The sequence below is a fragment of the Bos taurus genome, chromosome 9 (genome assembly GCF_002263795.3).
Source record: "Bos taurus isolate L1 Dominette 01449 registration number 42190680 breed Hereford chromosome 9, ARS-UCD2.0, whole genome shotgun sequence".
Taxonomy (NCBI): Eukaryota; Metazoa; Chordata; class Mammalia; order Artiodactyla; family Bovidae; genus Bos; species Bos taurus.
The window spans coordinates 28,245,220-28,389,398 of NC_037336.1; the positions used below are offsets into that span (position 1 = coordinate 28,245,220).

Here is a 144,179-nt window from a genome sequence, read left to right on the forward strand (position 1 = left end):
TTCGAAAGACTCAAAATTAATAGTTCAGAACCCAAGTAAGAATTCATATTTAAAAAAAAAAAAAGAATATCCACAAAATTTAACACAAAGAAAGAAGCAAATGAAAAATAATATAGTGGAGTTAGTGAAATAGGAAGCAAAAGTACAATACAGTTTCAACTAAGCTATATAAAGAAGGCATATGGCAATACAAGCAAAAAAATGTATTATTAATATGAGGAATAGGAAGCAGAGGTGAACACAAATGCAGCCTATATATTCAAAAAACAGAGATTAGTATAAAATTTAGGTAAATAAATTTGAAGAGTTTATTGAAAATGATCAAATTTCTAGAAAAAGAAATACAGAGACAGGCATGCCTCAGAGATATTGTGGGTTGAGTTCCAGACCACTGCAGTAAAATGAATATTGCAATACAGCCAATTACACAATTTTCCTGCCTTCTCAGTGCATATAACAGTTTTGCTTACATTATACCCTAGTCTATGACGTATGCAACAACATTATGTCTGAAGAACAATGTACATAGCCTTAATTAATATATACTTTATTGTTAAAAAATGCTTACAGTCATCTGAGCCTTCAGTGAGTCATAGTGGTACCGTCAAAGATCACTAATCACAGATCACCATAACACATATAATGATGATGAAAACATTTGAAATGGTGCAAGAATTTCCAAAATGAGACACAGAGATACAAAGTAAGAAAATGCTGTTGGAAAAATGCAGCCAATAGACTTGCTTGAGGCAGGGTTGACTCAAACCTTCAGTTCAGAAAAGAAAACCACAGTATCTACAAAGCATAATAAAGCAAACCACAATAAAATGAGGTATGCCTGTACAATAGCCTAAATAACTCAACTAGAAAATGAAAATTGCAATAGTCCTGAAATCATTGAGGATATGCTATTAAGAATATAAATATTTACATAAGGAAAATACCAGCCCCAGATAATTTTAACTGTATTTGCCATTCAAAGAAGAGAAAATTTGATCTTGCTCTTTGCAAAAGCTATATTTTTCAAAGAACTACTCATAAGTGATAAAAACTACAGAGAAAATAAAATTAATAATCAACATAATTTGGGATAGCAATCTAAGTAAAATCAGATGACATCATATAGAGATGTGAAGGAAGAGTTAAAACTATTGGCACTAGTCTTAAGCCGAAGTGTAGGTGTATGGGTACTCCTGTTATTCTGTATATATGCTACAAACTTTTAAACTATTAGCAATGTCAGAATGGCTTAAGACAATAACAATTTATTGCTTTTATTTGATTTTTCAATAAACAATACATGGACAAAGTTCAATTTAAAAAATATAGAAATGTGAAAAGTGCAAATCTCCTTCCCACCCTTGCTGCTGCTACTGCTGCTGCTAAGTCGCTTCAGTCGTGTCCGACTCTGTACGACCCCATAGACGGCAGCCCACCACGCTCCCCCATCCCTGGGATTCTCCAGGAAAGAACACTGGAGTGGGTTGCCATTTCCTTCTCCAATGCATGAAAGTGAAAAGTGAAAGTGAAGTCGCTCAGTCCTGTCTGACTCTTAGCGACCCCATGGACTGTAGCCTACCAGGCTCTTCCGTCCATGGGATTTTCCAGGCAAGAGTACTGGAGCGGGGTGCCATTGCCTTCTCTGCCCACCCTTGCTGGATCTACCCAATTTCCAACTCCCCCAACAGACAACCAATGCTATTAATTTTTTAATATTCTTCTGCATTTTCTTAATATACAAGCAAATATGTACATTTATTTTATTCCCTTCCCCACTTTTTTTACATTTTTTACATTAAATAAACACATTCTGTACAGTAGAAGACTGTAATAAACACAGTAGGTACAGGAGAAGACTCTTGAGAATCCCCTGGACTGCAAGATCAAACCCGTCAATCCTAAAGGAGATCAATCCTGATTATTCATTGGAAGGACTGATGCTGAAGCTGAAACTCCAATACTCTGGCCACTTTATGGGAAGAACTGACTTATTGGGAAAGACCCTGATGCTGGGAAAGATTGAAGGTGGGAGGAGAAGGGGACGACAGAGGATGAGATGGTTGGATGGCATCACCCACTCAGTGGACGTGAGTTTGAGTAAACTCCAGGAGTTGGTGATGAACAGGGAAGCCTGGCATGCTGCAGTCCATGGGGTCACAAAGAGTCAGATGCGACTGAGCAACTGAACTGAACTGTACAGTATTCTGTACCTTGATATTTTTCTGAACAATGTATCTTTCTATTTTAGTACAGAAAGTGTTTCCTCATTTTTTAAGGTTTGAATGGTATTCTGGTTTATTTAAGCATTTTGTATTAGATCTGTAGAGTATAGATATAGCACATATTTTTTTCTGTAGATATAGCATGTAGTTTTGGACATTATTTTCTTCCATATTTTGTTCTTGAGAACAATTATCCTATGAACATCCTTGGAAATATATTTAAATATATCCTATGAAATACTTCTCTTGTGCAAGTGTGTTTGAAGGATTAAATTCTCAAAAGTGCATTGGCTGAGTCTATGTACCTTTCCTTTTGTAGTTTTTAAAGATACTGCCAAATGGTCATCCATCCTATAACAATGTGAGGAAGAACTTATTTCTCCATCACCTCCTTGAGAGAGGGTGTGCTATCAGACTGTTCCACTGAATGTTTCTTTCTCTCATTTTGAGCATTGGTACATGATCTTTTTACATTTTTAGAGATACTATATTTTCTTTTCTGTGAACCAAAAGTTTAAATCATATTTCTATTAGGTTTTTCTTTTTCTCATCAATTTCTAGAAACATTTTAATGTATTAGAGAACTTAGCTCTATGTCTGTGATATGAGCTGAAAAAATTTCCCAATTGTCATTTAGCTTTTGACTTTCAAATGACTTGCATTTGAAATTTATCATAATCTGTGGTATGATGTATGAAGCATGCTGTTTTTCATCACAGTTTTGTTTCCCAAAGAGAAACCATATTTAAATTAAATTACTCTCAACTTAGATTACAATTGCATTATGAGTACTATGGTTTTTTAAGTGCATTGTTTTAAGATAGTTTACTCTGTGTAACATTTATGTTACTATTCTCAGTATGGGTCTAACACCATATTTTCACACATTATTTTAAAAAACAAAAGGGAGGGATAGATGTATATATTAATATATGGCTTATCCACTTTGCTGCATAATACAAACAAATACAACATTGTAAAGCATCTAAACTCCAATTTAAAATAATTTAAAAAATAAAAGAATGCGGTTTAAAAGTCAACTAAAATGATAATGACCAAGTAACTCCAAAGCCACCATTTTCCAAACTCAACAATAGCAATGCTGAGATAATCTCAGGTAAATTCTGAAACAGAATCTTCTTACTCCCTTTTAGTGAACTGAATTAAATATTTTTGTATACTTAGATTAACCAATTTATTAAGACCCATAGTTCTCTCCAACTTTCTCTTAAGATTTGAGGAATCCAATCCATTAAAGATTTTTGTTGTTTAGTCACTAAGTTGTATCTGACTCTTTGGCAGTCCATAAAATTCCTATAGCAAATCCCATGACAAAAGTACAAAATAAGGTAACACATTAGGGGAAATGCGTGTGGGAAGCTCTCTCCCAGACAGTAGCACAACTCTCCCACACAACACAAAGTTGATTGGCAGCCACCATGACAGGAAAAGTCACCAGATTCCTGATCTTTGACTTGCCTTCAATCATTGCAAATGTAGAGAAAATAGTCAAGAGTTAAGCTGAGTAATTGTGCTGAGGTGCTCCCCACTCCATTTTCTTCTTGAAATAAAGAAACACATGGTTCTAAACACAAGATAGCTGGCTTCGTAGAGTGACTAGTGCTATTTTAGTCATAGGCCTGATAAACTTTCATCTTCCTGCAGGACTGGGATTATGCCATATATGCTAAGATCCTTTCAAGGTCTTCCCTTGTGGCTCAGCTGGTAAAAAACCCACCTGCAATGCGGAAGACCTGGGTTCGATCCCTGGGTTCAATCCCTGGGTTGGGAAGAACCCCTGGAGAAGGGAAAGGCCGCCCACTCCAGTATTCTGGCCTGGAGAATTCCATGGACTGTAAAGTCCATGGGGTCGCAAAGCGTCAGACACGACTGAGCAACTTTCACTGAAGATCGTTTCAAAGACTGGGAATAGTGGATATGTGGATATGTACAGTCTGAATACCAGACCACCTGACCTGCCTCTTGAGAAATCTGTATGCAGGTCAGGAAGCAACAGTTAGAACTAGACATGGAACAAGAGACTGGTTCCAAATAGGAAAAGAAGTATGTCAAGGCTGTGTATTGTCACCCTGCTTATTTAACTTCTATGCAGAGTACATCATGAGAAACGCTGGGCTGGAAGAAGCACAAGCTGGAATCAAGATTGCTGGGAGAAATATCAATAACCTCAGATATGCAGATGACACCACCCTGATGGCAGAAAGTGAAGAGGAACTCAAAAGCCTCTTGATGAAAGTGAAAGAGGAGAGTGAAAAAGTTGGCTGAAAGCTCAACATTCAGAAAACGAAGATCATGGCATCTGGTCCCATCACTTCATGGGAAATAGATGGGGAAACAGTGGAAACAGCATCAGACTTTATTTTTTTGGGCTCCAAAATCACTGCGGATGGTGACTGCAGCCATGAAATTAAAATACACTTACTCCTTGGAAGGAAAGTTATGACCAACCTAGATAGCATATTCAAAAGCAGAGACATTACTTTGCCAACAAAGGTTCATCTAGTCAAGGCTATGGTTTTCCTGTGGTCATGTATGGATGTGAGAGTTGGACTGTGAAGAAGGCTGAGCACCAAAGAATTGATGCTTTTGAACTGTGGTGTTGGAGAAGACTCTTGAGAGTCCCCTGGCCTGCAAGGAGATCCAACCAGTCCATTCTGAAGGAGATCAGTCCTGGGATTTCTTTGGAAGGAATGATGCTAAAGCTGAAACTCCAGTACTTTGGCCACCTCATGCGAAGAGTTGACTCATTGGAAAAGACTCTGATGCTGGGAGGGATTGGGGGCAGGAGGAGAAAGGGGACGACAGAGGATGAGATGGCTGGATGGCATCACTGACTCAATGGACGTGAGTCTGAGTGAACTCCAGGAGTTGGTGATGGACAGGGAGGCCTGGCGTGCAGCGATTCATGGGGTCGCAAAGAGTCGGACACAACTGAGCAACTGAACTGAACTGAACTGAACCGAACAGTCTGTTTCTAATTTTAATATCTCTGAATATTGTGCTTTTTGCATTTGTAGATGGTTACCCAATATAATACTGGTTGAGAATTCCAAGCACATTAAATGGTATGGAAAAAAATGAAACGGGACCATACACAGGCAGAACATAGTTTAATAGAAAAGGGTAGGGAGAACAAGGAAGCAGCAACATTGCTTAAAAGCAACTACATTATCTCCAAATTGGTTGAATCTTCATTCTAGTACCAGCATTTCACTTAACTAGTTGTGTGACTTTTAGCAAGACAAACCTTATATTATACTATAAATAATAGTATATTTATAGAAATACTAATAAAATGAGCAATCTGGATTACTTAATTTCTAAAGGATCTTCCAGTAGTAATATCTATTATTCTCAAAGAAAGCAAAAAGGGAGCCAGTTTTGGGTTATGTTGAGGGGGGCCATGCCTGAGGGATGAGTAATAAGAAAGCTCTTTTTTTTTTTTTTGCTTTTTTTCCTTGGGTGTTAACAATTCTTTGTTAGTTTTCATTAATCAAATATGTTGAATAATTATCAAATATTCTCATCATTGTTCCAAGTTTAAAATTATTTATGCCTACGAATTCTTAGATTTTTTTTTTAAAGTCTTGAATTATATCAATAATTTGCTTTATCATTTTTGGGGAAAATTTGTTATAACATCCATTAAATAGCAAAAGAGCAACTGTGGCAAAATAGGTTTAAAATTCTTTCTACAAGAAAAATTGCTTTCAAATGCCTTTTTGTATGAAATTGTATAAAAGTCACTATTTTTTTTCTAGAGATTGGCTAAAATCTTTAGTATATAGTCAATGAGAGAAATAAATTTACAAAGACTTCATAAACATATCAGTTCACAATTATAGGCAATACTTTACTGCTTTCAAAGACAGGATGTTTTATTATAACCATAAAAGATTATCTGGGTTTTCCCCATGAATTTAAAGAATTAATTGTTGACCATCTGAAATATCCCTTTATGAAAGTATATGAAAGATGACTCAGTTTTTATTTTAATTAATTAACCTGGCATTCCATCCTGCCCTAATGTAGATACTTTTATTTAGTGATTTGTTTTCCTAAGATGGAAGTCATTTGCTGTTTTTTTTTTATCTGTTTCATAAGAGAAACTTTTATTTGCTCTCAGCTCCTCCTAGATGAGTTATAGTCAATATTCATGGTATCCTGTACTCTGTCCAAACTTTCAGACTTTCCCATGACAAGATTCTCTATTTTACAATATGACCCATTTATAAAAAAACAAAACTCACTAAGTTTCACATACCAAGAGGAAGTAATCCTTTTCATGCTACCTAAATTAACACCTCTGGATGGACAATCAGAGCTCCCTTTAACTGTGGTACATAGAAGAAACACACCCAAACCCATCCAGGAAAACCATCGATCTGTGGTTCTCCCTGTGGATAAGTGAAAGTAACCTATTAAATGGAAAAATTAAATTACTCAGTCTATCAGGACTTATTTATCTTTGGTTCTTTAGTCTTATTTTCTGATGAAAATTCATGCTTATGTTTCACTCATAATAAATTAAAGCAGTATGGAATTTCCCTTAAAAGTGACAAAACTGAGGAGGAGCCGGCACCGCTGAATGATCCTGAAAGGCAGGATGCAAGATGCATTTTCTGTGAGCATGTGCAACCCTGGCAACCACCGCCAGTGCTGAGCAGAAAAGAAGAAACTGAAGAATCCTGATCACTATCCCCAAATAGCATGGATATAGAAAGATTATATTATATTTTTCCATGAAAAGTAAGGGCCCAGATTAACAAGAGGATATATAATGAGATCTAGCTCATGTTTTTGGTACAAGTATTGTCCTACTTCACAGCTGAGGAAACAAGACTGCCAGAAAATGTTAGTTGCTCAGTCGTGTCTGATTTTTTGTGATCCCATAGACTGTAGCCTCCCAGGCTCCTTTGTCCATGGGATTCTCTAGGCAAGAATACTGGAGTGGGTAACCATTCCCTTCTCCAGGGGATCTTCCCGACTCAAAGATCAAACCCTAGTCTCCCGGACCCCAGCAGATTCTTTACCATCTGAGCCTCCAGGGAAGCCCAGAGTGTCAGAGATGATACAAATTAAACTAATAAGTCTTCATTGTACTCCCACTACTAACTGACAGTATATAATTTTGCTTATCTGCTTTTTGTATGTCTTCTCCCCTAGAATGAGACTTTCAGAAGGACACAGGCTTGGTTTTGTTTACTCCTGTACCTCTGGAGCCTAGGACAGTACCTGGGACAGAATAAGTGGTCCAATAAATGTTTGTTAACATTAAAAATGAAATAAACTGAAATCATCATCCAGTCCATTCCTCTGCTTCAGGGGAGGACTTTATAACTAACACTGGCTTGGAGATATTTTGTCATTCCAGAAGTCACTAAGTTCTTTCTAGTGACTTGCTGTTTATAACAATCTCATAAAATGTATTTTATTGAGTCAACAATAAATTCAATATAACATTACAATATGCCCACATGTTTAAAGTCTTTTTAAAAGTATTTTATACTTTCAAATACTAACACCAGCTTCATGTCTCCATGTTTCAATGACAAATGTATTCATAGCTATTTGATATGATATGTCTTCTAAATTTACAGAAATTTAGTTTATGATGAAAAGATTGAAAGGGCATATACGCACATTCACATTTCAGAACCTGAAATTTCATTTAGCGACATTTTATTTAACAGAAGTCCATTTGTCCTCAGAAATCAACAAAGGCATGAAACAATCTAGACATTACATGAAATAATCTAGACATTAAATGAAACATTGATACTATGGGCTTAAGAATATAATAAAAAGTGACCTACTTTGTAAAATTTCTACATGCATTAAACAGTGAATGTAATTAATACATTTATCAAAGAACATATTGTTAGGATTAAATCATAAAAATAATTCATGAAAAAAATAAAATTGAGTAGAAGACAATACAACGTATAGTATCTTTAATATTCTATGTGTACTGAGCTTGAAGTCTATATTTCTGAAGTGGTACTAAACACATTCTTGAAGACTGACAAAAAAGGAGGCCAGAGAGGCAAATGGCTTCCACTGCACAGACTGTCAAGGATATAAACACAAGAAAATCCTGCCTTGTTTCTGAGCAGGAGCCATTTAGTCTCTTCTCTATAGAAGATTTTCCAAACTATCCATTAACCCTGAATGCCATATTTTTAAGTAATTGACAAGAAACATGATCAACACTGAGTATCAGTGCACACAATATCCACCAAAAAGTCACTAAAGACTGGTTGTCTTCTGAAAACACTTTCAAATATCTATACTTTTCAACTTCTGGTTCCTTCTTCAATACCACTTACCCACCTTTTATTTTCAGTGTCTTCTTAACAGAAGTCCTGGTAGAAAACTATAAACCTGTTGGATTGAACTACTGTAATGTAGGAGAAGGTGTAGTGGAAGAAAAGGAATAGCATCGATTTAGTATGAATAAAAAGATAAACTGCAAAGGATAAAAATCAAAACTTGTCATACCAAGAACCAATATCTAATATATCTGTTTACTAAAACTATGAGGAAATCTGTCAAAATAGTAAAAAACAAAACAAAACAAAAACGGGCGGGGGGGGGGGGATTGTTAAGGACCAAAACTGTGATTGTAAAATTCAGAAAACAGTATCTGCAAGTGAAATACAGAGGTGAAGGGAGAAAGTTGGAAATGCAGTTAGAATGTATAAGCTTGATCAATTCTTGTCATGTGATGTCAGGATAGTGAAAAATATGAAAAGACATCAAATATAAAACCCAGTTGAGATAAGACTTCTGTAAAGAGGGTTCATAGATGAAGTGGTTGCAATATATAGATTTCTAGATAAGAAGAAGATTTAGAAACACAAAAGAACTTCCTCATTTATCTTATAATTGTTTCAGAGGAAGGATGATCATAATCTATTTCCTTCCTTCTCCTCTTTTCCTTTCCAGTAAAAGTAAGTATATATGCATATTCTCTTAATCTTTCTTTCATATTGAACATTCTTCAATTTTTAAAGATTGGAATTAACTAGAGTAATCAACTAAGAACAATTTGCTATTGTTTTGAGTTCAAAATGACTTTTCATCTGAGGTATCTTGTAGTCTCTCTAGGTGTAAATATAAGCCATGAATATTTAGACACAACATTTAATGATCTTGGCTTCCCTGGTGGGTCAGACGGTAAAAGCGTCTGCCTGTAATGCAGGAGACCTGGGTTCGATTCCTGGGTTGGGAAGATCCCCTGGAGAAGGAAATGACAATCCACTCTAGCACTCTTGCCTGGAAAATCCCATGGACAGAGGAGCCTGGTAGGCTATAGTCCATGGGGTCGCAAAGAGTCGGACACGACTGAGCAACTTTACTTTCACTTTAGATAAAGCTTCCAAAGATGAAGCTCATACACTAATGTAAAACTTAGGCCCTGGGGTGGTAACCAGATTTGGGAGAAAAGGGAATGTAATTCTTGGTTGATGATTCCACCATCATCAGAGAGGTGAAATTCTCACTTTGATGATGAATTTTTTAAAAAATTCTTATCAATGAAAAAAAGAGCCCTTCTCAAATGTATACTACCAGCTAATATATAACATGCTGAAACAACAAATTAAGATATTCATGCAATCTTCTTGGATTTGCTACTAAATTCCAGGCACTATTCAAGGCACTGGTAATGCAATGGTAAACAAGACAGACAAAAATCCCTGCCTGTGTGGAGTTCATATGCTATTAGAGGAAAATGTAAAGTGACCAAAATAAATGATCTTTATGGTGTATTAGGAGGTGATAAAAGCTATGGAGAAGAAATAGAGTAGAAAAAAAATGTGAAGAATCAAAGGGCCATGTAGTTTTAAACAGGGAAATCCAGAGAGTTCTAAGAAAGTGACATTTGAGCAAAGATCTTAAGGAGATGAGGGGAAAAGTTATGGGGATATCTGGTGGAAAGAAGCAGGAGCAACAGAGAGTGAAAGTTTTGAGTGGAGGAATGCTTGACAAGTTCCTAGAACTGCAAGGATGACAGAAGACAATAAAGAGTAGATAAAAGCTTAAGAGATGACCTAAGAAAAATCAAGGTCAGGGTGAAAGCGTACAGTGTCTAGAACTTCAGAAGCAAGAAATTACTTAACAATTATGTTGGCATTGTGCAGGTAATGATGCCAGCCCAATCAGAAAATATGTTCTTCTGCTATACTGGTGCTTACAAACTTTCTATCACTCCTCAAACATCAACGTAAGAACCCTGGTTTTTACTCTTGCAGAGGGTTTTCAGAAGAATGAAATCACCTGAGCTCATCCTTGTTAATATGTTAGAAATTTACTCTAGAGGGCAAGAGCAGAAGCAAGGAGATGAGTTTTCAGATTATTATTCCAGTTGGAAAGTGAGGTCTTGGAGCAAGGTACTGATGATGAAGTTTAGAGAAGTAGACAGAGTGTGGAAACTACGAGCTAGCAGATTGGATGTGGTTCTGAGATTTTTTTAAAAAGAGAGAGAAAGGATGACTATAAAATTTTAAGCCCTAGAAACTGGAAGGTTAGGACTGACTGAGTGAGATGGGAAGGTTATAAAGAGGAAGCAGGTTCAGGATAAAGAAATTTAGTTTCGTCAGTGTTAAATGCCGTATGTCCATTAAACATCCAAATGAAATGTTTAGATATATGGATTCAACAGAAAGGATATTACCAGTCTTCTCCATGAATCCCAGATACAAAGAACATTTAATAATTTTCTAGCAATAAAGTCTTATTATATGTATTTTAAAAATTTTAGGACTTATAAATCAGCATGCAAATATTTCAGTCCTATGCAACTGAGTGAATTGTGTTTTTGTGTATATAACGCAGCATTTTTTTTCCCTAAAAGATTACAAAGCATATACAGTTTCCAGAGGATACTTTTATGTTTCCAGTTAGAAAAATAGGAATAAGAGCATCTGTATGTGCTAAGTCGACTGAGTCATGTCCTATGGACTATAGCCCACCAGGCTCCTCTGTCCATGGAATTCTCCTGGCAAGAATACTGAAGTGGGTTACCATTTCCGCATCCAGGGGGTCTTTCCTACCCAGGAATTGAACCCATGTCTCCTGCAGCTCCTACACTGCAGGTAGATTCTTTAAGGCTGAGCCCCTGGGGAAGCTAAAGGGGAATAAGAGTATATCTTATCTTCAGAGAAAAGTGATTACTCAGAGATAAGGGTTATGGTGCTGCTATACATCACCACCCTGCCCATCATGTCCCCATGGCCTCTTATCTTGATATTTAATTCTTGATATCAGAAACTCTTGACATTTTGAAATCATCTTCTGTATTTAGAATTAATGATACAGTTTAATGCACTTTTAGGCGACAAGAAGTACGGCTGTATCTCTGGCTTTTTGAGTATTCTCTGGTTGCCTGGGTTTATTCCCACTCAGAATGCTCCAGTAGCTGCTAGAAAACTTGGGCTTCTCCTGACAGAGCTGGGGAAAGAGGCAACTCTAAAAGACATGATAACCTCAAAAGCTGTGCACAGGAAAATCATCTGCATCTTAGCTGAAGTCATACATCAAATATAAAGGGTTCCAGATGTCTCTTTCCCTCATCAGATGATTTTTCATCCACAGATAGGATAAACGAGGAAACTCACAGAAGATACAACTGTGTATTTACTGAGGAGGCATTTTTTTCATGTTAAACTGAAAATTTTATTTTACTTAATATTTTGAACCAGAATTATTTTATAGGATTTATTTAAATCAATGTTTTTATAATTAGCTTCTTGTTTAATCCAATAAATTTGCATGAAAATGTTATTTTACTTATTGATCATTCCCACTGCTCCATGAGACTTAAAAGTTAACTTTCTTCTTTCAAGCTGTCCTTTGAAGGCTTGACTAGAAGTTACAACATACTGAAAATGTAATTTTGATGAAATTATGTTTTTCCCTTTAACCCCAAACATACAAGTATCAGAAAATTTCAGGTGTCCTAACCAAAATGGCTAACTACAATTTCCCTCAAAATGAAATTACTGTTGTCCATTTTTAGATGACATTTTAGAAATCTCCATTTCATAGATGCAACAGATCCACACTACAAAATTCAACATTTACCATATGCAAAATAAAGACTTTTTTAAAAGCAGAAATGTATATTTATTCAAAATTATATCATTTATAATACTGTATTATAATAAACAACTCCCTCAAAAGGTCAAAGGTAGCTGAGCCAAATAGTAAAGAGTATGCTTAGTAGTATTCTTATTTAATCTGGACAGTTTTGAAAACAAAAATTACTTAGGTTGGAAAGTTTCATTTATCTTTTACAGAAATATGAAAACTGAAAGACTGAATTAGAAACGAGACAAAGCTTTGAACCTCTGTTATATGTAAACCAATTATAATCCATTGAAATTTTTTAATACGGTTTAGGATTTGTTCACTCTTAATTGTTTCATTAATGTTTATTTTGATGCTCATCTAGGTTCCTCTCATTCACCACAAAAACTAATTTTGACAGAATAAATGCATCAGTATCATTAAGGACAAAAATATATGCAGGAAACTTGAAACTAAGTCAAATACTGACCAAACACTGTCTAAACGTAACAATGTCCACTATTTATTATAAAAGTGCATTTATTGTATTTAATACCTATACTTATTTGGTTTCTAAATATATCTTTTTATTTCAACAGTACCATTTGCACTCCTTTAAAAAAATAGTACAACTTGGGTGTTTCAGTCCAGTGAATTACTATTTTATATTTTTTTCCTATGGTACAGGGGAATAAATTTCTACATAGCACAGAATAAATTCCACAGTATTATGTCCATGTGTGGGGCTAACCTATAGATATTTACAAAATAAAAACTTCAATTCATGAAAAAATTTATATTCTTTAAGTTGAGATATAATAATATTTCAAAGCCAAGCTTTCTTTTATATTGATTATTTTCTCCTTTTCAAATACTAATAGTGCTGGATATGTGTGTGTGTGCTGGGTCATGTCTGACTCTTTGCGACCTCATGGACTATACCCCACCAGGCTCTTCTGTCTGTAGAATTTTGTATTCTGTCTGTAAGAATACTGGTAACACTGCTAACTAGTGCTAATAACATATTAGAAAGCAGTTTTCTCAACTAAAACAAAAATTATTAAAAAAAATCCTTTTCATTGCTAAAGATAATTACACATGCTACCCACCTAGCCAATCCTCTATATTAATATTTTAGATAATCTGCTGATTCTTACATGATCTAATAGCCTCATAAATTTAAAATGTATCACTGTTTCTTAGACCATATATCTATAATATCTATATAGCACATATAAAATGGAACATTTGCCTATTAGCTGGTTGATGCAAAAAATATAAATACCAAATCTGAACGTTCACACATCCTACCAGAGCTCTGCTCCATTTATTTTGTGTGTTGAAAATCATTCTGAAATAGCCTCATAACTGAAGGCAATGTTTCAAGTAATCATCAATAAATACCAAATAAGAACCCAAAGAGATATTATTAACCAACCAAACCAGCTAGACACTTAAATAAAACAACAGAGGGCCGTACAACCTTTCAGCAGGTTTTCTTGATAGAACTTCTGTAAAGGTATGTCCATATGCTTTTGGGTTATTTGTAGAAGAAAAGGAAGTCTGTTCCTAAAGACACACTGCCATGGCTCAAAGTTTCTTTTCGTGACAAGTCATAAACGTATTTCTTGATGTCTAAAACAACTCTGCATTTTCTGGATGCCTTAGAGGGCCTCTGTTTCCTCAGGAATATTACAGAAACTTCAAATGTTTAATTTAACAATGTGACCTAGTTAATATTAAAGAGAACCCAGCTGCTTGGCTTTCCTGCTTATGATTGTAAAGAAAACAGGGATTTTACATGGAAACACTTGAGGAATGTCCCTGCTCATACCTACGTAAACCATTATTGAAATAAAAGTAATCATGCATGCCCATTTGAAAAACTTGCTTGCAAAACTCAATTTAATACTGTATTTTTGTTTGTCAATAATGTTTTCAAGTTACTATACTGAACTTACACAATAAAGACAATACTATACAAGAAAGCTCAAAGCAAGACCTCAAATATCCTTCTTCAAATGATATCTGTATTTCACCCTTATAATAGAGATGCATGTGTTTACTTTTTGGAAGAGAGAACAAATAGAATCCATATTCTAGTATCACTGCTTTATTCCATTTTAAAAGAGGCACTTCATATTTCTTAGAGGATATTTTTATGATAATCTCTTCCTTTAAAAATATCAGTCAAAAATGTGTGCAAATACCACTGAAAACATAAGGAAGCTACTTATTTTTAACCAGCTTTGGAAGCAGCTGCCCCTGAAAAATTGGAGAAAAGAAATAATACCAGATGTAGAAGGTAGGGAAGGCTGAGTGAAGGGAGTAAATGAATTACGGGCCTATTCCAAATCAAATGTGATGATGCTTTGATGTCTACAAAGTTTAAGTAACAAGATAACTGAAAAGAGAAAGCACAGCTGTCAAAATAGGGAGGCAAATCATTAGGGCAAACAGTGTCGTGTTAGTGTCTGTGTATGAGTGGGGATGTACTATCTCAATGAAATCGAAAGAATATCAGATCAGATCAGATCAGTCGCTCAGTCGTGTCCGACTCTTTGCGACCCCATGAATTGCAGCACGCCAGGCCCGCCTGCGCTATATCGAAAGAATATAAGGGTGCTTATTTATTAAGTTATGTAACAGTAAACATAATCACATACCACAGAAAATCATGAGGAAAAAGAAAACTCCCAAATGGTGTCAGTTAGCTGGTGCTGAGGGTAAAATTCATAAAGTTGATCATATGTTCTATAAGCAGCTTTAAAAGATTACTGAAAGTCTTTTTCAGGCTGAAGACATCATAAGCAGACTGAACGAGATACAGCAATGTCAAACACAACATTGTTGTCATTTGTTCAGGCATTTAAAAATAGTTCACACAACCCAGACCACTCTCAATTGCTCATTTGAAGGACAGCAGTCGAGCAGCAGTACCAATGCAGGTTCCAAATGTTGGGTAGTGAGAGAGCGTGAATGACACTTATAAACGGGTAGGTACACATATAAATTATGCCTTCCGAGTTATTTTTACATATGACACTAGCATACGACAGGGGAAAAAAGCCGGCTATGCTGGTTGACGTCCGAAGCTGGTAGAATTCTGAATTTGGCAATAAATGGTGCATATCAAAGAAACTCATGAAAATGAAAAGTTGTCTGGCCTTCTGAACTTAGTTGTTTCATTTTATTCCAATACATCATACTGTCTAACACTTGCTTGTACAGTATATAGAGCCCAAGGCCAAAAAATGTAAGATGCCAAGCAGGAAAAAAACATAAGAACACCTTTGGTCAGGGTTCTTAGAAAGATTAGAGTTGCTGTGGCTTTTTTTTCCAGTGCATTCCAATCTCTATAACATTTATGAGTAGAGCAGAAGACCTAATGGTCATTATTCTTCTGCACTTGATTGGAGGTTGGCATTTTAAAGGTATCTTTCATTCATAATATCTATGTGTATTTATGTATTTTTACAAATACTAGACAGTTCATTGGTGACACAGCAGAATAATGTACTGATATTAATTTTAAGATTCTGGGCTACAGAATTATAACTGGACTTTTTAAAGCTTTTGGCTAAAATGTATATTATAAAGGCTGCTACATGCCTTTATTTCTGTTGGTTTCCATAAGTTCCTTGAGATATTTTTCTTTCAAGACAATATTTTAATGGTAAAGTCTCAGTCTCAAAAATTACCATTCTGAAAAGGTGGTAAGAATCTTGCTTTTTCACACTAGAATTTGAAATTTAAAGTTAAATTTTTTAAATGTGCTATCCTTGCAAAATTTTTGTGAAAAGAAAACTTTAACATAAGGATTCCAAATCTAGATTTAAACTATAACATGGACTCTCAGATGCCCTCAGAAGCTTTCATTATGTCTCCTAGATGCAATATGTTCTTAAAATCTTTTCTGAGAAGAAAATGTGTGCTTCCAGGATCATTAGGATAATTAACCTAAATTTGAGAAAAACAGTATTATTCTCTGTCACCTGATACTGCCTATGCTGAGACCTGTTGTGTTTTTTTTGAAGAAAAAATATATTTCACTGGAATGGCACAGATACAAGATTGCAATACAAATTAAATTGAATTCCCTTAAATAAATTCACAGGAAGTCTGTTTCACAATACCTCATTTTCATTAACTTTAGTGGAAGTGGTTTTCCAGAGTTAACATCTCAGACAATAATCTATAACATCTCTAAGACCATTGAATATGCATGATTTATTTTATAAGCCTGTCACATCACAGATTTACCAAAGCCCAGTAAAAATATATATATGTGTGTGTGTGTGAATATATATATATTTTCAACCAGTCACAAGAATTAGAAATTAGCCCCTTATCAGTACTTGGCAACTTTTCTGCTCAAAATTAGCTGTCAAACACTACTCAAGTATTGGTTCTTTCTCTTGGTCAAAGAGTTTTTCGGGATAAAGTTCTTAAAGTACATCAGACAGGCATATAATGAGATCTTGAGTAAAGGACGCATTGTGAAGACAGCCGTTTATAAAGAATCCACTCTCTTTCAGAATTCCACGTCTTATTTTGGGGAACATATTTTTTCACAAGACTCCAGGAACTAAACAACATAGAAAGTTCAAGTGTTGAGTTTACCAGGTTATTTGCCATTTCTTGCCTCCCAAGTTCAAGGCCAGTGATAGTCACTAGGGTACATTTTCTGTGAACTGAAAATCCCTAGACAGGAAGTACATTTATCATAATAATTTCCTAGAATCATTTAGCTCCCTGTGCCCATTAAATGTACATTTGAGTATGACAGAGTTTCAGAGAAAACAATGAAACAATCACCATGATAGCTGAAATATGGCTTCATAGGAAACAGGGCTACATTTAATTAGCTTCGATGGTTTATGCGTCTTTTCTGTTCTTGTTACAGTTCATCTCACTGGCATGGACTCAAAAGCCAATCTTCCAATTTAAGTTACTACTAAAATTTACAAACTTGACGTGAAGATTACATTGTATTTACAAAGAACTTGGCACTTACAGAATAAATTATTGACTTTTCTTTAAATCTAGACCAGGGCACCCATGGTTCAGGCAAATGGGAAAGCCTGATGCCTTACTATATATTATGCTACATTAACAAGAATAAATAAGTTTCCAGCTGGTAATTCATCCACAGCACTGGCCCTGGTGCTGAAAACATGTACCTTCCATTTCTAATCCACGGAGAGGGCAGAGAAGCTATCAGTCCAGAGAGAGCAAAGGTTGCATGTTTTCCTCCTCATTTTTATCCATGCGTTTTAGCACTGTAGGATCCACAACTGATTGGGATCTGGAAATAATAAAGCCAATGTCAGCGTGTTACTGCCAAACAATCACATTCTCTTCTATCTTTTCTCCTTTATTACTTCTCTCTTGGATGTGGATTAACTTCTACATCAAGGGATTTATGAACTGAGAATCTGCACATTGAGAGAGACGCACACTTATGGTGATTGTTTACGAAGAAGCAACCCCCTCTGGCCTCTAAATACAATAGTGCACAACAGAGGATTCTAAACACACAATAACAGGCTTAAGTTCTCATCTTTACAATCAAGAAGAGCCTTTTCTTTGAGACTGAGAACTTTTAGTACACGACTGACATATTCCAAGAGGACATCACTAAAAGGGGAAATTATTATGGTGAATTTACCATTATAAGAAATGAAGTAGAAATAATAGGAGCCTTGATTTCTGGCTTAAAGGGCTCTATGAAAAAACTTCAACAGGAATGTGCATTTTAACCATCTTTTTTTTTAATGTATAATGAGCACATTAGGAGAAAATATTTCAATATGAGTTTTGTTAAATTTTCCACTAGAACATCTGAATAAAATCAGTCTTATTCTTGGAAATCTATGAAATGGTTTCAAACTTTAGAAGCCTCTCTTATTTAGGCAGCAGTACTTTACTATTAGAGAAACAAATAATGTGAAAACCCTTACATATGCTTTCGATAGCAGGTGGGAATTACATCTCAATTCATCACCAGGAAACACGAAATTGAGAAGGAGGAAAGTCAATGAAATGTGCTACTGTGGTGGCAGGAAGCTGCCATCTTAATGGCTACGGCATTAAAGAAGCAGCCGTCCTTTTAAATTTCTCTTCCTTAATGAATTTTTCCCCTGCTGCTGCATTCCAGCCATTTGGCTATTGCTGAGACAATATGCGTCTTAGTAGACCTCATTAACTTTCAAAAAGGAAGACTATAAGTGAAAATACAACCACACATGCTAATGAAAATGAAGAGCAATGGAAGGAATTATCAAAGCAAAAATAATTACAAGATTAACTGATAAATTGACTTTCATTGAAGTAAACTTAAGTTCATTTCTAAAGAGAGAATGAAGAGGAAGGTGAGAACAGTTGTATCAGGAGGTTTATTTTCTAAGTCATTTTTACTGTTTTATCTCCATAATAGGTATTAGATGCATAAATCAGAATGGAGACTAACCACAGTTGAATATGGTGTGTGTGTGTGTGTGTGTGCGTGTGTCTGTGCAGGAGACAGAGAAAGAAAGAGGGAAAGGAGCAATGATAATTTATCTTAGAACACAGTACATGAATAAAATATACTTTAACACAATTGACAATTGCACAAAACACTTAATAATTAGACCTGTAACATTCTTTTTCTTAGACTCAAATACAATAATTGGTGCCCCAAGATGAATCCATGCTAAAATATGCAGAGGTTCATTTAATGTCCTGCACTAGAGGGTTAACCTGACTACTAGCGCCCACTGGACTATAAGTTCCGTAAGCAGGGACTTTATCAGTGTCTTTCCTTGCGACAGACACGATGTGTGTCACAATCTGTTACACAGTAGGATTTCAATGTCTTAATTCTTATCCAATAAATACTTTCCAAACTGAAAGAAGCTGGATGTCATGCATTCAAACTGGAGAGTGATGAAGATAAAGCAATTTACCCCGTGAAGAAAAGAATTCTTTACAGAGAAGTTATTTTAAAATCTCACGAAGTATACAAATGTTGAGGTACATCCTAATAATATTAAGTACACGCTAAAGCTCTTCAGACAGCATAGAGTCTACACATTTAGCATTTGCCATAATGTTCTATTAAAACACACATTGTACACACACACACACACACACACACACACATCTTATATATTGTTACTTTCCTTAACTACTTCCGTGGTTCAGATGGTAAAGCATCTGCCTGCAGTGCGGGAGACCTGGGTTCAATCCCTGGGTCAGGAGGATCCCCTGGAGAAGGCAATGGCAACCCACTCCAGACTCTTGCCTGGAAAACCCCGTGGACGGAGGAGCCTGATAGGCTACAGTCCATGGGGTCGCAAAGAGTCAGACACGACTGAGTGACTTCACTTTCTTTCTTTCTTTCTTTCATGGCAATTTTAATAAAATATTTTAAATTGTAGTGCACTATTCAATCTGGGATTAAGTTTCTAGTTTGTTTTTATCATGCGCTACAGATGTTAAACTTGTCCGATTATAAACGCTGCTGGCTCCATATGCAGAGAAATTCCTCAATAAAGTAAGACAGAAAGAAACAATTTCTGATTAAGACTTTTTTGGTATTTAAGTGTCCCAAGTATACTGTTGTTTTAGTCTAGACTTTCTTTTTGCCCTCTTGTACAGAACAACAGGGTTATTTGTGCATGATTGGTTACTGAACTGGTCTTTTTCAACTACAATAAAGGAAGCTATCTGTCATTAACTCATGGTACATCTTAGTCTCCAGGCTCTGCTGTCTTTCAATGAATAACTTCTTCCCATGAAAACCTGTAGTTTAACGTTAATTATCCAGGTATCATTTATTCATTTATTATGCATTTACAATATTGTGCTATACTTTAGTGTTTGAAAGACTAGATTTTGGACAGAAATGGATTCCAATTCCACATCCTGTGATTTACTAGTTCCATGACCAAATGGAGGCTATTTGAATGTCCTAAGATTTTGTTCCCTTACCTGTGAAATGGGGAAAATAACATCTACATCATACAGATGTACTAAGGATCAAGTGCACTCAATAACGCATGCATAATCCCCAGCATTAATTCTGGCAAATAGCATATGGTAGCAGTTAAAGAAATGACTTACAGAATACTGCTGCCTGTGTTCCAATATTAGCATTGTAGCTTTGTAGCTATGGAACATGGAGAAGTTACTTACCTTCTCTGTATCTGGGTTTCCTCATCAATAAAATGGATACAGTATCACCTTATTAGTTGTTTAGAAAAGCAAAGGAGTTGATATATACAAAACATTAGATAGGATTTGACAGGTAGTAGAAATGGTATGGACCTAACAGAAGCAGAAGATATTAAGAAGAGATGGCAAGAATATACAGAAGAACTGTACAAAAAAGATCTTCATGACCCAGATAATCACGATGGTGTGATCACTCACCTAGAGCCAGACATCTTGGAATGTGAAGTCAAGTGGGCCTTAGAAAGCATCACTACGAACAAAGCTAGTGGAGGTGATGGAATTCCAGTTGAGCTATTCCAAATCCTGAAAGATGATGCTGTCAAAGTGCTGCACTCAATATGCCAGCAAATTTGGAAAATTCAGCAGTGGCCCCAGGACTGGAAAAGGTCAGTTTTCATTCCAATCCAAAGAAAGGCAATGCCAAAGAATGCTCAAACTACCGCACAATTGCACTCATCTCACACACTAGTAAAGTAATGCTCAAAATTCTCCAAGCCAGGCTTCAGCAATATGTGAACCGTGAACTTCCTGATGTTCAAGCTGGTTTTAGAAAAGGCAGAGGAACCAGAGATCAAATTGCCAACATCCACTGGATCATAGAAAAAGCAAGAGAGTTCCAGAAAAACATCTATTTCTGCTTTATTGACTATACCAAAGCCTTTGACTGTGTAGATCACAATAAACTGTGGAAAATTCTGAAAGAGATGGGAATACCAGACCACCTGATCTGCCTCTTGAGAAATCTGTATGCAGGTAAGGAAGCAACAGTTAGAACTGGACATGGAACAACAGACTGGTTCCAAATAGGAAAAGGAGTTCGTCAAGGCTGTGTATTGTCACCCTGTTTATTTAACTTAAATGCAGAGGACATCATGAGAAACACTGGACTGGAAGAAACACAAGCTGGAATCAAGACTGCCGGAAGAAATATCAATCACCTCAGATATGCAGATGACACCGCCCTTATGGCAGAAAGTAAAGAGGAACTCAAAAGCCTCTTGATGAAAGTGAAAGTGGAGAGTGAAAAAGTTGGCTTAAAGCTCAACAGTCAGAAAACGAAGATCATGGCATCTGTCCCACCACTTCATGGGAAATAGATGGGGAAACAGGGGAAACAGTGTCAGACTTTATTTTTCTGGGCTCCAAAATCACTACAGATGGTGACTGCAGCCATGAAATTAAAAGACGCTTACTCCTTGGAAGGAAAGTTATGACCAACCTAGATAGCATATTCAAAAGCAGAGACATTACTTTGCCAACAAAGGTCTGTCTAGTCAAGGCTATGGTTTTTCCTGTGGTCATGTATGGATGTGAGAGTTGGACTGTGAAGAAGGCTGAGCACCAAAGAATTGATGCTTTTGAACTGTGGTGTTGGAAAAGACTCTTGAGAGTCCCTTGGACTGCAAGGAGATCCAACCAGTCCATTCTGAAGGAGATCAGCCCTGGGATTTCTTTGGAAGGAATGATGCTAAAGCTGAAACTCCAGTACTTTGGCCACCTCATGTGAAGAGTTGATTCATTGGAAAAGACCCTGATGCTGGGAGGGACTGGGGACAGGAGGAGAAGGGGACGACAGAGGATGAGATGGCTGGATGGCATCACTGACTTGATGGGCGTGAGTCTAAGTGAACTCCGGGAGTTGGTGATGGACAGGGAGGCCTGCCGTGCTGCGATTTGTGGGGTCGCAAAGAGTTGGACACGACTGAGTGACTGATCTGATCTGATCTGATCTGAACTATGATGCTGAATATTATTTAATAAAGTGGAAGCACATATTACCCATAATCTAATGAGCTTTGTATTCTTTCACTTGATTATGCTATCTCTTCACAAATTTTCACAGAACATAATCTTCTTCCTATCATGCTCAGCCACACAGTCGTGTCCAACTCTTTGAGGCCCCATGGACTGTAGCCCACCAGGCTGCTCTGTCCATGGGATTTTACAGGTGAGAATACTGCAGTGGCTTGCCTCTTCTTCCTATACAAGAAGCTGAATTCACCCAAAGGAATAGTTACCTACAACTCATTTGTGAAGCAATGACTTTTCCCCCTCTCAATCTAAAAATGATATAAAACTGGAAAAGACAATGAAGGAAAGGTGGAATCTAGAAACGATTTTCTCCCATCCTTGATGGGGAACTGCTATTCCCTGCCAGAGAGAAGATAAAAATCATGTGAAACAACTCTCTTGATCTCATTCTTCAAGAGTTTTCAAATAGAACCATATAACCTTCACAGGATGCAAAACCTATACCAAACAAAGGGTGTCTGAAATTCCAATTGGCCCAAGTTAGAAGCAAGAAACTCGGGGCTGGGGAAGTCATCATGCTATGAGCCACGTCTGCAGGGGACAAAATGGCCTAATTAATTGGAAAAGAGAAGCAGGATCCAAAAAGACTTCAAAAGGTGGATCGCAGGAACCAAATGTAACAAGATGATGTCAATCAATTAAAATAAATGTGCTGAGAAGAAAGAGCTAAATATAGAAATCGAGAGCTATGAGGATAAAGGTCTAGAAGTAAGGAGACTAGTTTTAAGGGGCTCAGTGTGAGTCAGCAGTGTGCCTTGGCGGCCTGAACGATAGCTACAGTGACGACAACAGTAAACAGAGAAAGCCAATGAGGTCTACGCTGCAGAGCCAGGATTCTGGAATCTCAGCGGAAGCAGTGACAGCATCAGATGTCACCTCTGCCTTTCTAAACACTGCACTTAAAAGGGGCCACTGACAGACAGCAGAGAACTCCTTCATTTGACTGGTACTTCGTGAGCATCCTTTCTGCTCTCTACACACTCTACTCCAGGCACCAAAGATTCAGAAGAGAACAGGATAGACAAAGCCACTGAAGTCTCCCTGAAGCTTACATGGCAGGATGAAAGGGATAAATAATTAAAGCAAATCAATAATTTCACAGGCTAATAATGAGCTATAAAGAAAATAAAGGAGATGATTGATTGGAAGTGGCTAGAAGGCAGAGTAGAGCTTATTAAGACCTGGTGACTAACCAAAAGACCTTCTGGAGGAGGTGACCTTTGATTGGGGCCAGCCATTGGAAGATAGAGGAAAAGGACATTCCAACCAGAGGCTGAAGGAGAATAAAGAAAACTGCTGTGAAAGGTGGAGAGAAAAGGGAGATAAACTTGGAGGAAAGAGGTAGGCAGAGTCAGATTATGTAGCATATTATAAGTCACAATATGAAATTGATTGTATGCCTTGTATAATTACCAGTCATTAAAAATTCAAAGCAGAGAAGTGAAACAACCTGATTTACACTTTAAAAACATTATTTTGATTGACACGTGGATAATAAATGGAGAAGGATAAGGGTAGAAGCAAAGACAGCAGGTAAGAAATTCTGGAGGAAGTGCAGGTGATGAGGATACAGCTAAGGATGCAGAGGATATGAAAGAAGTGTGCTCAGAGGAAGGGACCGCCCTAGTTAACAAGTCACAGAAGGAGGGGCTGAAGGAAATAAGCATCACTAGCTGGCAAGGGAAAAAACTGAGGACACCTATGAGAGCTGTCTTTGAATCCTCCTATAGCTCAGTTCTAGAGTGAGGGCACTCTGTGTCACGCTGTCACAGAAGAGCAGAAAAGAGTTATATCCACAATGTGAAAGACTCTGTACCTCATAGACTGGAATCCTGTTCCATTACATATAGACTATGTGACTTTGGGGATACAAATATCTGTGTAATAGGGTTGCTATGAAACTTAAATGAGTTTTACCCAAAAAAAAGTACCTGGTAAGCGCTTAACTCAGGGCTTCCCTGGTGGCTCAGCTGATAAAGAATCTGCCTGCAATGCAGGAGACCCTGGTTCAATTTCTGGGTTGGGAAGTTCCCCCAGACAAGGGACAGGCTACCCACTCCAGCCTTCTTGGGCCTCCCTGGTGGCTCATATGGTAAAGAATCCACCTACAATGCAGGAGACCTGGGTTCAATCCCTGGATTGGGAAGTTCCCCTGGAGGACGGCATGACAACCTACTCCCGTATTCTTGCCTGAAGAATTCCCATGAACAGAGGAACCTGAAGGGCTATAGTCAATGGGGTCGCAAAGAGTCAGACACGACTGAGCAACTAAGCACAGCACACAAGGGCCTAACTCACGAGAAAAGTGAAAGTGAAGTCGCTCAGTCGTGTTCGACTCTTTGCGACCCCATGGACTGCAGCCTACCAGGCTCCCCCGTCCCTGGGATTCTCCAAGCAAGAACACTGGAGTGGGTTGCCATTTCCTTCTCCAATGCATAAAAGTTAAAAGTGAAAGTGAAGGTCGCTCAGTCGTGTCCGACTCCTAGTGACCCCATGGACTGCAGCCTACCAGGCTCCTCCGTCCATGGGATTTTCCAGGCAAGAGTATTACAGTGGGTTGCCATTGCAGTTGGTAATAAATGATAGATTGTAATAATTATCATTATTAGGATTTTTATTTTTATCAGAAGGAACCTATTCTTAGGCAATGGCTTTTAACCATTTTTGTCTTAGAAGACTTTGAGAATGTGATGAAATATGCCTTCTCTCCAGAAAAAAAAAATGCACTATACACACAAACACACACATGTATATGTGTGTGTATATGTTAGCACTCAGTTGTGTCTTGCTATTTGTGACCCCATGGACTGCAGCCTACCAGGCTCCTCTGTCCATGGAATTCTCCAGGCAAGAATACTGGAGTGGGCTGCCATTCCCTTCTCCAGGTGTCCAGCACTGTAGACAGAATCTCTACCCTCTTAGCCACCAGGGAAATATATATATATATATATATATATATATATATAATCCATATATATTATATACACCAATATATATACACCCACACATATACCCACACAGTTTTGAACACAACTTTAGCACTTAACAGTCTCCTTTGAGAGCCCATCAATGAACCCTTTTAGCAGAGCATAAAACTCAAATTAGGAAGACTTGTTTTAAAGGGAAATGAGTTGAGAAGCCCAAACTTCATTTAAACATAATCTTGTCGATTAATGCAGAAATTAAAGCTGGAGATGTCACTAACCTTCCCATTTTGTCCAAGTTGTTGTGGAGCAATCTGGGAGAGAAAGGCATCCACATACACACACCACACACACACACACACACACACACCACACACACACACACACACACACCACACACACACACTAGCATCAGTAACAGCAACAAATAAGAGGTCAGTCTAAAATAACAGGGTTGTCACTGCATGAGTCAGTGGTAACTGAAAGACCACAAAATTGTCATCAGAGAAGGATGTAAGACAGTGTTGGGGATGACATGTAATATGCTCTTGGGTCCTCCATGAACTAGGTGAAGAAAAATTGTAGGAGCTGTGGTTCCTAAGTTTCCAGGACAGGAAATCAACCGAGAAATAATATTTGTTGCCATTATCCAAATGAAGCCTGGGCTGGTACAGCCTGGGGTAGCATGAGAATTAGAAGTCTTCTGGTTTGCTACAGAATGCGAACACAGTGTCAGTTCTGTATTTGCATGTGTCTAGCAACTCCTCTGCCCTCAATCACCAATAGACTATGGCAAGACATATGTTTTATACACACTGAATCCAAAACATTTAGGAAAGCTTCTATTACAGAGCATGTGTTGAATAAATACACATTGATTGAGAGAAAACAGGCCTAATAACACCATAAGAGTCAAAGCAGAAAATTAGATATTCTCAAGAATGAATTCTGTAAAGATTAAAGCCGCAGGGAAACAGAAGGTTTTGCTCCAGGAATGGCTAGATAGAAATGTTTAAAGAGAAACCTGGCTGCTGCTGCTGCTGCTGCTGCGTCGCTTCAGTCGTGTCCAACTCTGTGCGACCCCATAGACAGCAGCCCACTAGGCTCCTCTGTCCCTGGGATTCTCCAGGCAAGAATAGTGGAGTGGGTTGCCATTTCCTTCTCCAATGCATGAAAGTGAAAAGTGAAAAGTGAAAGTGAAGTCGCTCAGTTGTGCCCGACTCTTAGCGACCCCATGGACTGCAGCCTACCAGGCTCCTCCGTCCATGGGATTTTCCAGGCAAGAGTACTGGAGTGGGGTGCCATTGCCTTCTCCGAGAAACCTGGCACAGATACTGAAAAAGGAACAGAAGCTTTGAATGATAATGTTTGAAGTGTGTGTGTATGCATGTGCTTGCTGTGGATCCCTTTCTTCAAATGAAATCTTACACAGAAGTCCAAAAAATTGGTTAGACCATCAGTCTCACGACAGTGGAGAAGGGCACTGTCCCCACGCCACCCCACTTGCCCTGAGGCACTCAACAAGAACCTTAAAATACAGTTTGAAAAGCCACTGGATTGGGTGACTTCTAAGGGGCCAGCTAGACTCTGTGAATCTGGAGCAGAACTCTGAGTTGAGGTTACCTTGAATGACTTTATCTTTGACTCAAAACTCCTAGACATCCAAATACAGGAGCATGAAAGGCTTCAAAATCCCACCAAGTATCTACTTTAGAAAAATATAAAATCTGGAGTTGTATGAAGCGTCCCCACCCTGGCCCAGCCCACTTCCCAGGTACCCTCAGCTTACCTCTTCATGGACTTGGGGGACAGTTCCTTCTCTACCTCCTTGACAGGCATGCTGTAGGAGTCCACACTGTACTCGCTGTCATCATCATACTCGTGGTCCAGCAGTGTTCTTGCCCAGGTTCCCATGTCGTAAGGGGGGAGCATTCCTCCAAACTCGGAGGGCAGAATCTCAGGGTGAATTAGTTGGTGCAGGCTGTTCAGGTTGTTACCATGCAAAAATATCTACAGACAAGAAGAGGGTGGGGAAAACCCACAGAGGAGAATGAATGCCATGTGGACACCAGGGGTTGGGGTAGGGTAGGAGGAGGAACTGAGGATAGAAAGAGCCAGAACAAGAGTTTTCCATGTCTGTTAGCATATTTAAGCCTCTCTTCTACTCTGTGAAACAGGCAGGCTGGTATCATAATCTTAATATTTCATATAAAAATCCTGAGGGTCAGGGACTTTAAGTAGCTTCTAGAAGGTCAGATCGTTTTTAAAGAATTGGAACTGAAAATTTAGTGTCCTGCTTCATAGCTGGGAACATGAGCAGAATCTAATGTGCCTACTTCGATCTGCACATTATCCTGGTGTTAGTTGTGCAAAGCTGATGATGTGCATAATGAACGCTATTAAAACAGACTTTTCTCATGAGGGACTCATCAACTGCTGAGCCCATTCAAGTTACTGAACCCCAAAGCTGTCACCAGTATGGCTTTGTCATTATCATCAATAAAAATAAGAATACTGTAACCACTAAATTACTGCTTTATAATGTAAAGTATGTGATGTAAATAAAAGTAGATTAGCATCATCACAATGAAAGGTTGACTGAAGAGTCACATCCCAAAGGAGTTATGTCCTGTAACGTTGCCAGCATCTTCTCTGCTACAGATTTCCATGCTTATCATTCAAATCGTAAATGGAAAGAGTTGAAACCGTAAAGCTGTGTGTATATGTTAATCATTGTTATTACTGTCTACACAGAGCTTTTTGTTAAATTGGAGGATCACTTCAGCTACATAGTCAAGATTTGTTTCTCCCTAAACAGCTACCTCTTTTCTCTTTTATATTAATCTCAAAACTGCAGATCAGTCTTCTCTAATAAAGTACTACTGTCATCTTATATAGATTTATATGTTTATTTAAAGATTATAGCTTATAAGTGGCTTAGAAATAATCTCATATTTTAGGTTCAAGATGAAAGAGCTAAGACATTCATCTTGCTTTCCATACTTTTAGAATCCACTTAAGTAAATATTTTGGAAAACAAAGACTGTGTGTGCATGTGCTTAGTTTCTCAGTCACGTCCAGCTCTGCGACCGCATGGACTGTAGCCCGCCAGGCTCCTCTGTCCGTGGAGATTCTCCAGGCAAGAATACTGGAGGGGGTTGCCATGCCCTCCTCCAGGGGATCTTCCCAACCCAGGGATTAAACCGAGGTCTCCCACACTGCAGGCAGATTCTTTACCATCTGAGCCACCAGGGAAGCCCAAAGAAAGCCAAAGAAAGACTAGTCTATATCAAATAAAATGAGAAGACTGGGAGTCACCAATCAACAAGTAATACTAATAAATTATGGAAGAATATAAAAGCACGTGAGAGCAGGTACTGGCCAAAATGATCACAGCAAGTGGCTGGTGGAATACATAATACTACAGAGGTGGAAGATACTTTCTGACCCAAGTTAAATCAGGTTATTTGCAAATTCTCCACCTTCCCACTCCTTTTACAGAACACAACAGCCTAGGAAAATATACCCACCCCTATAATTTTCCTGGGAATATGAAATTCTAGTGCCTGAAATCCCTACTTTATTAGGTATACAACCTTTCTTTCATCAGACATGTTGCTTCACATCAGAAACCTTCCCTTTCAAGTCATGCAAGAGTTATGGTGATAAATCCATAGACAAGTAAATGCAGTTCACACTACTTCTTCTCTTTTTTGCCAACACCCTGTTACCGCCTCCCTCAACATTGCTCTCAGCTTTGGCCTTGTTTCCTCTTTCCCAGAAAAAAAACAGGGCAACCAGATGAGATCCACCCACTAGCATCTGTGTCCATATGCTTCACCTTTGCTCCCAGCACAATGGAAGAATCCAGTCTACAAAGGCCAACCCCTCCACCTGTGCACTAGAATCCATCCCCTCTTCCACTCAGTTATATTTCCCAAGCAATTATCTCTTGTCTCTCTCACATCACCAGATTTCCTCTTTGTTCTGTATGTTTTCCATCAAAGAACATACATACTAACTCTACTCTTGCCTCCCCCCAATACAGATGCATTAAACCTATCTTGACCCTACTTCTATTTCCAGTTATTATCCTATTTTCTCCTTCTTCTTACTGCAAAACTCAACAAAGGAATTATCTGTATTCATTGCCCAAGTACATTTGTCCCATTTTTCCTGAATCCAATCCAAATAGGTTTGCCTCCCACCACTACACGGAAATAGCTCTTGTCAAGATCCTTCTCACTGCTAAATTCAGTGTCCAATAATTCTCTATCCTTATTTTTCTTAAACTCTCAGCAGCACTGGGTAGAGTAGATGATTCTCCTCAATGAAAACACTTTCTCCCAGGATCTCTTGGTTTCCTACTATCTGATAGATGCCTCCTTCAGTCCCTTTTGCTGGTTATTCCACTTCTGCAATATCTTAACATCAGAGAGCCTCAGGCTTCAGTTCTTGGATTTATTATCTTCTCTAACTGCACTCAGGTAATTTGGAAATAAACCCCAAATATTCGTTGGAAGGACTGATGCTGAACCTGAAGCTCCAATACTTTGGCCACCTGATTCAAAGAGCCGACTCATTGGAAAAGACCCTGATGCTGGGAAAGATTGAGGGCAGGAGGAGAAGGGGACGACAGAGGATGAGATGGTTGGATGGCATCACTGACTCAATGGACATCAGTTTGAGCAAACTCTGGGAAAATGAAGGACAGGGAAGGCTCATGTGCTGCCGTTCATGGGGTCACAAAGAGTCGGACACAACTTTGTGACTGAACAAATACAAGGTTTAAATATCGTCTATACACTAAGACCTGGTGGCTCAGATGGTTAAGCGACTGTCTACAATGTGGGAGACCCGGGTTCGATCCCTGGGTGGGGAAGTTCCCTGGAGAAGGAAACGGCAATCCACTCCAGTACTATTGCCTGGAAAATTCCATAGAGGGAGGAGCCTGGTAGGCTACAGTCTATGGGGTCGCAAAGAGTCAGACACGACTGAGCGATCTTCACCATATACACTGAAAATGTGTATCCTGAATCCAGACCTCTCTTTTGAACTCCATATTACTATTTTTACTCTCTGTGTCACACCTCCACTTAAATGATCAATGGGCATCTCAAACATGTCATATCCAGAACGGAACTTATAACTTTCTCCCCTAAATCAGATTCTCCCTATTTTCATGGTCAGCTAATGGTACAAATATGCTTCTAGTTACTCAGGCCAAAACCTTTGACTCATCTTTTACTTCTCTCATAATCTAAGTTGTCAGTAAATTCTTTCGGTACTACCTCCAAAATCTATCCTGAATTCAAACATCTGAACAACTCTGCTGCTACAACCCTAACTCAACTCCTATCATCCTTTCCACTGTGTTACTGAACTAGCCTCCTAACTGCTCTCCCCACTTCCACTCTTGCCACCAGGATGCTACTCTCAACACAGCAGCCAAAGGACCATGTCAAAACTTGAATCAGTCAGATAATATTATTCTGCTCACAATCCCCCACTGGCTTCTCCTTTCTTCTTGCTCCAATCCTTTAAGATTCTCTACGAACGCCTTCAGTGAACACATCTCCTGCAACTCATCTGCTGGAGCACCCACGCACACATTTGTCTCATCGTTTATTGAAGTTTTACTACATTCTCCCTCTTACATATTTTTCTTCCTCCATTTTACTCAAGAAGTCTGGTTCTTAGGGGCTCTTTTGCCTCAGATTGCCTTACAATTATACTTAGGCTGAATTTTTAAATTAAAAATTAAAAAAAATTTTTTTTTCCTAAACTATGCCATTAAAGAGATTATGGTAGGAGACCATAATTATAGGAAGAGGAGGGTAAAATATTTTTAAGAATTAGCAAGGAGTAGATGAGAAAGTCCGTGATACTGAGGAAGAAGGAGAAGCTTGTGACAACTAGTAGGCAAATCAGTTTCCCGTCAGCTCCTGGGGTGTGGCAGGACCACATCTATGGACCAGCTAAAAAGTTCACTGGGATAGTGGATTGAAACCTAGGCATTGGACTCTAACATCAACAAAGATGCTTGGGTCCAAAAAGAGACCTTCATTCAAGGAACTAATACTAGCTTGAATAGTGAAGATGTCAAAAGTGGCCATGATAGATTGTAAGTTAGGCTGTACATGAAATATTCCAGACATTGGTGAAATTTTGAGAAGGGATCTCTGTAACACTTAAGGTTGACATTCCCATCAACCCAGCATGTTGGAAACTCAAAGTCTGCTTTAATTTAAGAAAATGAAGAACTAAATGGCCATTTGTGAAAGATGATTCACAACTTTTCTTTAGGTTTTCTTTTACCAGCTTTTCAGAACATAGATGTATAGCATTTGCATTATAAGGTGCTTGAGTAATACTGTAAGGCTGAATCACTTGGGATTCCAGGAAGGAAATATAGCAATAGCATTGTATTGTGTATTGATTATATAAGCAGAAGTTAAGGGTGTTTTAATTTATAATTATTTTCTCATATAAAAATTCCCAAATCGTGTAGTTGTAACTAAAATGGTAAAATTCAAATACCTCCCTTCCATCTAGAATAGTGCCAGCACTGTCTTTTTTAGGCATTGTCAAAATCATCAAATTCCACCAAATAACTCCCAAACCTAGAGCTTTCCTTGTTTTATAGATCTGACACTCTTCAGTTTTTTCAACAGAGCAGAATCATGTCAAAATAATGTCACAACAAGTCACCCCTGAACTCAGTCTTTCAAATGCTACTCATTTCACTCTGACTGAAAGCCCAGATCTGATGGCAGTGTGTAAGGCCCTCCAAGAGCTGGCACACCATGTTCCCACCCATCCAATGCACTACTATCCTCTCCAATAGCTCATCTGGCTCCAACTTTTCTGACCTCCTTGCATGTGTGCTAACTCACTTCAGTCGTGTCCAATTCTTTGGACTCTATGGACTGTAGCCCACCAGGGTCCTCTGTCCATGGGATTCTCCAGGCAAGAATAGTGGAGTGGGTTGACATGCCTTCCTCCAGGGGATCTTCCTGGCCCAGGGATTGAACTTGTGTCTCATGTCTCCTGCGTTGGTAGGTGGGTTCTTTACCACTAGTGCCACCTGGGAAGGCCTCCTTGCTATTTGTCGAATATTCCAGGCTTGTTTCTACCCAAGAACCACTGCCTTTGCTATTCCCTGTACCTGGAACAGTCTTCCCAGTAAATCTGTATTTTCAGTTCTACTATCTCCTAGCTGAGATTTAGAGCAAATGGTTTCACCTTCCATGCCTCATTTTCCCATCTATAAAAGGAGAAAAATAATAATGCTTACCCTAAAGCCTTGTTGGAAGGACTAAATGAGTTAACATATTGAAAGTACTTAGAACAGCATGTGGTGTAGAATGAATGCTACATTAGCGTTCACAGGTATAATTTGTACTAAAAACCCCAGCAGGCACTTTCGATCACCTGACCATCCCTTCACAAAAGATTGCTTGAAAGTGTTATTTCTGAGGCATGTCAACCCATTGTTTTGAACTATAAATTGTAAATTAACTTGATTTACAAATATTCATTGGAAGGACTGATGCTGAAGCTGAAACTCCAATACTCTGGCTACCCGATACAAAGAGCTAATTCATTGGAAAAAACTCTCTTGCTGGGAAAGATTGAGAGCAGGAGGAGAAGGGGGCAACAGAAGATGAGATGGTTGGATGGCATCATTGACTCAATGGACATGAGTCTGAGCAAACTTCGGGAGATACTGAAGGACAGGGAAGCCTGGCGTGCTGTAGTCCATGGGGTCACAAAGAGTCAGATGTGACTTAGGACTGAACAACAACAAATTAACTTGAATCTTGGTGAAAGACATAATTCCTAATATAAATGATCATTGTCTACAGAATTCTTCCTCCTAAATTACTAAAACATATTCAACAAATTCATAAGCAGAAAACTCTCTGTTCACAAATGTTTGAAACCAACACACACCTAACAATGACTTCACTTTCACACTTACAGTACGGCTTTTATGGCACTAAAGTACCTGAAGGACCTTCTCATTCACTGAGAAACATGGAAAATTATCCTCTGTATGGATTTAGAAGTAACTATATTTTTCTGTGGAACTAATCATTTGAAAATTGGTCACAGCACAGTGGTAAAAATATCTCTAAATGCGAAGCTATTTGGATTCAAATGTTAACTCTACAACTTTACAGCTGTGTAAATGAGTAAGCAAGTTATTTATCCATCCTAAAACTTACTTTCCTCAGCTTTGAAATAGAAAATGATGCTACTAATCATACTTTGCAGAGATGTTTGCAGGATAAGATGAAATAATATATATTAAATGCACTTTAAAAGCATTATAATGATTAATGTGTTCGGCATTGTAGTATGGGGGTTCCCCAGGTGGCACACTGGTAAAGAACCCACCTGCCAATGCAGGAGACACAAGAGTTGCAGGTTCCATCTCTGGGTCAGGGAGATCCCCTGGAGGAGGAAATGGAAACCTGTTTCGTATTCTTGTCCAAAAAAATTCCATGGACAGAGGAGCCTGGTGGGCTACAGTCCATTGGGTCATAAAGAGTTGGACACAACTGAGTGACTGAGCACACGCACTATGTTAAATGAGTTATATAAATTTTTGTATTCTCAGAAAAATGATTATTTTGGAACATACTTTGAATATCCTAGTTGTTGGATAAAACTAAATCTTGGAATTCAAGTAACCTGTAATTTAAAGAAATATTAAAATTTCTACATATAAACATTCTGTCTGTAATGTATGATTGCTCATGACAATCACTACAAAATTATATTAAATATTACAAAATTCACCATATATAATGCAATACATATTGTGAAATTACTAACACCCATTTATCAACATATAAAAAACTTCTGTCTAAACGTTACTTGAAATTAAGTATACCAATAACAATACAGTAACATGGCATAATTGTTTTTTTTTTAACTTTTAAACTGAGGCTTTAATATATGATGAATGTGCTAAAATGTTCTCCCCATTTGTGGAAAAGCAAGAGAGTTAGTTTTTAAATATTTCTTTCACAGATCCACTGTTCAGAATTAACCACAAGGTTTTAAATTTTGTAAAATATCTTTTATGTTAAATAGTTACATTCAGTATAGAAGCACACTTTTGCTGTAGCAAACGTTATACACACAGTATGCATGATAACTTATTGAATGGGGAGGGAAAGGAAACAACAAAAAAAAATAAAGAAGCAAGCAAATACCCTTTTCCGAGTCTTCTCTTTCAGGAAAGGCCGGATCACGGTGTACAGGGCATGGATGTACCACGGTTGGTTAACAAAATGAATTCCTCCAAATCGTGCTGGGAAACTATCCTAGAGTAACATGGAGGGGGAAAAAATCAAAACACGCTTTAAAACATTGAGAAGGTTAAGGGAAGGCGTTATGCTGAACAACTTTGTTATTTCACACACTTAAATGAGATTATCTGCATAGCAAAGGAGAAAAAGAAAAAAGAACCTTACTGCAATTAACACTGCAAATTTCATATGGAAACTGAAGGAATATGTAATAAAGCACATCTTTCTCAAGAACCGGTTGTTGATAGGAATTTCAGTGTTTTTAAGAGTGCCACATTTCAAGCTTGCAAATTCCTGATAATCACTATAAACCAAGAAATATAAATAAAAGACCTGAGAAATTTGTTGCACAATGAATCTATGTTAGATATATGTATATTAAATTATATTTAAATTAATATGTTTTATAAATTTTCAATGTAGACATCTATAATGTAAGGACTGTCACATATCAAACACATTTTATTCTATTATCAACTTTACTATGAACACTCTCCTTATTCCAGCTACCAAAAAAAGGAAATGTGCTTAAGCAAAATAAAAACCTGGAAGTGTAGTGTAAGAAAATTTGCACACGCATTTTGTCAAGGTAAATGAAACTCACATGCTCTGTTCTCATCCCACAGGAGGAAAATGGGGCTATCATAAAGCCAGCTTCTCTTTCAGTAAGAACACTCCTGTGCAAGATTTGCATCTGAAGTGATGCAGAGGTGTTTTCTTCCCATCTGTGACTAAACAAGTGCATCTCAAGTCCACCCCCAAATCTGAATAGAATCCTTAAATCAAACAGATTATGACATTTGATAGTCCTAAGATTCTGCATAAATGCACCTGATGGTTCAAAATTCCATGCTGAGCTGACTACAAAAGTCTCCTTTTAAAAATTCATCCACTAGAAGTCTCTCTTGAGTGGCATCATAATAATTAACATATTTCTGGATACTATATAGAGCATAAATAAAAACAAAAGAAGAGAAACTGAAATAATTGTAAATCTATTTTCTTAATTTAAGTTTTCTCTTGAATAAGATTCAAAAGATTTGAAAACACTGTTTTGTTTTTAGGGAACACATGAGCATTAAGGGCTTGGTTGGCTCAGACAGTAAAGAATTCGCCTGCAATGCAGGAGACTTGGGTTCGATCCCCAGGTGGGAAAGATCCCCTGGAGAAGAGAATGGCTAGTGACTCCAGTATTCTTGCCTGGAGAATTCCAAGGACAGAAGTGCCTAGCAGGCTACAGTCCATGGGGTTGCAAAGAGTCAAGAATGACTGAATGACTAACGCTTTCATTTTATGAGCATTAGAAATTAATTAGTGATTTTGTACAGTGGCTTTTGAGTCAACAAACATTGTTTTAGCAAAGAAATTTCTATCTCTGAGAATAATATGCTATGAAAACACCATGGTACTTCCAATAATAAATTGGTAAAATGTGTCTTATTCTATGTCAGTGTCTTACTTCTTTTATAAATTTGTGGTTTTCATTCATCAAAAGATTATTACAAAACAGAAATGAATCAGGTAAAAAAAGAAGACATAGTTGTTTTTAAATCATGACATTTTTATACATAAAAAGAAGATAAATAATGTATACACACTAAAAAGAATACCAAAATGTGCCCTCCATTCAGCTTAAGAAATAGAATATGCTGGTAACCTTGAAGTTCACTGTATTTTCATATTCTTTCACTTACCCACATTTTAAAATTTCATATTTTATTTCAAACATAAGCATTTCTTTTGCTTATATTTTATGTTGTAAATATTGTGAATATATCATATTATTTTATATTTTGCATATTTTATTTATTTTTCTATTTTATTATTTTGCTATGTGTGTTAGTTGTTCAGTCATGTCCAAATCTTTGAGAGACCATGAATTGTAGCTCACCAAGCTCATCTCTCAGGCAAGAATACTACATATACAAATATACTAGGCTTCCCCCAGTGGCTCAGCAGTAAAAACCTGCCTGCAATGCAGGAGCCGCAGGAGATGAGAGTTAGATCCCTGGGTTGGGAAGATTCCCTGGAAGAGGGTATGGTAACCCACTCTAGTATTCTTACTTAGAGAATCCCATGGACAGAGGAGCCTGGTGGGCTACTGTCTACAGGGTCACAAAGAGTCAGATTCAACTGAAGCGACTTAGCAGGCACCACGTAAACTTTAGACAAAGGCCATAGTGAATGTCATCACATAATGGTGTTACTGAGGCTTGTTGGATCTGAAATATAAACATTTTGTGCACAGCTACAGTTCATTGTCACTATTATATAGCACACCATTGCATGGTGGTTGTTCATTCGCTCAGTCATGTCCAACTCTTTGTGACCCCATGGACTGCAGTACTCCAGGCTTTCCTGGCCTTCTCTATCTCCAGAATTTGATCAAACTCATGTCCATCAAGTTAGTGACACTATATAACCATCTCATCCTCTGCAGCCTCCTTCTAGTCTTGACCTCAGTCTTTCTGAGCATCAGGGTCTTTTCCAATGAGTCAGCTCTTCGCATCAGGTGGCCAAAGTAGTGGTGCTTCAGCTTCAGTATCAGCATCAGTCCTTCCAGTGAGTATTCAAGGTTGATTTCCTTTAAGATTGCCTGGTTTGATCTCCTTGCTGTCCAAGTGACTCTCAGGAGTCTTCTCCAGCACCAGAGTTTGAAAGCATCAATTCCTCAGCTCGGTCCAACTCTCACATCCATACATGACTACTGGAAAAACCATAGCTTTGACTAGATGGACCTTTGTTGGCAAAGTGGTATCTCTGCTTTTTATTATGCTGTCTAGGTTGGTCATAGCTTTACTTCTAAGGAGCAAGTGTCTTTTAATTTTGTGGCTACAGTCACCATCTGCAGTGATTTTGGAGCCCAAGAAAATAAAATGAGACACTGTTTCTACTTTTTCCCCATCTATTTGCCATGAAGTGATAGGACTGGATGCCATGATCTTAGTTTTTTGAATGTTGATTTTTAAGCCAGCTTCTTCACTCTTCTCTTTCACCTTCATCAAGAAGCTCTTTAGTTCCTCTTCATTTAGAAGAAAGTGAAGTCGTTCAGTCGTGTCCGACTCTTTGCGACCCCATGGACTGTAGCCTACCAGGCTCCTCTCATGGGATTCTCCAGGCAAGAGTACTGGAGTGGGTTGCCATTTCCTTCTCCAGGGGATCTTCCCAACCCAGGGAATGAACCCGGGTCTCTAGCATTCCAGGCAGACACTTTAACCTCTGAGCCACCAGGAAAGCCTTCATTTAGAAGAGGTGAGATCAAATTGTACCAATTTATACTCTTCCTTCCACCAGTTATGCAGGAAAGTTCTGGCTATTCCTCATACACTTGATATTGTCAATCTTCCTAATGCCAATCTAACGGGTATAAAATAGGTTCTCTTGACACTTTAATTTGCTAGTTGCTTGGTCTTTGCTGTTTGTAATTCCATCATTAATAACTTGCTTGATAGCATAACCATTTTACTCAGAGGTATTCTGCTTCTGAGTCCTTGAGGGCCTGTCTGCTGACCTTGTTCATGATATCTTATTTACAGTGAGTTTATATTTGGTTACTATTAATCATTGGGAATCCTGAAAGAGCTATCTTGAGGATGCTTCTCTCCAGGCAAGATCTATATCATCTCTACCAGGTTCTATCAACCTCGTTTGGCTATAATTTAATTTCTCATCTCACAGTTTCTCTGCCTGTAGGATGTATGTATGTGCAAATGTCAGATACATGAGACAATTATTACTTCAGAGTATCAGGGAAGACTATTATCATCATTATTATTAATACTATTATTACTATTATTATTTTTATACCTGAGTATGGAAGAGGCGGACTTCCCTGGTGGCTTGGCAATGAGGAATCTGTCTGCAATGCAGGAGAAGCAGGAGATGGGGGTTTGATCCCTGCGTTGGGAAGATCCCCTGGAGAAGAGCATGGCAACCCACTCCAGTGTTCTTGCCAGAAAAATCCCATGGACCGAGGAGCCTGGCAAGCTATTGTACATGGTGTTGCAAAGAGTCAGACACAACTGAAGCAACTGAGCAAGCACGCATGGGAGAAGCAGACAGGTTTCCTTAAAAGTTTCCTGGCCAGCTGGGATTTTCCCAGCACAACCTTCCCCTAAGGATGTAGCACTTGGAGGAATGCAGGTTCTCATCAGTCACCAACTTGCCCTCAGTGTGTGGAGGCCTCATGCCTGCTCCTGCCAACCCCACAGCCCCAGCAACCATTACTCTCCAAAATCCTAGGTTCTTGTGGGTGTGTGCTCAGTTGCATCCAACTCTGCGGCCCCATGGACTGCAGCCCACCAGGTTCCTCTGCCCATGGAATTTTCTAGGCAAGAGTACTGGAGTGGGTTGCCATGCCCTCTTCCAGGAGATCTTTCCAACCCAGGGACTGAACCCTCATCTCTTGTCTCCTGCATTGGCAGGTGGATTCTTTACCACTAGCGCCACCTAGGTTCTTACAGTCAACATTTACCTGCAGAACCATTCAAACTTCACTTAAATTCTTTTTTTCTTTCAAGTAGACTCTGTGTGCTAGTCTCTGTTGGGACTTGTCTTATGTTCACGAGAGTTCAGTAGATCATCTAGACATATTTTCATTGTGATTTTTTTCAAAACTTTGGTGTTTCATGGCAGGGCGTTCTTGAAGAATTTTTAACCTATAGCACTGCCTAAAGCAGAACTACTTGGTACACTTTTAAAATATACTCCCGAGTGAGCATTTTGATCTCTAGAACAAAACTGAATGAACAACAGTTATCGATTTATTTAACCAAAAGTCTTAGCTCAGAGATTTTTCAACTTTGAGAATCATTTGAAGGTCATGCTTCTTCTATTGTGAAAAAGGAATATGCACACGTAAGCACATAACTTACAAATGATGCCATTAGACACATCTTTAAATACAGAATAATTTGGTCACAGTTAAGATGGTGTAAAAGAGAAAGAAAAGCACTGACTTTGAAATCAAGTAGACTCAGGTTAAAATTCTAACTTAATACCGCCTGTGTCCTCTCGGGCATCCAGGTCCACAACGAGGACATAACACTTGATTCCTTCCTTTCCTCACTGTGACACCACTCACTTCCTCTCTCTTTCTCTCCTGCTTGTGGTGTTACCATTATACGTATGATACGTCTTTTGTAGTTGCCCTGCAGTCCTTGGACATTCTGTTCTGCTTTTTTCCCTTTGTTCTCTTTGCATTTCGGTTTTTGAGGTTTCTATTGATATAACCTCAAGCTCAGAGATTCTTGCTTAGCTGTGTCCAGTCTACTAAAAAGTCTATCAAAGACCTTCCTCATTTTTGTCACAGTGTTTGATCTCTAGCATTTCTTTCTTCGTTCTTTTTTAGACTTTCCACCTCTTGACTTACACTGCCCAGTTTATCTATTAAACTGCTTTCCAGTTTATCTATTAAATCTGCTTTCCAGCTTATCTATTTAAGCCCTTAGCATATTCCTCATAGTTGCTTAAATTCCCAGTTTAATAATTCCAGCACCCCTGCCATGTATCATTCTGATGATTACTCTGTCTCTTCCAATTGTGCTTTCTACCTTTTTTCAGCTATGCATTATAATGTTTTCATGACAGCCAGGCATGACCTACTAGGTATAAAGAACTATTGTAAAAAGCCTTCAGTAGTATAATGGTAAGATGTGGGGCAGGGTGAAGCATTCTATAGTGCAGCAGACTAGCTCTCGTGCTTTTAATGATCCTGTCTCTGGACTGTGCACTCCCAAGGGTTGTTTTTTGTTTTATAATTTTTTTCTCCCCTCTTAGGTAGAACAACATGGCTAAAGTACCCAGAGTTGGGTATTTCTCTTCTCCCATGTGGGGACTAAAATTGGGAATTTTCTTTCCTTAGGTCAGTTGTGGTAGTTTAGTTGCTAAGTCGTGTCCGACTCTTGTGACCCCATGGACAGTAGCCTGCCAGGCTCCTCTGTCCATGGAATTCTCCAGGCAAAAATCTAATAACCCAGCCACTTGGGTTCTGGTTACCTGCACCTACCAGGAGATACTAAAATTGTCTCTTAATTTACAAACTGTGAGCTCTTTAAGTGCAAAGGTCGTGTGTTCTCCTGAGAGCAAGCCTTGATGACCAGAACAGTGCTCTGGCATATTTAAAAATGGCTCCTTTTCCCCACCCCCAAAGCAAACACAAGGGGATTTTTCTCAAATACTTACTGAGGGAACTTGGGTCAAGATTCTGGAGGTAAATCTCACCAAAGTATGGATGGACCCCGACACCTGCACCCTCACTGGAGTTTTTCACTCTCAGAATTTTGTACAATGAGCCTCCAGCAGTTTGTCAATTATAATTCAGGCTGTCCATCTCCAGCACTGATTTCCATGTTGGTTTCTGATCGAGAGTTTCTGCCCCACTAAGCCAAGACTGCCTGTATTCACCTGTTTCTCCAGTCTTGGAGGTAGGGGATTGCCCTGTATCCTTGTATCATCTTTAAAAATCTAAGAATAGTCGTTGACTTTTCAATCTGCTCCATTTTTTCCTTGTTAGGACAGAGTAGCAACTTCCAAGCTTTTTATATGTGAAACTGAAAACCAGAAGTCTGATTCCTTCACCTCTTACCACACCCCAAGTCCTGAAATATTTATACCCAATGCTGTGCAGCTTCATATTTTCATATTCACCTTCCATACGATGCCAATGTGATCCCAGGAAAACCTGAAACCACTATCCCCATTTCTCTGCTTAGTATCATGTCACTTCCCTCCATCCCCTTCATGTCTGTTCATACTCATGTGCTGTTTATTATTTGTTGATTCTATTCCTTTTTTCCCCCTTTTTAAAATAATCTGCTCATACTGAACCCTTAAGAATCAGCTCAGGCAACATCTTCTCCAGGAAGCTTTATTGATCCTTTTCCTCACTTCTCATTCCAGTGAAAGAAAGTAAAGTGAAAGTGAAGTCACTCAGTCATGTCGACTCTTTGCGATCCCATTGACTGTAGCCTGCCAGGCTCCTCCATCCACGGGATTCTCCAGGCAAGAATACTGGAGTGGGTTGCCATTTCCTTCTCCAGGGAATATTCCTGACCCAGGGATTGAACCCAGGTCTCCTGCTTTGCAGGCAGATTCTTTACCATCTGAGCCACTGGTAGCCTCATCCTGCTGCTGCTGCTGCTGCTAAGTCGCTTCAGTCGTGTCCGACTCTATGCGATCCCATAGACAGCAGCCCACCAGTTCCCCCGTCCCTGGGATTCTCCAGGCAAGAACACTGGAGTGGGTTGCCATGTCTTTCTCCACTCTCCCATAAAAGCCCACCTCTACCATCACAGTGCTGGAGTCCATCACTCTACCTACCATGAGATACTAAAATTGTCTCTTAATTTATCTGCTTTCACTACTAAACTGTGAGCTCTTTGAGTGCAGAAACCTCTGCACTCAAAGTGTTCCATATGATCTGTTGGTGCTGGGCCTGGCATCCATTTCCACCCACTTCATGCCCAACTAAGAGAGCAGGGCATGGAAGGCTAAACCACAGGAATCTTACCACGAGGGTTCTTAACAGGAGAGATCTATATGAGATCTACTTGAGTGAGATTTAAAGGACTAAAAGGAGGCAGCAGTCACCTTCCTGTGCAACAACAGCTGCTAAACAAGCACCAGGCTTCCCCAAGGGCTCAGGGGTAGAGAATCTGTGCCAGTGCAGGAGGTGCAGGTTTGATCCCTGGGTCGGAAGATCCCCTGGAGAAGGAAATGGCAACCCACTTCAGTATTCTTGCCTGGGAAATTCTATGGATGGAGGAGCCTAAAGTACTCGGAGCCACAAAAGAGCTGCACATGACATAGTGACTAAATAACAACAAAAGCAAGCTCTAGAGGAGCAATTGTTTACAGCAGTATCTGGACGCGATCTTCCACTTTGTAGTTGTCACTTTGGCAGGTAAAAGTCTGCTGGGACATCAGTCAGTAAGAAGGTAAAGACATTTGTTTATTGACCTCTGAATCTCATTTGCAGGGTTGTGACCTCAAAACAAGAGATTAGTCACAGTTCCCCCTAATTCTCATTCCTCCTGCTCTTCCAATGAGGTTTTAGGCACTCACTCTCTGCATTTAAATCCACTTGAACTATCCAGAGATTTCTGTTTTGTGCACTGAATGTTGATCCAGACTGTGCTTGATTCACCTTTATACTCCTAGTGTTTTGAAAATGTGTGTATATATATGTGTGTGTCCCAGAGCAAAGCTAGATGAATATTTATTAAATGAAATAGATCTTGATATTTATTATTTCAGTTCAGTTCAGTTTAGTTGCTCAGTCATGTCCTACTCTTTGCAACCCCATGAACCACAGCACGCCAGGCCTCCCTGTCCATCACCAACTCCCGGAGTCCACCCAAACCCATGTCCATCGAGTTGGTGATGCCATCCAACCATCTCATCCTTTGTCGTCCCCTTTTCCTCCTGCCTTCAATCCTTTCCAGCATCAGGGTCTTTTCAAATGAGTCAGCTCTTCACATCAGGTGGCCAAAGTATTGGAGTTTCAGCTTCAACATCAGTCCTTCCAATGAATATCTAGGACTGATCTCCTTTAGAATGGACTGGTTGGATCTCCTTGCAGTCCAAGGGGCTCTCAAGAGTCTTCTCCAACACCACAGTTCAAAAGCATCAATTCTTCGGCACTCAGCTTTCTTTATAGGCCAAGTCTCACATCCATACATGACCACTAGAAAAACCATAGCCTTGACTAGATGGACCTTTGTTGGCAAAGTAATGTCTCTGCTTTTTAATATGCTGTCTAGGTAAGCCATATTCTCTGAGCTACAATTTCTTGATCTGCAAAATGGGAACAACATTTAATAGGATTGCTATGGCTAACCATTGGTGTTACTCATTCAGCACACCTCTTTGGTACTAAGCTACCAAGTTAACAATGAACCCTCCCTTTACACAAGTGGAAATGACCATGGAGGAAATTTTACAATATGGCTTACCGGGCAGTTGCTTGGTCTTAAATAAAACTACAGAGTGCATGCATGGGTGCTAAGTTGCTTCAGTTGTGTCCTACTCTTTGCGACCCTATGGACTGTAGCACACCAGGCTCCTCTGTCCATGGGGTTCTCCAGACAAGAATACTGGAATGGGTTGTCATTCCCTCCTCCAACACTACAGAGTACAAAACAGTAATAAAAATATCAAGAAAATACAATATGCTAATCACTGGCTCTGCTGGGCACATTGCTGTTCACTGGAGACAATGAAACAAGAAATGCTTTGCAATTAATGAGAGAAGGGCCAAAAAGGGCTGAAGAAAGTTAATAGAACTTCTATCCTCCAAGAGCTTTCGCCAATTCCCCTGCTTCCATTCATTTTCCCTTGAGCAGAACATTTGGGCTTAATGCACAAACTCTTGAATAAATTCTTCAGTTAAATGCAAATGTGACCCACTAAAGCTCTAGTGGAATTCAGCATCTCTCCAAGCCTCTGTAGACCATTCAGTTCAGTTCAGTCGCTCAGTCGTGTCCGACTCTTTGTGACCCCATGAACTGCAGCACACCAGGCTTCCCTGTCTATCACCAACTCCTGGAGCTTGTTCAAACTATGTCCATTGAGTCAGTGATGCCATCCAATCATCTCATCCTTTGTCGACCATAAACTTAAATAAATATCATTCTTTGGGAGAAGATGGATTTAGAAGTACTTCTATCCTGTAGTATGTGAGTTTCTTTAAGAGGTGACTGCCTTGACAAACAACTGCAAAACAAGCTCAGTTAAAGCACAGCCTTGACCATCTCCTCATTGGCACAGAAAAACTATAGACACTATAGACTTTGGCACCATTGGCCAAAGTCAATATATGGAGAATTTAACATATTTATGGGGCCACCCAGGTGGCTCAGTGGTAAAGAATCTGCCTGCCAAGCAGGAGATATGGGTTTGATCCCTAGGAGGGAAGATCCCCTGGAGAAGGAAATAGCAACCTACTTCAGTATTCTTGCCTGGGGAATCTCATGGACAGAGGAGCCTGGCAGTTCATGTGGTTGCAAAAGAATCAGACATGACTTAATGACTAAACAACAACACAATGACAAACATATTTGTATCTATCAAATATACATAACTGATTATTCACATATTTCTAGCAAAAAAATATGTTTGCTCCAAATATCTAGCCATTCAAGAAAAAAGCTGGAGAATCTATTAGCATATTACTTTAATTTTTTAACCAATCTTGATGAAATATAAAAATTGTGTAATAAGATTACTACTACTATGAATAAACTGTCAGATTTAAGAGCATAAATCAATATAATTTCTGGTGTAAAGTCTGACATCATAAATGTGAGGAAAATGAACTTTCTATTATTAAATCCACAACTTTGGTCTTGTTTCACAAGTAAGACTAGTTAGAATTCCTAAACCACACTGTCCAGGATTCCTAAACTTTTCAACTGTGTTAAGAATTGTCCTCCATGTGAATATAGGCAAAAATTCAACTTGTAGTTCACCCATTCAGAATTAAATCTATTCAGCTTTTTAAAATGTTTTTCTTTTCCTCTTTTCTTGCACTTTTCTATAGCACTTAGTTTCAGCTACTGTATGTGCTATGGCAAAATGCATTTAGTGATAACGCACCAGCACCTAGAAATTAGATCTTTTTTTTTTTTTTTAATTAGATCTTTAATTCCGTAACTCTATCCCTAAAGTTACATTAGAATAAAAAATAAAATACTATTCTCTTATGATGCTTTTAGTATAAATATAAAACATGCTTGTTGCAGAAATCTTTAACACAAAATAAGTATAATTTTTAAAAAGTCACTCATAATTTTACCAACCAGAGACAAAAGCAATACTCTAAGCATCTTGGGATATGCTTCCATTTTTTTTTTCAGTTAAACTTTATATAGATGGCATGAAACTCTATCTAATAGTCAGGAATTATGATAATAGGTTTTTTTTTAATAACGGCATGTATGTATTCAACATATGTAACATCACTCCCTCTAAAAGTATGAGCAGATATAGAAAGTAGAAGGTGATTATTATAGCAACTGATACTACTGGTTCCTTAGGTGGGCTTCCCAGGTGGCTCAGTGGTAAAGAATCTGTCTGCCAATGCAAGAGACATAAGAGACACGAGTTTGATTCCTGGGTCGGGAAGATCCTGAGAAGGAAATGGCAACCCACTCCAGTGCGCTTGCCTGGAAAATCCCATGGACAGAGGAGCTCGGTGGGCTTCAGTTCATGGGATCGCAGAGTCGGACATGACTGAGGACCAAGCACACGTGCACATTCCTCAGGTAGGATCATGTGAAATGAAAATATTTCCTGCCATATCAACAAACAAGAAATGTCACAGCCATCAGCAATTTCTGGCCTCCAAAAGTGAATGCGGGCTCCCCAAACTGTGATCCAACAGATGGTGTCACCCCCACAGTAACTGCTGAGGAGCTGGGGACTGCAAGAAGCAACATGAACAAGGAAAGAGGACGGGCCCCAGACAGCTGAGGTTCACATGAAAGGACTGAATTCAAGGAGCCCAGAGGCTTGCATCTTCCCATACAAAGAATGTTAAATTCCTTAACTGGACACCTGATCTTTGATGTTCAGATTGCCTGTTCCCTTTGTTGCAAACTTGTATATAGCCTGATTCCCTTCCTTCCTTCTTAGAGCAGTTTTCTCAGAGCTACACATTCCCACCAAACATTCCCACCAAAAAAAAAAAAACTCTCCTTCAGGTTGTGACGATATTTTTTAGTCAACAGTCAACATTAATTTCCTTCAGATACGTTCAAACTTCTGAAGATTGCTTTGCCATGCTAACCATACCATGTCTTCCTAAGTATGTACATTGAGGATATCCTTTCTAGATGGTAAAATAGTGTCTTACTACCTCATATCCATCTTCTAGAATGTTGTATTAGCTATCTGACTACATGAGGAGGTTAGATTCCTGAATGAAATGTTTGTTCTAGTACCAAAGCCTAGCTCCCATTCCCTAACACTAGCATCCGGAGCAGTGTCTGGAACTGAAAATCAGTTGTGATCCTGTATGTTTAGTGTCATCAATAGTGGACAGACAGATCCAGGTAAGTCATTCAATTGTGTCCACAAGGGAAACAAGAATTTTTACCAAAACATTCGAACTAGTGCCTTCTGCCAAACTGTGAGAAGACACACAGGGAAGTATTTAATTATCAGCTAACTGGGATGTCTTTTTCTGTGCCTGTCTCATAACTGGTAATAAGCCATACGTAAATAAATGCAAATAACATATTGAAAATGAAGGACTTTGACCCTGGTACAGAGATAAGAGTTTACATTGAAATTGCACATGTGCAGAAGGCTGCTTCATCTCCATCCTCTTAATTTCTAACTGTCCATTAAAACCTCAAGCGACCTAGGTAGGCATACAATAAAAGAATTAGTTGGAGGCAAAGAATTGTTAAGAAACAAAATTTTACCCCCAAAAAAGCAATTGCTCTGATTTGTAGGGAAACAATAATGATTAACACTTTCTAGAATCAGTTTATATAACATTTAGAGTTTGTCATCAGAGAAAAAAGGGGGGGAAAAAAGTGAATGGTTGAAAAAATTAGTAGATTCCTGTTACAGGAAACAAGTCAGCCTTCAAAGATAGATCACATTGCATTTCGAAATAAGCACTTATCAAAGCTTTTTATTTGATGAGCAATCTCTGAAACAAAATGCATGTAAATTACAGATTTAAATTTTTATGATTCCTCAGAAAACAGTGCCTTAATTTTAATAAGTATTTTAAGAAACATGGATTAACCATGATGGATCATTTAAAAGAGTGATGAATAGGGTACATTAATTTCCCATTAATATGTGGCATTCTTTTAGAGTTAAACATTTTTGAGATATGAAAATAATTTGAAATGACTTTGCCCTTCTAAAGGTTAAACTCTTAAATCCAAATATGTGTTAAAATAGAAGTTTCTATATTTAAAAAATATAAAATTAAATTTTATATAAGTACAATGTTAAATTTTTTGATTTGTAAATTGATGTTCTTAGATTTTCATTTACATACTTCAGAGTATCTGTTTTAAGACCTCTGGCACAGGTCAGCTATTGTTTAAAGTGTCTATCATGAACACAAGTGTATCAACATGTATTTCTCTTAAGGGTGATCAATAGGATGTGCTGTACCCAAGGGCAAATGCATATCATTTCTGACATTTCTGTTTAAAAAAATTCCACTTTCCTTCATTCTATATGCATCAATATTTGGCTAAACAAGACTTTCTGACACTATAACTCCTAATAAATCTATCTTTTGCCTTGTCACTCTCCTTTCATAAAATTCAGTTCCCATTATAGAGATGTGCTAGCTTTGTTCTTTTTCAGTTTTGTCTGAGGGTGTTTTCTTTTTTTAAGTTAATTAGAAATGATATCCAAGAGCAATGATGTTGCCTGATATTCTCCTTTCTGGGAAACATAAAAGAAAGCTTAGAGGGATCACTGGAGGGCTGTATCTTCTCAATGCAAATAACTAGGAAAATGGCCACAGGATTCTTAGGGATTAAATTATCATGTCCTTTAAACTATGAGTGGACATGTGCTGTAGGAAGAGCAGGTCTCACACCAACATTTTGAAGGCAGAGGTATCTGACTGCATTACTCTGTTTGCACTGAGAGAGTCTTCCAACTTCCACTCCAAAGGACTAGAAGGAACATCTCTGGGTCACCCTGAAGCCAGTGGTGGCCACGGGCTGCTCCAGCTCACGAAGCTATAGACCTAGAGAAAGGGAAGGAGCGATCCTTTCCTCACCCAAGATGGTACATGATTATCACCTGTTCACATGAATATGAGACTTTTGTGATGTTCTTATCATTGTTGTAATCTTAATACAGATCACCACTTTCCAATTTTTAATTTTAAGAATCTTAAATACACTTTAGTTGGCTTTCTTAAATCTATGAAGAACTTTAGAGAACTTTATCTCTTCTCTCATCAGTAAATCACTGCTTGTAAATCATGGTTATACACTAATTCCACAGGAAAAAACACAAGTGTTATTCCATTTTTTTCCTATCCTTGTTATGCTTCAAGCACATGTATTAAAGTAATCCATAATACTCTTGACTTTCCAGTTCCAGGGATAAATCCACTTACCTATTAGGTAAATGTGTCTCCATCAGCAAAAGTATCCTTGTCCCTTCCTCCCCAGCCACACAATCAGAATTATTAATATTAAAAAGACCAGAGGGATTATTATGGAGAGAACACCCATGAGAGTATCTTATAACTTTGTGATCAGGGTCTCTGACATTTGTGGGCGAGAACTAATTTTCCTCAAAATCTCAGGTATATTCTAATTCCAGGCAAATCATTATTTTATTATTGTTTTCTTGTGCCTACAGTTGATCACCTGATGCTACTGCACTCTGTGATGACTTAGAGGGGTGGGCTGGGAGGGGGGAGGGAGGCTCAAGAGAGAGGCGATGTATAATTATGAGTGATTCTCGTTGTTGTACAGCAGAAACCAACACAACATTGTAAAGCAATTACCTTCCAATATAAAAGATAATAAATACAAAAGAAAGAAAAAATGACAAAAAAATCAAAATAAAACTTTGCTTCAAATACATCCCTTCCCACCCTGTGAAGAACTCTGGAACACAATGTTGGTCTATTAGTGTGGCTAAATCACTGCCCCTAGATAAAACTCTGAAATTACACTGATGACATAGTAACATCAACTTTGTACATGTCTGAGTCTTGAGCACAGTAAAATATAGGTAACATAAAGTGGGATATTATATAAAATATTCCTCCTCGAAAGAACTCTACCTAGCTAAAAATATTTCTTAACGTAAAACCAACACTGAAAATGAATTTGTAACATGTTTAGTCATCACATAACTGAATGAGCAAGAAGATCTCTTTTTTGTGAGCAGTTGGTATTCTCCCCAGCTACTTTTGCTGTCAGAGAAGGTCTGTGAAACAAATCACAGTCACAGAGCCTTAACACAAAGACACACAGCTTATTTGAATTAGTCACTGCTGGTGTGTGCCTGGTACATGCAGGGGGATGGGGGCAAGAGAGCCTGGGGGACAGGACACAAAGCCATTCTCACACCTCTTCACCATTCATGAAGCACCAATTTCAATCAGATGTAACAGCAGGAGGGAGCCCAAGGTAAAAACTACCGCCGCGGAAAATGCTAGGTTCGTCTATTAAAACAATGCAAAGCAAAGGTAAGAAACAATCGCACCATTTCTAATTAAAAGAGAATATATGGCAATTTTCTGTGATCTGTGTCATGAGTCTTGTGGCTTCAATCTATATGCTAGCTGTAGCAAGACAGCTTTACTTTTACCCCTAGCCAGAAGACCAATCGGAGAAGGCAATGGCACCCCACTTCAGTGCTCTTGCCTGGAAAAATCCCATGGATGGAGGAGCCTTGTGGGCTGCAGTCCATAGGGTCGATAAGAGTCGAACATGACTGAGTGACTTCACTTTCACTTTTCACTTTCATTCATTGGAGAAGGAAATGGCAACCCACTCCAGTGTTCTTGCCTGGAGAATCCCAGGGATGGGGGAGCCTGGTGGGCTGCCGTCTATGGGGTCGCACAGAGTCGGACATGACTGAAGCGACTTAGCAGCAGCAGCAGCAGCAGCAGCAGACCAATAACGAATCAGGTCTCCCACTTGACTTTTAAACTACTTTAGTAACACACATTCAGAAGTGCTGACGTTCTTATATTCATAATTGCCAAAGGGGAATGAAGCAGCAAAACTTCAGCCAGAGGAACTGAGAAGAGCAAATTATAAAAAGAATTAGGCAGAAGTCCTTAAGTGAATATTTCAGGTCACTCCTGCCGACTCCGGCAGGTGAAACTCGCCAAGATTGTTTGTGATGGTGAAATTCAACGCTGTAAGGGTTTGGCAAGACAGGACCTGTCATAGTCTGCCAAGGAAACAGAAACTGGTGAAACATTCTCCCCCAGTATCTCAAAGCATGTAATTTATTTCTCCTAATACCACTTCTGGAAATAATTCCAAGAAATTATCATTAATTGGAGCAAAAATTTTTGTACAAGAATGTTTTGTACATATTTTGTAATGAGGAAAACACTGGAATCAATTTAAATTTATTTAACAAAAGAGTGAATAGATGAATGATGTATTTGTAATATATAATACTAAAGAGCCATTGAAAAGGCATTTTCAAAGAATTTTTAATGACAGAAAACAATCAAAATATAATATTAGGTAATAAATCAGGAAAAATTTTAATTTAACAAAGAATATAAAAGACTTGGAAATATACATCAAATATTGGCCTGGTTAACCCTGTGTAATAGAATAGATGACTTTTATTTTATTCTTTGTATATTTTATATCTTTCAAATGTTCTGAAATGACCACATACTACACACATACATGCGTGCACACACACACACACACTCTTAGAGAAATATTATTAAAAAATCAACACAAAGACAATATAGAACTAAGCATTGATTAATTCTAACAAATATTTACTGAAAACTGCTCAAGCCTAGGAAACATCAGGGGAATACGAATGAAGCAGAGTCCTTATTTTGAAGAAATATATATTCTGGTAAAGGGAACAAGTAATGTAAAACAAGGGAAGATAATGTCCACAAGATGTTATCAGGTTTAAAGGAGAGAAAGAATGATAGGTTGAACAGAAACTGGAATGATGAAGAAAGAATTTCCCAAAGAGGCAGTATCTGCAGTAAATCTTAGAATGTCCATGAGAATCCGGTCGCTGTGAATGAGGCAACAGAGCCAGGGGAAGAGGGCATCTCAGAGAGGAGCAGTGGGACCAGAGAGGAGACTGGGCCCCTTCAGGATACAGACGCCAGGACTGTTTATCTGCAGCTGAAGCCAAGTGTGAAGAAGTATTGGCAGCACAAGTGAGAAGCCAGTTTTGCCATCCACCCGAACTGTCCAAGCTGTCTCACAGCAGAGTTTGTGTGTATCTCCCATCGGGCCTTCGGAGAAGAGTGGCATGTTTCAGTCCTGCTGTGGGAACACTTATCTAGCAGGGCTGTGCAGTTTGCTATGGAAATTTGACATTTTAATATTTACGCTTTAGTGCAACCACTTTGATGTAGAGACGTTCTGTCTCAGGTTGAAAATAGAAAACAAGTGTCAGTTTTGTTTTGTTTTTTAAGACACAGACATCCATCCATCAGGTCCTCCCATCACCAGGCAGAGAGTTCAAGACGGTAAGGGTTAGCAATGGGATGGGCCCAAAGGAACTAACGGAGATAAGGGTGGAATGAGAGTCCTGGGTGTAGTGATTTTATGGTTTGACCTACCCAGTTCACTTAATGAAGACTTGAAAAACATCCCCCTTTACTTGATTTCAAGTAGGGAGAAAGGCAGAAGGAGGCATGAGGTCAAGGCTATTAGGACTGTGCCAGTAAAAAAACCAAATTCAAGTCATAGGAAGGTGCTACCAATAAAAGGAAGACAAGGCACACTCACAGAAACACGGGGCAGACAGACATTATATAACTGAAATGACTAGATGCAGAGGAAGCATACCAGAGAATGGCTGAAAGCAGGCTGGTACATTTTAATCTTGCTTAGTTGAAAGACCACTACTTGTACTAGAAACTGAAAGAGGGAAAGGATTATATTTGAAGGGAAGTGTGATGTGTCGAATTTCAACTGGCAGAAGGCCATGTGGAGCTATCCTCAAGTTTGGATAGCTCAGACTGGAGCAGAGACACAGAAAAGCAGAAACGGAGCAAAAACTGGAGACTCGTGAATACACTGAAAAACGTTTTAAAAGGATACAAGCCCTCATATATTTTTAATGATAATAATACACAGTTGTCTCCCTAACTGAAGTTCTTGACCAATATCACGTGAGTTGCCGGCTTGAGTAAGGAGTTGGAGAGAAGAGGTCACTGAAGCCAGAATGATGTTTTCCAATCATTCGCCAGAACATTTTTAGCTCTACCAACTCCTTCCAAGACCGTGTGGGGTCCATATGGATAGTGAGGCAGTGGATTATAAAGATAGCTTGAGAGGGTCTAAAGATGTTCAGGCACGTGTCCTTCATAGAAGTACACATGAAGAACAGCATGGCCGAGGCTCAGGGTGGAGAGAGACACTTCACCCAACACTGCTAATGAGGAACTCCTCTTTGGTCTCTGAGTGTCTTCTGCAAGGCCAAGGGTAAGGAGGATGGTGCTTCAGTTTAGCCAACCTGGGACTATTTACTTTTTTTTTACCTGGGAGTTTTACAACAGGAAGGAAGCAAGGATGTGGCTTGGGTTGATCACTCCCTCTCCAAATCTGAAAACACATAATGAATGTACCTCTAAAAAAAAGAAATTCTAACTTCATTCTCAAAGATTTGACCATGCTTTCCTAGTGTTTATTACAAAAATCAAAGGTACTTATCGATTTGGTTAATTTGAGAAGATGCTAATTAGATCACCAGGAAATTCACATGGCCTATGTAGGATTACTCTTCCTTTACCTTACCCGCTGTGATTTTATTGGCAGTAATAATCATCCAAAATTATTCCCTGGAAGTTTGCCTTCACATTGCTGCAAAGTCCTCTTACAAATAAATCTGTTTGGGAAGTCGTATTCAAAAAGATCTTGCACCATGGTACACTTCTCTGGAGAGGAGATGTCACTAATTGGAACTTACTGCCCCCTCATAGTATTCCTACACACTGAAGGGCGCCTTTCACTGTTGAATCTTACAGTGGTATTGGAGAGTTCATATTAGTTTTTGGCCTGCCAATGTGCATGAGAAAGATATGCAAACATCTCTATTTGTCCAAGAATTCATATTCAGGCAACCACACATCCTCTTCCCATAATTTCAATCATGGCATATACATAAAAAATAAAATAAAATTCCAGCCCAGCCACATAAAGTTGCATAAAACCCTCAAGAAAGCACAGATTTCCTGAATAAAGAAATGTTATTTCCAACGATTGCTGAATGCATGGATGTATGTGTTTAAAAAAGCTCCTAACCTTCACCTGTTCCTTGCAATTCATGAACAGAAGAAATTACACCCCTTTACCTGACCTTGAAATCTAAGTGAACACAACACTTCTGAACTAGTAATAAAGCTGGTAGATATCCATTTTATATAAGGTGTAAATCTGACTGGAGCATGTCATTTTAAAAATTGAAGTATGCAACATTTTAGGCTGATATTTCAATTTGTGTAATTTTTTAAAACTCACACTCTAATCTTTTGGGCTTTCCTGGTGGTTCAGATAGTAAAGAATCTGCCTGCAATATAGGAGACCTGAGTTTAGTCCCTGGGTTGGAAAGATCCCCAGGAGAAGGGAATGGCTACCCTCCAGTATTCTTGTCTGGAGAATTCCACGGACAGAGGAGCCTATCGGGCTGCAGTCCGTGGGGTCGCAAAGAGTCAGACACAATGGAGCAATTAACACTTTCTAACCTTTATAATAGTCCATGGCTCAACTGTAACTTACAATTTAGGTAAATTCCAGAGATTTTGGAGACAAAACACCAGGAGCTACACCTTTTCTCTAACTTCAACACTCTCTCTGTCACATTCATATAGTTTGTCATTGGATCAGGTCTTGATTGCGTTCCTTTTTTTTTCCTACCATCCCTTCAACATGGGTCTTATCTGTGTTCATGTATGTATATATGTACATATTTGATAGAGAATTCCATATAAAGTTCTGTCTATTAACTCTAAAAAAATAACCCCCAACTTTAGGAAAAGGCATCAAAAATTCCTTTACAAGTAAATATTAAAAATCAATGAGTGAATAGATAGATACAAGTACCTTCCAATTGGTGAAAAAAGTGAAAATATTATAGCCTGAATCTCACCATCAGCATCATGGTATACTTAAAACAAATACTTGTTGAATGAGATAAACACTTTTATTATCACTTTTGTCCAACTCTTTGTGACTCCATGGACTGTAGCCCACCAGGCTCCTCCATCCCACAGGCTCCCCTGTCCCTGGGATTCTCCAGGCAAGAACACTGGAGTCGGTTGCCATTTCCTTCTCCAGGGGATCTTCCCGTCCCGGGGATCAAACCAGGGTCCCACATTGCGGGCAGACACTTTACCGTCTGAGCCAGCAGGGAATCCTTTAGGAAAAGGCATCAAAAATTCCTTTACAAGTAAATATTATCACAAGGGTAGATTTACATTAAAATGTACTGCTTTTATTTGTCTAATAGTCTCTGTCATATAGATCTGATCAAAAACAAAACAGCAAAAAAATCTACTTCTTTTAATGACACAAAATAAAAAATGTTTTCCTGAATGTTATTCTATGGTGTTCTTCAAAAGTGATAATAAAGTGTTTGTCTCATTCAACAAGTATTTAAGTATACCATGATGCTGATGGTGAGATCCAGGCTATAATATTTTCACTTTTTTAACCAATTGGAAGGTACTTGTATCTATCTATTCACTCACTGATTTTTAAATTTTTATTATAGACTTGCAGGAAGCCGAAAAACTGAAAGGAAGAGCCTCTGTACCATTCCCCCAGTCTCTCCCAATGGGATACTATTTTACTAGAATAAACCATCAAAATCAAGAAATTGATATTGGTACAATCCACAGAGAATGAGACGGTTGGATGGCATCACTGACTCAAAGGACATGAGTTTGAGCAAACTGTGGGAGATAGTGAAGGACAAGGAAGCCTGGCGTGCTGCAGTCCTTGGGGTTGCCAAGAGTCAGACATGACTCAGCAACTGACAACTGAATGAACTGAGTTCAGCAACTCAGCAACTGAATCCACAGAGCCTATTCAGATACCATCAGCTTGACAAGCACTCACTGGTGAGTGTGCACACGTGTAACTTCTATGCAGTTTGGATCATCTGTGTAGCTCAGCACGTTCAAGATCCAGAAATCCTCTGTCACCACAGGGCTCCCAACCCGCTACCTCTTCAAAGTCACATCCAATCTATCTGACACCAATCCCACACCTCTGGTAGCCACTGATCTGTACTCCATCACTATAATTTGTTATTTTGAGAGTTTTATATATAAGTAGAAACAAACAGAATAAAACTTTTGAGACTGGCTTTTCTCATTTACATAATGTCCTTGATATACTTGAAAACTGTGTGTATCAATAGTCGCTTTTCCCCCATTTTATTACTAAGTAGTTGCTTCCCTGGTAGCTCAGGTGGTAAAGAATCTGCCTGCAATGCAGGAGATCCAGGTTTGATCCCTGGGTCAGGAAGATCCCCTGGAGAAGGAAATGGCAACCCACTCCAGTGTTCTTGCCTGGAGAATCCCAGGGACAGGGGAGCCTGTGGGCTGCCATCTATGGGGTCGCACAGAGTTGGACATGACTGAAGTGACTTAGCAGCAGTGGCAGTCGCTTCCCTGGTAGCTCAGGTGATAAAGAATCTGCCTGCAATGCAGGAGATCCAGGTTTGATCCCCTGGAGAAGGAAATGGCAACCCACTCCAGTACTCTTGCCTGGAGAACTCCACGGACAGAGGAGTCTGGCAAGCTATAGTCCATGAGGTCACAAAGAGTCAGACACGACAGAGTGACTAATACACACACATGCCATGGTATGGATATACCAACATTCACTCATTTAAGGATATTTGGGCTGTTTCCAGCTTGGGGCTATTATGTCAAGAGCATCTGTGTGTAGGGTTTTGTGTGAACCTAAGTTTTCATTTATCTGCTATAAATGCTCCAGGGTGAAACTGCTGGGTCACATGGCTGCATGTTTAGTTTTATAGGAAACTACGAATTGTTTTCAGATCACCACAAGGAAGGTATGAGAGATCCAGTTTCTCTGGATCTTTACCATCATTTAGTATTTTCACTATTTAGCAATTCTGGTAAGTATATAGTGATATCTCATTGTGCTTGTTTTTTTTTTTTTTTTTTTCATTTTATTTATTGTCTGTGCTAGATCTTCATTGCTGCAAGCAGGCTTTTCTCTAGTTGCAGTGAGGGGAGGCTTCTTCTTACTGTGGTGGCTTCTCTTTTGCTGAGCATGGGCTCTAAGAGGTTTGGGCTTCAGTCACTGCAGAACGTGGGCTCAGTAACTGTGGCGCAAGGGGTTGAACCCATGTCCCCTGCAAAGGCAGGCAGATTCTTTACCACTGGGCCACCAGGAAAGTCCTCATTGTAGTTTTAATTGCCTTTTCCTAAAGGCATAAAATGCCAAATATTGAACATCTTTTCTCATCCTTATTTGTCAACTATATATCCTTCTCAGTGAAATATCTGCTCATTTATTTTGCTCATTTTATTACTGGAGCTTTTTTGAAAATGTTAACTTCTTAAGAGTTGTTTCCTGGACAAAAGTTCCTTTTTTCAATATGTGGTTTGCAAATATTTTCTCTCAGTTTGTGGCTTGTCTTTTCACCCTTTAAACAGTGTTTCACAAAGTAAACATTCATTTTGATGAGGTTCAATTTATTTTTTCTTTTATAGATTGTGTTTTCAATATCAAGTCTAAAAAAGCTTTGCCTGTTCTTAGGTCCTAAAGATTTTCTTCAGTTTTTTAGAAGTTACAGTTCTGTCATTTACATTTAATTCCATAATCCATTTTAAGCTAATTTTTGCATAAAGTTTGAAGCTTAAATTGGGATTCATTTTTTGCCTATGGATGTCCAGTTACTTCCTACATCATCTGTTGAAAAGGCTATACTTTCTCTACTGAATAGAAATATAAAATTTCTGCAAAAGATCCAAGGATAATTTTGTAAGTCTATTTCTAGGTGCTCTGCTCTATTTTTCTATGTGTTTACCCTATACCAGTTCAACATTCTAATATTTATATATAATATTACTGTGGCTGTATAAATTTGACACACACAAAAAAAATCTACTTCTTCTAAAGATGTAAGTTTAAATTATTTTGCAAATACAACTTTATGTAGTTCTCTGAAATATAAATAAAAATTGATTTTTGAAGAAACAATTCCATCCCTAGAAACAGCTGAAAATTAACTTGCCATTTTATACCTTTCAATTTCATGGGCCAAATAGTGTTAGTTCGAAATGTTTCTGTTAGGCAAAAAAAAAGATTAATATGCCAGTATGAAAAAAAGAAACCCCAAAATCTCCAATCTGAATTAAAAAATGCATATCTAAAGATTGAAAAAAATTACTAGGAAAAAATATACAACTAAGAAATAATTAAAAAAAAAATCTCTGACATAGACAAAGCAACAGACAACAAATAAACTTTTGGTGATTATGATATACAGAATACCCATAGCCTCTTGGATACATCTCTTGTTACATGATCTTAATTTTATAACCGAAAAAACTGAGGCACAGAAAGTTTAAAGATTTTAAAGGACTAAATTTCTAATGAAGCTGTAGTTAAGATAAGCATGGACTCTACCATAGTTTCAAGTCTACTTCTTAATCCACTCTTAAAATTTTGTCTATTAGTTAGTAAGTGAGAAAGAGACAAAAATTTGAATATTTGAGTTAAGTATCATACTAAGAAAATACGCCCGTAATGGTGGCACTGCTTCAGTCAAACTACAGTCAACACCCACCTTCATAATTTTGTTAGTTTAGGCAAAAAAGAACTTCTCATTTTATTGATGACATACATATTCTTTCAAGGAACTTTTGTTAAGCCTCATTTTTTTTTTTTTTTTTGCCATTCCCTTAGTGATGGTAAGAAACCATCCCTGCCACTCATAGATTTTGCCATTTAGTTGAAATAAAATTTTATATTCTATGCTTTATCAGAGAGCATTTTGGTGGCTTATAGTGATACATAAAATTATATGAAAGTAGATGAGTATTTTCTGATTTAAAAAGACAGAGCATGTATATGTGTTTTCCTTACTCCTGAGACTTCATTAAAATGATGAGAAGGAAATATTTTTGAGGAAATGAAACCATGAATAGTGAGAGGAATGGAGGAAAAAAACATGATCACATAAACCATTTCAAAGCATTTTTAGAATAGGAGAAGGGTACGAAAGTCTAATGAATTAAGCAGAGGCAATACAGGCATGAAAACATGAAGGAAATAGATATTTTAATAAGAAACAATAGATTTAAACCAGAAATTCACTGAAGAACAACCCAACATGATAGTCATGAATCAAAACTAGAAAGCTATTAGACAAATTAGAAGAGAGAGGGTCTGGGCTAAAAGAAAAATGCTTTTTAAAAGAATAAAAAAAATTTCATGAGTAAGTATGAAAAGATGACTATAAGATACTGGCAGTAAACACCGGGAAAAAGTCTTTTAATTATAAGCTCTTATATTTTTTATGAAGAAGTAGATATCTTGATATAATATTTTGGGGGATTCCCAGGTGGCTGTAGCAGTAAGGAGTCTGCCTGCCAATGCAGGAGACATAAGAGATGCAGATCCCTAGGTCAGGAAGATCTCCTGGAAAAGGAAATGGCAATCTACTCCAGTATCCTCGCCTGGAGAATCCCATGGACAGAGGAGCCTGGTGGGCTACATACAGTCCATGGGGTCACAAAAAGAGTCAGACACAGCTTAGCAACTAAACAGCAAATAATATTTTCAAATAAAAATTAAATATAGAAAGAAGAAAAATAAGACCAAGATTCACAAAAATGATAATGCAGTAAGATATATGTAAGTACTTGTGGACTACAGATATATACCTGGGTGTTTTAGCAGCAGAATTTGGGGATGTAATTCCTGACAATCTTCAGGAAACATTCACTTAAAAGTTCATCAGATTGGTGAACAGATATGTGAGATGGAATTAGGATTAGCATTTGCTTGTGTGAAAACAAGCAGCTTTTAGAGGTGGCCTAAGAGAGACTAACACAACATAAATTCATCCTTCCTCTATTCTGTGATGAATTGAATGAAACCTTTCAGGCAGGATTGATTCTCCTTACAGAAGTATTTCAAACCTGCCCTAATGCGTAGAAACAAATTAGCAGTTAAAGCCCTAAGATTTACTCCATGTAGTTTGGCAGAGCAAGTTTTAGTGTAAAAAAGAAAGTACATGCTCTCATTGGGATCTGCACACCTTGGTTCCACCCCAACATTACCTGGACAGTAAGTCCAGTTTGGAGATATAAGAAAAAGACAAAGGGAAGCAGATTTAAAGAAAATGTTACTGAAGATAGGGCTGACCTTTACGCTTAGCCAGCAGAGAGTGAGCCATTCTCCAAGCAGTCATATATGAGTCTGAACAGAATACAGTTTTAAGTGGCATAAAGCTTGATTTCAACATGACTCATTCCTGCTGCTCACTCCCATAGCCCTGAGAACATTTAAACAGAACAGGAGATAAGGATTTTGGATACCTAGGACTCCACTGCAGATTAAACTTGACACCAAGATTTCAAGAATCCAGTCTCTTATCTGTCTCTTATAATAGCCCCATAAGACAAGAGATGAGATCAAAGATCAAGCACAGATAGAACTGAACAAGAAAAGAAGAAAAGACCTAAATTTACACACTTTTATTAACAGCCTATTTAAAAGCCTATTTCAAAGAAGCAAGGAAAAAAATGACATAAAACGAGATGTTAGGATAGCAAAAGGCAACAGTGTAACGGTGATAAACTCTTAACTTCCTGTCTTTTTTCCAGTCAGGGCTGCAGAGCTGGCACAGGGCTTTGACTCGGCTCTCTGTGTGGCTCGGTAAAGGTCCCGTGTGCAGAGGTTATGAGCATTTCACTAAGGAGGGTGATGCTTCTTCAGGTCCAACAGCATTCTCCATGTAAGATGACGTATGAGAACTATTCTCATGGTGCTTTTAGCAAAAACTGCCTCATCAATATGTGTTTTCATACACAAGTTCCTTGCTACCTTTGAATTCCATGATCAGTGTTTACTACAAGCAGGGTTGATGATCTGCTTAAGTTAACCAACAGCATGTTGCAAATATTACAATGTTTGTCTCTGTTTAATCCATCCTTTATGACAGGCCCGCTAGATTTTTCTATTAAAATACATTTTTTTTCCTGTCAATTCAAACACTTGACTGATCACCCACAGAAAAAACATTCAAACTCTAGTGTAGCATTTATGACCTTTTACTATTAGGAGTTAATTAACTTTTGCAACCTTATTTCCTACTTTACTTTTTCATGAATGCTAAGATACAATTAAATTAATCTACTTTCTAATACCCATTATGTACATTATGTACATTTTCATCTCTATTTTTCCCCCCAGCTGCTCCTCAGCCTATAATGCTTTTAATGATGCATTTCCCTTCTCTCAAAATCTTTGCAGGGCCTTCTAAGAATATCTTTTTTCTTAATGGTTCCTTAAGTAAAATGTAACTGCCCTTTCCATTCTCCTCTCTATGTTATTTGCACTTTTACAGAGTATTTACAATTTTAAGTTAACATCACATTTGGCTATTTAATAATATCTTTTACTCATGATGGGCAATATTTGCACACTGATCTAAACATTTGTGGAGTAATTTTTTTTTATTTGGAGATACAGTGAAAAAAATGTTTTGAATTTAGAAGAAGGCAACTAGAAGGATACACTACTTAGAAACTCTGTCATGAGAGAAAAGGATGGAGGAACAGGCCACAGGTAACTGGAGAAGAAAACCATAAAATAGAAAATACCAGAGAGCTTCAAATGTCCCAGGGAACAGACACTCTATGATTCTGAAGTATTGTTATGTAAAGGGCCACCCTACTAAGTGTAGTAGCATTGATACTATCTTCATGAGTTGGTCTAAGGACCCGTGGGTGCAATACCCAGAGGCAGATTTTAGCTGAAGAAAGGGCTTTGTTGCCACTCTTAAAGATGAAAAGTACTCCTTTTGAGGTGCTGTGCTAGCAGGCTCAGAATGCGTATAAACAGAAGCTGTAGAATCATCTCTTAATATTATCACAGAAGTAGTTATTACATATGATCGTCTGTGTAACGTCTGTGTTTCCTTCAAATGCTAAGATTCTAGCCACATCTACGCTAAGCTTTTCATGGTAGCATTCAACATAGAATGTGTGCCTGTGTCAGGCACCACCTGAAACTAATTTAGATCTATATAAAATGCTCAAGAGCCCAATACAGAATCATAAAATGCCAAGACATAGCATAGCTACTAGACAAGAAAGATCACACTAGGATGCTCTCTGATATTTTAATAATTGGCTTTCCATTCACATGTACTTAGTTACTAGTCCAGAAAGTCTACTGGGAAAAGAAGAATCCACTCACGAATATGTAAATGTTACACATTTAAAGTATGTTTATAATTTACCAACATTTGATCAGATTTTAGGAGAAAATCAATCCATTAAAAAGTCTTATAAAACAGAATGCACTTCCTTATAAATGTGGGGTTCTTCAATATCATAAATATAATTTATCATCATATTTTGAGCAAATTAAAGTATAAACCTTCTCAAGAAAATCTTTTCCACATAAGGCTTTTCCATGAGTAACAAGTAATTTAATATTTTAAGAGTATCTTTAAATGGCATTCTAATTTAGGTGCCAAACTCTTGCCTTGCCAAAACCTCTGGTTTGTTTCATTTGAGGTAAGCCTGACAAGCTCTGGGTCCAGGGAGCATGCCAGAACCCTTACTTCCTGTCTGTGCAAAGAGACCAAAGTGAGCAAAGACATGAGGTGGAGCAGAGGGTCTGGTGACCAGATCACGTTTTAGAAACACAACTGTGGTTTCCACATCCATGATGAGGAGGAACTGGACAGGGTACACTTGGAGGCAGGGCCACTGTTTTATCTTCAGAGAGAACAAAGGTGAGAGGAGGTAACAAAGATTTAAAGGAGGATAGGAACAAAAATGTGAATGGGAAAGAAAACAGACCAAAAGTACCCTCTCCTTCTTCTTCATATCAGCTGGCCAGCACAAATGCATGTTTTCAGCATCTCTGGGCTGGGATGCTATAAAAGTCTCCTAAATTCCCACTTTTCCAAGTTCTTTCTTTAAAACTAGTCCCACTCAATAGATACTTGTGGGTTGAAATCATGAACAAAAGAATTATGTCACATTAATTTTTCCATTGGCCGTTTTCCAAGATTTATTCTTTGACTGAAAATACTCATTGATTCTCCAGTGATCATAAAATACAGTTTAAATTTAAAATGTATCCCATTTTGACCTTACCCTATCAGATTTCTTCAGCATATCTTTCTTGCCTACCTTACAACAACTCATCACATCAGACTGCCTAGACTTATTACACATCCAAAATGCAATGTATGAATTTTCACCTCTATACTTAGCTCTGCTGTTTCCCTCCCTATGTCTATATACCAACTCTTGTCTTTGAAGATATGTTCAATCTTCAACTCTTCCATAAAACATTTCTAGCACTTTAGTCCACACACATCAACTCTCTCTTCTGATCAATTAAACAACTTCTGTCTGCAAATTTTATTTTGCCACTAATAGAATTAACTGTAATAATATAAGGATATGACTGACAGAAGAAATAAGATGTACTGTTTAAAAGCATGATTGTCTTTATCTTTTTAAGCCTTTGTTGAATTTGTTGCAACACTGCTTCTGTTTTATGTTTGGAATTTTGGCTGAGAGTCATGTGGAATCCTAGCTCCCTGACCACCAGGGATCAAATCTGCAGCCCACCCTTGCACTGGAAGGTGGTCTTTATCACTGGGCCACAAGGGAAGTCCCATGATTGTCTTTATAAGGTGTAATTTATGTCCACTTTTTGTCTTTTATTTAACTCATCCATGGTTATCATATTCAGATTTGCTTAAAGTGCTTTTAAATAGGGCTTATTAATGGCTATTTAACAATTCCACTTCCTTTTCTCCTACCAAAACTCTTTAGTACATACAGATATATTAGCATAATATATATAAGTCTGGTAGCTTCATAAAACATGCTTTTTTAAGCATGTCTGATCTTTAACTCCAAAGCATATTTACATTTTCACTGACTGTTTTCCTAGGTCCTGTTGTAAATTTCCTTTGTGCTCCCCAAATGTGACCCATCACAGTTATATGTGTTAGCACTGCATAATTTTCATAAGATGAGCAGCTGCAGCTGCCTAATTCTATTAATTTTCTCATCAGACTATATCAATATCACTTTAAAATAGAAGCTAATCTTTTAAACATAGCACATTGTATACTTATTTGTTAATTTCCTTTATTTTTTACTGTATATGATGACTGCTTGAAATAAAATGCTTTATGATAAAAATGCAATGCTCCTAATGATAAAATGTACAAAATGCAGAAAGTAGGGAAGAAAAAAATTTCACCACAGTCTTAGCACTCCCGTATAATCATTGCTTAGGTTCCAAAGCATCTTCTTCTTCTCTTTAACATATTATTAATGTAAACGTGATCCTATTTTACATTTGTTTCTATCATGCACACCTAAGATTATTAATAACCCCACTGCTCATATTACCATAAATTCTTTGTAACCATTACTCCTCATAGTTGAAAGATCATCCATCATAGAAATAACTTAGGGTTGCAGAGTCCTTCTTCATGAGGATCTATATTGTCCCTTAGCACATGGATTCTGAGTTTGAAAACTGCCTCAGGTCAGGAAACTAGGCATGTTATTCTAACTTTATATTCAGATAGCTGCCTTCATTCCTTCTCTCTCTCTCTATTCTTTGGTTGAATATTTTAAGCAAAACTTATTGTCTTCCCATCTTTCTTTCCTATAGGAACACTGTGTTTAATAACCATATCCATAGCTCCCTATGGTTGGATGAGATGGTTGAATGGCATCACCAACTCCTTGGACAGGAGTCTGAGCAAGCTCCAGGAGCTGGTGATGGACAGAGAAGCCTGGCATGCTGCAGTCCATGGGGCACAAAGAGTCAGACATAACTGAGAAACTGAACTGAACCGAACTGATAGCTCCCTAAGAGCCAGGCCCTTAGGATTGTCATTCCAACCTTGCTCCTCATTATAAAAATTGCACCCAACATACTTCTGTTGTGTAAACGCCATCAACTGCCCAGTAGTATTTCTGAATCCAGTCATCCCCATTGCTCAGAGAATCCTTTCACTGACTTTCTCTAATGTACCAGCTTGCTTTACCACAGTCCTTTTGATTAGTAATTTCCCCAAAGCTCTCAAATGTCCTAGCTACTGCACTCTCCAGTATATGCTCTTCCAAGAGTATCCCATCATATTTCACCACAGGTGGAAAGTTTTAAGGAATGCGGGTCTTAACACACCTTAGTCCACCCAGAACCAGAGACATAATCCTCCTTGTCGGACAGTCAGTGAATTATTTAGCTGAACTAAATGTTGTTCTTATCGTTGAGGAACTCTTCATCTAGTTAAGTGAGGAGAGATATGTATAATAATCATGTAAATACAAATCTCTTAATTATTTCAACAGAAAATATTTGTGATATTTCCAAGAGGGAAATATCCTGTCTTACATCCTAAAAACAAACCAATGAGTTCCACATGTTATAAAACACAATATTTATTACACTTATTATAATCACATTTATCTATTATCTGAGCATCCCAGGTGGCACTTGTGGCAAAGAGCCTACCTGCCAATGCAGGTAGATGTTAAAAGACACAGGTTCGATCCCTGGGTCAGGAAGATCCCCTGGAGGATCTTTGACCTATTCTAAAGTTTGACCATGGCAACGCACTCCAGTATTCTTGCCTGGAGAATCCCATGGACAGAAGGAGCCTGGCAGGCTGCAGTCCATAGGGTAGCATAGAATTGGACATGACTGAAGTGACTCAGCACGCAGCACGCACCCATTATGTTACAACTTGGAAGAATAAAGGCAGGGACTATAAATTTCTAAGAGAAAATTATCCACTTAATTTCTTAAAAGGTGGATCATTTGCTGAATATCCAGGTGGGGGAAGAGTTTCTTCCCACCTAACTTTAGTTGGTGAGTTTTGTTATGATCTGCCAAATTAGACTAATTACATTACAGAACAACCATATTTTGTTCTAAAGATGTAATCATCTTATTACATAGTTTACTTAAACTATCTTCTCTGGTACAGGGTAGGGGAAAAGTGCATGGGCAGGACTGACGGTAACCAAGTGACTTCTCTAACTAGATATCATGCCATTCTCTTTCATATATGTTACCTTATTTAATTCTCACAATAACACCAGATGCAAAGTATTAATTCCAATTTTATATGTGATAACAAAGCCTAGGATCAGTTAAGCAGTCCTTCTAAAGTTGAAATCTGGATGTGACCAGGCAAGATTTAAACCCAAGAATACTTGATTCTAAAGCTTCCTATTCTAGCACTTGTCAGGAAGAGAGACAATTTTATTTTCAACTATATCCTATATAATTTTTGTCCAAATGACTCTTTATGAAGAAAGCATATAATCAAACCACCACTTTCCAAGCAATTTTCTTGGGTGAAAGAAGACAATCTCTTTCTTCCTTACATGGCCTTATGACGAAACACAAATCACTGTGTCATTTCTCTTACCCTATATCCAACTTTGGAAAGTCTTTTGTGTTTTTAAAATTAGAATATAAATAATTTATGGGAAGATTTCAAGAATAAAGCAAAGAGAGGAGATAGCTCTTATTCCAATGCCAATACATGAGTTTCCAGTAAACAATCCCAAAAAGATAGGAGCTAAATAATAATGGAAAGAAGACTTAAAAGCAAAACCTTGGACCACATGAAAAATGTAGCTGTGACTCAAACACTGAATCATTGAAACTAAGGAATGAGACTAAGGAATAATGAAGGAAATCTCTACTTCTGTGAGGACTGGGACATATTCCAAGAGGTAGAAGGCTTACTTTAGAGACTGTGTGTGTGTGTGTGTGTTAGTCACTCAGTCATGTCCAACTTTTTGCAACCCCATGGACTGTAGCCTGCCAGGTTCCCCTGTCCAAGGAATTCTCCAGGCAAGAATACTGGAGTGGATTGCCATTTCCTCCTCCAGAGAATATTCCTGAACCAGGGATCAAACCCAGGTCCCCCTGTATCGGCAGGAAGATTCTTTACTATCTGAGCCACCAGGGAAGCCCTTTAGAGGCAGTGATGGCCAGAGAAAAACAACTGCAAAGTGGAAAAGATAAACCACAGCACTGGAATTCAAGGAGCTCTCCGTGGTGCTGCTCAATTCAGCCTAAGCCTCCTTTGAGGGTTTCTATGGGCTTTCCTGGCACAGAAGGCAATGGCACCCCACTCCAGTACTCTTGCCTGGAAAATCCCATGGACAGAGGAGCCTGGTGGGCTGCAGTCCATGGGGTTGCTAAGAGTCAGACACGACTGAATGACTTCACTTTCACTTTCATGCATTGGAGAAGGAAATGGCAACCCACTCCAGTGTTCTTGCCTGGAGACTCCCAGGGACAGGGGAGCCTGGTGGGCTGCCATCTATGGGGTCGTACAGAGTCAGACATGACTGAAGTGACTTAACAGCAGCAGCAGCAGCATAGGCTTTCCTGGAGGCTCAGATGGTAAAGAATCTGCCAGCAATGCAGGAATCAAAACCCAGGGTTTGATTCCTGGGTCAGGAAGATCCCCTCGAGAAGAGAATGGCAACTCACTCCAGTATTTTGCCTGGAGAATTCCATGGACAGAGGACCCTGGTGGGCTATAGTCCACGGGATCGTTGACAGTCTGACACAACTGAGCAACCAACACTATGCAGCCCTGAAGTCACATGAGTTCTTCTTCGAGTTAATGCAGGTTCCAGATCCAAATACTTACGAAGCTAGAAAACAGCCTGTTGTGATTTACAGCAGAGTGCTTTTACTCTCCTTTCACTGACTAAATTACATCTCTAAGTTTAGCATATAGTAGTAACCCACTCTGATGCTGATTATCTACTTCCTACTGAGGCAGCAAGCCTCAAATATCACTAGTGTAGCTTGCCTACCAGTTCTGTAGTAACCCAGCACTGTCCTATGTGGGGCAGAGTGTTCTTTTCTTAGCCACTTTAGGAGAGATAATAGGTTGACTGGTAGCATTTCCTTGAGGCCTTCTTTTAAAGCCAAGTGATAAAACTGCCTATCAGCCTGAATTACTTCTTTGTTGTGTTGGTTAGTTGCTCAGTCATGTCCAACACTTTGTGACCCCATAGACTGCAGCCTGCCAGGCTACTCTGTCCATGGGATTCTCCAGGCAAGCATACTGGAGTGGACTGCCATTTCTTTCTCCAGGGGATCTTCCTGACCCACGTCTCCTGCATTGCAGGCAGATGCTTTACCATCTGAGCTACAAGGAAGCTCCAAATTACTTCTTACTTGCAAATAAGCCTGGTTTTCTAAGTTTTAGAGTCTTAGTTGCAAATAAATCTGGCTTTCTAAGCTTTAGAGTCTTAGTTCTATAATGATTGGCAAAGAATTGTGAGTATATCTCTTGGAATTTTGGGGGGAGGGGAAATAAACTTACTCCATATTTCATTCCAAAAATTTAAAGAACATAATAATAATAATACAAGCTATAACTACATAGAATAATAATAATCTATCCCTTAGATCCTTGTCTATAGATAAAAATGATGGCTCATGACCTTCATTTCTATCATCTCATGACCATAAACTAAAAATGGTTGGTTTTAAGGAGTCAAGGAGCTTCCACGTCAATAAGGCAGACTGGAATAAGCACAATTTCCTCACCTTCCCCCACAAACTTAAATGACACTAAATATTACAAACTATAATAAATTTACAACAGTATCAAAAACTAAATAAGGCAAAGTAACTTTATTAAATCAGATATTGGATTAAATTTTGAAAGGTGAAAAATACATGTTTATAGCTTCCACTTCAAGAAAGATGAAGTAATTATTTTTTTCCCTATTCTTCTCATTAAGTATAACTAAAAAGCATGAGCACTATACATAAGATAAACATAGTTCAGTTCAGTCGCTCAGTCGTGTCCGACTCTTTGCAACCCTATGAACTGCAGCACGCCAGGCTTCCCTGTCCATCACCAACTCCTGGAGTTCACTCAAACTCACGTCCACTGAGTCGGTGATGCCATCCAAACATCTCATCCTCTGTCATCCCCTTCTCCTCCCACCTTTAGTCTTTCCCAGCACCAGGGTCTTTTCAAATGAGTCAGTTCTTCCCATCAGGTGGCCAAAGTACAGGAGCTTCAGCTTCAACATCAGTCCTTCCAATGAATATTCAGGACTGATTTCCTTTAGGATGGACTGATTGGATCTCCTTGCTATCCAAACAAATATAAGAGGACTATAAATGGTGTAGAGAAGGAGGCAGACCAGCTGGAGACTTTGGGATCCAAAGAAGAAAATGCTAGCAAATTCCCTGGGTTTGAATTTGCTTCATATAGTAGGAGTAGTGTTAGTCATTCAGTTGTGTCCAACTCTTTGTGACCCTGTGGGCTGTAGCCCGCCCTCCAGCATCCTCTGTCCACAGGATTTTCCAGGCAACAATACTGCAGTGGGTTTTATCCCAGATTTATAGTTCAGGAAATTGGCCACTGGAAACTACAATGGACACAGACCAAAAAAAGCCCTAACTAAAGTTTACTGTCACTGGACAGAAGACAGGGAAAGTTGCCTCGTAGCAATGCATAAAAGTTTTAGGCGATAACTAGTCTACTCCAGCCAAACACTATAGGAGACAAAAAAAACATGACCTCACCCCCACCCACACAAGCAAAGGATGAGAGCACCCTCACCAAGCTGTGATGAAGTATCCCAGCCCCAATCAGTGTCATGTAAGAGAAGACAGAGTGGGTAGCCAAGACTCTCATTCCTGTTAGATGGATGTTAATATCCTGGTTGTGACATTACACAATATTTTTTCAAGATGGTACCACTGAGGAGAACATATATGAGACTTCTCTGTACTGTTTCTTATAACTGCATGTGAATCTAAATCAATTTCAAAATAAAAATGAGATACTTTAATTTAAAAACATGTGATCCAGAAACATTATGGTTCATGGAGGATTAAGTTCACAGATACAGTGTCCATACAATAGGAATACCAGAAAGGGATCAGAGAAAAATTGAAAGGAAAGAATCACAAAAATGTTTCTTTTTTAAAGTGAAGGATTCATTAAGGTCTGGTAGACACATAAAAAGATCTGCTCCCAGACGCATTCTTGTAAATGCCAAAGATGAAAAAAGATCCTGAAATCTTTACAGACAAAATACACGGAGCTACAAAGTAAAAAAAAAAGAAAAAGTCTGAATCCAGGCTTCTTGTCAGAAATAATGGATGCTTAACAACAATAAAATAATGATTTCAAAGTACTGAGGGAAATTATTTTGAGTCTATACTTCTATGTCTAGACAAAACTATCAACCAATGTGAAAATAAAAACACTTTAGAGAATGCATGTGTTCTGCAACTTTACCTCCCCTGTACTCTTACGGGAGGAAAAAAAAAAAAAGGAAGAACTAAGAATTTAAGGACTTGAGGAAAGGAAATCTAAAAAGCAGTGAATAGAACACGAGTGAAATTCTCAAATTTTCTAGAATGATAGCTTAATATAGGCTTAATAAACAAGAGGGAAAAAAATCATAACAGGAAATAAAGAGCTACTAGAATACATTCAAGAGGAAAGTGGATTCCTTATATTAATACAATACAATTCAAAAACTAAGTACTGATAATATAATTTTACTTTGTTAATTTATGTGCTAAAATTATATTGATGTTTTTGCATGTTTTGACTAGATGACTCAACAATAAGTAAAACTTCAACTGGTTTTTAAAGCATTTAATAGATATTGACAAAATGGTAAAAGTTGGTGGACTCTACATCTTAAAGTCTGACACTGATTTTAGTCTTTCAGTCTATATAATAAGACTTTATAGTGAAATCTCCTCAGTGTTTCAACAGCTAATAGTCTTTTCACGGAGTTTCTCAAAGTAATCTCAAGTTATTTAAAAAATCATGTTCTCACTTTATGAAAATCAAATCCCCAATTCAGAGGCTTCCTAACTTCCAAGGTAAAACAAAAGTATCACTATAGTCATCTTACACGCAGTCTTGAGACCCTAGAGGAATGATGTGCCTTTTTTCTCCTTTTAAAATCAGGATCTTAGGGGCACTGAACTGATTGAATCACACCTGTGCTACCTTTGCAACAGGGATACAGCTAAGTGATACAGGTGCATAGAAATTGCCAGCACCCCTACCTAGGCAAAACTAGCTGGGTACAGAGACTCCAATAAGTGCATGAATTGTAGGAAAACTGCATTTACTCCTTTGAGCTTGAATGTTGGAATTAAACTTTCTTGAAACACTATCACCTCTTCCTTTCAGAGGACATAAGCAAACATGCTATAAAGAGCTGACAGAAGAGTCATCAAAGCCATTTTAGGGAACCAGCCTTGCAACGAGGTGTCCACCACCCCTCTTCCTAGAAGGATCTCAAGCTACATTTCTTCACCTCCTTTCGAGTTATGCATGTCAACTTGACCAGGTTTTCTAGCCAACAGAATTCAAATAAAGCAATGTACACTGTTTTCAGCTTTGGCCCATAGAAATGTTATCATATGTGTTTCTCCATGCTTTTTCACCTTATAGGGAAATGTAATGAAACGGAACAAAGTGGCCTGAGAAACCACACATAGAAAACAGCAGGGTAACAAGGTGGAAGGAACATGGGTTACTGACTCAGTAGGGAAAGCAACATACATGGATCAAAGACTCTATTTGACTTCACCATGAGATGGCTAAGCCAATGCACACATGTTTGTGTGTTACAGCAGCTATTACTATCTTTTGTAATTACCTCACAGTCACCCACATCTTAAAATTCCAATGATTGAAGCCTTGCAGTTGACTTGAAGTCATAAAAACACACTATAACTCACTGTGCATGAAATATTAGCCCAGGATAAACACAAGGACACATTCCTCTTATGAGTTTATTGTGACTTCTCCAATTGCAGAAACTGAAGAAAATTAAGACCATTAAAAACAAATCCTCAGAATGGTTATAATGAAGAATAAAATGAAAGTCACTCAGTCATGTCCAACTCTTTGAGATCCCATGGACTGTACAGCCCATGGCATTCTCCAGGCCAGAATACTGGGGTGGGTAGCCTTTTCCTTCCCCAGGGGATCTTCCTAACCCAGGGATCAAGCCCAGGTCTCCCACATCGCAGGCAGATTCTTTACCAGCTGAGCCACAAAGGAAGCCCAAGAATACTGGAGTGGGTAGCCTATCCCTTCTCCAGGGGATCTTCCCAACCTAGGAATCAAACTCGGGTCTCTTGCATTGCAGGCAGATTCTTTACCAACTAAGCTCTCAGGGAAGCTCTGATGTGAAGAATAAAAGAGTATTTTAATTTCCAGATCAATCTTGAGAATATAACAAGACTGCTATTCATGGATGGAACAGAAGAACTGCTCACCTCCCAAATTCTGGCAACATGGTACTAGAATTTTAAAACCTAAGAAAACAAAAATGACACCTTAATTTGTGATTTTTAAAGGTTTTGATTCTTAGAATCCAGGAGGTTACATTTATGAAGGGGAAATGACTAAGCACTTGAGAGATAAGCATGTCAATTTTATTAACATCCATGGGAAATCTGATGGCACATGGGTCTTAAACCAATTTTCTTTTCAGTTTTACTAAGATGATTGACAAAAATTGAATATATTTAAAGCACACAGCATGATGTGGTATTCCACAAACAGGCTAACAAATCAGTCACCTCACATAATAACCTTTCTTTATGTATGTGTGATAAAAAACATTTGAGATCTACTCTCTTAGCAAATTTCAAGTATACAACACTTTATTATTAATTATAGTCACCATGCTACCATTAGGCCTCTGGGATTTATTTATCTCATAACTGAAATGTTGTACCTTTGACCAGTATCTTCCTATTCCCCCCACCTCCTGCTGCTGCTGCTAAGCCGCTTCAGTCGTGTCCGACTCTGTGCGACCCCATAGATGGCAGCTCACCAGGGTCCCCCGTCCCTGGGATTCTCCAGGCAAGAACACTGGAGTGGGTTGCCATTTCCTTCTCCAATGCATGAAAGTGAAAAGTGAAAGTGAAGTCGCTCAGTCGTGTCCGACTCTTAGCGACCCCATGGACTGGAGCCTACCAGGCTCCTCTGTCCATGGGATTTTCCAGGCAAGAGTACTGGAGTGGGGTGCCATTGCCTTCTCCACCCCACCTCCTAGCCCTTGGTAACCACCATTCTCCTCCCTGTTAACTATGAATTTGACTTTTTAGATCCCACATATAAATGAGATCATGTAGTCCTTGTCTTTCTGTACCTGGTTTACTTCACTTAGCATGATGTTCTCAAGGTTCATCCATATTGTTGCAAATGGCAGGATTTCTTTCTTTTTTAAGATTGCAGCTAAACTATTTTTTTGAAGATACATGAACATTCACATTTTGCCACTTTGCTTTGAAGAGAGTGAAAAAAAAATGTAGTTCTACTGGGAGAGAAGAATATATCAAGATACATTTACATTGCTAATAAAAAGAGTAAGAAAGAACTTGCAGTTACTCATCTTCTTTGTTCTCCAGTTAAGGACTTGTCTAAACACAGCCAATAAAATGAAATGCAGAATAACTCATATGACTTGTTCAGTTTTTCTTTCTAGATAATTACTTTCTATCCATTTATCATTATTTCAATGACTCAAACAGAAAGATTATTTGCTTCCTTCCCTTTTATTGCTTAAATTATTTGACTATTTGAAACACAATGGTAACTAGTCTCCTTTTCAGTGGCTGAAAGTGTAGAGGTATTAAATTTTATTGATACTTATTGATATTCTCTACTTCAATTCAGTAAGTGTATGTTAAGTAAATTTAGAGTAATCATCTCTTCTTTTGTCAAGGTTGACAGCTACTTCCTATAACTAGACATTTTAAATAGATTTAACTGCTAATATAAAAAAACAGCAGTTTTAATGCAAGGAAAAAATTGTGATATATATGCAGATATACATGTATATAGGCACATAAATGTGATGTATGTGTATATAGGTACATAGAATTAACTTAGCCTGTTAGCAAAGATTATATAATCCTTAGCCTCCTTGCTGAACTAAATATTATATATAGCTTTTACAAGCCTATGGTCAGCTTTTAAAAAGATTTCAACATTCTACTTCTGGGGACTAAACCTCTCAACCAAACCACATTATCACACCATGAAATAAAGTAACTTTAGAGTTTTCACTTATTTGGTTTTAGGTTAAGAAACAACTGAAAGGAAGCACACTTAGCTCAGACAGCGAAGCATGTGATGCACAAAATGTCACTTTTTTTATACACTGCCCTTGTCACTGTTTCTCAATATGGTTCTGCCTGTGCATACAAAATGTGGAAATAAACGCTCCCACCTCCAGGCTGTCTGAATGAATACAGTTCATGAGGCCGTGTGTTCATTTTCAAAAAGATAGCTATTGTTTCAGACCTCTCCCATCAATGCACCATCACGCTGCCTTAAATTTACAAGGTAGCTTGCATGCAAGAGGTTTCTGCTATTGTCCAAAGTTAATAAGCATGAAAACTATTGGCAGGTTAACAACCATTGCAAAAAACAGTTGCAAAGCAGAGGCCTTTTGTTTTATTATGAAAGCCTAATTTACTCAAGATCTCACTGACTTCCTTTTTAATATTCTCTCATAACCGTCCTACATACAGACACACACACAAACACATACACACGTACAATTTCAAAGCTAGCGGGAATTGTGGGTAAGATCGGGAAGACTAAATAATCCAATGCAAGACTGAAGTTAATGGAGCTCTTCACCCGCTGGCCTTGGATAGGGATATTTCAAGTCATTTGCATGGCCCCTGCTATTGGCAAGATCCCCTAGGTAGGACTGGGCTTCCAAACAGTTAGAGCCAGAATTTGTAGTGGCAGCACTTTCAGCCTTCTACATGAATGACCAGAGCTCTCAGAGCTAGCAGATTGGTGGCTGTTAGTAACACTGGACCCTTGAGTCAAAAGAAAGGGCCAGCACTAAGTGCTGTGAATTGATTACATATTCTTTATTCTTTCACAAGTCCCATTTATTAAGGGTTCTTACAAAATTTGGCACTGATTTAGGCACTTTGTGACAGCCCTACATCTGAGTCTTATGTAGCAATTCAAAGAGCTATTCAATTCCTTGTTAGAGCCAAACCCTTTGCCAGCAAGCCACGTCCTGACTACATTATGTACTGTTTAGCAGATGGAGTTTGGGGATTCCTGTGAAATTGTGAAAGCAAAAGCACAGAGACTCAGCAGGACAGAGCTAAGGGGAAATAGCAGATAAATGCATCCAAAAAGGCAACAGAGTCAGGATATGTTTTTTAAAAATCACAAATGAGAGATTAAGGATTCACAAGAGAGTGAGTCTTTCATTACCCAAGAGTTTTAACAACTATAATATTTTATAAGAAAAAATTAAAACAGAGCAATAGCAACCAAAAAATATTAAAAGCATACCACTTCATTATAAATTCAATTTCAGCTGTTCCAGGTATTTCCAAATATTTCATGTTTTAATTGGCCTCCCAGGCAGATATCTTAGCGTCAACAAGTCACATCCACTTAATCTTCTATTGATTGTTCTAAGATGCTTCTTGTTACTATGACTACCTTAATCAATTAACATCATGTAAGGTGCAGACAATTTTCTCTTTCTCGTTTCTTTCCCAAAAAAAAAGCCTGAATTCTTTATTTCCACAAAACATATCTGATGCTGCCTCTTATCTATCAAGGAGCACTATGTTGGTAAAAAAATGCTTTATGCCTTTCATTTGGAAAAAAATGTTTGAAGAATCTACAGAAAGAAAGCCTACAGAGTTGCCTTGAATCGATATAATGAGTGGCTTACCAATTTGTGGTTGGAAGATAAAAGTTTTCTTTGCTATCAGAAAAGTGCCTTGCCCTTGTCCTTCATCACAGGGAAATGGGAGGCTTGTAGTCACTCAAGGAGACCACTCACTGGGAAGAAGAAAATAGTTCTGCCACTTGGTTTCAAAAAAGTGCAAGGTCAGCCATTGTGACTATTTTAGTAGTGTAGTATCCCGATAAAGCAATTTCACCTGTACGAAAATGTGAGGGTTTTTGGCATGGGGAGGGAAGTTACCCTAACCTGAGCTGACCCATGTTTTCTTAGGCGCAGTCTCGGAAACAACAGAAACATCAACAGGGAATGGGAGGCACAACTTATTGGATGTAAAAGAAGTTCAAGGATGTATTATACATAACAAGGAATATGTGCGATATTTTATACTAACTGTGAATGGAAATTTGTATTTTTTTTTTTAATGTTTAAACAACAGGAACAACAAGATTCACAGAAGATATTCATTCTTTGGAATCCAGACAACCTGGACTCAAGCCTTGATATCTGTTGAAAAAATTTAGGTAGGTGTCTTAAACTCCCTGAAGTTTCATTATCTGTCCTATAAAATGGGACCAATATAACTACCTCTAGATATGCAGATGACACCACCCTTATGGCAGAAAGTGAAGAGGAACTCAAAAGCCTCTTGATGAAAGTGAAAGAGGAGAGTGAAAAAATTGGCTTAAAGCTCAACATTCAGAAAATGAAGATCATGGCATCTGGTCCCATCACTTCATGGGAAATAGATGGGGAAACAGTGGAAACAGTGTCAGACTTTATTTTTCTGGGCTCCAAAATCACTGCAGATGGCGACTGCAGCCATGAAATTAAAAGACGCTTACTCTTTGGAAGGAAAGTTATGACCAACCTAGATAGCATATTGAAAAGCAGAGACATTACTTTGCCAACAAAAGTCCAAGGTTTAAATATCGTCCATATACTAAGCCCTGGTGGCTCAGACGGTAAAGCATCTGTCTACAATGTGGGAGACCGGGGTTCGAGCCCTGGGTTGGGAAGATCCCCTGGAGAAGGAAATGGCAATCCACTCCAGTACTATTGCCTGGAAAATCCCATGGACAGAGGAGCCTGGTAGGCTACAGTCTATGGGGTCACAAAGAGTTTTGGACACGACTGAGTGACTTCACTTTCATTTTGTTCAAATTACCTCCCTAAAGTTTCCTTGTCCAAACTGTTCTTCCTGCCCTTACCCACTTAGCAAACTCTTGTTCATCCCTTAAGGCCAAAATTATCTCTACAATCACCACCATTCCAACTGTGCTGGAGCTTCTGGCTAAAGAAACAAAGATTAATTTTTACCAGGTGAAAAAAACCTCATTTTTTGCCTGGCTTTCAACAAGAAAAAATATATTATTTGGCACCTGCTATGAAAATATCTAGATGCTATTTAACCACAAAGTGAAGCGATTTTTTAAAAATGTAATCTGAGCATCTATAATCTGAGCATTTAAGACAAAGTATGATATTTTTCAGATTCCCAAAGTCAATCATCTTTAAGTCTTCACAGTCAAGGTAGTCACTGAATTGTGAGAAAATCAGCACACATCCAGAAAAAAATGCCACTTGAAAAATGAGCTTATCCACAGCAATTACTTTGATCATTAATATCACCTGCTAGGTGCAAGATGTATCACTTCTAATTTAATACTTTAAAATTAGTATAAATGAATAGACTGACATCCAAACAAGTTAAGTAATTTGCTCAAATATTTGATATGTGGCAGGGCTGCCATCCAAATCCAGGTCTGTCTGCCTCTATAGCCTTGTACTGTGAACAGGGGTGGATATTATAGCAATAGCCTACATATTTTATCCAAAGTATAAGGTGCTATCTCCAGTTGAGTCACTCAAAATACTTGAGAAAAAAGGGGATTGGTGAGGGTAGACAGGTTACATAGTCCCCTCAAAAGGGTGAGAGATAGGCCCTCTTCAAAACATAGCAACATCTCATTAATAATATACATCATTAAAACAAGTTTCCTCCCTGGCATTAGACCCACTGATAGCTTTTCTTACTTTGGGTTCAATTCCAGGATATATTTTATGCTTGATAAAGTAGGTGTTCCAGGTGGTCCCACCTGCAATGTAGGAGACATCTGATCCCTGTTTCAGGAAATTCCCCTGGAGAAGAAAATGACAACTCACTCCAGTATTCTTGCTTGGGAACCCCATGAACAGAGGAGCCTGGTGGGTTACAGTCCATGGGGGGTCACAAAAGAGCTGGACATGACTTAGCAACTAAACAACAAGTAAAAGTAACAATATTATAGCAGGATGATAGCATGATATAAATGATCACTGAGTTATTAAAAATAGTTTTACCTCTTAATTTCTCTGATTGGGTTAATCGGAAGGGGTTTATTATTGTAGTGGTGGTGATGATCTTAGTGATAGTGATAATTGTGTTTAACAATCAAAAATTGTGTATTTGTATCTTTACTTCAAATATTTTATGATCTTACGTTATCTCAGAAGTTTATTCAAGCTCTGCATGAAACATGTCTCATTATACAATAGTATTTCTCACATAGTAAATGTAAAATAAAACAGTCTTAATTAGAAAAGTCAGAAAATGTTACTTTCGTATGTAAAACTGAATATGAAAGCGCACATGTCACAATGGAACATTTTTAGCACATCTTACATTCCTATTCAGAATCACCATTGTTTACAGATACCAATATAGACACAGACACAGATATAGATATGGAGCATTTAAAATCAATCTGAGGAGAAGCTACCACAGTGAAGAATAGCCCCCGGCTCACCACAAGTAGTGAAAGCCCGCATGCAGCAATGAAGACCCAGCGCAGCCAAAAAAAAAGATTAAACTAAAAAGAAATTAATTTGAACCAAGGAAAAACTGAGTTTAAAAGTAGTAACACGTCAAATTTATTCCCATGGAGGAGTTCCCTTCTTTTAAGTGGCTTCCCAATCAGCAACCAGGAGGAATCAAGCCTGCTTATGCAGTCTGGGTCCTGGTAGGAAGGAAAGGGAATTGGGAGAGTGATGTTGGATAGAGACAAAGAAGTTCAGTAGAGATCCCTGCAGGGAGAGGGGACCATTTCCCTCTCTGACACAAGCACAGACGTTGAATCTGACTGTAGCTCTTGCTGTGCTGACTCTCAGCACTTAAAAAGTCCTAATTGGGGCCATGAGTCATGGGAAGCTCCCAAATATGTACAAGCTCCCAAGCATGTTTTTTTCTCCAGTGGTGACTTATTACTATTAAATGACTCCGTAAAGTGTGTATATTAGTAAATAGCAAGATACTAGGCCTATCCTTGAGGTGATTTTTTTCAATCTTTTGGAAATAATATGTTTTCCAGTTCTTCATGTGCTGAAGGCCTAGCCTATGCTTCTTGCCAGCGAAACTGGAATCACAATAATCAAGGGCTAAGTTACCATTCTGTGTTAAGCAATATGCTGGCGGTAACTAATTTTTTCTGTGAAGAACACTTTACATGCTGCTGGCAATAGGGCAGAATTAGGACTGATTCTACCTGATATACACATTTCCAAGTGTTGCCCTCTCTCCAACTCATATTAAGTATCTCTATGGAGTTAAAAAGGAAATGTTGTTCAAGATAAGGTAGCAGCAAGGCTGACTCACCACGAGCAAGTCAAGAAGCCTGCATCAGGAAAAACATATTCATATAAAAAAATCAGTTTTTTATTCACTCCGGAGGCAAAACCCAAACTGTGAATTCAATTTGGTTAGGACGCCCTGCTGCTTGGAAAAGTGACCCTATTTTAGGGGGTCATCATCCATCACTTTAGGTGCCTTTAGACACAGTCAGAAATTATTATGAAGAATGAAGGAGGAGAAGGGGATGACAGAGGATGAGATGGCTAGATGGCATCACCGACTCAATGGACATGAGTTTAAGTAAACTCCAGGAGTTGGTGATGGACAGGGAGGCCTGGTGTGCTGCAGTTCATGGGGTTGCAAAGAGTTGGACACGACTGAGCAACTGAATTGAACTGAACTGAAAGCTCTAGATAATTTTAGTTATTTGACTTAAAGAGAACTAACATCCTGGCCTAATGAATGACAACGATAAAATTAGTTATTTTATGATATTTTCATTGGTAAAAGTTACAAAAATTTAACTGCTTCAAAATTCTAAAATGCACGTTGAACACACTAAGAATAATTACTGAATAACATCACTTGCAAATCTTTTTAAGAATTTAAATTTTATTCCATAAATATTATATATAAAGTAGCAGACAGCAGAGAGTAGAAGAAGGACATCCTAAAAGCTAAAAAGAAATTTTCAATATTAGCTTTATAACATGCCACTAAATACTAATTGATTTTCTATTTCATAATCTGCAACCAGGTAAATGTCATTCACTGGAAGACGCACCATTCCTATGTCAATTCCACATGATGGCCCCTCCACAAAAAAAGAGTAACAAAAATCCAAATTAAGTCTAAAGAAGTAATTCAAAACAGTGATTCCACATCTTAGGCATGAAAATACATATTGATTGACTGGCTTTCCAACAGTTGTCGGACCACATGAAGATATTGCTAATCATCCCCCAAATTCACCAGGTTAAACGTAATAAGGAAGCAAACATTTAGCTAATTAACAACTATACACAGAAAAAGAAAGGGAAACAAAAACCTAAATAGCTAATAATTGAAGTCCAGATTTCGTTCTGATGAGCAAGATAAAAATCTCAGCTCATCATCCACTTAACGTTTAGACATAGTGAGGGCTTTGCCAAGTACCACAAAATTCCCTTCATTGAAAGGCCCACATCTTCTAGCTTTTCTTCTATGATCCTTTATCTTGTTAGTGTTTCAGTGTTTGTGCTTAAAAACTGTTTTTTAATTATTATTATTATTTAAGTAAGACATCCTGTTACTCTACTAGAGATAAGTCAAACACGGGAGACTGAGAAACTTGGCAATCTGTAAATCATTACCTGAAGGCCTTCGATAGCCAAGCGCAGCATGCTTGGTGTCAGTTTAGAAGCTTGCTTGAAGGTGAAGTTACTCCAGTCTATGATCAAAACAAATCCATTCACCTGAAGCTCAGGATCTTCAATCATGGCTTCTAAAGAAAGTAAGATGGCACGCAAAATATCCACCAGCGTGTACCTATCAGCAACAGAAAAGTACTGCATTAAATCTGACATTTGTAGAATGTAGAATGACCATTTGTAGAAACTATGGAATGTCTTTAGCATACTAAAAATTGCCTTTAAAATACCTCAGAAAGCTTAAGGAAAATATTTTGTTTACAAATCTTCTAAGATGAAATTTACTTTATTCACTATACTCAGGGGACATATTAGAACTTAACATGCATTCTACCAAAACAAATTCCAATGCTTTTGAAAATTCTACAGTTTGTTTCATATTTTATAATCATTTCCTTTCTTTGCAGGCCTTCTTATAACCTTACAAAATCTCATTTTCAGCAAATGTACTATTCCCTAAAAACTAGGCATGGTACTTTTAAATAGTTCAGGAATGCTTTTAAAAGTACTGACATTTCATATCTTCACATGTGGAAAATTTGAGAATGAGATTTGAAGGAGTTTCATCAATAAACAACACCATGTGTAAACAGTTGTGGTTGAAAGTGTCAACCAATTTTAATTACTTGGACTGAGTTTATATCATAAAGATAAAAGAAAAGAAAAAAGGAAAGGTGGGATGGGTAGAAAGAAAGGAAAATCAGTAAAATCAATGAAAATATAAGGGAAAATGTATCTGCCTATTATTACACAAGCCACCCACATTCAGGAGTTGAGTCTTTATCTTTTTCTACCTTGCAGCTTAGCACAGTCCCTGACACACTGTAAAAATCCAATAAATGCTCTTCCTTTCTTGTAAAACAGAGCTCGAGTGCAAAGACACTAATTGTACACGACGGCATTGTCTCAACAAAGGCAGTGGAAGTAAGAAGAAAAGAAGCCAAATTTGACAAGTATGTTTGAAGTAAACTTGTGAAAATTTAATACTTAATTAGATGTGGGGGCTAAGATTGAGGGAAAAGTAAAAGATGACACAGATTCTAGTTTCAGATCCTTGCCTTTGACAGTACCAGTAAGCTATCTAAAGTAAATGGTACTTCAGGTTTTACCATTTATCAAATGGTAAAATCTTTCATCAAAATCAATAATGCAAAAAAAAGGATGCTGTTAAGGATGGCTGGAAATGTAGAATTTGGAATAGAATAGCTTGTATTTGAGAAACGGGTAGTATACCCAGGAAGATATATCAAGTAAACATCTGAGAAAGTAAATTTCAAACTCAGTAGAAAGCTCAAAATTGAAAATTCCAGAACCAAAGGCATATCAATCCCTTGTTCACAGAAGTGAAGGAGGTAATGCAATCAGAGCTGAGAGGAAAACGAGGTAATTGTTCTAAGAGGGAAGCCCTGCATTTCAAGAGAAATTAGTACATTTATGGAAGATATTAACAATTTTCCTTTTTTAGCACCCTGCTCTCAAGTTTACTTTTTTGCTCATTCAGGTGGAGGTGTCCAGGAAAAGCTAGAGAAAGAGATCCTGATATGAGGGGAGAGGTGGGATGTGGGGGGGGTGGATTGGGAGTTGAAATCCTTGGGATTTAGTGGAAGTGATGGGCTCACCAGGAAGACGTCTGAGACAATGAGCACATGTGAGGGAGCAGTTCTATTTTTACTTCTAAAAACATTTGGAGGAGAAGGGAGAAAGCGTAGTAGTTCAGAAAGGAAGGAAAAATTAACAGTGAAACCTCAGGCAATTTCTCACTTTTTCTGGGCTTCATTTCCTCATCTGTAATATCAGTAGTTTGGAATAGAATCTCTTTAGGGTCCCAGCATTAATCAAGCAAAGGGCCTGGTATCAGAAGACTTCAAGATGGAATCTCTTCATTGTTCCTCATTAGCTGTGTGGCCCTGGACAAGTCAATGACTTATCATTCTGAGGCTGAGTTCCTTAAATGAGAGTGTCTATGACTATCTCACAGCAACTCACTGGCAGTGGCCAGGTGAGAGGAGGGGGAATAGGAAGGGAAGTCAAAGATATGATTCAGGTGAGAGCATGTGAGTAATGCTAAGTATACAGTGTGTTCAAGAAGGGTTTGTTGGAATGCACACACAGCACACTCTTCACTGTAGTGGTGACCACACTCACAGTGCACTAGGCAGGGTGTAATCAGAACTAAAGAATATTTGTTTGTAAATTTTACTTAAAAAGTAAAGACAATCTTTAGATAGCTTACTGCTACTGTTAAAGGCAAAGATCAAGAGACTATTTTTAAATCTCTGGAAAGTATACAGGCTATGTATTTCATGCATTGGAGAAGGAAATGGCAACCCACTCCAGTGTTCTTGCCTGGAGAATCCCAGGGACGGGGGAGCTTCGTCGGCTGCCGTCTATGGGGTCGCACAGAGTCGGACACAACTGAAGCGACTTAGCAGTAGCAAGGATATGGCATTCCCCAAATACTATGTAAGTCTATAAGATAAAACTTTTTGTAGAGCTCTGCCACTTATCTGTCTTTAAAACTGTAAAATATGAATGACTGAACACCTTTATCAGTCACTTCATGGCCGGCTCATCTCCTTTTTAAATATAATGGCCTAACACAGTACTGTGACCAGAACCCCTATGAACTTACACAGACTGAAAAGTTTGGAGCAGAAAGACTGTATTTCTGGTTAAAATTTAAAGTGAAAAGTTTTAGTTGCTCAGTCATGTCTGACTCTATGCAACCTCACAGACTTTAGCCCACCAGGTTCCTCCGTCCCTGAAATTCTCTAGGCAAGAATACTGGAGTGGGTTGCCATTCCCTTCTCCAGGAGATCTTCCCAACCCAGGGACTAAACCTGTGTCTCGTGTAATGCAGGCAGATTCTTTACCATCTGAGCCACCAAGGAAGCTTGGTTAAAACTTAGAGCCCCCTCTAAAAAAATACTCACTTTAATTTTTGAAATTCATAATAATAACAGTTGAAAAAATTAAAAATTAGAACAATCCAACTTAGAACTTCCTCCCATTATGATCATTCTTAGATTTTCCTGTAAGAATACCAAATAGCATTAAGTAAAACTTGAATTTGAAATCAGCTTTGAAAGAATGATGCACTGTATATAATAAGAATAAACCATGACACCAGTAAGGGCTGAAAATAAGAGGCAATTTATTTTAAATAACACATTTTAAGTATGGTTTTCCAAAACTGTGTCAAATCAAGAGGAAAACTTACATGCATATCATTATTCCAAAGGAAATAAAATAAGGTAAATCCCAGGATTATCAATAGAGTAAATTTAACCAATGTTTTTTTTTTTTTAATTTAATATATTCTTCCAAAAAGAGAATTAAATGACCTTTATATAAATTATATTAATGTGTGTGTGTGTGTTTGTGCGTGCACTCAATCACACAGTCATGTCCAACTCTTTGCGACCCCATGGACCTTAGCCCTCCAGGCTCTTCTGTTCATGAGATTTTTCAGGCAAGTATATTGGAGTGGGTTGCCATTTCCTCCTCCAGGGGATCTTCCCAACTCAGGGATCAAACCCTCATCTCTTGCATCTACTGCATTGGCAGGTGGATTCTTTTTTGACCTGCCCTTTGAATGCAGTTAGCTTGGGGTGTTTTTATATTTCTTTTATTAGAAGTATACATTATATACTATACATTTACTGGAAGAAATATAAAAAACACTCTAGCTATTAATAACGGCATTCAAAGGGCAGGTCAAAACCACTCCTGATGTTCCGATCCTCTGTTGTCAAACATGTCACATTACTACTATTAGCAGCTCAGCAGGTTATTCCTAAGCAGAACATTATTACATGCCAAAGTCCATAAAATATCTTCTGAAGAAATGGAGTATTTTATGAATTTTCTGTCTTCAGGAATCTGACTTTCATTATCCTTGTTAAAACTGTTTTCTAACTGTTGTACTTCACAAATTAGATGTTACTACAGTAAGTATTTCTAAAGCTCATGTTTGAGGTTTACACCCCAGTTACAGTAGATCCACCATTGCTATTCTTCCTTTCTATGTTGAAAGAAAGCCATAAACAATAAACCAACATGTTAATGGAGCTCTTGACTCCTAACTGAGCTTCCCAAAGCAGCAATGGGTAAAGTCTGCATCCGAAATCGACTTGGAGATGATGAAACAATGACACCAGTAAGGGATTTTACAACTTGGGACTATGTAAACCATTGCTCTTAAATCAAAGCTGCTACAATATGCAAAAAAAAAAAAACTGTCCCTTTTTTTTTTTTTTTACTATCTGGGTGATCAAGAGCAGAGAAGCCTCTTCTCCTGCCTCTGACCTTGCAAGGTTTTGGGGAGTTTCCTGGCCTGTGCTACTCTCCTGGGGTTCACAAGGTCACATCCCCTACTAGAGCTGACCATCAGTGCAAAGAGCAACACAAATCACAAACAGGTCATTTCCTTCCTACTCTCCAGCCCTTTCTTTAGCCTGACATGGAAAAACCAGCATCTTGGCATCACATTGAGCAGCACAACAGCAAGCAGCTTGCCTTGGTCATTAAATCAATCAGCCATTATTAAATTCTTCATTAAGGCTGCCCCCAACCCTCAGCTTTCATTAAGCCACATTTCCCAATGTCTAAAGCACTTGTGTTAGAAAGGTGGTACAGGGAGAGACAAAGGAGCAGAATTACCTTCATTAATGCCTTGGGGTATCATTGGTGCTAAAGTTGATGAATCCATCAAGGTGCTTTATATTACTGAGTGGTAATAATAATATCTCTATCTGTGTAACCATTTAAGATTTCCAAAGCAATTTCAAAAGCATTATCTTAATCTCAAAATAAGCCCAAAGTCTCTGTGTATGGCTTAGTTCCTATTATTTTGAAGATAAAGACACAGAGGAGGTCTCAGAGAATTTAGAGTTTTTCTGAAATCACTGTAAGAGTAAAACTGGAAGCCTAGATGAGAAGCTAGGTTTTTCTGATACCACAGAGCTCTCCACTCCTTACGGTGCCAAGACCTAGAACAGAGTTTGATGAATAGCTGTTCTGTGTTTTTATGTGTCAGTGGCATAATGTACATCAGAAGAAGGATCAGAAAGTCGATACCAACATGGCACCAGGCCAGGTATCAGGGCAGCTCCAGCCTGGTCCCAGCAAGGGGCTTTGGCAGAAGGAAAACATCAAGACATCTTGAGTCAGAATGGGAAGACGCTAAGTCTACAAACCTTGGAGGCAATATGAAATCCAAAATCATCACATCATCACTAGGCATATGAAGCTGTCTCAGCCTTGCTGAGTGTTTTCCAGAATTTACTGCTATGGAAACATAGGTGAGTGAGAACAAGAAAATAATTGGACATGAAACATCCAGAGGAAAAATGTCTTTCTTTGGAAAAAAAAAGTTTAAAAATGTGCACCTACTGCCACCAAAATGAAATAAAACAGAATGAAGTCGTGTTGGAAAAAAAATACAAACATTGGAAAGGCAACTCTTCCTCAGGGCAAAATACTCTGTTTACTTAGCTGCTTAGTACAGTCTTTGTCTTAAGAATATTTATTCTACCAACTTAACTTTCTGTGCCTAATTGTCTACATTCTGATGTTTAATCAAGATTTTCTAAGCCATAGATGGATTTTTTTAATTATCAGAGCTTGCTTTTTTTGATATATTTGTTTTTTTTCCCAGATTTATGTTGGTTCACTATCTGTACACACAAAACAAGTTTGACCAATTCACTTACTCATTGTACAGTTCTGGGTGAAATACTTAGCTGCTCTGTGCCTCGGTTTCCTCATCTGCAAAATGTGGATATTAACAGGGCCTATCTCATGATTGTGAAGAAGATTTAATAAATGAATGTTTATAAAGTGCTTAGAATAGTGCCTGACACATATAAAATATATACGTTATATAAAATATATGACATGTATATATATATGTGTCTGTGTATATATATATATATAAAATATTGTATATAATATATATAAAATATGACATACACTACAATATAGCATACTGTATAAAAGTGTTTTAAAATGAATGGATTAATTAAAATGAAAAAGTAAAAGTTGAATTACATTGCCCAAACAAGTGGTATTCTTTCCACACAACGCAGAGCAGGCTGCTACTGCGTCTGCCCGGACTTCTCAGCACTAGCAGCAGTATCCTCATTAAACACTCACTATCTCTCTGATAGTCATTTAGCTTTTCATGTTTTTCTTCCCAGAGAGGCTGTAAGTTCCTTGATGGTAGGACAAATGTGTTATGTGTCTTTTTTTCGCCCCTAGCACCTATTAAAATTCTAAGTATGTAGCAAATGCTGGGGAAAAGTATACTTTTTAAAACACTGATTTGAATTAAGTACTATTCACACAGTTTACTTGATGTTGTAAAGATCCAGCCAACACACAAGGACATCTTTTCCCTCACATCAAGAGTGCCACTGACTATGTTAATGACTATATTAACTGTTAATATATATATATATATATATATATATGTATACACATATATACCTGCCTTCAGTGGTGTAAAAGAGCTCAATCTTTTTCTCAGAATGGAGGAAATATAGTAATTTACTAAGGATAACTTGTGAATTTACTAACTGTTGGCTCATGTTTTAAAATATCTTTAAAGATTTCTTTTGAAGCCTCCATTCAGAGCACTATAGTAACACCAAATCCATTGTTTCTTTTCAGCTTTGTTTAAAGTTGCATATTTGAAACATGAAAATGGCCTGGTTTGGGCCAGACCCAATCAAGGTCCTAGTGAAGTCTGGCACTCCTGGTCATTGCTGTTATTTCAGGGTTATTTCTCTAATTACTGCATAATTGTCCTAGTTTTTAGAGACTGTCCTATTTTGTTCAGAGATTTGTTCCAGTATTTGATAACATTTCTCAGGACAATAATTTTTCTCTTTCATTTTTCATGGTATGAACCAAGGGCATATTTTGAAATAAGCTGCAGTTCCCAGAATATTTATTTAAAGAGCATCCCTATAAGGAAGCAATACAGAAGCTCTGCTGAGACAGAAGCCTCGTGGAATCCATACCTGTCATTTCTAGGATTGACCTAATCTTAAAAATCAGGCTTCCCAGGTGGCTCAGTGGTAAAAAATCCACTTGCCAATACAGGAGATGCAGGAGATGTGGGTTCAAATCCCTGGGTTGAGAAGATTCCCTGGAACAGGAAATGGAAAATCACTCCAGTGTTCCTGCCTGGAGTATGCAATGAACAGAGGAACCTGGTGGGCCACAACCCATGGGTTTACAAAAGAGTCAGGCACAACTGAGTTACTGAGCACAATCTTAAAATCAACTGTAAAACAGCACAGCAGTGCCTCTAGGATTTTGAAGTTAAGGAATCCTGACCCTACCATGAAACAAAAAGTTGAGAAATATTTAAATACTTTAGTAAATAGAGCCAGGAAGACTTAAAAAATCAGTCCAAAAATTTAAACCTCTTTTTTGGCTTGCTTTTTGCAAATTACCAAGTAAAAGTGTTTCTCTGTAATTATCTAGTTAATTGCTTGTCTATTTTAATCTATTTCTAGTTATTTTATTTTATTTTATTGCACTTTCACAGAATAGTAAAGCTTTGTAGCTGAGAATAAAACAAATATGTATAGTCTATGGCTATTTTTAAAAAAAATTTAAGCTACCATCATCATAATCTTCATTCATTTTGAAGGTTGGCCAAATAATTTTCTTTGGGACTCCATGGACTGTAGCCCACCAGGCTCCTCTGTCCATCTCCAGGCAAGAATACTAGAGTGGGTTGCCACGGCCTCCTCCAGGGGATCTTCCCAATACAGGAATCGAACCCAGGTCTCCTGCATTGCAGGCAGATTCTTTACTATGTGAGACACCAGGGAAGCCCAATAAATTACAATATAATCATAATTCAAACTACAGCTTCAAACAGCTGGCCATTTGTATATTTTCTTTTGTATGAAAAAGCCATACTGTGGGAACAAACAGACTGATAATAGCACATTTTTCAGGCAAATTCCAGGACAGGTTAGAGGATCTTAGCATGGTCTCACCAATCAGTCTTCCAGCCCTTTCAAACTTTCAGTACTAAAAGTGATAATCAATGTCCATTATGACAAGCCAAACATGCTGCAAGACGGTCAGTGCTTTCTGAATTGCCACTATATTAGAATCATTAACTTCACTGTACTTAATTGTTTTCTAGTGGTTGTTAATCTGATTCCAAATCGATGGTTGTCTGCTGGATTAAATATGGCATCACCAACTCAATGGACATAAGTTTGAGCAAACTCAAGGAGAGAGTGAAGGATAGGGAAGCCTGGTGCACTGCAGTTCATGGGGTTGGAATGAGTCAGACATGACTTAGCAACTAAACCACAGCAACAAATGTGACATACCACTTGCAGGCTAACTGACAAATTACAGGCCAATTATCAGAATATATGTTATCATTATGTTTTGGGTGAGACAATTTACTCATGAACATTCCCAATCACTACATGCCAGTGAATTTCAACCTCTCAGATACCTGCTCTCACGCTCTAGGGTCTAGAGCACAATCTACTTTCATTCCAAACTTCCTTTCTTAAGGTAGTGTAATCTGCTCTAGCTTCTTGGTACATTATCATCACATTCTGTTGATGAAATCAGGTGGGAAATGCGAAGGTATTGCTGAGTCGTGAAGCAGGGTACTGTCACTCAGGACAGCAAGACACCATGTCAGGCATGGAGGACTACTGCATCATCGTGCTGCAGGGTATCAATTCAATCGCTTTTAATTTCGTGGAATCTACTTTTGCTTTCAGAAATTATGGTGGACAATTTGAAAGAAAGAAGATAAGATTATGTGAATCTTTTCCAAGGATAGCCTGCTCAATAAATGTAATAAATCATCTGAACCTGTTCTATGTTTTTTTAAAAAGAACCACAACCACACTGAAAGTCATTTTGACATTTCAGCATTTCGATTATTTTTTTATTTTTATTAGGTGGGCACACTGTAAATATTATACCTTTGTCTTACCGACGATTCCATATTTCTTGTAAAGGCTTTGGAAATGGTCCAGTTATTTGCAATAACCTGAAACTGACCTGCATTATATTGCAGTAGGAAGAGACTATTTTATTTATAGTCACCATCTCACATGTATTTACTGTCTCCAGTCTCCTGAGAAGCACAGAAAACTGTCCTAAAAATTTAATATAGGAGAAAGTATATATCAGATAACTTCCTACTTAGAAACCTTTTTTTAAAGAAAATGCATAATTCAATTCAACTCAACAAACATATACTGAACATTAACTCTAGTTTAGGTCCTGTTATAATACAAAGCTTAGTTTTGTCTTTGCTTTTTGTTATACAGATCAATTATTTCATGGGTCTTTACAAAGTTTTTCAAAATTTACAAAGAATATTTTGCTTATCCCCTTTGAGAAGCTGGAAATAAAAGGGGAGGGTGCATTTTCTTCTACCTCATTTCTAGAATTTCCCTATGTAACCCTGATCAATTCCCACCTATTCTTTCTTTAAAACAATTCTGTTTCTTCTAAAACTGTTTTTTTTTTTTTTTTTTTTAAGTTACTGAAACCCAGACAACTCACTGAACAACTCAAGGAAGATGGCTAGAATTATGTTGAGATGTGCAGTCTTCTCCAGGGACCCAGGTTGTTTGGGCTGGAGGGATCAGAGCAGGAAGGGGAGAACACCTGACTCACAGAACAGGGGAGGGATGGGGAGCAAGAGAATCCGGCACATGGCATATCCAGCTAACAGAACAATCACAAGGTAAACATCGAGGGAAGGTGGCAGAAACTTCTGTCGGAGTCAGGTCAGATAAGCCCTGAAGATGTATGGTGAAGGAAGGAAAAGGATTCAGGCAGAAGGCAGGAAAAGGGCTGGTGACACCCTGGTACTGTCAGAAAGGCAGCTGTCCTGCTGGTTTCAGAGCAGGGCAGAGACAGTCCTTATGCACATGTCCCCATGATAAAGCTTCACAGAAGATACGAGGATGGAGCTGTTTATGCCCTGCTGCTGCTAAGTCACTTCAGTCATGTCCAACTCTCTGTGACCCTTTGTATGTAGCCCTCCAGGCTCCTCTGTCCATGGGATTCTCCAGGCAACAATACTGGAGTGGATTGCCATGCCTTCCTCCAGGGGATCTTCCTGACCAAGGGATCGAACCCATGTCTTTTGTGTCTTCTGCATTGGCAGGTAGGTTATTTACCACGAGCTCCATATGTATACTTAGATCTGGGATGGGGGTGGCAGGAGGCAAAGAGAAGCAAGGGGGAGCTTTTTTAAAAGAATCTAGGAGGAGGAAACTCAACTGAATTTTAGACAAGCTCTAAATACCATGTATACATTTTGACCTTGAAGTACTATTATTAGTTGATCATACCTATTCATTTAAACCTTAGAAATAGAATTCACAATTATTAGTCTATAGATCCTGTAAGGTATTTTTACAGGACATAGCTTTTCATTTTAATGTCCCATATACATTAATGTTACATATGTTGATTTAAAGAAATAATTCTATATATCAATTAATAAGTCCCCTCCCATTGTAGATTTCTAGGGAGATATTTTGATTACTAGCAACTTATACTTTATATGAAAGCATGAGATAGACAACTAAAACATAGTTTCTTTAGTAAATCCAGAATAATCACCTTCTCATATAGGTGAGAACTACAAGTGATTTTCAACTTAATTAGGTTTATAAATCAATGTGAATATTAGATCACTTATAAAAATAAAGGAAAATAGGTCTAATGTAGATTTATGTCTCTAAGGGCTATCTGCCTCCCTAAGGATATCTTTAACAGACTCTGACACATATTTAAACATACCATTTCCACAGCTCCCACTCCATGGTAGCTCAATAAACTAAGTTCCTGCCTAACTGACATATGAAATATTAGATTCTTTCTTGAATAAATTTTTTCGACTTTGATCTACACAATAACTGGTTTGCATAAATCTTCAATGTACTCCTTAGATGAAATAAAAACTTTTTAAAGAGAAATTGTGGTCAAAGATGGCATTTCATGAGACTTTCAACTTTGCTACCTGATAAAAAGCAGAGTAAAATCTCTATAAATAACCAAAGTAACAAACAGAAAGAGAACTTCATTTCACCTCAACGGCCAAATCCTTCAATGAGTGTCTTAGCTTTATGATTCTTCAGGTAGTAATTTATCTTTTTATTTACCTAAAAAGGAATTAGAGTAGTTCTCAACCTAAAATTAAAGAGAATAGGAGACCAATCAAAGAGTTAAACACCTGTTAAAAATATTAATTTGCATTCTAAGATCCTAAGACTCTGAGAAGCCATAGGAGATCTATAAGATCTATAAGGCTTCCCAGTAACTATAAAGTCTTTTAAAATTGCTTCAGAGATGGTTTAAACTAACCAGATGCATCAAAAATCACGGTTCACAGAACTAAAAATACACTGATGTTTTAACGTAATAGGCTTCCTATTATTCATAATTCTGGTAACATTTTTAAGTTTCATGAAATTTATTTAACTTTGAACTTAATTGAAACTACCTTCCAACAAGAGTCTTTTATAATTTCTTATATCTTTCAATCTAAGAAAATAATTCCCCCAACTGAGGAAGGAGAAGTCATTGTCTGTTATTTTCTATTGTCATGTAGATGAAATAAGAATATTAGTTCTCCTCTATTAAAAAGACAGAGAGCTCAAAAAAGTCTACCAACTGACAGATCTGAACATTTTTCACTTCCTTCCAAAAGATGAAAAATCACATCAGACAGGAAACACATTCTTTAGATTGGTGACAGGTGGAGAACAACCACACCAGTCAGCCTTCCTATTCGGTGTCGGCAGCACGCTCAGCAACAGAGGGGACAACTCTTCCTCTTTATTGAAGTGACATACATCGCATTATTCCTTCATCTACACATCACCAAGCAGAAAAGTTCCCAAGCAATAAAGCTACTTGATATTGGTTGAATGCCAGGCTCTTTTTTAAAAAATAAAATAAAATTGCAGTGCTAGAGAGAGAGAGAGATGCAAAGGAGGAGGAGGACATGGAGGGGAAGGAGGGTGGTGATGATGAATCTAGCTTAAGAATTTCTTCAGGAAAAAAAAAAAACAAACAAGAATTTCTTTAGGGAGGCAAGAGGGAAAGTTGTCTCCATTCTCAAACTCATATCTCCACAGAACAGTAAACTTATTCAGGAGCTGAAAAATGTAGCAGCTTTATTTAGAAGCCAAATGATTTAGATTACACAGCACAATAATAAGGTTCAGGATATACTTAAATCTCCAGTAGAAAAGGGTGCTAGTGAAGTAAGAGTTTCAACTGTAAAAATAAAAGCCCCTGCCACCCCTCAAGGCAGCCACCAAAAACTCTTGCCTTAGTTCAGGTTTCTCTTTTTCTCAAGAGCCAAATAAACAGTACCCTCAAAGCAGTAAAACGGTGACACTGCCCAGGATACCTTCTGGAAAATGGGAGAGTAAAAGAAGACCCAGCACAAGACTGCACTTAGGACTTACCTGCTCTGATCCCAGTTGGCAGCGAAAAGGACTAGAATCTTCCTGCCATAGTGGTCCAGATTGGCCAGGCCCCCAGGGAAACCATCCTTCAGTGCCTGCTTGATGCCAGGGTCAGTGGCCTTGAAGCTTTTGAACATGTCCAGGTTCTGCTGCCGGTACTCAAAGTATTGGGCCAGGAGGCGGAAGGCCTCAAAGTGATGAAACTTCCTAGCCCGCAAGAAGCGTAAGATGAAGGCATCATCTGTGCGGAGAAAGCCAATGTCCGGCCTAGTGATGACCATGTCCCTCACCTCCTGGATGTCCTGGTGCAGCGTGTCCGGATTCTCGTTGAGCTCCAGGCGGGCTTTCTCCAGGGTCTCAGGAGAGAGACCCGCTTGTAAATGAGTCATTGTCCTGCGTGTTCCTGAGCCTTGCCTCTCTCTTGCTGACTGTCCCACCACCAAGCTGGCCCTGGCCACCACCACACTCCAGCCTCCAGACCTCCCTGCTGCCTGCTTCCTCTTCTTTACAGGAAATGATTTGTCTTGGTGTCCAATCAACTACCCTGTTGCTCCTGCTTCCCTGCACCTTTTCTCTGAAAGATAGGAACTTCTTTCCCCACCCCTCCTTAAAAACAACGTCCCGCTCTGGTTCCCTCTTCCTTTACCTCCAAAGAGATGCGGCCCTCCGGTGGCCCAGGACCCCTCTTCTTGTCCTCTCTCTCTCCTAACAAAACACCCCTAATTGCACCCAGCACAGGGGGTGCTGATCTTGGTACCGTCCTCTTCTCTTCCGAGATGGAACAAAAACAACCCCCACGCACATCTCAGCCCCAGCACTCTGATGCTTCTGCGGTCCCTACTGAACGATGCTCCTGCCAGGGATAACGATGGAAATTCTGATTAATAATAAGGTGGCTCTTCAGCGCGCTGAGCTCGGGGCGGGGGAGAGAGAGCGTCTTTGCCAGAAGGAAAAAAAGAGAGAAAGAGAGGGGAACGAAGCTTATTTTTCCTACTTATTCAGAGATGCTATTTCCAAGACATTTGTGGGATTCCGTTGAAAACGATTAGGATCCAATTAGGTGGCGACTGCAGAGAGCGCACCTTCCCTCCTCCCCTCCTGGATACACCGTGATCTCTTAAGACACCAGAAGGGTTTTTGGTGGCGTTAGCACCCGTGTGGGCTCCCCCCCAACCCCACCCCCACCAACTTCTGCCTGCCTCTAGCCCTTTATTTCAAAGGACTTGCTGCGGAGGGGGGCGGGTGGGGGGAGGGCTATCTCTCCGGAAAGGTACGTTTCAAAAGCGAGGCTGGGGGGAAGAGAGGGTGGGAAAGAGGAGTGGAAGATAAAATTTAAATATCTCTACCTTTTCTACAATGCCCCAAAGCAAAGAGAAGAAAGAGCAGCCGGCTCCTACCAGCAAACCCGGAGGCGGGGACGCTAAGCAATGCGGCACTCCCTGGCATCCATCAGCCGCGGCTTCGGAGGCGGCGGCGGCGATCGCAGCATCAACTCCTCTCGGTGGGATGGAGCGAGCAGAGAAGAGGGACGGCAGCGGGGACCCGGGCAGAAGACGCACTGGGGAGCAGCCCTGACCACATCGTCGGCAAGCAGCCGCTTCCTCTCCCCGCGGGAGGGGTGGGGGGATGGGGGTTGGGGGGAGACCAGAGCTAGGGTCACCGCTGTCCCAGGTCCTCACCCGGCCCTGCCATTCTCGCCTGCCGGAGAAGAGAAGGAAGGGAGCGAGAATCGACCGCCTGGATGGAGGAGGCCACGCGGGCAGCCGCCGCCTTTGTGCGCTCGGAGCCGCTGGGGCCGAGGGCGCGGCTGCTGCGGGCCCCGGGCCCTCACCCTGTGCGCGCCCGGGCGGCCGAAGTCAGACGCGCCCCTCCGGGCTGCCGCCGCGGCCGCTGCTGCTGCTGCGGCTCCGGCTGCCGCTGCTAAAAGAGGACTCGGCTCAGCCCAACTCCTCTCTAATTATCCCAGCACAGATCTCGCTGCGACGTAAGCACTCACTCAGCTCGCTCACGCACTCCGCTCCTCTCGCCCTGACTCGTTTGGATAGGACCGCAATTTCCGTGGCATTCAAATATCCCGAGCTCCAAGTTTAGCCCGCTCCTGGTCCCCCAACTCCCGGGCCGGCTACTTGGGACGGGCATCGCGGGGCCAGGCGGGGTAGCGACGCCCCGCAGCCTCCCCACGACCCTTTCTCACCCTTTGTGGGCAAGACCCTTGAGCTGCCCGGCGGCGAGTGGCTGTTGTAGACGGTAATTCAGCGACACAACATTTTCTAGTTCCTGTAGGAGGTAATTTTGATGTGGAAGAAGTAGGGAAACATTTTGTACTTTCCGCATTTGTTGTTGACAGAAATGTTGAATTTAGAAAAGACCAGAGTGGTTCCACAGCATTGGGCTGATGATTAAGCCTCCGGAGGAACTTATATGAATAATATTTCAAACTCTGGAAGAGGATGGAAATGAGCCGGGGTGGGGGTGGGGGGACCCGTTTTCAGAAGAAGGAAAAACAGGCACTCTTTGACTTACATTTCATAATAAAACATGTTTCTGGAGATGCATTTGATAGTTCCCTCAGTTTGATACATCTGTATACTAGAATCATCATGATTGAACCGATGAGGTTAAGATGACTAAGGGTTTGAGAAAAATGAATGCCTTGTATTTTCAAAGCACAGCATGTATTACTGAGCCTGTCACTTTATAAACTTTTGGCTTATAGAGTGTCCAATGGGGTCCTGAGTTCAGATTAACTCAATGCAACAAATGTCTACTGAGCTCCACTGGCTGTGACCATGATGGCTACTCCATTTCTCCGTGAACTTCCAGATGTTCAAGCTGGTTTTAGAAAAGGCAGAGGAACCAGAGATCAAATTGCCAACATCTGCTGGATCATCGAAAAAGCAAGAGAGTTCCAGAAAAACATCTATTTCTGCTTTATTCACTATGCCGAAGCCTTTGACTGTGTGGATCACAACAGACTGTGGAAAATTCTGAAAGACATGGGAATACCAGACCACCTGACCTGTCTCTTGAGAAACCTGTATGCAGGTCAGGAAGCAACAGTTAGAACTGGACATGGAACAACAGACTGGTTCCAAATAGGAAAAGGAGTACGTCAAGTACTTATTTAACTTCTATGCAGAGAGTACATCATGAGAAACACTGGGCTGGAAGGAAGCATAAGCTGGAATCAAGATTCCTGGGAGAAATATCAATAACCTCAGATATGCAGATGACACAACCCTTATGGCAGAAAGTGAAGAGGAACTCAAAAGCCTCTTGATGAAAGTGAAAGAGGAGAGTGAAAAAGTTAGCTTTAAGCTCAACATTCAGAAAACGAAGATCATGGCATCCGATCCCATCACTTCATGGGAAATAGATGGGGAAACAGTGGAAACAGTGTCAGACTTTATCTTTTTGGGCTCCAAAATCACTGCAGATGGTGACTGCAGCCATGAAATTAAAAGACGCTTACCCCTTGGAAGAAAAGTTATGACCAACCTAGATAGCATATTGAAAAGCAGAGACATTACTTTGTCAACAAAGGTCCATCTAGTCAAGGCTATGGTTTTTCCTGTGGTCATGTATGGATGTGAGAGTTGGACTGTGAAGAAGGCTGAGTGCCGAAGAATTGATGCTTTTGAACTGTGGTGTTGGAGAAGACTCTTCAGAGTCCCTTGGACTGCAAGGAGATCCAACCAGTCCATTCTAAAGGAGATCAGTCCTGGGATTTCTTTGGAAGGAATGATGCTAAAGCTGAAACTCCAGTACTTTGGCCACCTCACGCGAAGAGTTGACTCATTGGAAAAGACTCTGATGCTGGAAGGGATTGGGGGCAGAAGGAGAAGGGGATGACAGAGGACGAGATGGCTGGATGGCATCACCGACTCAATGGACGTGAGTTTGAGTGAACTCTGGGAGATGGTGAAGGACAGGGAAGCCTGGCGTGTTGCAATTCATGGGGTCACAAAGAATCAGACACGACTGAGCGACTGAACTGAACTGAACTGAACTGGGTGTGAGCCATTGTCCTAGAGTCTATGGATGGGTGATCTTGAAGATAAGAAAACATTGTTGTATTTGATGACTATTAGAACCTTCAGATTAATAAACAGGCTTTCTGTTATTGCTTTCAAGGTGATGGTGCTGACAAAGAGAAAGAGGGGTGGCAGACCTGTATCAGTTCAGTTCAGTCACTCAGTCGTGTCCAACTCTTTGCGACCCCATGAACCGCAGCACGCCAGGCCTCCCTGTCCTGGCGGAGTTTACTCCCGGAGTTTACTCAAAGTCCTGTCTATCGAGTCAGTGATGCCATCCAGTTATCTCATCCTCTGTCATCCCCTTCTCCTCCTCCCCCAATCCCTCCCAGCATCAGAGTCTTTTCCAATGAGTTAACTCTTTGCATGAGGTGGCCAAAGTACTGGAGTTTCAGCTTTAGCATCATTTGTATAAACATGCACATCTATATGTGTATATATATGGGCTTCCCAGGTGGTGTTAGTGGTAAAAAAAAATCACCTGCCAATGCAGGAGACTTAAGAGAGAGGATTAGATCCCTGGGTGAGAAGATCCCCTGGAGGAGGGCTTGGCAATCCACTCCAGTATTCTTGCCTGGAGAATCCCATGGACAGAGAAGCCTGGCAGGCTATAGTCCATAGGGTCACAAAGAATGGAATACCACTGAAATGACTTAGCACTACATATTTTATATATATGCACTATATATATATATATACATATACATATACTACATATATATAAGTGTATACATATAAAAAATATGTAGTATAGAGAAGGAATATATATATGATACATATGGAGAAGGAAATGGCAACCCACTCCAGTACCTTTGCCCAGAAAATCCCATGGACGGAGGAGCCTGGTAAACTACAGTCCATGGGGTCACAAAGAGTTGGACATGACTGAGCGACTTCACTTCACTTCATACATATATATATATCCATATATATATATGCAGTATATATATTCAAAGTCCTTCTAGGACTTTATGTGTTTATGACTCTCAAAAGCATTCTGAGTGCAACATGAATTGTTAAAATATTTGGGTTCCTATTTCCAAAAAAATTGAAAAATTCAGTGTAGGACAGTAGTCAGCTTTCAATTTCTGAGGAAAATGATTCATATCAAATGCATAGAGAGGTTTTAACTATCACCAATAAGGAGACACAGTTCTCCATGGGTCTCATGTTTCTTCATGTCTTATGATCAAGGCACTAACTATCCTTTTTTCGAGACCATCTTTTCAAGGCTGTGTGCATAGTGAGCAGCTTTGGAAGAGCCTTAGAAGCTGCAGATGGTACTTCCATCTGAAGGAAGGACTGGTTTGCTTAGGGCTTTAGAGGAAGAAGATACTGTCTCCCTCCTGAACAAAGCAGATTTATTTGGTTTCCTTCAACTCAAGAGTTACTCTCCTGTAAGGCCACCCACTGGGTATGCAAATATAACTCTTCTCTTAGGCTTGTGGGAATTGGGCTCAGAAAACCAGCCCCAAATATGCTGATGTTCAGACCTCTTGCTGAGTCTGAGTCTTTCATCTGTAACCCAGGAGTTTTGCATCCTTGAAACTGTGGCCATCTAACTTGTTGGCTTGCAGGAAGGGTTAAATCTCAAATCCTTCAAGGTACTTGCTGCTGCTGCTGCTGCTGCTGCTAAGTCGCTTCAGTCATGTCCGACTCTGTGGGACCCCATAGATGGCAGCCCACCAGGCTCCCCCATCCCTGGGATTCTCCAGCCAAGAACACTGGAGTGGGTTGCCATTTCCTTCTCCAATGCATGAAAGTGAAAAGTGAAAGTAAATTTCTCAGTCGTGTCCGACTCTTAGCGACCCCATGGACTGCAGTCAATCAGGTTCCTCGGTCCATGGATTCTCCAGGCAAGAGTACTGGAGTGGGATGCCATTGCCTTCATTGCTTAATTTTGTTCCCTGAGATGGAAATATTAAACTATAATTTTAGAGGAGAATTTATAAAATAAAACCTGTTGGTCATTGAAATGGTATAGCCCATGTTCAGTGATGATGTTTTCATTATATATCAATAATAGAATTGCCTCAAAAAGGTTCATTTCAACATATCAGTATATGATACGGATCACTTCTGTCATGTAGTAACATTGTTGGAGTTGGCCAGTTAGTTGTATTTACAATTGCTAAGTCCTTCAATGATTATACTTTTATTCTGTCCCCCTTGTACACTTGAAATCAGTTCTGAAGCCAAAATAAATATGTAAAGCCTTCTAAGAATGAAACAAGATGTTTATCCAGATGACACCAGAGCATTTCATTCTCATTCAAAATTAACTCGCTTTGACAAATTAATGGAAAGTAATGTAAAAACTGTTGTTGTTCAGTCACTAATTCATGTCCGACTCTTTGCCACCCCATGGACTACAGCAATGTAGAAACTAGAATATGAAAATAAATTAACTAAGCAACAGGAATAATTAAGTCATAATTAGAAAATGATTAAATTAAGGACTTAAGGTGTTTTCAAGCAACCAAAAAGACAGTTTGCTTTACTGCTGTATTAAAATGGAGAGAGTGGTTTTTGTTTTAAAGCATTTTATCCCATTTGTTGTCCAATAAAATATATGTACCATAAGAGGCACAAAACGAGATGTATAATTCAGTGACATATTAAAGTAAACACCTACCCAGGTTAAGGAATAGAACATTGCAGGTACCAAAAAAAGCCCCCTTATCCTTCACTCATAACTACTGGCTTTTCTTCCCCCAAAATGAAACCATTCTATCTTCATTTTGGAAATGATCACTTCAAATCACTTGTCTTTCTTTAAATTTTGCAAACTAAGTAACTATGCCCTACAAATTAGTCTTTTTTCTTTGACTTAAATATAATCATTCATATGTGATTTTGTGATTGGTTACTTTCTTTCAATATTATAGGATTCACCTAACTGGTTGCATGTAGTTAGTTCAACCATAATCAGTGATGATGCATAGAATTCCATTTTACAAATGACATTCTTATCCATTCTCCTGTTCATGGAAATTGTGTTGTTTTCTCTTTGGGACTATTAGGAGTCATGATGTATGAACATTCTGGTACAAGTCTCTTAGTGCATGTGGACATAACCTAGGAATGAAATTGCTGGGTCGCGTGGAATATGCATTTTCAAATTCAGTTGTTATCGTTGTTTAGTTACTCAGTTGTGTACAGCTCTTTCTCAGCCTCATGGACTGTAGCCCATCAGGCTCCTCTGTCCATGGAATTTCCCAGGCAAGAATACTGGAGCAGGTTGCCATCAACCCAGGGATGAGCCCCATGTCTCCTGCATTGGCAGGTGGATTCTTTACCGCTGAGCCGCCAGAGAACACCATCAAATTCAGTAAACAACGCCAAACTATTTATATCCTAATGACTGTGTCATTTCACCCTGCTTCTAACAGTATGTAAGGTTTTTCACTGTACCACAGTTCTCATAAGTTTTTACTATTGTCTATCAGATATGCAGATGACACCACCCTTATGGCAGAAAGTGAAGAGGAATTAAAAAGCCTCTTGATGAAGGTGAAAGTGGAGAGTGAAAAAGTTGGCTTAAAGCTCAACATTCAGAAAACGAAGATCATGGCATCCGGTCCTATCACTTCATGGGAAATAGATGGGGAAACAGTGGAAACAGTGTCAGACTTTATTTTTCTGGGCTCCAAAATCATTGCAGATGGTGACCGCAGCCATGAAATTAAAAGATGCTTACTCCTTGGAAGGAAAGTTATGACCAACCTGGATGGCATATTCAAAAGCAGAGACATTACTTTGCCAACAAAGGTCCGTCTAGTCAAGGCTATGGTTTTTCCAGTGGTCATGTATGGATGTGAGAGTTGGACTGTGAAGAAGGCTGAGCACCAAAGAATTGATGATTTTGAACTGTGGTGTTGGAGAAGACTCTTGAGAGTCCCCTGGACTGCAAGGAGATCCAACCAGTCCATTCTAAAGGAGATCAGCCCTGGGATTTCTTTGGAAGGAATGATGCTAAAGCTGAAACTCCAGTACTTTGGCCACCTCATGTGAAGAGTTGACTCATTGGAAAAGACTCTGATGCTGGGAGGGATTGGAGGCAAGAGGAGAAGTGGACGACAGAGGATGAGATGGCTGGATGGCATCACTGACTCGATGGACATGAGTCTGAGTGAACTCCGGGAGTTGGTGATGGACAGGGAGGCCTGGCGTGCTGCAATTCATGGGGTCGAAAAGAGTTGGACACGACTGAGCGACTGATCTGATCTGATCATTTTAACTATATTTTAATTAAAACTATGTTTTGATTTTAAACAGGAGAATTTCATAGTGGTTTTCATATATATATTTCCATGATTGCTAATGAGGTTATGAAGTTTCCATACATTTGACCATTTGCATAACCTTTTTTGTGAAGTATCATTTTGAGAATTTTGCCCCCTTTTAGAGTGGATTGTTTATTATAGTTATAGTTCTTTATAGATTCAGAATATGAATCTCTTGTCAGTTATATATGTTACAACTATCTTCTTCCAGTCTGTGACTTGTTTTTTTTTTTGCTCTTTTTAATAGTGTCTTTTGATTAACGTAATTTAAAATTTTAACGTAGCTTAATTTTTTCCTACATATAGCGTTTTTGTGTCCTGTTCAAGAATGTTTTAGGTCACTGAGATATTCTCTGATATTACCTTTTAGTTGTTTTATTCTTTTGCCTTTCACATTTGGACCTCCTGTGGTCCACCTGAGACTGAGTTTAGTGCAGGGTGTGGGAAAGATCAAGCGCTGGTTTTTCCCCTATGTGAATATCCAGTTGACTCAGCACCATTTACTGAGACTGTTTATTGAAAAGACTATGTTTTTCCTAATGAGCAGAAGAGCTACCATTATCACAAAATAACTGTTCGTATATACATTGATTTTAACTATATACAAATTTTAAGCCCCACAAGACATCATTGTTTTACAACCAACATTTCTCAGTGTTTCTCAAAGTAGGTACCCCAAGCCAGTACTATCACCTGGGAAGTTGTTAGAAATGTAACTTCCCAACCCTGACATACTGAATCAGAAATCCTGGTGAGGGATCTCAAACTGTCATCCAGACAGCCTTTCAGGCTTCAATAATTTACACTAAAGTTTGACAATTGTTGCTCTAGATTTATATACATATTTATCCTTTTCATTATTCTTCATTCCAAATTATCATTTGTAGTCTCTATTGTGATAGTCAATAGGCAAGATTCTTTTATCCAGAGGTTTATTTTGTTTTTTTATCCCTCTCTTTTTTTCCTATATAGGTAGTAGTACAGATAAGCGTATGGTCTTTAATAGTATTACATAGATGCGGTGTTGCAGAAGTAGTTGACAAATTCTCATTTCATCTTAGTATTGTATTACTGGTAATATCACACCTTCACAGAAACCAGTAATGGGAAATTGATCCAGCTATCCCCTCGATGAACAAATGCTTCCCAGAGACCCTATTTCGTGCAGTCTAGGTGACTGAACTGCTCTCTCCCTTCTTTCAGAGAAGTAAATGTACTCAAGGAGGTGATTACGTTAAATTATTAGCCTGACAGTTTTTGTTAAATTTATAATACATATTATATATAACTATTTTAATTATTATCTCATATCACAGATCTATATTAAATCAATTTCTTAGTTATTTTATTTTACTTTGCAAAGTTGTTTCCTACTTTTAAATGAGACTTTACTAAAAAGATTTGCCTGGATCACTTCATTCTACGTGTCAATAGTTCCAATATAGCTGTGCAGATGAAACTAGATTAAAATAATCATTAAGGACCACCTCAAGGAAAAAGGTTCCATAAATGGTTTAAGAGTCATGTGTGTGTGTGTGTGTGTGAAGGTCTGGATGGATGTATATGAACCTCAGCTATATTTAACACAATCACCAACTGAATGCTCACTCCCTGGGCAGCAGTTTTTTATAAGCAACACTAGACCCCAGATGAGTCCCCCCAAATACAATACTAAAGAGTCTGTCAAATGGAAGATACTTCAAGAGAAAAACATGTAGAAAACTAACATTGTGCTGAATTTCCCAGACTTGTCACTCTGTAAATAAAGGCAGCATATCCAGGCTTGTCCGCGGCAGTGAATATGCTTGCGACTAAATGTCATCCTGTTGATGATGTCTCATTAGTAGATAAGAACAATTTCAGTTCTGCTTCATTGCTATTACTTTGAGGCATATAATTTCAGTTGTAACATATTTTCATACCAACTGCTCAAACTTGAATCTCTTTCATTTTTATTCTCCAAAATATTGAGAATCCTGTTATTGTGTCATATCTGTTAACAATCAGTTAATAGGACCTAGGTTTGTTCTAATGGAACATAATTAGCTAAACTTCATGAAAGTTTGAAGTAAATTTTGTACAAAAAGCGCATGGAAGTCATACATATATTTGCCCTGCTTATAGCCCCAAGTGTTCAGCACACATTAAATGTGCAAAAAGGCCACCACTGAAAACAAGTGGAAGAAAAGTAAAACTTGTGGAGTTAAAAAAATCCCTATGTGTTCCAACTATAAGTGGGCATTTTTAAGTGGAAATAGACCACATAATATACCAGTGAAATATTTTAGATTCTTGAAAGCAATTGTTTTTGACATTTGACTGTATGTTATAAATTGGTTTTCTAGGATTTCTTTTCCAGTTCAGTTAAATCATCCTTTGAAAGTGCCTTCCTTAGATATCCATTGGTTCACTTCCTTTTAGGCTACAGTTACAAACATTCAAGTGCTTTTCCCAAACTGTTTATCTTCTGGCTTACTAGAGAGGATTATGTAGTAGAAGAAAGTCTTGAAACTGTCCAGCTGGATCTGTGTTGACAGATTATTAAGATGACACTCTTACTGATACAAAGAGTACTTTAAATATCATTCTAGTAAGTCATAGACAATTCTCAGATGAAGTTTGAAAACAACAAAATGTTTTTTAAAGATGGGAATGCAGTTTCAGTTCTCTGAAAATTCATTTATTCTTTCACCAAATATTTATTGAAAACCAATGTAGACCCTGTGCTAGGCAACTTTTGCTTCCTTTTTAGCTAACCACTGTATAATATACTGTAGCTAAATTATCTGAACTATTAGAGGATTAATTTGCAAAAGCCTCATTTTTAGGGTTGTTTTGCTAAGATCATGTTTTCTGGTTTCAGATTGGCACAGGTCTATAAATTCAAACAGAATCCTTTGGGATAGTGACCATTACAGGTGATACTATGACTTTTCAAATTGTAACCTAAAGGATATCCTTTAGCATCTCTTTAGGAGCACCTAAATTTTATCCAAAACAGGTTTCCTCAACCTATTTAAGATATCGTCCAATGACCTCATAGGTAAGATAGACCTTTGGGTGTTGTGCAGTCTCTGGAAAGCTTGCTTATCTAGTTTTCTTCCACTCAAATAAGTATAGAATACAACCTGGAGTCCTTATAAAATGTGTCTGTTCAGTTCAGTTCAGTCACTCAGTCGTGTCTGACTCTTTGCAACCCCATGGACTGCAGCATGCCACATTTCTCTGTCCATCACCAACACCTGGAGCTTGCTCAAACTCATGTCCATTGAGTTGGTGATGCCATCCAACTATTTAATTCTCGGTTGTCTCCTTCTCCTGCCTTCAATCTTTCCCAGCATCAGTGTCTTTTCCAATGAGTCAATTCTTCGCATCAGGTAGCCAAAGTATTGGAGTTTCAGCTTCAGCATCAGTCCTTCCAATGAATATTCAGGACTGATTTCCTTTAGAATGGACTGGTTTGCTCTCCTGCAGTCCAAGGGACTCTAAAGAGTCTTCAACACCATAGTTCAAAAGCATCAATTCTTCGGCACTCAGCTTTCTTTACAGTCCAACTCTCACATCCATACATGACTACTGGAAAAGCCATAGCTTTGACTAGATGGATCTTTGTCAGCATCAGAACAAGACCCAGTTTTCTCCACAGTCAGTCTCTCCCGTCAGGAAGCTTCCATAAGCCTCTTATCCTTACCCATCTGAGGGCGGGCAGAATGAAAACCACAGTCACAGAAAACTAATCAAACTGATCACATGGACCACAGCCTTGTCTAACTCAATGAAACTATGAGCCATGCTGTGTAGGGCCACCCAAGATGGATGGGTCATGGTGGAGAGTTCTGACAAAACATGGTCCACTGGAGAAGGGAACGGCAAACCACTTCAGTATTCTTGCCTTGAGAACTCCATGAACAGCATGAAACAGCAAAAAGATGTGTCTGTTAGTTCCCTGTAATTAAGAGCAACTGGCCTTGTTTTCATCAATTGACATGAAGTTTAGCTAGTTTCTGTGTCAGAGTAACCAGACGTCTTTGATAGTACTTCTAATGACAGTTTTCCCTTTAGCAATGTCAGCAGCTACTTTACCTTTTCTACCTCTGGTTGATGCAGCTTCTCACAGCTGGATCCAATCTGCGTCTGAAGATTCCAGCCTTTCTCAGCTTTACAGGTCAACCAAAACAAAAGTAAGGTGTCCCCCAGAGTTTCCAGATTCAGATGGCATTAGGGACCCAGCAGCTGGGTATCTTAAAATGTGGAATAGCCTGTGTAAGGCCACAGGGAGTGTTGGTAACTGTAACAAATGTGAAAGCATATTTAACTTTCAGATCTTCTGATTTCTTTTCACACTATGTGTGTGTGTGTGTGTGTGTTTGTCACTCAGTTGTGTCCGACTCTTTGTAACCCCCTGAACTGTAGCCCACCAGGCTCCTCTGTCCCTGGGATTCTCCAGGCAAGAATACTGGAGTCGATAACCATTACTAAGCCCCCAAAACATCTGCTGGGCTGTCAGTTTCCATCCTTTAATGTAAGCTGGTATTTTCTGCCTAAGCTTCTTCTCTATCATGCTTCAAACCTGAGACTTTGTGAGCCACTGTCCCTGCAGCTTCCAGATGTTCAAGTTGATTGTGATGCCCCACTGACCTCTCCCGCCCCTCAGCTTTATCTGCCAAGCTCCCCGGGACACGGTGTGCCAGAAGTTCATTCCCATATGATCCGTGAGTCACAGCACCTCTGAACTCCTTTATATCTGACACACAAGTGGGCTCATTCTGCAGGATTGAGCTATGAAGCCTGCCTCAGACACTTCCATGCTGAACAGCCATCTGTTATTCTGCTTTGCTGGTTCTGGTTGCTCTCCTTGTGGCCAGAATATTGCCTTGTGTCTGAAACCAGGCATCAGTCCTCAATAGAAAATTTCTCCAGAAGTTGACCAAGAACTCTCTGACTTGTTAATGTTCTCCCACCAGTCTGAGCACTGGAGGCTGCAGCATCACTTTCTGTCCAGGCTGTCAGAGTCATGGTCAAGGGCACGTCTCTCCTACAACACTGTGTGGGAAAGATATAGGCCCTTCTGGAGAATAGAGCCCAGCAGCATCTCAGAGATAGATTTTCTGGCTCCACATTTCTTCTTTACCCAGCCAAACTGTCCTGAGTCTACCAAAATTACAATTCAAGGCAGAATATACCTTGAATTGGCCAGAATATGCCTTCTGTTTTCCACTCAGTGGATTATGCAAGTTTCTCCTCACATTTCAAGAAACTGATGAGGAGTTTGATGTTGGCCACCAGATGTAAAGCTGTTCGTAACATGCAGGCCAGGGTACGCTGCCCTGTAAAATTTGCATTTGGCTCAGTCAACCTGCTAGCTGTCCATTTTCATACTACTTGATTCCAAAGGGTGAAAGACTTATTTACTATAAATACTTCCCCACACCTCAGCAACTTTGCAGCAGGTGCCTGTCAAATTACTGTGGAAAAGTTACTATGGAAAAAGATCTGAAGGACTCTCACAAAGAAGCAAAATATAATTTAAAAATAACATTGTAATGAAAAACAGAAGCCATTTCTCCAATTAGTAGCGATTTTCTCCAATTAGAAGTTAGTTTCAAATTGTCTATTTCTCATTCGCTCAGTCATGTCTGACTCTTTGCAACCCAATGGACAGTAGCCTGCCAGGCTCCTCTGCCCATAAAATTTTTCTGGCAAGAATACTGGAGCAGATGGCCATTTTCTTCTCCAGGGGATCTTCTTGACCCAGGGATTGAACCTGTGTCTCCTGCATTGGCAGGCAGATTCTTTACTACTGTGCCACAAACACTAATCACTAGAAAATAACATCCTATTTCTATCTTTTGATCTTACAACCCTCAAGAAGCTACAAAACAAGACTTTAAAGATAGTTGACATTTTCTGGGATCCAAGTTACAAAATAATTTTGTAGTAGTTTGATGTATATTCATTATGGAGTAGAAGAAATAAAACACAGGTGTCATGATTCCAAAAATAATTGAACAAAAAGTGACTTCATATGACTGTAAGAATTCCTAAAATATAAAATAACTGATAGAAAAAAATGTATGGCCCAGTTCTTCAAAATACCCCATGCTTCATATAAATGGATTTACTCACTATTCCCCATTATCATCTTATACTTTCTTCCAGAACTACCCTTTGCTCACTGCTCACAGCTTCAGAGCAGAGCTCAAGTCAAAAATGTGGTTTGGCTTCCCAGTAGAGGGTGCTACAAACTTGAATGAGCTTGGCTATCATCCAGGGGCCAAAATACAGTGGTCTTCCAGGGTCTGGGCTACCAAAAGCTAGTGGAAAGTATGATTGCCTGATTCAGAAAAAAAGAGAACAAAATTGCCCAATTCAGAAAAAATTTGATTTTCAAATAACAAAATTTTACAATGAATATGCCCCATGAAATATCTGAGATATATTTATACTAAAAAAAAAAAAAAATTAAATCTAAATCTAATCTGGACAGCCCACTGTTTTATCTGGTGTGCTGTGCTTAGTCGCTCAGTTGTGTCTGACTCTTTGCGACCTCATGGACTCTAGCCTGTCAGGTTCTTCTGTGCATGGGGATTCTCCAGGAAAAAAATACTGGAGTGGGTTGCCATGCCCTTCTCCAGGAGATCTTCCCTACCCAGCAATCGAACCTGGGTCTCCCGCATTGCAGGTGGATCCTTTACTGTGTTGACCACACCAGAGTAGCCTTAGTTGAAAAGCCTGTTGCCCACAGAAGGGAAGAAAGAAGCTTTAACAGTAAAAGACAGGTCCTGTTTAATCAACACCAGAAATGGAAGCAGGGAAGATATAGGCAAGGAGCTGGTGAATAAGACCATACTAATGCACTGAACCTGACAGCTAGGAGCTTAGACTGTGGGTCTGTGGGGTAGCCATGACAGAGAATAGGAGCAGTGGATCCGGGAGGCACTTCCACTGGAATTCACCACGGGTTTCTGTAGTCTGGGAAGACTACATTTGATTTATCTGGTCATTTGATTTATCTGATCCATCTTACATGATTGTGTCGACCCTTGTAGGAAGGGCAGAGGCTCCAGGACACTGCTTTGTCTCATGCAAGGGAATAGAAAGGCTGGAGAGTTACAAATTCAGAGAAACTCAATGGATGTTTGAGTTACATGTGTCTTTTGAGATAATCCCTGCCTTTGGAGTGTGCTTGGTTTAAAGGACCCAGAAACAGCAGGCACAGAGGGGTCTGCTTGCATCCTCAAGGAAATACTTGGGCTTTCTTCAGGAAATTTGTATTGACTTCCCAACACCTGATGCAATTGTGTCTCAAAGGAGCTGCTGTGGATGTTTGTGTTAATGTTTTGTGATTATGAGACTGAAACTTATTTTTCTCCAAAGATAAAAAATGGAACTTTCAGAGCCTCAAGAACTGTATGTTTGTTTCAGAAATGATCAATGAATCAAAATGTAATTGAGACTTTCAAAAAGAGGGGAAAAAGTAATCTGGTAAAAAATAATTGCATCTCTTTATTGCTGCAAAGCTGAAATATTTCACTGTGACTACTAAAACTATTGAAGCTAAATCCGTGCAAGACCCGGTACTCCTGTCTTACAGAAAATGGTTAGCAATCCTCCAGTGACAGAGTGATTTTAACGTGACCAGGGTTTAAGTTATTGGATAAGCAAGGAGTACCACGTGGACTTTATTAATATCTGGTGATGTGCTTCTGGACTTATGTCCCATCTTCTCCCCTTCTCATCTCACATCAACTAGCCCAGTGTCTGGACTTGCCCTGCTCACCTGTATAAACAGCACAGCACTTCTACCAAATGAATGGTAACATTCACAAGGAAGACTGGTATTTCAGCCTAAGAGGCTTAACCCTGGAAAAAAATCATTCTGAGCTCAAAATACCATATTAAACACCATGAGAATAAGGAAATGGCATGAAATTAGGAACACCAGTCAAAGCAAGAGCTTTAGTTTAGCTCATAAGCTTTATCTTTTATTATAATGCCCAGACTGTCTGGTTTACATGAGAATTTACTTATCCTGCAGGGCTTAAGCCATCTTCTAAAGTTCATTTTCCTGTTTGTATAAAAATATGTTTTAAACGTTTTCAAAATTGAGAATTTCTCATAGTGTCAAATAATAAATCAACATTATACTAATCCTGATTAGTGGTCATTTTACTTGCAGGAAAATGACACAGTGAGAATGTATTCTTAGTTTATCTCCTGAGGAAGTGTCACCAAATTCATCATGCTGGTAACTGTTCAGCTGAAGGCAGAGAGATAAAATAAAAGAGGGGCACCTTGGGGCTTTAAGCAATTTGGCATTATCTTATTTTATAGTATATAACTGGGTGTAAGGGTCACCTCATAATATATTTTCTATGTCTATGTCTTACATGTTTCACAATAAGCTTTTAAGAAAGAAGAAACCAGAGTTGCTTCAATAATATACATGCTTCAGTGACTCAAATATACAAATCAAAGTATGTGATACACATTTACTTAGTATGATTTTTATCTTTCAGTACACAATTATCCTTCCTGTTTGATGTCTCTATATTCATCCAATTACAAGTCAAAGAAAAATATTTTGATGAGTTCTCAAAATGATTTTGTATTTTTTAAAAATGTTGTTGTCTATGGGGTTCTTCAACCTCACAAATCTCTCTGACTCCCACCCTACCCCTCTCCTCCCCACTCATCTCTTTTAAACCTTTTCAAAAGGCTATTTAAAGTCTTTGGCACCAAGACAAATTTGGCACCAAGGTAGAAGAAACAGAAGCAGATCCCTGTAAACTGTGTAAGGAGATTAGACTCTATCCTAAGGAGAATGGAAAACCAATGCAAATCAGGAAGTCACCTAGCAAGATGACTACCCTGACCACAGAGGTGCCGGTCCCTGCCCTTGGACCGCAGTGAACTTTGTATCTCCTCCTTAAACCCCTTCACCAGATCTCTATTTCCCTCAATTTAAAGTCCAAATATAATTGAACCTTGCATACCTCTTGACTCATTTCTCTTGTCATTCACTCAGCTTCAGTAAAATCAACCTCCTGTCATATCCTTGAAAGTATAAGTACTGCACAGTCTCACTTCTGAGCCTTTCCACACTCTGCTTCATACTCTGCTCCCTAATCCTGGAACATACTGCGCTGTAGTGGAAACAACTATGAATCATTCAGGGCTCAGTTTGAAACCAACCTCATTACACAACCTCGGGCTAAGATTGCTCTGAGCTTCTACCCTGCTCATAATGCTGTATGATAACCGTACTGTATCACACATCAAGCTCCAGTGTAATTGCCTGCCTTCTCCTGTTTTTCCTGTCCCTTAGTGTGCATGGGCTTCCCTGATAACTCAGTTGGTAAAGAATCCACCTGCAATGCAGGAGACCCCAGTTTGATTCCTGGGTTGGGAAGATCCCCTGGAGAAGGGAAAGGCTACCCATTCCAGTATTCTGGCCTGGAGAATGCATGGACTGTATAGTCCATGAGGTCGCAAAGAGTCAGACATGACTGAGCGACTTTCACTTTCACTTTAAAGTTACGGCTTTGTCTTGTAGGGATGTGATAAATATATGTTGAATTAATGAGTAACACCATTTGTCTTTCTAGATTAAGGAATATGCCAGGTTTCTCAGTGGATTTGAAAATTCAAATAAAAATATCAAATGATACATGATAGCAGTGATATAAAACAGATAAGAAAAAGCTTTATGAATTACATGGTAGAAATTATGTGAGTAGGAGTCAAGAGACCCAATATTAATTATGTCTTTCTCACTTTCTGCACTTTAGATTAAGTTATTTAAGATCTCTTAACCAGTTTTTCTTCACTTATGAAGGTGTTCAGTTAGACACTTCCCAATATTTCTTTCAAATTTAAAATTCTCTACTCAGATAATAGCATCAAATGTAGGCAGCATCTATGTAAAGTATGACTGTTTCCCAAATTATTTAACCAGAAATAGGGCTTCCCTGGTGACTCAGCTGGTAAAGCATTCACCTGCCAATGTAGGAGACACAAGAGATTCGGGTTTGATCCCTGGGTTGAGAAAATCACCTGGAGAAGGAAATGGCAACTCACTCCAGTAATCTTGCCTGGAAATTTTCATGGACAGAGGAACCTGGTGGGCTACAGTTCATGGAGTCACAAAGAGTCAGACACGACTGAGTGCACACGCACACACATGATGGTTTGTTTACTTCTATTCAGTTGTGTAAAATGGGAGTGAATTAAATAATATATGTATATTTATATACATATAAATATATATATATATAAATAGTCATTATTATTTGATTAAATATCTTTCACACTCTTTATAAATCAGTTTGTTTTTGTGATTTTGCTATAGAATGAAAAACTTAATTCTTAACTAAAATTGAAGTGGAAAACAAGTTTGTCTCAATTCTAAATGGTGTCTTGAAACCCACTCAAGTCTACTTTTAGTAATTCAATTTTAATTACTCGGATTCAATCTCAGATAGAAATTCACTTTTCAATTAAATGGTCTTTTTTTCCTCTGACTCTGGGTCTTTTATTAGTACCTTTTTATGCATCCTTCTTTGATTAGCACAATATGGAAGCCGGCATGGATAATTCAAAATGTTAGCATTATTCTCTTTCAAATGAATATGATTTAATGTCAGTGTGTTGCTATGAGGCCATAGAATTAGAATTTCCAGTTTTCAGTGAATAAGGTAATATCACCTTTGAGAATCCACCACAAACTGTCAGAGCAAAATTAAAAGCAATTCATCAAAGAGCATACTGGTTGTCTTCGTAGAATGGACATTGATGATGTACCAATTAAAGCAAACATGACTCACTCTGAATGGAAATCAATTGACTCTATCTGTATGATAAGCATGATCCTCCCTTCACTGTCTAATAAGACAATGGCACTATGAAGATGGCTGGGGAGAGAGAGATGTTTCATCCGTGTGTCACATAGCAAAGTTCAGGAAGGCTGAGGATGGTCCCAAGGAATGTGAGGCCAAGGGAAAAACAAACACAGTGCACCATTTATGTCTCTCCAGTCCAGCTGACCTGAGGAGGGTACTGGAGAGAGAACGCTGTGCAGTGCTGGCCCCAGGGAGATCCAGGTCTTCTCCGTGGAAGAAGCTTGCACTTACAGGAACAGCTGGGTGAGGGGCAAAAGAGGCCTCTTCTTCCATTATAGCCAGGGGGTGCGAATTAGGCGGACAGAAGCATGAAATATGGGCCTTTAAAGAGTTGGATGTCGATATCCTTCCGCAGCCCTCACAGCGGTAGAAATTCCACAACACATCTTCCCTATGTGGCTATGTACAACACGTTCAAAGACTCCCCCCACAGTATTTTTAAAATGGAAAAAAAAAAATCTCAGTTTGTTACTTAGTCCTAGAGTGGTGAGAGCTACAGCCTTAAAATCTCGTCAACTCCATCTGTTAGACACTGTAAACCTTTTGTGGCTTCTGCCTACAGTTGAGTATTGTAGGGTGATGAGACAAGAGCATCCACCATGGTGACAGAGTAAGTAAGCCCTCTTGTGTGAATTCAGTAAACCCCACACAAATCACAAGAGCAGCTGCTTTGACTAAAAAGCTTCCTGTAATTCTATGCCATTTCCCCCACAAAAACTGTTTAATTCTATATTCCCTAAGCCATTTCTCCACAAAAACTATTTAATTCTGCAATGTTATTTCCAGGTGATGCTAGTGGTAAAACACCTGCCTACCAAAGCAGGATACATAAGAGACATGAGTTCAGTCCCTGGGTCGGGAAGAGTGGCAACCCACTGCAGTATTCTTGTCTGGAGAATCCCATGGACAAAGGAGCCTGGCAGGCTAAAGCCCATGGGGTCCCAGAGAGTCAGACACAACTGAAGTGACTTAGCATGGCACAGCATACAGCACATTTAGAAAAACTGCTGATTAAAGTTCTTTCTAGAACTTTCTGTCTAGAAGCAGACCTTTATTTTAGCATGCTTTTCTCTATGACACATTTGTAAGCTCTTAAAAGGCAGTGCCCATGGCTGTTTCATCTTAGCACCTTTCACAACCACAAAATATGATACTCTCCAAAGAGACAAAACTTCAGTATTTTCGTGTATAATTGAACATGGTTTAATTTAACCAGTTCAAAATATTCTTACTTTTTAAAAAAAAATAGGGGAGAACATAATTTCTTGCAAAAATTATGTTGCTGAAGTTGTCATAGGCAGCTAGTAATCAATAAGAATTCATGTAAGAAGATTCATTTCATCACCATGTTAGGCAACAAAAATGCCCAAACACATAGGTTGCAGATCTGACACTTAATATAAGCAGTGAAGTGAAGTGAAGTCGCTCAGTCATGTCTGACTCTTTGCGACCCCATGGACTGTAGCCCACCAGGCTCCTACCTCCATGGGATTCTCCAGGCAAGAATACTGGAGTGGGCTGCATTTCCTTCTCCAAATACAAGCAGTAGTATGCAAAATATAGCATTTTTCTTGCTATTACTACGTAATAGTAAAGCCTCTAAATGAAGAATGAAAATATCTGTCCATTATATGGTGTTTTATTGGCAAAAGACTAAAAGTCAAATAATCTCAAGGTGTGTATACTTTATATACACTATATGGTGGTGGTGGTTTAGTCACAAAGTTGTGTACGACCCTTGCAACCCCACAGACTGTAGCCCACCAGGCTCCTCTGTCCATGGAATTGCCCAGGCAGGAGTATTGGAGTGGATTGTCATTCCCTACACCATGGGATCTTCCTGATCCAGGGTCGAACCTGTGTCTCCTGCATTAGCAGGTGTGCTCTTTACCAACTAAGCTAACAGGGAAGCCCATAAACGCTATATATTCAATCATTGTGACTAAATGGCTACCTGCTCAACATCAGTTGAGCAAAACATTTGGTGAAGTGATTTAACTTTATCTGATATGGTACAGATAATATCTTTAATTCATTTTCTATATACTTGTTCTTCCATTTAACACATAGTTATTTGGTGCTTTTATGCTAAGTTTCTATTAAAGTTGCTGTTGTATTTGAGATTAACAGAGTATGTATGTATGTATGTATACATCTTTGTATGTATGTATACATTCTTTCGAAGAAGGCAATGGCATCCCACTCCAGTACTCTTGCCTGGAGAATCCCACGGACGGGGGAGCCTGGTGGGCTGCCGTCTATGGGGTCGCACAGAGTCCGACGACTGACGCGACTTAGCAGCAGCAGCAGCAGCAGCGTACATTCTTTGTTGGAGAAGGAAATGGCACCCCACTCCAATATACTTGCCTGGGAAATCCCATGGACAGAGGAGCCTGGTGAGCCACAGTCCATGGGGTTACAAAGAGTCAGACACGACTTAGCGACTACACAACAGCAACATACATTCTTTGTATGTATTCATTGTAACAACACAGCATTTGTCTCTGAGGTAAAAGACATTTGAAATTTTCCACTTTAGAAAAGAGAACTGAGGACACGGAGGGAAAGGTGCGTGACTGAAATCTCATTAATATGTGCCTGACTTAGGATTGTCACTCAAGGGAAGTAGAAGCTTGCCAAGGCTCCTTTTCACTCTCTACTACTTGATCATATCTAGAGATGTCAGAGGAAGCACACTGACTGAAACCACCCACCCTGGCCAGGCACCATAGTAACCATTTGCATGAGCTGTTTTAGGACAGGAGGTCCTGTAAGGAACACGGAACTAATAACCCACCACCAAGCGAAAGAGTTCGGGAAAGTTCAGAAGGAGACACCACATGTCCAACCACCTCCCAGAATCCTTGCTGGCATCCATCTTGACTGAACAAGGCGTGCACCACCAGGAAGGACTCTGAGTCCGAATGATTGGGTGAAAACAACCCAGAAAGTAGTCCCTTCACCATGAAACCTGAGACTGCGAGCCATGTGCAGAGCAGCTCTCCTGGGATCCCTTACCCTACTGCTCTCTGCCCGGGCGCCCTTTCCCAATAAAATCTCTTGCTTTGTCAGCACATATGTCTCCTTGGACAATTCATCTCAACGTATTCAAGAGCCCAATTCCGGGCCCTGGAAGGGGTCCCCCTTCCTGAAACAGAGGGATAACTGTGATTTTCATATTGATTTGAATGTTTTCCTTGCACAATTCTTACTCTTTAACAAGAGCTCAATGCAAACAATATTATTTTACTTATAAGTGAAATGACATGATGTCTGGGATCTACTTTAAAGCACATGTTAGGAAAAAAAAATTGAGAGTAGTGGAAAGTTTAAAAATAATTGGGATAATGTTGATAATTGTTGAAGCTGGGTTATGGATATAAGTGACTTTGCTCTGCTAGTCTCACTAAATTTGTGTATTTTGAAAATCCCCCTAATGAAAAGTTAAAGGAAATAAAGAGGATTTCGAAATGCACACTTGGGAGCATAGATGGTAAATTATTCAAGTAAATGGTTCCTTGTGATACTGACAAGAGTATAATTTTGGAGAAAGTCCAAGATTACAATTTTTAGATTTTAGACATGGATAGTCTACTTAATTTCATCTCCTTTCAACAGACAGAGCTTTCACTTTCCAGAATGTTCACTGATGATTCAAGTTATTCCATGGACTAACCAAACAGTCAAAGAGAAAACGATGCATAAAAAAAAAAAAATTAAAATCCCTTCTCAGAACAATGGGTAAGAAGAACTATGTGGGAAAGGGAAATTACTGTATAAGAAAATACAATATATAATATTATTTTCAAATTCTATTATACTATGACTTGGCACACTCAAATTTAAGACTTTACTGAAACTTAGAATATATGCTTTAAATAATTCAAGAATAAAACTAAGAATATATACAAATTTAATATAGTGTTGAGAAGAAAAATGAAGAGTTTGACTTTGAAAACCATGATGCCGTACAACTACTTTATTCCGAGACCCTTACATGGTAATTCAGAGAAAGAGCGACATAGGAAAATGACTACAGATCTTTGTGATGGCAGCACAGGGTGGGTGTGACAGCCATTGGCATGTCACCTGTGAAAGTGAAGGAATATAAACTAAAAATGGAGGTGAAAGTCATCAGGCTTGCACCCATTCTTCATGACACAAAAGTAATATTTAGCCCAAGAGATTAAATGTCTCCTGGAGAATCAGCTAGTACTGGTCAATCAAGACAATTTTTCCAGTCTGTTGTATAGAGCTACAGAGCTGAACTTTCTAGGGAGAGTAGCTAATTACTTTAAATGATTTACGGTTACCTCTTAGAATATTTAACTGTACTTTGTGTCTATCAAGGTAGGCAGAAATTAAGAGTGCAAATATTAGTTCTCTAATTGTTTCTGCATTATCTAAGGACAATAGAACTCACATTTTTTTTTTCTGTCAGGAAGTCAAGAGAATACCACATTTAAACAGTGAAGAAGGGTGTATGGTAGTGTCACATCAAGAGAGACAAAATATTATTAATGCTTTTAGTTCCTCCTTTTATCTTCAAGTGATCACACATCACACAAGATGCTGTGAATCAATGTTAATATTTTTGTTGCTTTTGAGCTGCTATAGTGATTTTGTCAATCATGTAAGGCAGGCTAACTCTAACATACATTTTTTCATAACAGAGCCCTCTTCGGAGTTTTCTCTCATGTGTTTCAAAAGAGTGGGCTCTACAATTACGCTACTTGTGTTTGAATTCTTTTTCTACACTTTACTTACCTGAAGCAAATTGCTTTAACTTTCTGCTCTTAATTTTCATGTCAGTAAATAGATATAACTGTACTTACTTCATTTTTTTATTTTTTTTAATTTAAATTTATTTTAATTGGAGGCTAATTACTTTACAATATTGTATTGGTTTTGCCATACATCAACATGAATCCGCCACGAGGGTACATATGCTCCCCATCCTGATCCCCCCTCCCACCTCCCTCCCCTGTACATACTTTAATAAAATTGTTGTGAGGGTTAACTTAGGTAACACATACAAAGAGCTTAAATAAGTGTTTGACATATACTTAAACAGTAATTAATAATATTATGCTCATACAATATACATTCCTTTTACCTAAAGTAAATTTTCTATTTTAAATGAAAACTAGTAGATCATAGGCCAACACATCATAGCCTCTGATACTGAAATATAGTTTTGATTCCTCAGGAATCAAATATGCTGTTTTAATAGAATAGATTGTTTGCTTACCCAGAATCTAACTCTGTTCTTCCTTTATAACAGAACTCAATTTTTCAATTTGTTTTTATTGTGGTAAAAAATAAATTGTGAGATTCCTCTTAACAAATTTTGAAGTGTACAGTGCAGTATTGTTAACCATATGCACACTGTTATACAGTAAATCACTAGAATTTTTTCATCTTGCATGAATGAAACTGTGCCCACTTAACTGCAACTCCCCATCTCACCCTCCACCAGCCTCAGATAACCACCAATTTGTTTCCTGCTTCTATGAATTTGATTACTTTAGATGAAAGTAGAATAATACAGTGATTATCCTTTGACTATCATATTCCACTTAGCATAATGCCCTCAAGCTTCATCCATACTGTAGCATATGACAGCATTTCCTTATTTTTAAGAATCAATAATATTCTGCTGCCTGTGCATACCACGTTTTCTTTATTCACTCATCTATCAGTGAATATTTAGTTTGTTTCCACATCTTGGCCACTATGAATAATGCTGCAATGAACACAAGAAGGCAAATACCTTTTTCAGATCCTGTTTTTTATTTCTTTGGGGTTGTACCCAGAAATGGGATATGGGACTGAATCATATGGCAATTTTATTTTTAATTTTTTTGAAGAAACTTCATACTGTTTTCCACAGTGGCTACACCATTTTACATTCTGACTATCAGTGCACAAGAGTTTCAATTTCTCCACATCATGGCTTTTTATTTTGGTTTTATTTTTATTGCCCATCCTAACATATATGAGGTGGTATCTCCTCATGGTTTTGACTTGCATTTTCCTGATGATTAGTGTTATTGAGCATTTTTCCATATCTTTTGGCCATTTGTATGTCCTCTTTGAAAATGTCTATACAAGTCATTTATCAAATTTTTAGTTGGGTTATTTGTTTTTGTATCATTGAGTTGTAGGAGTTTCTCATATCAATATATTTTGGATTTAACCTCTTATCAAATACATAGTTCTCAAATATTTTCTCCCATTCAATTGTTACCTTTTCACTCTGTTGTTTATAGTTTGAAACCGCACTACTTGTTTATTTTTGCTTTTGTTGCCTGTACTTTGAGTGTCATATCCAAGAAATCATTGCCAAGACTGATGTTGTGAAGCTTTACCATAATGTTTCCTTTTAAGGCGTTTTGTAGTTTCAGGCCTTACTTTTAACTCTTTTATCCATGTTGAGTTGATTTTTGTGTGTGGTGTAAGGTGAGTCCAATTCTATTCTTTTGTATGTGGATATCCAGCTTTCCCAACTGCCTTTGTTAAAGAGATTTTTTTTTTTCCCATTGTGTAATGAAGGATGGGGAAGCCTGGCATGCTGCAGTTCATGGAGTTGCAGAGTCAGATAGGAGTTGGCGCCTGAACAACAGTCTTAGCACCCTTGTCGACTATTATTTGATTGCATTTCCCTGATGTTGGGAAAGATTGAGGGCAGAAGGAGAAGAGGGTATCAGAGAATGAGATGGCTAGAATGGCATCACTGATGCATTGGACATGAACTTGGGCAAACTCCGGGAGATGGTGAGGGACAGGGAGGCCTGGTGTGCTGCAGTCCTTGTGGTCGCAAAGAGTCAGACATGACTGGGTGATGGAACAACAACAACCACCTAAATTTCTTTCAAGTCTCTCCATTCTATTCCATTAGCCTATATATCTGTCTTTATGCCAGTACTATACCGTTTTGAGTACTGCAGTTTTGTAATATGTTTTGAAATCAGAAAGTATGAGGCCTCCAGCTTTAGTCCTCCTTAATAAGATCCTTTTGGCTTTTCAAGATCCTTTCTCATTCCATATGAATTTGAGGCTTGTTTTTTCTCCTTCTATATAACATGATGCTAGAATTGTGATAGGAATTGCATTGAATATATAGATTACTTTGGGTAGCATGAAAATTTTAATATTAATTCTTTCAATCTGTGAACATGGATGTCTTTCCACTTATTTGTCTTTAACTTATTTCACAATATTTTGAAGTTTTCAGTGTATGAATCTTTCACCTCCTGGTTAAGTCTATTCCTAGCAATTTTGTGCTTTTAGATGCTATTATAAATATAATTGTTTTCTTAGTTTCCCTTTGGGATTATTCATTTTTATCAATTAGAAATGCAATTGAATTTTATGTGTTGATTTTATATCTTGCAAATTTACTGGATGTACTTGGGCTAACAGGTTTTGTTGCTGTTGTTGAATCCTTGATAACCTATTTAGCTCAAATCAGTCAACACTGGAGCCCACCCTTAGCTCTGAATTTCGTGCAATGTGAATTCTTAATGTGTAAGTTTGAATAAAAAATTCTAATAGTTGTAGACCAAAGCATAGTGGGATGAATTGAAGAATTTTTTTAATATCTCTAAAGCTCATCTCTCTGATCTATAAAGTTCTTGTCATGGTTAAAAGTGATAATTTTTGTAAAGTTTCTATCAGTCTCATGCACATTCAGTTCTCAGTATGTATTAGTTCCCTCTTCTTTCTTGTATACTGAGACTCAACATTTCTTTCTCCACATACTCTTAGACTTATTAAGGAAAGTGCTTTCTGTCTCTTGTTTCCTCAGGTAAAAACAAATAAATGTCACATGGTTCCCAGAAGAAAAGAGTACAATTCCTCCATCAGAAAAATGTTTTTTTGTCTTTTGTTCCAAGTAACAAGATCAGTACAAATCCCTTGTCAATTTCCACCCTCATGCCTCAGCCACAGTTTTTCTACAAAATTTAAAATTCTTATACCTGAGAGAATTGTTGTTTATTTTGTAATAAAAATTGGAATATAGGAACAAAGGATCCAAAGCTGGTAGTTGATGTTCAAAGTCTAAGGGCAGAAAGAGTGTCCCTTTCCCAAACTCTATACACTAGGCAGTAATTTTTTTTTCTTTTGCATAAAAGCAAAAGAGAAAATCTACTAGCCCCTTGTGGGCACTGGAAGAGTCCATTGGGTTTTACTCAGTGAAAAATACACAAATACATATGCCAAAGGAGTGGGATACCTAAGGTCCTGCATGTTACCATTTGTAGTTCAAGAAATCAATTGGTTCAGCAACTTCTTTCTGTAATTGTGATCATGTAAACGTCCATCTTTTTTTCCCAGACACGTTGGAGTATCAATCATATGAACATTATGCCTTGTAACAAGCTAAAACGTATTTAAGCTGATATAATAAAAGTTTAGTATTTTATGTTCCCTTGTGGAATATTTGTGCATTTATGAACTGTGTCATTTATATGGTTTGTGTAGTCATTAGATAAGTGACACTGATTCAAATAGTGTCCATGGTGCAACATAGAGATTTTTAATTTTGTGTGTTACCAGGTGATGTTTGCTGCTGCTGTTAAGTTGCTTCAGTCGTGTCCGACTCTGTGCGACCCCATAGACGGCAGCCCACCAGGCTCCCCCATCCCTGGGATTCTCCAGGCAAGAACACTGGAGTGGGTTGCCATTTCCTTCTCCAATGCATGAAAGTGAAAAGTGAAAGTGAAGTCGTTCAGTCGTGTCCGACTCCTAGTGATCCCATGGACTGCAGCCTACCAGGCTCCTCCGTCCATGGGACTTAGCTCTAAAATAACTCTACTACAGATTTTTGCTCTCAGAACACATTATCATTTTTTTTTCAAACTTAAAACACATCAGTGCCCTTCACTTGCGGATTTAGCTTCCTCTAAGTTGTTATCACTTCTCTCACTTACATTTTCTTTTTAAACAAGTGTTACACGTCTTCAGTGAAGCTGCTTATAGTTTGGGACTACATGGTTTCAAGCAATGTTGGCCATGTTACTTTTTAATCCATCAATGTCCATAGCTTTTAAAATGGAAAACCCCTGTGGAAAAAAAGCATATAAAACTAACACAGAAAGTTCTGATTCAATAGTACCTCAAGCTAGCTACCCTCTATGTGTAACTATCTGCTGCTAATAGGGCACTTTAAGAAGTTCATTAACTCTGGGAGACTGCTTAATAACAACTCACGGAGGACAGCGTATTTATCCTGCACACATATAATTGTTCCAGCAATAAATTACTGATTTATACTTGAATCATTTATTTTATTCAATTTCATATTTTTCTTCTAAATCTCGGACATAAGCCTTCAATTTAAGAGCAACTGTCTATAAAGGTCAATGGGCTAAGAATTACTATAACTCAAACAATTTTATGCAAGCTCAAGTATTTATTAAACACTTTAGCACCAGGCTAAATTGAGAACTAAATAATAAAAAAATTATAAGGCCTAGTTCCTATTTTAGAATTTCATTGAGAAAAGAGAATAAACGTTGTGGAGACATGCATATTTTTTAATGTCACACTTACATGTATAAGAGTTTTTAATATATACACATATATGTATGAGTTATGGAGAGCTAAAATTATATATTATAATTGTTGTTGTTGATGCTGTTCAGTCACCCAGTCATGTCTGACTCTTTGCAACCCCATGAACTGCAGCAGGCCAGGCCTCCCTGTTGTTTATATAATGTTATACAGTGTATACAATTGTATAGCATATAGAGTTGTGCTAGTAAATAATATTTATATATTATATAATGTATGTATGCATCTAATATACATGAAATTAATATATCTACAATATACATTTTATTTGTATGAATATACATTACATTTATACATTAATATATGTACAGTGAATATTATAAAATATACATTATGTGGTCTATGATAATATAATTATATGATAAAGTATCAAAATTGAAGCTTTTTTCATTCATTCAACAAACATCAGTGGAGTAGAAGGGAGGTTGGCAAACTCTTTTATAAGGAGTCAGATAATATATATTTTAGGCTTTGCAATCCTTATTGTCTGTTGGAACCAGTCTACTCTGCAGTTCTGCAATGCACAAGTGAATGGGTGTGTCTGTGATCCAATAAGGCAAAAGTTTTTTCTATAACCTAAAAGGCTCTACCTGACCTATCCTCCTGTTGCTCACTGTCACATTCAACCCTTGCTTGCTCACAGACACAAGGACTCCTTGTCTGTGGCCTTCACCACAAGGCTTAGTATTTTTTTTTTCTATCTGGAATTCTCTTTCCTCAGGTATCTGTATAACTTGCTTCATCACCCCTTCAAGTCTTTGCTCAAATACCACTTCCTAATGAAGACTTTCTTACTGTTATTTACTTCACAGTATATAATATTGTCCCAAAACATCCTATAGCCTTGTCCAAAACTCTACATTTTGTTCCATGGCACTAATTTAGCCCTGTGGTTGGGAAGAGCATAGACTCTGGAGCAAAAATGTTTGAGTTGAATTCTGTCTCTTTTACTTACTGTGTAACTTTAGGCTAATTTTCTCTCTCTAGGGCTCATTTTCCTTTACCCATAAAATTAACATACTAGTAGTGTATAACTCATGGAACTGTTTGAAAGAATTAGCTAATATATAATTCATTTTATATACACAAAATGCCAAAGTAATGTTGAGCTGAATGAAATTTCTAAAAATAATATAAGAATAAAAAGGAATAATCCAGCAGGAGGCAGGAAAGAAGAAAAATAGGAAAAGAAAACATATATATATATATATATATATATATATATATAAAGTAGAAAATACAAGACAAGTTGCAAGAGTAAACCCATGCTGTTAACCATTAATTATAATCATTAGGTCCAATATATGTGAATGGATTAAATCCAACTATTGAAAAAAACATATTGTTGGGTTAGATTTTTTTTTTTTTACAGAAGTCCAGCTTTATGTTGCTGATAAGAAAAACATCCAAAACACTCTTACACACACACACACACAACACATGTACATATACACACACATATGTATTGAACTTAAAATGATGCTGCTGCTGCTGCTGCTAAGTCACTTCAGTTGTGTCCGACTCTGTGACCCCATGGACTGAAGCCTACCAGGCTCCTCCATCCATGGGATTTTCCAAGCAAGAGTACTGGAATGGGTTGCCATTTTCTTCCCCTTAAAATGATGAGAGGAGATATATTTTGCAAAAACTAATCAAAAGAAAACCAAGGTAGCATATTAATTTTAGATAAACTATAAGTTATGGCAAAATGCATTATATGATAAAAAGACAGATAAAAATAAAAATACAATTGTATCAGAGATATGATGAACTTGTATGTTCCTATCAGTCTGTTATCATAGTGTGCGTGGCTTATGAACAACAAACATTTATTTCTCACAGTTCTAGAAGCTGCAAGTCTGAGATCAGGGTGCCAGTGTGATTGGATGAGAGCCTTCTTTCAGGTTACAGACTTCTTGTTGTATCTTTCCATGGCAGATGGAGCTAGGGAGCTCAGTAGGACTTATTTCATAAGGACACTAATCTAATTCAAGCAGGCTCCACCCTCATGAGTGAAACACTTTCTAAACTTCCCACCTCCTAATATGGTTACACTGGGTATTAGGATTTCAACATTTGTATCCTTTGCAGTGGGAACAGAGACAAAAATTCAGATCACAGCAGTACCTAAAATACATGTGCAAGGATTTTTTCTTGTGGCACTATTTATAACAGCAAAAAAATTATGTTGTTAAAAATCATGATTAAAAATTCAAATTATAAATATATTATATATGCTGTGTTTGTAAAATATGTATATAAATTTATATTTGCATAGAAAAGAAATTTAAAAGATATCAAACACTTAACAGTAGTTGTTATTTCTAGATGTTAGAATTGTAGGTGTTAATTTTTAAATTTCTTTCTTAAAAATGTCTTCTTATTTAATACAATGTACATCAATATGCATAATCTTTAAAAGCAGGAAAATAAATAATTTTAATTCAAAGTTTTACTAGTAAACCACAGAAGTTTAAATATATATGCATCATGAAATCAACATTAACTTAATTTTTAAAAAGGAACTTCTCACAGAGTGCTTATTAAACAGCTATTTCCAACTGAATATTGAACACATTCAGATATTTCAATTCTTCGTTGCCTCAAAGCGGAGTTCAGCACTCCAATTTTAACTATATATCCATCGTAGAAGTTCTTCAAATATTTATTGAGAACATAAATATTTATTAGCATATCTTATTTTCCTCCAGGGTAACCTCAATCTCTATCAACACTCCAAACGCTCAGTTTCCTCACTTCAGTTTTGCAGGGATGAGGGTATATTATTTATGTTTTCCCACAAGTACATTCTAAACATTTGAGATATGAAAATCCCCTGCTCACATTATCACTCATTTAAATCGTTTTGGGCAATGCCACAGGAGAAATGGTAAGAAGAAATAAAATGGGCTTCAGTTGTTACATTTCATGATCTAAACAGAAAGGTCTGGACAAGGACCTTGGTCGGCTACAGTCCATGGGGTTGCAAAAGAGTCAGGCACAATTTTACAAATAAGCAGCAACATTTTAAAGGAGGTTTTCTGCACTCATGGGTGTTTCTCTCTTAAATCTGCACTTGACCTCAGGTGCTGCCTAGCTGTCCTCTCTCTCTCTCTGATTCTCCTTTCCATCCCTGATCTTAAGCCTTGGGTTAGGCTTGAGTTAAGAAAACGAGAGAAGCCTTGAATTGTAAGTAAAATTAGAATTTTACATTAGATTCCATTTTTCAAATATTTGAAAATGACTGAAAATTATGAAATCTTTCCAAAATGCTGAGAAGAAAGGATAAGAAAGATTGATCCTGGAGATTATGTTTGAGTGGTGGTGTTGGATCCTACTGAGTTGGATCCATGTAAAGAACCAATTACAATTCATTCCTCTGGGAGTTCAAACCCAGTGCTCTGTGACAACAAAGAGGGGAGGGGTAGGGTGGGAGGTAGGAAGGTGGTTCCAGAGGGTGGAGACATATGTACACTTAAGGCTGATTCATGTTGATGTATGGTAGAAATCAACACAATACTGTAAAGCAATCATTCTTTAATTAAAAATTTAAAATTTTTAAAAAATTCATTATCAGTCCATTCCATGTCATGCTTACTGTACTTCTCATGGGTTGTTGTTTTACCAGAGTTTCCAAGTTGATATGAGCTCTGAAGGTCTTTCCTGCAGTCTTAAAATATTTAATCTCCTCTCTAGGAGCTGCACTGCAGTATATATATATATATATATCTTTTTTCTTCAGTGCAGCTGTCCTTCATATATTGTGAATTTGTTTACAATAATCACATTGAAAAACTAGATCAGATCAGATCAGATCAGTTGCTCAGTCGTGTCTGACTATTTGCGACCCCATGAATCACAGCACACCAGGCCTCCCTGTCCATCACCAACTCCCGGAGTTCACTCAGACTCATGTCCATTGGGTCAGTAATGCCATCCAGTCATCTCATCCTCTGTCATCCCCTTCTCCTCCTGCCCTCAATCCCTCCCAGCAATTGCACTCATCTCAAACGCTAGTAAAGTAATGCTCAAAATTCTCCAAGCCAGGCTTCAGCAATATGTGAACCGTGAACTTCCTGATGTTCAAGCTGGTTTTAGAAAAGGCAGAGGAACCAGAGATCAAATTGCCAACATCCAATGGATCATCGAAAAAGCAAGAGAGTTCCAGAAACACATCTATTTCTGCTTTATTGACTATGCCAAAGCGTTTGACTGTGTGGATCACAATAAACTGTGGAAAATTCTTCAAGAGATGGGAATACCAGACCACCTGATCTGCCTCTTGAGAAATTTGTATGCAGGTCAGGAAGCAACAATTAGAACTGGACATGGAACAACAGACTGGTTCCAAATAGTTTCCTATTTGGAGTTCGTCAAGGCTGTGTATTGTCACCCTGTTTATTTAACTTATATGCAGAGTACATCATGAGAAACGCTGGGCTGGAAGAAACACAAGCTGGAACCAAGATTGCTGGGAGAAATATCAATCACCTCAGATACGCAGATGACACCACCCTTATGGCAGAAAGTGAAGAGGAATTCAAAAGTCTCTTGATGAAAGTGAAAGTGAAGAGTGAAAAAGTTGGCTTAAAGCTCAACGTTCAGAAAACGAAGATCATGGCATCCGGTCCCATCACTTCATGGGAAATAGATGGGGAAACAGTGGAAACAGTGTCAGACTTTATTTTGGGGGGCTCCAAAATCACTGCAGGTGGTGACTGTAGCCATGAAATTAAAAGACGCTTACTCCTTGGAAGGAAAGTTATGACCAACCTAGATAGCATATTCAAAAGCAGAGACATTACTTTGTCAACAAAGGTTCGTCTGGTCAAGGCTGTGGTTTTTCCTGTGATCATGTATGGATGTGAGAGTTGGACTGTGAAGAAGGCTGAACGCCGAAGAATTGATGCTCTTGAACTGTGGTGTTGGAGAAGACTCTTGAGAGTCAGTTGGACTGCAAGGAGATCCAACCAGTCCATTCTGAAGGAGATCAGCCCTGGGATTTCTTTGGAAGGAATGATGCTAAAGCTGAAACTCCAGTACTTTGGCCACCTCATGCGAAGAGTTGACTCATTGGAAAAGAAAAACTAGATATATGCTTCTAAAGTGAAGTGAAAGTGAAAGTCACTCACTCATGTCCAACTCTGCGACCACGTGGACCATAGCCTGCCAGGCTCCTCCGTCCATGGGATTTTCCAGGCAAGAACACTGGAGTGGGTGGCCATTCCCTTCTCCAGGGGATCTTCCCAACCCAGGGATCTAAACCAGGTCTCCTGCATTGCAGACAGATTCTTTACCATCTGAGCCACCATGGAAGTCCCATATGCTTCTAAGTGCATTCTTAAATCAGTCATCAATACATAACAAGTATAACACTCTCGTTTATGTTTGACTAATTCCTTTGGCCAATATTATAAAAGACTTCAAGTTGCAGTCAAAATGACATTAGATGTTTTTGAGAAGGAAGAAATATATGAAGTATAACAATTATAACTTTCTCTCTCTGAAGGCTTTACTGTGTAGAGATTGGCTGAAATTTATACCTGGATCTTGAAAAACACGGAAAGACATATATACTCCTATGCCTAAAAACAGAGAATGTATGTATACAATGTGTATGTAGATTTATATCTACATATATATGTGTATGTATATACATACATATCTATATGTGTATTTAGATTTATATACAAGTCATTTTTGGTATAATAAATCTCTTCAGAATTAAGATGTTAAGTTGCTGATTACTGTTTTAAATGTGTCTGGCCTAGAGCTTCTGAGTGTCTGCCCAGCCAAAACAAGGGGCCCTGGAAAGATTCTCAAAAATATTCTTCTCATTTATGCCAATTAAGGGTTATTGAGTTTTCAAGGTCTCTCTTCGGATCATTAATCATTCACATCTAAACATGAACTAATCAGCTAATTTTGAAATCTTACAGATTAGCAGATTTAATAGATGAGTAATATGAGTAAACTAGACATACTTTGGGGAAAGAAAGGCCTGAACAGAATCTCAGAGTAGACAATGTGAGAGCAGTGACCAGTTTGGATTTAGAGAAAACAGGAAAAAATAGCTATAAAGAATAGGAAAGAGAAAGACAACTAAATGAACACACAACACAAATTCAGCATCTTTGCAGTTTTGACAGTGGCAAATCTTGATGATGTCCCCAGGATACACCCCTGAACTCAACATCCGAGCTGTCATATGTTGTTGGTCTTGCATATATCTTTCTCCACTCTGCCTGAATTAGTCTTGTCAGCTGAGGAGTAATGGCTTTATAAAGTGAATATCTCTGTATAGAAACAGAACCATTAAAGTTCCCCTCAATCCTTTTGTCAATTCAGAAATGAGAAAACACATCATCTGCCTGTTAGTAGTAAATAATGAGACAAGTAGACTTTAGTATAAATGCTGTTGGGACTGGAGGAGATATCACGTCTATATCTGAAACAATACCCTGCAATAAAAAAGTAATAATAGGAGTAAATTTAAAAGATCATGAAAATTTTAAATATGATTACAAAAATAAAAATTCAACTGAGAATTAAGTGATAAAATGAAGATCATCTCTCAGAAATCACAACAATTAAAAAGAGGTGAAAATGTAAGAGCAAAGAGAAAAAAAATAAAACTTAGAAGACCAGTTCATGACATCTTCATCCAACATGCAATTAAAAGAATTTCCAGAAACAGAGAATGAAAAAGAGAAGTGGGAGGAAATAGTCATTTGATCGATAAAACTAAATGTCCCAGAATGGAAGTAGATCATAAAACCCTAGATTCAAAGATGAATGGCACTGAATGAAAAAACAAAACACAACATTACATTAAGAAACTGTAGCATGCCAAGAATAAGGAGTATATCCTAAAAACCCTCAGAGGATTAAGCTGATCACCTAAAAAGGCCTGTTTGGAAATTCTCATCACTGGATCCTGGTTGACATGGAGAAATTCTTTCAAAGTCCTGAGCAAACACTTCTTTCCATTCTCAGAGTCCGAAAGTAGGCAATTACCTATCTTTTGGCAGATAAAATTGAGACATTTTCACATAGGCAGGGACCACCACAACCTACCTCCGTGCACTTCTTAGGATACTCTTTCTGGCAATGTGGCTCAGAACAGTGTGGTCTCGGTCCAAAAAAAATAGTATTTCAGTAGCCAATCTTTCCATTTTTCTGCTTTTGGGGTCGGGAAGGGACTGGATAGTTGTCTCTCTTTCTCCCAGATGGTCTTGGAATGGTAATCCTAGCTCCTACCTTATAGGTAAATTTTGATTATTTAAGCGAACCATACTAATTTCATTTTCTTTGCCAACATTTTGTTTAGGAGTGAGACAAGGGCAGATACCTGCATAGGCTTCTAGGTTAAGTCTTCCTCACCTTGAAGTAGAGAAATAAAAAAGAGATGATATTTTCATGCCTATGTGTGATCCTTAGAATTGTGACTTCCATGTCGCCATCCTGACAGCAGCAAGACAGTCGGACAAAGAAGATAACTCTCAGGCTGGCAAAGCAGAAAAATGGAAAGTAATTACATCCTTGTTTCCATTGAGTTATTGAATTAAACAGCCCTAGAGTCACTCCATCTCAGGCCTTCTTTTGTGTGAGGTGAGTATTTCTGCAATTACTTAGGTCATCTCAGTGTAGTTTTGTTCCTTGTAGTCTAAACTATTCTAGTGATACAAAGAAAAAGATGTGCGATTCAGGAAATTGGAGGATAAAATATGAAAAACAAAGTCTCCAGATGATAGTTATGTAAAAGGTCCAGATGGCAAACAAAACCAGAAAAAATTCCTAAGAGAGCCTCTAGAGAAAAAGTCAAGCTAATAGAATGCTTGATTGGTAGATTAAAAAACAAAAGTATGATAAACCAAATAGTACAGGGAAAAGAAAAAACAAGGGAAATGAGGAAAAATAAAAAACTGTACACAAAAGAAAAAAACTCATGGCAAACCATTGATTCTGTAAAGAGCAGGATTTTACTACTCACAGTAATGTAAACACTGTTTTCGTTTGAATTTTTAGAATGAACTTATGGAAAATTGAACAGCTTAGCTTGGGTTATAGAACATAAAATAGAGTTGTTAGCATTAACAATTCCAAAGTTTAGATGACAAAACTGTAAAAGGGAAAAGATGGAAAGGAGATTTTAAAACAATGAAATCCTTATCTTATATACTGCAAAAATGAAGATATGCTAATAGAAATGGAGCAAAAGCAATTTCTTAAGTATGCAAATGTGTCAAAATTTATGTAAAATGTAATTACTATCATAATGGAAAAATTTTCAATTGTAGGGTCTTTGCTTTTGCTTTTTTTTACTATCTTGGATGTACAGCCCAGATTTCCGTAAAAGGAATCCCTTTATCCCAGTCCTAGCTCAAGATCTCTTTCCAAGCAAGACTTCCCTGACTCTATGTAAAGCTGTATGTGGTTCTACCCACATTTTCCCTTAATATTGCCATGCTTTATTGCCTTCATTTCACTCCATTAACATTTGAATTTTCTCATTAATTCATTTACATATTTATCTCTCTCCTCATATAACCATATGCTCTTTGAAAGCGTGGACCTTATCTACTTCATTAATTGTTGTATCCCCATGACCTGGCACATTGTGACTATATCTTAAATGAATAAATGAGGAAGGGAATGAGAAAAGCACAGTAAGCCAGCATAACATGAAATCAAAATATAAGGCATAAAATCAATAACATAATACATTTCAATGTGAGGATATTATAAAGAGATATAAAGACAACCAGAGAAGAAATAGTAAAAAGATTTTAAAATGGTTAAGTTACCTTTTGGAAGGCATTGTCAAGTATGAACTTTCTATATATTGTGTTTCAGACTGTATTTGTAATATCCTATTTTTTTGTGTGATGACATTTAATATCCTTAATTCATTTTTTTAACCACTTGCACATGTCTTCCTAGTCCTCCCATGCTGGGACTGAAGATCATAAATTGAGGAAGATGGTGCAGCAACTTCATTTCTTAGACAAATGAGTATAATACTTGGATAAATCATTATCCTGCAGGCAGTGCTCTCATAAAATGCTTTATGCCTCTAAAGAGTCTGAAACAGACTCATCTACTGGAACATTGACCTACCCTTTCACAGCCAACTGACAGTTTGATCTTGACTATAAACTTATTACAGAAAACAGGAAATTTAAAGAGAAAGGCATTTGTCTATAAGTGTACCAGTGTCCCTTACCTATCCATGTGCTCAGTCGCTCAATCATGTCTGACTCTTTGCAGCCCCACAGATTGTAGCCTGCCAGGCTCCTCTGTCCATGGAATTTTCCCAGTAAGAATACTAGAGTAGGTTGCCATGCCCTCCTCCAGGGGTTCTTCCCAACCCAGGGATAATCCCGCATCTCTTGCATTAGCAGGTGGATTCTTTACTTATAGCACCACCTGCAAAGTCCTACTATCTATAGAGAAATAATTTATTTTGTAGATTTCATAATGAAAAGATAATTGTTTCATCTGAATTTAATATTCCTGGGAGAAGTAACAAGGATTCACTTAGTGTTTAAAGATAAGAGCTGAAGGAAATATTATTTATTTTTAATAAAAAATAATTATTGAAGGATGCTGAAACAAAATTGAAATTCCCTGGGGTTTTAATTTCATCCTAGACCTCAAAGAAATATAACAGAAAATTTTTCCTTTTTATTCTGTATTACAGGCAGAGTTAAGACATTTCTCAGCATATCATTACTGTCTGTTTATTCCTAATGTCTTTTATATTGCAACTCCTGCTGTTATGAAGTCAATAGAGTCTCCTATCAAATTGGGTAATCTGTACCCTATCATTAAGTGTTTGGTATGAATTCTTTGATTTGACTCTGAATAGAGTAAATGACTCGTGGAACAAAATTCTTTGATGAACTGTGTATACTCTGATTTGCTATTTTTAATAATACTGTTTACTTTCACCAACAAGGATGAAAAACAACTTTTCCCCTATAAGACGACAGTAGATCTGATGGAGAGAAGTATAGAATATGATAGTACACAAAAGAGAAACAAAAATGAAATCATTTAATGCTTTTTAAACTTCCAGAAAAATCTTTATAGATAATTCCAAGTTGTCCGAGTCCTCTGTTTACTTACTGATTTTTGAAAGTTTGGTATTAAAGTTTTCAATTATTGTTTTGCTGTCTGTTTCTCCCTTCAGTCCTGACAATGTATGTGTCATGGTGCACGTGTATTTATAATCATTATATCTTTCTGATAAAGTGACCCACTTATTATTATACAACGACCTTCATTGTAGAGTTGATTTACAATGTTGTGCTAGTTTCTTCTGTGCAACAAAGTGAATCATTTATACATATACATATATCCCCTCTCTTTTAGATTCTTTTCCCATATAGATAATTACGGAGTATTGAGTAAAGTTCCCAGTGCTATACAGTAGGTCCCCCTTAGTTAACTATTTTATATATCAGATCAGATCAGATTAGTCTCTCAGTCATGTCCGACTCTTTTCGACCCCATGAATCGCAGCAGGCCAGGCCTCCCTGTCCATCACCAACTCCCGGAATTCACGCAGACTCACGTCCATCGAGTCAGTGATGCCACCCAGCCATCCCATCCTCTGTCGTCCCCTTCTCCTCCTGCCCCCAATCCCTCCCAGCATCAGAGTCTTTTCCAAGGAGTCAACTCTTCACATGAGGTGGCCAAAGTACTGGAGTTTCAGCTTTAGCATCATTCCTTCCAAAGAAATCCCAGGGCTGATCTCCTTCAGAATGGACTGGTTGGATCTCCTTGCAGTTCCAGGGACTCCCAAGAGTCTTCTCCAACACCACAGTTCAAAAGCATCAATTCTTCGGCGCTCAGCCTTCTTCACAGTCCAACTCTCACATCCATACATGACCACAGGAAAAACCATAGCCTTGACTAGATGGACCTTTGTTGGCAAAGTAATGTCTCTGCTTTTTAATATGCTCTCTAGATTGGTCATAACTTTCCTTCCAAGGAGTAAGCGTCTTTTAATTTCATGGCTGCAGTCACTATCTGCAGTGATTTTGGAGCCCCCCAAAATAAAGTCTGACACTGTTTCCACTGTTTCCCCATCTATTTCCCATGAAGTGATGGGACCGGATGCCATGATCTTCGTTTTCTGAATGTTGAGCTTTAAGCCAACTTTTCCACTCTCCACTTTCACTTTCATCAAGAGGCTTTTGAATTCCTCTTCACTTTCTGCCATAAGGGTGGTGTCATCTGCATATCTGAGGTGATTGATATTTCTCCCGGCCATCTTAATTCCAGCTTGTGTTTCTTCCAGTCCAGTGTTTCTCATGTACTCTGCATAGAAGTTAAATAAACAGGGTGACAGTATACAGCCTTGATGAACTCCTTTTCTTATTTGGAACCAGTCTGTTGTTCCGTGTGTAAATGTCAATCCCAACCTCCCAATTTACCCCTCCCCCACCTCCCCCCTGGCAACCATAAGATTGTTTCCTACATCTATGATTCTATTTCTGTTTTCAAAATAAATTTATTTGTATCATTCTTTTAGATTCCACATACAACTGATATCATATGATATTTGTCTTTGTCTGACTTAAATCACAGTTTTGAGTCATTTTGCCTGCTTTTTATTTCCTTTTTATTTTTTTTATTATAATTAACATACAACATTATATTCGTTACAGGAGTAAACCTAGTAATTTGAAATTTAAATTCTTTATGAATTGATTGCCATAATAAGTCTAGCAAGCATCTGTCACCATACAAAGCTGTTAAAATTATTGACTAAATCATTTATTTAGAACTTGAAATGTGTACCTCTTAATCCCCTTCACCTAGTTTGCCTGACCCTGTGCCACCCCCTCCTCTGGTGACCACCAGGTTGCTCTCTGTATCTATGAATCTGTTTCTATTCTATTTGTTCGTCTCCTTGTTTTCTTCTTTTCAGTGTGTAGATTCTCATCCACTCATCTGTCAGTGGACACTTAGGTTGTGTCTGTGTCTTGACTACTACACAGGTCTGGCCCTGGCATGACTGGCTGTGAGACCTAGCTGCAGCTATTCTGGGTACAATGGTGTGTGTGGCTGGCCCCCGGAGTGAGAGCCGCTTTGGAGGGGCACTTGTGCTGGCCAAGGCCACCATCCACGCTTGGAAGGACTGGGCCCCCTCCCCCAGATCAGGAACCACATTGAAGGGGTTCAGGGATGTTCACCATGTGTGATGGGACAGGAACTCCTTTGGACATGGCAGCCAAGCCCTGTGGGTGACATAAGGCAGATCCTCAAGGGAACACCAGTACAGGGTGCGTGATGTTAGCGAGGTTGATGGAGAGTGACAAAAATGGCACCCTCCGACACTGAACCTCATAGTAGGAGCTTGAAACTTGGCGCCTACCAGTATTTCTGTCTTCAGAGAAAGTTCCACCAGAATCCTGCCCTTCTGGCACACATTTTAAAACTAGTCAATGAACTTCCTATGGCTTAAGCTGCTGCCTTTCCTGAGACTCAGAGTAAGTGAGGTTGTGTATGAGCCTTTCAAGAGGAGAACCTCAGTCTCCCGCAGCCTTTTGGCTCTCCAAGATACAAGCCCTGCTGGTTTTCAAAGCCAGACACTGTTTGTGTTCATTTTCCCAGTGCAGTTCCCCCAGGATGGGGAGACTAACCTGGGACTTGCATCCCAGATTCTTCTGGATGAAACTGCAGTTGTGACATCCATTTGTGGGTTCTCACACTGGACGTGTGGGTTCTGACATCTCTGCACTCCCTACCCGTTTCAATGTGCCCTTTTCTTTATGTCCTTAATTGTAGAAAATCTGTTCTGCTAGTCTTCTGGTCATTCTCAGAGACAGTTGTTCTCAATGTAGTTGTTAATTGTATTTTGGCTGTGTTCATGGGAGGAGTGAGTTCAGGATCTTCCTACTCTGCCCTCTTGATCTAGAGCTGCAGCTATACACATCCTTAAATTGAAAATGAGTCTCCTGTAGACAGCATTGAACTGAATCTTCTTTTTTGTCTTTCTCTCTCTTTCTTTTTTTTAAAGTCTTTTCAGCCCCTCTATGATCTTAGGAGTTTAATCCATCTACTTTTCTACTTTTAACATAATTAAAGACAGTAAGTTGTCGTTGTCTCAATTTTTTTTTTTTTCTATTCTGTAGTTCTTTCGTCACTCTTTACTTCTCTTGCTGGCTTTGTGATGTACTGATTTGTTAAGTAATATTCTAGATTGATCCTTGTGGAGAAGCCTAGCTCCGTGCCTTCTCTCTATCTCACAGAGCTGTGCTGAATACAAGTTTCTTGTTCTTAGCTGCCTCCACCGAACTTAGCAGGTTGTGTCAGCCGTCTTGGTGAGACAAGACAGAAGCCAGCCCCTCAGACAACAAAGTAAAAGATTGTGCTCCAGGACACTCCCCTCTCCCCTGGGGAAGAAGCCTCAGGTTCTGTGCCTCACCTCCCTCTCATAAAGCCATGTCAGCCACAGTAAGTCACCTGCTCTTTTTCCTTTGATCTTAATGGAACCACGGTATCTGATGTATGCCAGATCCATCAGTTCTCTCCATAGGAGGGGAGACAGGAGCCTGGCCCATAGGGCGGTGCACCAAAAGATCTGTTCCACCCTCTCCTTCCTGCCAGGTGCTGTCTTGGGGAGGGGCTGATGCAGGTAAAGTGAGATTGCTGTTCTCACTCACTTCTTTGTGGCTTCTTTTGGTTTTATGCTCATCTGAAGTAATACAACTTTTTAACCAAACTCTGGACTTCTCACAAAGTTCTTTTGATCTACATATCATTGTTAAATTGTTGCTTCTGTGGGGGTAATGAGGGCCAAAAGTTCTTATTCTGCCATTTTTCTATAGAACTTCTTCTATGAATGTGTACTTTATAAATTTTTTTCACATTCCTAGCTAACTTCTTCAACTTTCAAGACAAATTGAATTATTTTAATATATATAGTTAAAAGACTAGTGATTGTAGTCAAATGCCCTACGATTAATTTGAATTATGAGGCAAAAATTTTTACTATGAATATTGCTAAAATTATAATGTTTATAGCAATTGAAATGACTCAAAATCAGGGGGGCTGGCAATACTAATATTTTGTTATTTAAATGCCTACCCATTTAACTGTACTTAACTGTATTTATAGTATTTACTTGTGTGAGTTATGAAAAAACTAGGAATATTTACCTTTAAAAAATTAACTTACTGAATGATAAACATCCCAATGAGTGCTACCATCCAAACAGTCCATTTGAAAGACTCAACACGAATGCCAATGCTGCTGCAACCATTTTTGGAAATTCTCCTTTGAAATGCCTTCGCAAGTCAACTTAGAAAACAGTATTCACTGTTTTCTAGTTTCATATTTTATTTATGATTCAAAATTTCACATTTTACCAAACATAAAATGAGATGTAAAAAAATTATTGCCACTGCATTAAAGTGTAGGATCTACTGACAGCACAGCTGATGTGGATAGATGTACTCCTGACAGATGGAGAGCCATAGGTGGTCACTATACCTGGAAGAGTTTAAGGAACAGATGGTATTTCTTTGTGCTTTTGAGCAACAATGAAAAGATGCTTATTCTTTTTATTTGAAGTGATATCCAGAAAGATATGAAAGAACAGAAAACTGCCTTGAGAATACCATGGTGAGCAAACAATGAGGACAAATAAGTTTTATGTGCTACGAAAGGAAAGAGCACATTTTCTTTCCATTTAAAAAGCTATAATCTAAAGAAGTTTGATTTAAAGCCTAAATTAAACTATAGAAAATGCATATTTTGAGATGCAATAGATCCTGATGTTTTTACTAGCCCAATTACACAAGCACATTGATGTCAACTTTTTGGTAGAAATTATAACGTTTCAGAATGCCTTTTGCTTAGGTGTTGTGAGAGGCATCAGTAGGCAGACACACAAACCATAATCACAGAAAACTAGTCAATCTAGTCACATGGACAATAGCCTTGTCTAGCTCAACGAAACTAAGCCATGCCCTGTGGGGCTGCCCAAGACGGGCAGGTCATGGTGGAGAGGTCTGACAATGTGGTCCACTGGAGAAGGGAATGGCAAATCACTTCAGTATTCTTGCCTTGAGAACCCCATGAACAGGATGAAGGCAAAATGATAGGATACTGAAAGAGGAACTCCCCAGGTCAGTAGGTGCCCAATATGCTATTGGACATCAGTGGAGAAATAAATCCAGAAAGAATGAAGGGATGGAGCCAAAGCAAAAACAATACCCAGTTGTGGATGTGACTGGTGATAGAAGCAAGGTCTGATGCTATAAAGAGCAATATTGCATAGGAACCTGGAATGTTAGGTCCATGAATCAAGGCAAATTGGAAGTGGTCAAACAAGAGATGGCAAGAGTGAACGTTGACATTCTAGGAGTCAGCAAACTGAAATGGACTGGAATGGGTGAATTTAACTCAGATGACCATTATATCTACTACTGTGGGCAGGAATCCCTTAGAAGAAATGGAGTAGCCATCATGGTCAACAAAAGAGTCCAAAATGCAGTACTTGGATGCAATCTGAAAACGACAATGATCTCTGTTCATTTCCAAGGCAAACAATTCAATATCACAGTAATCCAAGTCTATGCCCCAACCAGTAACACTGAAGAAGCTGAAGTTGAACAGTTCAGTGAAGATCTACAAGACCTTTTAGAACACCCCAAAAAGATGTCCTTTTCATTAGAGGGGACTGGAATGCAAAAGTAGGAAGTCAGGAAACATCTGGGATAACAGGCAAATTTGGCCTTGGAGTACAGAATGAAGCAGGGCAAAGGCTAATAGAGAACACACTGATCATAGCAAACATCCTCTTCCAATGACACAATAAAAGTCTCTACACATGGACATAACCAGATGGTCAACACTGAAATCAGATTGATTATATTCCTTGCAGCCAAAGATGGAGAAGCTCTATACAGTCACCAAAAACAAGACCGGGAGCTGACTGTGGCTCAGACCATGAACTCCTTATTGCCAAATTCAGACTTAAATTGAAGAAAGTAGGGGAAACCACTAGACCATTCAGGTATGACCTAAATCAAATCCCTTATGATTATACAGTGGAAGTGAGAAATAGATTTAAGGGCCTAGATCTGATAGATAGAGTGCCTGATGAACTATGGAATGAGGTTCATGACATTGTACAGGAGACAGGGATCAAGACCATTCCCAAAGAAGAGAAATGCAAAAAAGCAAAATGGCCATCTGGGGAGGCCTTACAAATAGCCATGAAAAGAAGAGAAGCGAAAAGGAAAGATATAAGCATCTGAATGCAGAGGTCCAAAAGATAGCAAGGAGAGATAAGAAAGCCTTCCTCAGCGATCAATGCAAAGAAATAGAGGAAAACAACAGAATGGGAAAAACTAGAGATCTCTTCAAGAAAATTAGAGATACCAAAGGAACATTTCATGCAAAGATAGGCTCGATAAAGGACAGAAATGGTATGGACCTAACAGAAGCAGAAGATATTAAGAAGAGGTGGCAAGAATACACAGAAGAGCTGTACAAAAAAGATCTTCATGACCCAGATAATCACGATGGTGTGATCACTCACCTAGAGCCAGACATCCTGGAATGTGAAGTCAAGTGGGCCTTAGAAAGCATCACTACGAACAAAGCTAGTGGAGGTGATGGAATTCCAGTTGAGCTAATCCAAATCCTGAAAGATGATTCTGTGAAACTGCTGCACTCAATATGCCAGCAAATTTGGGAAACTCAGCAGTGGCCACAGGACTGGAAAAGGTCAGTTTTCATTCCAATCCCAAAGAAAGGCAATGCCAAAGAATGCTCAAACTACTGCACAATTGCACTCATCTCACACGCTAGTAAAGTAATGCTCAAAATTCTCCAAGCCAGGCTTCAGCAATAAGTGAACCGTGAACTTCCAGATGTTCAAGCTGGTTTTAGAAAAGGCAGAGGAACCAGAGATCAAATTGCCAACATCTGCTGGATCATGGAAAAAGCAAGAGAGTTCCAGAAAAACATCTATTTCTGCTTTATTGACTATGCCAAAGCCTTTGACTGTGTGGATCATAATAAACTGAAAAATTCTGAAAGAGATGGGAATACCAGACCACCTGACCTGCCTCTTGAGAAACCTATATGCAGGTCAGGAAGCAACAGTTAGAACTGGACATGGAACAACAGACTGGTTCCAAATAGGAAAAGGAGTACGTCAAGGCTGTATATTGTCACCCTGTTTATTTAACTTCTATGCAGAGTACATCATGAGAAACGCTGGACTGGAAGAAACACAAGCTGGAATCAAGATTGCTGGCAGAAATATCAATCACCTCAGATATGCAGATGACACCACCCTTATGGCAGAAAGTGAAGAGGAACTCAAAAGCCTCTTGATGAAAGTGAAAGTGGAGAGTGAAAAAGTTGGCTTTAAAGCTCAACATTCAGAAAACTAAGATCATAGCATCTGGTCCCATGACTTCGTGGAAAATAGATGGGGAAACAGTGAAAACAGTGTCAGACTTTATTTTTCTGGGCTCCAAAATCACTGCAGATGGTGACTGCAGCCATGAGATTAAAAGACGCTTACTCCTTGGAAGGAAAGTTATGACCAACCTAGATAGCATATTCAAAAGCAGAGACATTACTTTGCCAACAAAGATCTGTCTAGTCAAGGCTATGGTTTTTCCAGTGGTCATGTATGGATGTGAGAGATGAACTGTGAAGAAAGCTGAGTGCCAAAGAATTGATGCTTTTGAACTGTGGTGTTGGAGAAGACTCTTGAGAGTCCCTGGGACTGCAAGGAGATCCAACCAGTCCATTCTAAAGGAGATCAGCCCTGGGATTTCTTTGGAAGGACTGATGGTAAAGCTGAAACTCCAGTACTTTGGCCACCTCATGCGAAGAGTTGACTCATTGGAAAAGACTCTGATGCTGGGAGGGATTGGGGGCAGGAGGAGAAGGGGACAACAGAGGATGAGACGGCTGGATGGCATCACTGACTCGATGGACATGAGTTTGGGTGAACTCTGGGATATGGTGATGGACAGGGAGGCCTGGCGTGCTGCAATTCATGGGGTCGCAAGGAATCAGACATGACTGAGCGACTGAACTGATCGGAACTGAATTATCTTTGTACTCTTCTTCCTCCTGGGTTGCCTAAGTGACAGAAATTAATATGATAAACTAACTGGTCTATGGTGGTAAATAGTGGATGTTGAAGTAAGTTATTTCTCCTTTAAAAGCCTTCTAGAAATAGTGGTAAATTAGTAAGATATCTTCTTTGAAACCAAAGATCATGTACATATAATTGAAAGTTATTTTCAGATTATCCTTCATCTTAGAAAACTAAGCTCAGTTGGTAAAGAACTCACCTACAATGCGGGAGACCCCAGTTTGATTCCTGGGTTGGGAAGATCTGCTGGAGAAGGGATAGGCTACCCAGTGCAGCATTCTTGGGCTTCCCTTGTGGCTCAGCTGGTAAAGAATCTGCCTACAGTGTGGGAGACTTGGGTTTGATCCCTGGGTTGGAATATCCCCTGGGGAAAGAAAAGGCTACCCACTCCAGTATTCTGGCCTGGAGAACTCCATGGTCTACAGTCCATGGGGTTGCAAAGAGTCAGACATGACTGAGAGACTTTCACTCACTTACTCATTCCAGGGAGGCTGTCACTAGTTAAAATATTTCGGGAACTTTTTTTTACAATTACCTTATTCAAGTTCTGAAACCAAAATAAAAAAAACAAAAAAGCTTATATTTACATACACATTGTAATGATCATGCATATAAATATAATAAAATACTTTTTATATTACTTTTGGATCCCAACAACTTTTGGGGGATCCATTGAACCTAATTCTAATTATCCACTAAACAAAAGGGATAGCAATCTGCCACTATTTAAGATTTCTGTAAGATTTTGACACAGAGTCTAAGGACTCAGACATGAGTTTGAATTCTACCTCTACATTTATAACCATGAGACTTTGAACTAGTATTACTTAAACTCTTCAAGTCTGAGTGTTTCTGTTATGAAATAATAGTGATAATATTGCTAATGTTTGAGCCCCACATCATGATGCTGGAAGATGCTAGAACACTAGAAGTAAATTTTATGCATTCTATATCCTCAGAGCCATACATATCATACAGGGCATGCATTTAGAAGATGTTTATTGTCTACATAAATGATGGTTTCATTTTTCAAAACTATGATTTCTGCAATGAGAATTTATATACTTTATTAAGATTATTGAAGGATTAAAAAAAAAAACACAATTTGAGGACTGTTTGAAAAATGTGTGATGGGTTAAAAAGAGGATGTTTTAGAGAAATGGAGAGCAGAACCTCTGCAGAAACTGGAAAGGAGATAAGATAGTTTGTTCAAGGTCACAAGAACACCTGAATGCATTCATCAGCCAGGATGCAGTGTGATAACATTAGAACAGGAAGAAAAAGAGGGGTCAAGTGAGAGAGATTTCTAAATTCAGAGAAAATACAAAATACTGATTTCAGACCTGGAAACAATTCTTAGTTAGGATGAATGGATGATACTGGGTCTTAAGCAGAAAAAAACCTACTTCCTTGGAATCCATGAAATCTCTGAGAAATATTTCTAGTATCGTATTGAGAATACTATTTATGTGGTTTGTAAATCCAAAGTCACCTGTCCATGTGCACTGAGAAGCAGAAAAAGGCAGTCTGAAGGGAGTGAAAGGAAAACATACCGGCTTGTAAAAACCACCGAGAGACCGCACGGCCCTGAGAGATGGAGTGAGGAGCACCAGGTCATCACTGCCCAGCTTCTGGTGCCAGGGACCCCTGAGGACCATCTGCACTTCCAGTCAGTCACACAAAGCAACTCTGAATACGTCCAAAATTTCCCATTTTCATTAAGCTAACTTTAATGGGTTCCTGTTCTTTGCAACCAGACTCTCTAGACTGTCAGAGAAAGATTCAGAGAGTGCAAACTTATCAGAATTTATAACACATTTTTGGATGCAAACATGCTTGAATTTTAATTTTGAAGCTACCAGATGTCATTTTCCCAGGAACAAATCCAATATAACAGAACTATTTCCCATGGCCCCAGGTAATGAGGTTGAAGTAGGAAGAAGCCATATCCTTAAAGACCTAGGGGAGTTAAATAAGATAAGGAGAAAGAAAGAAAAGGAAAGAAAGCAAAGAGGGCTTCCCTGGTGGCTCAGTGGTGAAGAATCTGCTTGCCAGTGCAGGAGACACAGGTTCAATCCCTGGCCTGGGAGGATACCATACACTGAGGAGCAACTAAGCCCATGGGCCACAACTACTGAACCCATGATCCAGAGCCCATGAGCAGCAACTACTGAAGCCTTCATGCCCTGGAGTCCGTGCTCCGAAACAAGAGAAGCCTCGGCAATGAGAAGCCCTCACACAGTAACTAGAGAAATCGCGGGAGTGGCAATGAAGACCCAGCACAAACAAAAATGAGATAAATTTTTAAAAAAGTCAAAAGAAATAGAAGAAAGGGAGAAGGGAGGGAGGCAGAGAAGTAGGTGATAAAAATCTTTCAGAGAGCTGTTTTGGTGGAAAGTTAAGGCAGAAATCAAGGTTTCATTGAAGGGTAAAAGCAATAGAACAGTTGCTGGTTCAGAGTAGGTCTGGTTATTTTCATACAATTGTTTACTTGGCTTTTTATGTTTTAAATTAATTTAATAAGGAGTTATATGAGTGTGTTTAAATTCCAGTGGAAAGAGATAAACCCTAAAGAGTTGTCTCATTTGACTGAAAAGTGAAAATGTTAGTCACTCAGTCATGTCTGACTCTTTGCAACCCCATGGACTGTAGCCCACCAGGCTCCTCTGTCCATGGGATTTCCCAGGCAAGAACACTGGAGTGGGTTGCCATTTCCTTCTCCAGGGGATCTTCTCGACCCAGGGATGGAACATGGGTCTCCTATGTTGCAGGCAGATTCTTTACCATCTGAGCCACCAGGGCTCATTTTATTAGGTAGAAAAAAAGACAATTTGATGTAAATATACATAATTAGGTTTATAGGTTCATGGGCAACATTTTGAAAAAAGATGTTTCATGGATTTATTTTCTTTAAGAAGTAACAGACAAAATTATTTGCCCAAAATATGAGGGAGCTTAATAGAAAGTTATAATGAGAGGATTAAGAATAGAATAAGACTTTCAAAATAGCACCTATGGAGAAAGAGAACTGACAAGGGAAACATAGAATTCTTGACAACCTTAAGGGCATGGTTGGTGTGGTCCCCAGGTTGATTAACATGCAGTGACAATTATCTGCTTAATTGTGTAATTACTTCCAACAATTCTGCACAGTCCCTATGCAGACATTAAAAAATGTAAATAGCTGGATTTGTCCAATACCAGGTTAGTCAGTGTGAAAAAATAATGGGTCAAAGGAACCCAGTATACTCTTAAGGAATTGATTGAAATTGTGTACCATGAAATCTAACCTAGCTTGGAGGTGACAAGAAAATAGAAAATGTATAAATAAAGTACATGTAGAGTGATCTGTACTAGAATTCCTGATAAGGGAGAATCAATGGAAAGAGAAATAATTAATATAGTAGCTATTTGCAATATTTTCTGGCTTCAAGGAACTTTCTGAACACATATACGATGTTTGAGTACTTTCTGCCTTCTAAGCCCTGCTTACCCAGTGTAGAAACCAAGAATAAACCAAGTTTGTTCTCCCCTGAACAAGCTTTTCTACTAGAGTATGGCATGTGAATACCAATCAGCTTCATGCTCCTGGAATATCAATTTTAAAGAGTGAACAATGTGAGGAAGTGAGCAAAAGGGATGCATTTCCTAACAACTATATTAGTAAAGATGCCTGACTTTTCAGAAGAATTGGCTGGGAGTTTTCAGGATCCAATGACACCCATGTCATCACTGGTACCAGCAACACGGGTGATACTGAATATTGGCAGCAGGGATATTTTCACTACAGCAGTCCCCAGTAGAGTCAAACACCATTCCTACTTTCTGGCATTTAGACATGGCTCCCTGGTTTCCTTGATCTAACTAGTATATGTCAATTTTTTTTTCATGCTTAAACAATCTAGATCAGATTATTTGGTTTACAATAAAGAACCCTCACTGACACACTTGGTGAGGTAGATGAAGGGATTAAAAGTACGAGTAATAGGTTGGACCAGTTCTGGGTGCTGTCCTGGTCCAGAATATGGCAATGGAAATGGGTTACTAAGAAGCTGAAGATGTCAGTACAGATGAGGCACCAGAAGAATGGGCAGCCCAGATGTTGGCTTTTTATCCAGAGATGTTGATGTCACCCTGGATCCTGGAAGGGAATGAGCGCATAGGATAAAAGAGAAAGAATGACAAAAGATGTTGACGACATCTACAGATAACACAAATAAGCACAGCTTATTACAAAATCCTTGAAGAAGTAGGACATTTACACGAAGCAGGAGTTTAATGGTTCCAGTATGGTAATGTGGGCACAGAGCTCATCAACCCCATTTCCTTTACCCTGAGATCTGGGGGTAAGATTTGTAGTCTTATTCTGAGAGTCCTCAACTAGAATGCTCAACTAAAATTTAATTCATTAGG

General features: G+C 38.6%; 1 protein-coding gene across 2 annotated transcripts; it reads right to left on the reverse strand.

Moving 5' to 3' along the window:
- Nucleotides 1-284: 284 nt before the first annotated feature.
- Nucleotides 285-94,415, reverse strand: CLVS2 (clavesin 2). 2 transcript variants are annotated; one of them, XM_015472786.3, is made up of 6 exons: nucleotides 94,218-94,415; nucleotides 92,821-93,757; nucleotides 80,270-80,444; nucleotides 34,498-34,608; nucleotides 27,060-27,280; nucleotides 285-17,622 (listed from the first exon to the last, which is right to left on the reverse strand). In XM_015472786.3, the coding sequence occupies exons 2-6, from the start codon at nucleotides 93,207-93,209 to the stop codon at nucleotides 17,535-17,537; spliced, it is 984 nt and encodes a 327-aa protein (XP_015328272.1). In that variant the 5' UTR covers nucleotides 93,210-93,757; nucleotides 94,218-94,415; the 3' UTR covers nucleotides 285-17,534. The 2 variants fall into 2 exon arrangements, with proteins under 2 accessions (XP_015328272.1, NP_001192983.1); NM_001206054.2 differs by lacking the exon at nucleotides 94,218-94,415 and having other exon boundaries at nucleotides 16,522-17,622; nucleotides 92,821-93,381.
- Between the last annotated feature and the right edge of the window lie 49,764 nt (nucleotides 94,416-144,179).

Coding starts and splice junctions, on each gene's coding strand:
- CLVS2 (XM_015472786.3), bottom strand. CDS start 93,209: ATGACTCATTTACAAGCGGGTCTCTCTCCTGAGACCCTGGAGAAAGCC. Junction 80,445..92,820: donor GCCAACTGGGATCAGAGCAG/GTAAGTCCTAAG, acceptor TGTTGCTGATAG/GTACACGCTGGTGGATATTT. Junction 27,281..34,497: donor AAGAGAAGACTCGGAAAAGG/GTATTTGCTTGC, acceptor TCTTGTCTGTAG/ATATTTTTGCATGGTAACAA.